At 38.2% G+C, this 144,179-nt stretch overlaps 1 protein-coding gene across 1 annotated transcript; it reads left to right on the top strand.

Moving 5' to 3' along the window:
• The first annotated feature begins 52,733 nt into the window (after positions 1–52,733).
• LOC120773539 (plectin) lies at positions 52,734–143,678 on the top strand. Its single transcript, XM_040102497.1, has 22 exons — positions 52,734–53,384; positions 60,030–60,178; positions 63,660–63,776; positions 64,021–64,191; positions 64,351–64,607; positions 64,768–65,014; positions 67,046–67,101; positions 122,988–123,077; positions 123,692–123,937; positions 124,241–124,729; positions 125,229–125,261; positions 127,676–127,714; positions 129,118–129,234; positions 133,274–133,294; positions 137,410–137,592; positions 138,809–139,129; positions 139,493–139,681; positions 140,771–142,483; positions 142,554–142,784; positions 142,845–143,287; positions 143,348–143,482; positions 143,558–143,678. Exons 3-22 carry the CDS (start codon positions 63,662–63,664, stop codon positions 143,676–143,678), a joined length of 5,217 nt encoding a protein of 1,738 aa, XP_039958431.1. The 5' UTR covers positions 52,734–53,384; positions 60,030–60,178; positions 63,660–63,661.
• The last annotated feature ends 501 nt before the right edge of the window (positions 143,679–144,179 follow it).

Genomic DNA, 144,179 nt, shown 5'->3' with positions numbered 1-144,179 from the left:
AAAAAAGTGGAAAGGTGAATAACACTTTTATGAAATCTCTACGTTCAGATCAAAGAAAACTGAAATTTGCTTGAAACGATTCATTGTAACCACATAAATTCATACATAATTATATACTTATCATTTATATATGAAGCTCTTAATGTATAGAGACAATTTAAATGAAAACACGCACTAATTGAGTAATCGCAGAAGCTTAATGTGAAATAAAACTTTTACGATTCTTAATTTTTCTCCCATTCTTACCTAAAAACATAACAAATCACGTTGGCACTCAGACTCATGCAGTTAAAACAGAGTGATAAAAGATACAGCAGCAGCTGCCGAGTACACGATCAATACCATTAACTTTTAACTTGCTAAGACTCTTCGCACTTTCTTTTCAAATCAAGTAAACTTCTATAAGCATTTCATAAACATCTTGCAACATTTTGTCACAGATATAATATAATATATATTGTAATAGACGGTTGTGTGTATCACCTAAACTAAGTGAGATATATATCGGGTTTCATATAAATAATTGAACAGAATGATGAGTCGAGTTGACAAGCACCAAAAAGGAAAATCAGTTAGATCATTCAAAACATGCCGTGTTCAATAAATTTCCATAAATCAAGGAAAAATCGTAAATATTTCATGGCCAACCCTTACGTACATATGCTGATTTTATTATCAGATAAATTCTAAAAATTCAGATAGATATCGAGTTCCATAAAAATTGTGTTGACATTTACTGAGCCTCCCAAACATTTGTAGTTAGATTACTGTTATTACCTACACCCACACATGTATTCCAGCGCGTTGATGAATTGGCTTCGAATACTCATTCTTCCAAACACATTGCTCATACGCCCCAGCCTACCATCGGCACAGCACGCGGAACGTAATTAGTAAAAACAGATGCCCAAAATAAACTATCTAAACTTAAACTGGTTTATTTTGACAGCCATTTCATTAGTTAATTTCAATTTAACTAGCCACATACAATCTTTTGTTGGTTTTTTCTAAAACATCCGCAGGCAGACGAGCATAGACTTCCTCGATCGGAGACTAGGATAACTCTTTTATTAAACTATGTGTCTCCTACATATGCCTAATGTCAACCACAAAAGCACAAATGAAGTACCGTTGGTACCAATTGGGATCCCATTTTCGAATGAAGTACCATAGAGATGAGAGATTGAGAAGATGAGTTAGTTCATTCCTGTGTCTTTAATAAAGATTTTTAACTGAAATTTCGGTGATTACATATATCAGCAACTTTACAACCTCCGAGTCTATTGCAGTCAAAACTGGCGACAGATTTTGGTAATGGCGAATAATTCGTAACATATTGAAGAAAAGCAGACATCACTTCATTATATCTTAGACGTTGTCTTAATGAAAATTAAAGTGCAATATGTCAAAGTTGACTCTCTTTTTTAAAAACGGAAAAGAGAACGTCAGGTAAGATTAAAACGAAATATAAATTGTTGAAATTTTGTGGGAGAACTTTTGAAGTTTTAACCTAAACACTTTGAATTAACATCGAATTAACCACAATCCGGTGTCCAATCATAATATATAATAATGGAAAATAAAAACAAAAAAGAAACTAAAATGAAATGAAATGAATGAAAATGTATAACAGCAGCGGTCTTTCGAATTTTAGTCAGACACACACGCCAGCACTCACAACTTTTAAAAATGCGCGTGCCGTCAATGCTATCACGTCACCAAGTTCATTTAAATTCATTCGTCCATGAATGGAAATGTCGGAAAATCAAAAGCCATTAGAGGCCAGTATTTGAATTTATGTGAAGCAAAAGAGTACACGGAAATCGCAAAAATTACTCTTCCATAACAAAATCCAAAATTATGTAATGCGATTGTGATGTATCATTGAACACTTTCCGGTATTGAAAATATCCCCGTGCTAGGAAATAAGTTTACTTGTATGCTTTATTTCTGGCAGCAATCAGCCAAAATTATTTCACGATATGTCAAATAATGCAAATGAATATGTGGATATGCACAAGGGCACAATTTTACTATATTTTGACAAAATAGTGTGTCTGATTATGGAATACGACAACAATAAAGTCACAATAATACCAATGTTATTATAACTAATGACATTTTATAAACATGTAATTGTTTCTCCGCATAATCCTCCACAGACATAACTCCCCCACACCAGATTTGACGAATATCACCAACAAGCAGCCAGCGTTGGATTACTATTTACACTTAGAAGGCGATGATATACACGTTTAGCAAGGCGATGGTATCCCGCACCATTTTGGGTGTCTGAAAGTGTTCTGTGTGGGTATCATTAATAGCGTTAAAATCAGCAGTGTAAAGATCGTTAGGAGCCAACGGCTGTTTGGTGTTGCGTCATCTCTGAATAATTTAGGACCTACAGTGTGTTAGAAGCATATGGGCTACATAGTGCATGCAACGTGGAAAACTTTTAAGCCGCTTATAAGAAATAAAGAGATGAAGATGTTGATGCTTTTTTGTTTCTCTGAAATTATTGAAAGGAATTTTTGTCTGCGCTTTATTTACGTTACATCTTGGTACACATTTTTTAGATTAGTCGGCTTTAAGAGTTTTGGGTATGTCATTATCCATAAGAGTTTGAACAAATTCTGAAAAAGTTCAACAAAATAACTCTGATCTGACATTACTTATCGATGGAATCGATTTTTACAAATTTTACATTTCGTTCGGCGAATTCAGTTTTTCTTTCGATTTGTAAGGATTTTGTTGATTTGCATTTTGAATATTTGAGGTTAATCAAGTTTTCACTCGAGTTATCGCTTCACGAAGAGATGTGAAACCAATTCGGTAATCATTTTGCTCCTCCTCTGTGCAGAAGAAAGTAAAGTGTATGAGTCTTCCACATATTATTCGAAGGATAGTTGTAACAGTAAGGATTTCCTTTTTCCGTCATGCCAACTAATAATTACGCATTCGCCTGGGTGCTCTCAAATGTATAACTAAACTTGGAACTGGCATGTGTTGTATATCATAAATCAAGTTGATAAGTTTAAGAGAAGTTATTTTTTAATTTTTATTTCCATAATTTTTATTTATGGAACAAGAGTTTAGAGTATTCTATGCTATGGCAGATGTACTTCTGTGAGTTCGTCTACTAATATAAATAGGCTTCTCCTCCGTTTTCTCTTTTCCCTCCTCTTCCGCACTTAAAGCCAAGAATAATTATGTGGCTAAGTGGGTTTTCAAGTTGAAACGGATCTATAAAATTTGGTGATTTACTGGTGTGAGCGCAGTACATGCTATTCTTAAAAAATATACTAAGAGAAAGTAATAAAATGGACTGACAAAAGTTTTTTAAATGTTTTACTAAAATACGGAGTTATTAAGTGTTTCTGTATACTGAAAGGAAACTGTAGTATTAATGAACATTTGCGCACTGAAACTGCTGGAATGTAATGCTTGCAAATTTACATTGCTGTACATTGGCGAATGTGCAGTTTCAAAAGTATGAGTAAACATTCTGATAAATTATTGAAAAATATTGCTGAAACTCAAAAAATATTATAAATGCAGTAAAGGGGAAAACTCAGTTCATGTACTTTTGAAAAAGCAAGCAGCTGCTAGTAGGAAAAGGAGTCAAAATTTCATATTTACTATCACTGATCGAAGCATCATATCCAATCGTTTTTTGACTCCACTGAGAAGTGATTGCTGGGTGCAGTCAACCAGTGAAATAAAGTTATTTTAAAAAAGTTTATTGTTGCAAATTTTTACATGCTCGATTCAGATAAGTCATATTACATACAACCGTTATTTTGTTTGCAAAGTGTGTGTTCAGGCTGAGCCGAGCAGAACCAAATCTGAATGTCTCACCTTGGATGATTATGTGTTGTAGGTGTGGGCATGAAAAGAGTCTGAGAAAAGGATCGAGCCGTCTGCATAATTTATGCTGTGAAATTTTTCCAACTGAAACTCACTAGTTCTTTGCTTCTTCGCTGCTGGCTTCTACATGCTAGCTTTTCATGCCCCTCTTGGGTTTTGGGGTGCCGATACTCATCGCATTATAATCACTTGTGTAAACACCACTAAGAGTCGACGGCTGTTTTTGGTTGCAACCTGTCTGAGTAGTTTTTGTTTGTAGAATATTGCAACACATCCGTTTCTACATACATGTGCAGCCAAAAACCTCTGTGTGCTCTGCTGTATTCATAAGACATTGAAAAAGCTCTGGCGTGTATTATAGCATATGCTAAATTCTTTTGTTTTAAGTTTTCATATCGACTCATGAAGTTTTTAAAAGACTCATTAAGTATAAAGAGTGCTTTGTTGCTACTAATTTGCTCAATGTGTGCAGTTTGAATTTCAGAGTTCATTCATCCCAGACTAATATACATAAGAATACTGGTACCTTATTTCAGTGCCGACACCATTTAGACTTTAAGTTTAACATTTATTCTAGGTGATCGGCGTTTGGAAGCTTCAATCCAACTTACCGTGAGTGCCACGAAGCATATGCAACATTTCCATTGAGTTCAAAGCCTAAACTCACTTCTTTTAAATTTATCACTTATTTGCATGCAAATGTTTTATTCCTGCTTTACGAATTCATAAATTAAAAATGACCTTTACGTCAAATAGCTTGCAGCTTCACCAAAGCGATCGTTGTTGTTATAAAAACATTCAGAGTGAAGTAGCTCAATATAAAAACGGTAATGCAGAAGCGCACGTTCATCAGAAGCAAATTGCTTTATTACACTTACGATTAAAATGATGCGGATAGAGCAGGTAGAGTAATTGCGTGCACCTTAGATTAATGGGTTGGCGATTTAATCGAGTTGCTGAACAGTATAATGGCCAGTGATAATTGAATCAGTATTTAATTTCTCCCCGCTTTTTCACAATAAAGACAATATTAATTTATTTACATCCTTCAAGTTAATTTTAATACACTCTTATAGCGGTTGAAAGTCACCTAGGTGAGATTAGAAAATATTATTTGAAATTTTATGTCAATAATTAAAACGGCAAGCTAAAAATACTATGGTTGTGGTAAAAGTTCTGGTTTTTACTAGAGCTGCACTCGGCTGAAATCTAACCTGCATAAAAGTGAAATGCAAAATAACTGAAAAATTATATCTCACCGAACAAACGCCGTTTTGACCTTTCGGCCAATTCAAGCATTCATGCTAGAGTTCTATTGCAGTTTTAATTTCATTTTGCGTCAACCTGTCCAAATAAGTGAAAGAATATTTTCGCCTTTTCGCTGTTAAATTGCACATTGTTGAAATTTGCATTTCGTTTTATTTGCCTATGTTGCTTCTGGCGGATGACTTATGAAATGCTTTGCAAATAAAATCGCAGATTCCAATAATTCCAAACTCAAATCGATTGAATGCCCGTCGATTTAAAAGTCAATGCAATATGGTTGAGGACAGCGGTAGTGCGAGGAGGTAACACGATCCCCAATGAATCAAAGTTAGTTTGGATGATTGAACCATTGCTTGTACAATAAGGCAGGCATCATGAGCAAACAGAAACTGAGCTGTCATTACACTTTTCCCAGTACACTAGGCTTCAGTGGTCGCTGATGAATGAATACATTTGCGAGTTGCAAGCCAAAATCACCTTCTTTACTTGACTAAATTGCAATGTTGAATGAAAGTCAATTTCGGCAGCGCAAACTTAGCTCAAAACTCTTCAAGCTGGAGTGGTCGCTTGAGAGGCATTTCTAGGAATATATTACAAGCTAAAATGTTGCTCATACGCCCAGGTGTAGTGAACACGGACTTCATTGAGTCCTGTAGACAACCAATCCCACTACATCAATTCGGGAGACAAAGGAAAACTTTCCACAGACATTTGCTATTAACTCATTCCAAGAATCTACTTCTGCTATTGCTGCTCCTCTGCGTTTGATTGACAAGAAAATGCAATTTAATTTTGTGTATGTACAACTTGTAAAGTTTTTCAGAACAAATGACCAAGTGACGAAGACTTGTAGCAATTTCTGATAGGTGAAAATTGAATTGGGGTTTCTTAAGTTGATCGATAATTAAAGGCTGAAGACGAGTGACCAAAACAATGAATTATAAGCAATAAATGCCCTGCGACAATGAAGTGCAAGTTAACAAATTGGAACAGTCTGGAGAACCGAGCGATTTGGGAAGGATTGTGATAAGTGCTGGCTAACCCCTATTCTCGGTTCCCTTTAATACGGACTAAATGTTGTGTGCGAGACGAAGTGCAGAGCAAAATATAGTGCGGAGAGTATATTATGTATGTCTCCTTTCTATTTCCTCTCTGCTTTCAGTTTGCTTTTATAATAAGTTAGAGAAAACTTTCCAAAATGAATGTTTTTCGTTGGATTTTCAGTTTCGTTGGATTTTCAGCACTTTTTATTTTGCTGAACAATTGAGTAAATAAGCAACCGCATTATTGCTGGCGCTTGTCTGAAATTTCGCGCTTAAAACTACCACAAAAACTTGTTGGGGTGAGTTTTATTCCCTTAAGTGCAGTTTAAATTTAAGTATTTATATCGGCGAGTGGAGTAAGTGAGGCTACAGTGGTAAACGCAAAAGGGTATTTAATTGCGTCAATTGTAGTTTCCGGAGAAGTAAACAAATATGTAGTAGATAATAAAGTAGAAAAAATTAAGATTTTTAGCGCAGAAACTGCTAAAACGGAAAAAAACCTAAATGACTTAATATTGACACTGGATTTGTGTGAACCCTTCATGACTTTTTAACTTTTTTACTTGCAAAATTTCCTGTTATGCTTGTTCTATGAAAACTTTAAGTAATTGAAGTACAAATTTTAGTGCATATTCATCACCACCAACTTCGGTGTCTCACTGGGTATAATTTACGCGGCAATCTTCCGTGCATACTCATTTATATTTTCCAACTTTCAGAAAGTAATTTTACCCTTACCTACAAGCACGCATACACACTGAGCGACTTTGATCCTGCGAGAAACCATGGAATGACTAAAAAGTGTAAAAAGCCGAAGTGTCACTTTTAATGGAATTTATGTTTGTGATTTAGCGCCAATCGGAGATAGAGGAAGTGAGGGTGTTCACGGTTGGTTAGTTCCCGAGTAAAAGTTGTTTTTTGCCATTAGCGAGTTAGTGTTTACGCAGCATTTCAACATTGTATTAAATTAGTCCAACAAGTTGCAAGTATAGTACGTTTCGTTCTGTGTGTCCGCTCTTCCTTCAGCGATTTGCTTAAGACTCGTGAGCCGCAGTGATTGGCAATTCTTGCCACAGAGAGTTTAAAAGACGCTGTGTGCGGTGTCGGATGCAGTGAAAGACGGAAAACAAAAATGTCAAGTTGAAAGTGGGAAAGGGTCAAGCGAATTGTAGAACTTTCAGGTTAGGCTCATAAAAAAACAAATTTTTATCATATATGCTTAAATAAAGTAATAAAACTTTTTCAAAGTCTCATCACATTATACTTAATATTTTATTCTAAAAAGAAACGTATAAGGATCATCTTTGATCTTATTCTGCCCCTTAATTTATAGAAAATGAACAGGAAACTGAAAAATAAAATGCCACTCGTTATCATTAAGATGGTGATGTATGTATATACTAATATATTTTCCAGAGTTATATCTTTATCAAATTTACTTAAATTGAATAATCAAGGTGTAAGAAAGCGTTTCAACAATTCGCGCTCTATATTCTGTGAGCCCGATGCCATAACACTTAAGATTACGTAAGCATCTTCCGCCTCCCACTCTAGACAACAATAAAGTGTATGCAAATGTATGTGGAAGTATTTTAAGTTTGTGCGCATTGTTCCCAGAATTATTACACGCCGATTGTTGCATGCAAATTGCATTTGCTCAACGAAATTCACATTTTCCCGCTTATGTAGATGCCTCACGTTCATACGTGTTTGTGCCGGCAGCTTGTGCGCACGTTTCTAGTAGTTGGTTATGCAATTTGTGTTGCACATACGCCATGTCAGCCAAATTTATATCAGCAACAGCAGCAGCGACAAACATAACTGTATTTCGCTTAAGTGCACACATTTTGCCATTACTCACTTAATTCGTAAATAATGTATCTTGCGACTTGCATACATTAGCTCAGTGCCTCAAATGCCTACCCCACTACATACCAATTTCATCATTCATAATAATTTTTTTTTCTTTGAGTTATAAAATTCATAAGACATAAAAAATGTTCCCAAAAATAATCAAACTTTAACTGTTAATATCTTTTAAACGTTTGGGTTTACGAAAAAATCATAATAGACCTTTTTTGTAGAGCATTCAATTTCCTACAAAATCTAAGGAACAAGATATTTTTTCAAGTAGTTGGAAGCGAGATATAAATTTTTCTATCTGATAATAAGAAAAAATAAAAAACTGTATGTAGGAGGACCTTCCCGTTACAATTAAAAACTCATGTTTGGAGAGGCTTTCTTGGAGGTGTCTAGGAACCTATTATTCCGAGTACCAAACGAAAAAAAAAAAAAATTTTTTTTTGAATCACTCTAAGGCACATGCATAACGAGGGGTCTTATAATGTAAAATGCAATATTAAAACACAACTTACCGAGCGCTTAATTTTGCCCAGGCACTGCGAAGTTGGGTTAATTAATAGTTTTGACGTCAGCTAAGCACAAAAAGCTTTCTGAAAATGTAAATATTTTCGAAAAAATAAGTATTGAACTACAGGTTAGAGTAAAGTGTTGTACTCCCACAAATGTGTGTCTAAGCTTCCCACTTTTTATTAATTCTAGCTCACGTATTAGGGGGCGAGTTTATGTTTTTGTTTAGCTAACAAAATCCGACTTTGATTAATCCCGGGGAGTGAAAGCGAAGATATATTCATCCGACAATAAATTGAGAAAGTAAATACGTGCAACAACTCGATTAAAAATACTTAATATAATAACAATTTCTTTATTTAGTATTTCATTTCAAGAAGCTTTTAGTTTAGCATATAAACTATTAAGAGTAATTTACAACAGAGCGTGCACGAAAGAAAACAAAATGTTAACAACGACACCTTAAATACTCTTCTGGCAAAATAATAGTTTTTAGTCAATAAACTTTAATATTTATTTATTGTTCAAATCTCACAAATTCTCCTAACAAGCCTGACCCCAGCATGACCCTCTACAATTCTCGAAACGACACTCTCTGCGGTGATTTGAAGAGTACTGTTGCTGTCGGGAGCACAGTTGTCATAAAAATGCAATGAATGTGGCATTAAAAACAATTTGGGAATCAGTGCCGTCTGTGTGCAGACCGGCTGCTTAGTGTAAGTGGCTGAACGCTAGAGAAACAGAGTGGAAAATAAAAACTGAATGGCAGTAGTGAAAGGGACAAAGACACTGGCAGAAACAAGAGGATGCGAATACCATCAAATGCTGCAATAACATCAGCAGATTCAAACATTCGTACTAAAGTAGTTGCACGCCTTCGAGGGAATCTTCGGAGTGCAACAAAAATGTTGGAAATTCAATTGAAGTATTGTAAATGGCCAAAGATATGCGGTGATTTCTCAAGTTTTGGTTTTGTGGTATATATGTCCATATATAGTAAAGGGAATCGCTTGTGAAATGTACATGATAGTGGTTTAATTTTTATCGAAAAGGTGTGCGTTGCATTTTGTAAAGATTCGTCAGAAATTGCGAACATAGGCGTCTCTTTCCTATCGCATAGGTCATGTTTTAAAATACTTAAATAGTATCGAAATTCTGTTTGACGTCCGAAACTAAATACTAGTATACTCGTATGTCTATTGCCTTACAAAAGCACAAATTTCTATGTATACTACAGTTACCGCTGAAAGATTGTAGAACAGGCAACGAGAAATCAACTCAACATGGTTTTTATGAGTATAATATAATCCTTCCGACTATTTCCATTAGTTTAAGGTATTAGGAATCCGCAATGAAAATACAAGGTCTGCTCCAAAGTAAACAGGACTTAAAAAAAACAGAACAAATGGTTTTTTCAGCAAAATCAATTTATTTTATCCTTCTGCTTCAATACAGCTTTTTGAACGGTCCAAAGCATGTCGAATGAGTGTTTTAGCTCGTTGGACGGTATGGCCGCCAGTATGACGGTGCAAGCCTTTTGAATGGCCTCTACGTCTGCATAATGCTTTCCTTTCATGGGCAAATGTATTTTTCCGAAAAGGAAGAAGTCGCACGGTGCCATATCAGGTGAATACGGGGAGTGCTTAATGGTTAAAATGTGATTTTTGGTCAAATAATCGGTCACAAGCGTCGATCGATGAGACGGCGCATTATCGTGCAACAAACGCCAACTTTCATCTTCGTGATGTTCGGGCCAAACACGTCGAATACGGCGCACTAAACGCTTAAAATTGCGATAAATCAATGTTTTGGAGATGTTCAATTCCATTTCCATGAATTCCAATGATGAATTCGGCTGATTTTTGATCATTTCAAGCACAGTTTCGATGGAATTTCCGGTGATCACAAATTTTCATTGGCCCACATGTTGATCGTCATTTATGTCCTCACGACCACTTTGAAAACGTTGCGACCACCAGTGCACTCTGCTACGGGATAGGCAATCATCGCCATAAACTTGTTTCATCAATTGGAACGTTTCTGTAAAAGTTTTTCTAATTTTAAAACAAAATTTAGTGTTGGCTCTTTGTTCGAAGCTCATTTTCGCACCGATAACACAAATATACTGACACTTAAAACGCAATAAATTCCCTTCCAATTGATGAAATGTCACGAAATTCTCACTGGACAATTCACAAAGATAGCAGATTCGAACAAACCAGTCGACATATAGATGGCGCCGCCAGAGGGCGCTAGATTCAAAAAGTCCTGTTTACTTTGGAACGCTCCTTGTATTATGATAAGCTCGAGTTCGCATTGAGGTTGTTAAAAATACCAAAACAACTTACTTGACTTCATTGACAAAATGAGTGTTTAGACTCTTTCAACGAAGTAAATATAGTAAGTGATAATTATTTGAGCATCCTGAAACGACTTCCTTGCTCTTATGTCCCACACAGATCGCAGAGTGAGGATGAAAAATTAAATTAATTCAAGTTGCCAGCTCGCTTAAATATGTGCCACCATTTTGCAGCATCTAAGAAAATATACGTATATTTATTCAATATCCAAAAATATGGAGGGCGATTTAGCGAAATTTACGACGATAGACCACCAAGTTCTAAATATCTGGCAACATATCATATTGCAAACGGTTTCCGCCTAACTGTTTAGTCTTATTACTTCCTTTGTTACAATGTATTCAATGACTCTGGTAGCTTTACTTTCCGCTGCTTACCCAGATCTGGTAGTGATTAATTGGCTACGAGTTGTAATAGCAATGAAAGCCACGCAACAAGAATCTACGGAAAGGGAAGGCCAACTCGTTTATCACTAAAGAACAAGCTACAATGAAATTGCATGCCAATATCTTGGCAGTTATTGCCTCAGAGTATCCAAAGTAGAAATGCCAACCACTCAACCGAAGCGAACAGGTCGACCAACCGCCATTTAGGCTGCACAGGAAATAGCTTTCGATTGTGAACGGAAACGGAAATTGTTTTCCTATTTCGCTTCCGTTGCAGACGTTGCTTTGGTTTTCATAGCCCTTGACAATGAGTTATTTGCTGACCTTAAAGCGCTTAACCCCCATCAAGCACTTGAGCTCACTACTCTTTCAAATGACCATCCTTCACCTCCTTTATCCGATTATTCTCCCAGCCGTGGGCGATAATTTTGACACATCTAGTAGACATAGTAGTAGGCTAAGATTTTATTGCAGATTTTATTGTAATATAATTAAGTTGTTGTAATAATAATTCAAGGCACAATATATTGTCAGTAGACTTAAATCACTTTAAATAGAATCTAAGTTGACCATTTGCTTGACTTCCAACATAAATAAGATATCCAAATATATATATAAGATATCCACAGACGAATTCGACTGATGGTTTCAAAAATTATTGGAAATTTGTGGCAAAAACGAAATGAATCAAGGCATTGATTTTTGGATTTAATGAAAGAGAAGTCTTCTATAGGCACATTAAAATAAAAGATTTAATGGAAGTAAAGTTATATACGGTTTCACTACAATGAGAAAATATTTGATTTCGCAGCGAAACGTTAATCTTACTTACATACTATATACATAGCATTTATTGAAATATATACTTTGAATATATATATCTGATCACATTTATGAGGCCGGTGTAAGAATAGATTGGTTATTGCTTAAATTTTTTTATGTGATTTTTAGTGCTTATTAAAAATTTTTTATCGATGTACATTTAGCATCCATGTCAACTAACAGAATCTTCTTACCTATCGCATCATTATGGTCAAGAGCTATATATAAATATGAGAATGTGAATATGGCGTTAAAACCCAAGCGAGATTTCATAAATATAGCTATGTATATACGTTACTAAATGCAAGCCTGCCTTCTTTAGCGAAGTTAAGATGCAGATGACTCCACTATAATTGCGCAATTTGAAAAATTTAAAGAGTTCAGATTAGTAGGCCAAACCAACTGACCAACAGCTGGCGCTGCTGCAACTGCGCCACTCAGAGAGTGTGAAGTGGACAGACAGTATATATCGGAAGAAGGAGAAGTATGCAAATAACTCAATTAGCCAATGTCTGTCACAGCATTTTATGAAATATTAGCACTCAACTTATTGCTGAGCTTAAAGAAAAAAAGAAAAGTCACCCTCTCATTATTAGTACATGCTCTCTGCTTTAATAAGAACGCGTGATTGCGTATTTAACTGCCGGTTCTCCGTTTGTTGTTTAGACTTTAGGAGTTGGCAGAATAAACGCGTAAGTGGTGCGTAGGTGAAAACGCCTGAGCTAAGAATAACCGAAAATATAACTTCTTTAGCTTTAGTGAATGTAAAATTGTTTTCATTTTTGTATAGTTATTATATAACCTTAGTACTTTTATATGCACACTCACTCATGGTCACGAAGCAGAAACTGCTTATGCTGGTTTTACTAAATACAAATATTTTCTCGCCCAAAAATAGGCAACCATAACGTTACAGACACTGTAAATGTAAAAAAAACAAATTGCCGGCAGCTGGCAGCGTCAGAGACCACGTGAACAAACACAAATATTAACTCAAATTCAAGTAGCGGCACAGGCACTGCCTCTTCGGTCTCAGCATTCTCTTCGGCTATCACTTGCTTTTATCATGGCCGCAGCGTTTGCTCAGTTCCGTTTAGAAACTGGGTTTGAGTGAGATAATTTACTGCTTGGTGGTAGTCCTTTTAGAATGGTGTTGGCAGCAACGTCATCGTAGCTGAAAATAGAAAAAAGTAGTAAAGAATACTGGCGAAAGCATATAGAAGAAATACATTTCAAATTTCCTCAGTTTTCTGCCAATATTTATTAATGAACACCTGTGAGAATTGAGTGGGATGCAATTACTCGAGTTCACAGGCAGACTTTCTTGCGTTGTTTCATTGAGCGTTTTCAGCACATTGTTTGCTTTTTACTCTTATTACTACGGCCAAAACCCTACGAACTAATTTTGGAAGGAGTGAGCTGGAGAGCAAAGTCATATTTCTATATTAACGAAGATCTGTCTATGCTTTGTTCTGAACCAAAATCAGACAATTTTTGATGGGTCGAAAACCAAAAACGTTTTTGAATTGCAAATTTGTTAAAAACTGATAAAGACTTGCGATTACGAGAGAAGCCAAAAAGCCTTTTATTTCTTTTTCTGTTTTTCAAAAAATAAAATGAAATATGAATATAAATGGAACACAATTATGAAAATAATAGTCTCCAATGTGATATTAACAGTTATTTGCAGGTTGTTAGTGGTCGGAGCTACGCATAAACTGAAACTGTGCTATTTGCCACGATGTGGTGCATTCAGAATTAAAACAAAGCGAATGGCGATTAACGCCACAATCATTTAAACATTCAATAATTTATACTTATAGTATGTGTGAGTTTAAGTGAATGTACAGGTGCATGTATGTATGAATTTGTCTGCGGATATGTTTGCACAAAGGATTTTATTCCTTTTCATTTTTATTCAACGTAACATGCCTAATTGAGCCCGTAGTATGCCGATAATCACCAGTAAATGACATTCAAGCTTACCAGCGAGTACACTGAGAGCATATTTATTCAGAAAAGAACAAAGCGGCAAATAAATATGGGAAAAATAAAGTTGAATTCATGAAATACTTTAACAATGAAATTGGTGATTGCTTAGGGCAGAGAAGTGTTACCTCGAGAAAGAATAAGCTTCGATTCTTGTTAGGATTCTTCTTCTTCTTCTTAATTGGCGTAGAAACCGCTTAAGCGATTATAGCCGAGTTAACAACAGCGCGCCAGTCGTTTCTTCTTCTCGCTACGTGGCGCCAATTGGATATTCCAAGCGAAGCCAGGTCCTTCTCCACTTGGTCCTTCCAACGGAGTGGAGGTCTTCCTCTTCCTCTGCTTCCCCCGGCGGGTACTGCGTCGAATATTTTCAGAGCTGGAGTGTTTTCGTCCAACATGACCTAGCCAGCGTAGCCGCTGTCTTTTAATTCGCTGAACTATGTCGATGTCGTCGTATATCTCGTACAGCTCATCGTTCCATCGAATGCGGTATTCGCCGTAGCTAACGCGCAAAGGACCATAAATCTTTCGCAGAACTTTTCTCTCGAAAACTCGCAACGTCGACTCATCCGTTGTTGACATCGTCCAAGACTCTGCACCATACAGCAGGACGGGAATTATGAGTGACTTATAGAGTTTGGTTTTTGTTTGTCGAGAGAGGACTTTGCTTCTCAATTGCCTACTCAGTCCGAAGTAGCACCTGTTGGCAAGAGTTATCCTGCGTTGGATTTCTAGGCTGACATTGTTGGTGACGTTTACGCTGGTTCCAAGATAGACGAAATTATCTACGACTTCAAAGTTATGACTGTCAACAGTGACGTGAGTGCCAAGTCGCGAATGCGACGACTGTTTGTTTGATGACAGGAGATATTTCGTCTTGCCCTCGTTCACTGCCAGACCCATTTTCTGTGCTTCCTTGTCCAGCCTGGAGAAAGCAGAACTAACGGCGCGGGTGTTGAGGCCGATGATATCAATATCATCGGCATACGCCAACAGCTGTACACTCTTATAGAAGATGGTACCTTCTCTATTTAGTTCTGCAGCTCGAACTATTTTCTGCAGAAGCAGGTTGAAAAAGTTGCACGATAGGGAATCGCCTTGTCTGAAACCTCGTTTGGTATCGAACGGCTCGGAGAGGTCCTTCCCGATCCTGACGGAGCTTTTGGTGTTACTCAACGTCAGTTTACACAGCCGTATTAGTTTTGCGATCCTGACGGAGCTTTTGGTGTTACTCAACGTCAGTTTACACAGCCGTATTAGTTTTGCGGGGATACCAAATTCAGACATCGCGGCATAAAGGCAGCTCCTTTTCGTGCTGTCGAAAGCAGCTTTGAAATCGACGAAGAGGTGGTGTGTGTCGATTCTCCTTTCACGGGTCTTTTCCAAGATTTGGCGCATGGTGAATATCTGGTCGGTTGTTGATTTGCCAGGTCTGAAGCCACACTGATAAGGTCCAATCAGTTTGTTGACGGTGGGCTTTAATCTTTCACACAATACGCTCGATAGAACCTTATATGCGATGATGTTGAAGCTAATCCCACGGTAGTTGGCGCAGATTAGGGTCTCCTTTTTATGGATTGGGCATAGCACACTTAAATTCCAATCGTTGGGCATGCTTTCGTCCGACCATATTTTACAAAGAAGCTGATACATGCTCCTTATCAGTTCTTCGCCGCCGTGGTTGAATAGCTCGGCCAGTAATCCGTCGACCCCTGCCGCGTTGTTGTTCTTCAGGCGGGCAATTGCTATTCTTCTTCATGGTCATGTAATGGAACGTCTGCTCCATCGTCATCGATTGGGGAATCGGGTACGCCTTCTCCTGGTGTTGTGCGTTCACTCCCATTCAGCAGACTGGAGACGTGTTCCCTCCATAATTTAAGCTATGCTCTGGGCATCAGTGACTAGATCACTGCTTTGAGGGTTCTACAGGAATACGCTCCGGTCTTGAAACCTTCCATTAAGCCGCCGCATTTTTTTCATAGAATTTTCGAGCATTACCCCTGTCCAGCCAGCTTATCAAGCTCTTCGTTACTCACGCATTTCGGCCTCTTTTTCTATTTTTCTGTCTGCAAATGCGTCTCGCTTCCCTCTTCAACTCTCTCGGTATCTATCCCATCCGCACGTGTGGTGGTCGATCGTAACGTTGCGTGGGTAGGCAGCCCTGTTTCTCCGCTGCGACACGGCACTCCTCGTCGTACCAGCTGTTCTTTTTGCACTTTCGAAAGCCAATGGTTTCGGTTGCAGCTGTACGTAAAGGTTTGAAATGCCGTCCCACAGTTCCCTTATACCGAGTTGTTGACGAGTGCTCTCAGAAGAGCAAGTGCAAAGCCGAGTAGAAAATCGTTCGGCTGTCTGTTGTGATTGCAGCTTCTCGACGTCGAACCTTCCTTGTGTTTGTGGTGGCGCGCGTTTTTTGCTGCACAGAGAGGCGGGTGCGAGTCGATCTAGCTGCAAGCTAAGATAGTGGTCCGAGTCGATGTTAGGACCTCGAAGCGCACGCACATCTAAAACACTGGAGACGCTCCTTTATATGGCCACTGTAGTAAATGTCACAAGGACCTACTCGTCTCTGTCCTTGTCCCGTCCATCGCATTTCTTGGACGGCGGTGATGTCAGCCTTTATTTTTGCGAGGACATCAACCAGCTGGGCAGCGGCACCTTCCCAATTAAGGGTCCGGACATTCCAGGTGCATGCCCTCAAATCGTAGTCCTTATTCCGTTTGCCATGGTCGTCATCAAAAGGGGGGTCTCTCATCCGAGGCTGTGTTTTCCTTTTCATTGGTATTGTTTTTTACGTGGCGGGTCCCAAGCCCAGCGCACAACCCTATGTAGGGAATGTTTCGCCTTCTCACATTAGCTCACCTTCGAACGGATGTTCTTAGGCTACCCAGAGGATACTTGGTCAAAGACCGGAAGTAGTGAGCTGCTTGAGCCATGTGTAAAAGAATCGTTTCTGGCCACTCCCAAGTGAATGGCGATCAGAGAACTTTCCTCACTTGCGTGAACTTCTACACATGACTCCATCCTCCATCCTTCCAAACTACAATAACATAATATGTAGACTCTCTTAAGTTTACTTTCATCGAATTTATATATGTAGGTTAGTATTTTAATGCGAAAAAATTCAAGGACTCTGTAAAAATTACAATGAAAAGAGAATTAAAGAAAATTTATTGATATCACTAATATTTTTATGTTTTTACCTTTGAACAATATTTTTCGACTTTCCCGTCTTTCTAATTTTGCATTCCTTTAATATACCTTCTAAACCAGAATTGTGTCGCATCCGTGAATGATTATTTGGCAGTGTATCCCATTCAATAAACGGCTAACGGCTAAATTTAATTCACCAAAAACTTTCTTTTGCAACGTGTAAGCCTTTCCATAAAATCTGTCAATTAATTAAGGACGTGTAAAACTCTCCTGTAATCTGAATATCTTAAAGAAGAGTGGTCGCCCAGTATAATAAATTATCGAAATAAAGAATTTGGGTTTAACGGGACATCAAAATGATCTTAGTGATGCTATTTTATTACTTACGAAGAAAATTTTAATTTTTCGATATTGCCAACCACATTTTTATCCTTAAACCAACGGTAGTTTAATTGTTGTACAATAAGATAGTGTCAGCAGAAACTAAGTTAACTTTTTTCATGTTCCCACTGATTTTCGATTAAACATATTTCAGGCAATTGAAAATCATTTTTTAGTTAGTTCTATTTCGTTTGTTTTGGAAAGTACAATGTCAATAAGAAAGGAGCTTTCAGGAGTTCCAAAATCGTCGGTTTGTATCACAAAAAAAGCTAGATTTAAATTTGAGGAATAATAATGATTTTCACAAATGGTTTATCCGTATTAGTGGTGCCGTTTTAAAGAAACTGACGAAGAAGTTACATTAAGTTCTACGAGGAAAAATTGTTTGCCAGTGATGGCTGAATGATTAAATTTAAAAAAAGTCCATAAAAGCTGCCATCTAATATAGATACTATGGAGCTTTTTACAAACAAATTAGAGAACTTTCGAAAAGTATTAATCTTTCAACGCAGATGAAAGCGGTATTTATTGGAAATTGCTTCCTGAAAAAACGTCGGGTTCTGAAAATCTCGATGTTTTTTTTCCGGAAGAACACTAAAGAAAGCTTCACATTTTTAGTGTGCGCCAATGCTTCGGGAAACAAGAAATTACCACTTTTAACAAGAAGGTCGGGAACGCTTTGACGACGAACCACGGACGGGCATCAACATCAACAGATGAGCAACGCGTCAATAAAATTAAGGAATTGGTGCTTGAGAATCGACAATTAACAGTCAAAGATACTGGCATCATTAGAGTATCGGAAGGATCAGCGAAAACCATTTTGAAAGATAATTTGGGAAAAGGGAAAGCTCGATTGGTTCCAAAATCTCTAATTTTTTTATAAAATCTACATCGTGTTAATGTCTGTGAAACAATTTTTTCCGACTACCAAGATGTCATGAAACGTATTATTACTGGCGATAAGTCTTGGATCTATGCTTACGACCGGAAACAGAAGATCAATCGAAAAAAATCTAAGCCGAAAAACCCACGTTAATGTATGTAGGTCAAAAATCAGTGTTTTCTTCGATTACTGAGGTGTGGTGTACTCCGAATTCCTTCTTACCGGTGAAGCTACTTATTTGTAAAAATAGGTCGGAATTATGGCCCACTTGGTTTTGAACCACTATAATGCACAGTCGCATACTGCGTTGATTCTTCGTGAGTTTTCGCCAAATATTGTACCGTAACCACTGTATTCGACTGATTTAGCTCCGTGTGACTTTTGGCTATTGAGCAAACGACAACTTCGGGGAAACCGTTTTGAGTCAATTGCAGACGTTAAACGTGAATAACTACGCGCATTGAAGGCTCCTCTGGAAATTGCCCGTAACAACTGTCTCGTGGAGTGGAAAAAACGTTGGCACAAGTGTATTGGGGCCAAGGGGAATTACTTTGATGGAGATTTCGAAGAATGAATTAAGAATATTAATATTATGAATAAAGTCTTAATATTTATTGCTCATAGTAGTTTTACGAGATGCTCGGTTAAAATATTATCATAAGGTGAAAATATTCTAGATCTGCACAAAACTCTTACAATCTGCATCGGATATCGATCATATGGATAGAACTCTAATTTTCTAACTTTTGTTATTAATATATGTATATTTATTTTAATGTGTATAAAGCTTACTAACAAAATATTTCCTGTATGAATCCAAATTCATGTTCAACATTTCTCATTTTCAGGCTGGACCAGCTGGATTCTTGAAGAGCTTTTTCTAAAGAGTATTACTTGAAAACGTGAAAACAAACAAACATATACGAGAAGCAACAAAACTTTTCATTATTACACTGTACATTTAACTACCAGTAACCTCAGTATTGATTTCATTATAATAATGAACAATGGAAAAGAAGTATTGGAAATCTTTTTTACTCAACTTTTTGCTGAACGCTGTCTTTTTCTAATTATTGTTTTCTTGTGACAAAACCAAAAAAATATACGCAGATTAATGTTAAATATTGTGAACTAAGTACTACTGTATTCATTACTCTTCATACTAACCACAATCGGCTGCTTATTCACGACCTACACGGCAAGTAGGCAGACACAGCCGTCACACACACCCACACATACATACCGAAAGGAGCAAACACTCGACCAAACAGTTGGAGAGTCCAGCGCTACGGAAGCTTTGTGGGAGGCGCTGAGTGTAAAACTGCTGTAGTTGTATGTGTGTAAAAGATGGTGGGATACATATGTGAGCGGATATTGCATGCCAAGCGAAGAGGGCAATTTACAAACTTGAAAGCAAAACAAATGTAATAAAATTAGTTCCAGACGAACTCGTTCATTCGGCGAGTGCGGTGAGAATTTTTTGGTGAGCACACAAATGTAGCAGATTTATAGAGAATGAAAAATGCACGACATGCATGCATATGAAGGTGTGTTTCTAGCTTAAATACAAATGTCGGCGAAAGAGTATTGGAAAATATAAATGTAGCAAAATAGACGTGACCGTTAGCAAATAAAAATATATATAAATTAGAAAAAATAAATAAAAAATTACAACAAATGAAATACAACTAAAAGCACTACATATATGCAGAGTTATAGTTAGTTTATTAAAGAAAAGTGAAATAAACAATATAATGTTAAAATTAATTATGTAAATATTAGAACAAATTGTAGCAAAAAAACAAAAACAACAAAACAAAAAAGCAACAAACAAAAACTTTTATTTTAAATAACCTAATGAAATATACAAATATAAAAAATTTACAAAGACATAAATTGAAACAATACCATAGTGTATTAGTGGACCAAGGGCCATGCCACAAACTTCGTTAAACAAATAAATCATACATACATATTTGCATATTAAATATAATATAATTACATTTAGCAATATACATTTATATATACATACATATAATATGGTTATATACATACATTATAAAAATCAACAAAAAAAAACCAAAACAAAAAATACAAAATATAGCTATAAAGTGAAAACTATTCATACTCGTAAATAATATACATACATATAAATATACCGCAAGAATATAAATAGTTTGTTCAGCAATATTAATTAAAAGTACCTTTAAACAAATTTAATACCGATTTACTTCATTGGAGGCACTCTTACAACAATACTAGAACAACAACAACAAAAATACGCTGTACTAAATACAATATGAATCCCAGCAAAGAACCATCCGATAGTTATTGTAATCGTAAAAACCCAACTAACTAACTGTACTTTTCAACTACGTTCACACACAGCGCAGCGTGTTCCATATTTGCATATGTACATACTTATGTAATCCCATATGAGGAGACAACGCCACGCCTACTCACACACCTACGTACAATATTAGTTATATATATATATATATGTGTATGTATAATTAACTAACTAAATACTTGCCTCTTTTCAATGCATTCAAATATCATATTCGGCTACCGATACATACATACATGCATACATAAATGCGTTTATACGATTATATATTATCATAATAGAAGTAATTAACCGTTAAATAGCTGCATATGTGTATAACACTAGTTGCAAGTCCAAAACGAACCAGTTTGTCAAGCGTCTCTCTATTTCACATTTACAGCCACTTCGGCATGGTTAATCAACTAAATTTAGCTTTCCAAATTAAACTAAACGTTTATCCACGGTCTACTAAGCCCATAGACGTCATTAGACCCCTTAAATTTCTAACTGTTTCATTTGTTTTCTTCACATACATACATATTGTGTAAATTTCTGGCTACTCTCTTGCTAAATAAGTAACAATATTATGCAAATAATCTCAAGCTCAGCCATAATGTGTATATATATGTAAATATTATAGTGCTGAATAATAACATACATACATACATACATGCATATAGTGTAAAATCCTTCATTGCCCACTGTCATTAATACAAACGTACAGTTTCAACTGATGAGATAAACGTGTTACAAAAGCAAAATAACAACAACAATAAAAATAAAAAATAATATTAATAGTAAGAAAAACAATAATAATTATTATTATATAATCAGGAGTGCGATATTGGTGTATAATAAAAGGAACGTTTGGAACGTTGTGGAATACATAAACAAGAACACTACACAAAAACTTTGATTATTTATTTTAACTAGATTATTGCCAACTAAGAAAAAACAATAACAATAACGGATCAAATGTAATATAAAGTTCCGAATAGTATATAATACGACGCTCTCGAATAACGTTCTACAGGCAATGTTTGTTCACTCTCTCGGCAGTGCATTAAAGTAAGTTAAGAGATCGAACCTAACAGAGATCTCGCTTGAACATAGAAACACCTATATATTTGATCGTAAGGCCAGCACAAATAGACGAAGCGCTTTGAGCCGAACACTAGTTTGTTGCGACGGCTAATGTCAGATTCGGCAAAATCGCCTGGTTCGCCGAAGAAAGGCTGTCGAGATGTTTCAACCTTACTTTAACAAAGGCTGAACAATAGTGTAGAAAAAGCCTGGATATTTCCAACTCATCTCCCCCCATTCAACTTTGAAACCCCATTGAATGCCCATTCAACAAAGTCCAGTAAGATCTCATACGTTTGCGGCCTGATTTTTACAGTTGAAATAGAGTAAATAAAACTAAGCGGCAGTTCGCCTGCTCAATTAAAAGTTTGGTTATAAGCAAACTGCAGGAACTTACTGAAAAATAATGCACGATTCGCTCTTAAATATCAAAATGGCAAAACCAAAAGTTGTCCCATATAAAATTTTGAAGATCAAAATAGCTAGGGTCAAGCTTAACATAGAAATCCGTTTGCAATCCAAAGCGAGAGAGAGATAGAAAAATTATAAATGTTCAGTGAATATTTTTAAATAAATGTTAAGCTTTATCCTTCGTTATTTCGCAACACAAATGTCTGTGATCAGCTGTTTCTTGTTTGTTCGAATTGAATTTACACTTTACTCTCCCATTTTATCCGCCTTTGCACGGGTTTTCTGCACTCTAATGTCATTCCAGAGAATTTATGACAGTTTTCAAAATTGTTGCCGCACAAATTATATCTCAAACGAGTGCACTTCTGACTTAAATAGCAGTGATTACTATTCCTTTTCCTTTTAATGGCATGGATTGCTATTTGATTAGGATTCGATATTTTTTAATTAGAATCGGTTGCTGATTGAGGTAGCAACAAATGATGTCTTTTTATACAATATTTCAATACTCACCTTTTTCAGTTTGTGCTGGGTTCGCAATGTTGCCAATTTTCTTAAGTTTTCTGTATAATGGTTTCTAGAATAATTCATGATATGATTTATTTCTTGAAAGTTGGACTACGAGTTTCAAAGCTGTCTCATCTGTTGCAAAAATAAAGACAATAGGAAGATAGATAATGTATGAGAGAGGTAAAAATAGCTTACTTTTGAAGGAACTGAAATCATTTCCAGTATAACCAGAGCAAAGTTGAATATAGACATTGGAAACTTCATATTAGGATGGCGTGCGTCGCCACCACTATAACAGTTGGATATTATTTCGATTCATAAATGAAAATAAATAAAGATGACGATCGGGAAAACAATTCTTAGTTAATATAATTTGAAATGTTTAGCTGAACTACCATATGTCAAATCAAGTCAAGGCACCATTGAGCGAAAAAGTAAATAAATTCAAATAAAAATGTATTCGCCGAAAAAAAAAATTTGTTTAATTAATTATTATCTGATTAAAAGATCTTACTAACTGCTCGTAAACGGTATAAATCAGCAACGGCACATCTTAACAGTTGTTAACAGTTGAACAGTCTACATCTCAAGCTCAAAACCTCATTAGAAATTAAATGTGTACAGCTCACATCCTTCTGTAAAACAATCTTAAGCCTGGAACTTATCGAGAGTGGCGTTTTAATAGCTTAAAGAACGAATGAAGAAAGCTTCGTGGAATATTTTATTTGCTCCGTTAGGTACATACTTCTATGTAGGCATACATTACTTTGTTGATAATCTAACTGTATTCATGGATTCACATAGAGTTTGTTAATTTGCTTTGCATAATTAATGCCGCCAGAGTATTTCGTTGAACAAAATGCAAATACTTATATGTATGTAAGTGTTGAGAGGAAAATTTAAAATCTAAGATATCACTGCCATGTTGCAAATAACTTAATAATAATCAACAATGTATATACAAATAAACTAATTTCGTCTGTCATGTACTTGTAGTGAATAAAAGCCTAATTTAATGAGCGCACTGGATTACATTTTTCATTTCTCACATAACGATTGATTTCCTCACACGCTCATTTTTCATTTGCCATCAAGTATGCGTACTCCAAGAGTGCAAACTTCCGTTACATATCCTGCCTAGCATGTACAAGTACATATGCACATATGTATGTAGAGTAGGAGGCGGCGAGTCGAAGCTTAATTTATTGTGCAATAAAATGCAGCTTGAACGTGTCATATCAATTTTATTTTAAATAGCAAAGAGCGGAACCGCGTAGATATACTCATGCCGCGTAGTCGGCCGTGGCAACCTATGAAAGCGGAAGCAGGAGGCGAAGTAATGAATGTCACACAACTGTTTATAGGAAGCATATGAAAAATTTTCATATATACATAGACTTGTGTGTGTGTGTGCAATAGTATTGATAGTGGCACTCACCATAGACTGCACCCACAAATGGTAAAACGTATTAGAATGTTTGTATGTACACATAAGAAACGAAAAAGGAGCCAGCAATGTTTGAGCATTTATTGAACAAAGCATTTCAGTCAAGCGCAAATACTATTCTTAACCCCAACTATCCACATATAGTACATATACGAAGTATACAACAACACCGCACACACCAACACACCCAAGCACGCCGGAAGTAAGACATTTAGCGAGCATTCGGTGAGAAAGCCGCAATGATTAGAGGACTTGAAGTAATTAGCAAAATTATAATTAATTGTACTTGTAGGTATGTAACTTGTAGCATCATAGCATAAATACTTTGGCGCACGCACAGCATACACATACACACATACATACATATGTAGTAGCGCGTTGAGTAGAAATCAGTTAGACTGTAACTTGTCTGAAAGGCCTTACAAACTTCATTGCTTAGCGACTTGCATACTAAACCAAGACACAAATATACATATTTAGAGACATATTTAAAGCAAAAAGTACTTACGTTGAACACAGTGGCAAGTAAACAATGTAGTGAGGCATGTAGCAGGCGTTTGGTGTGACACATATTAGCTGAACTGCGACTTTTGTAGTAAGGGAGAGACTTTAGTATGCGACGTAGTTAGCCCGAGTGACACAATACACGACGACAAACACGAGTTATGCCTTATTCTACTAAACTGAACAAACATATCCATGATACGATAATTTCACATATTCATGCACACACAAGCGGCGGCAGGAAAACATTCCATGCTGTTTAGACGGCGTTCAGACAAGCACACTTTTTGTTGCTTATAGTCGGTGAATTTTTTTTCGGCGTCGCTCATTGCGTTCAGATGGGCGACCTGACATGAGTGCGAAAACTTGAGTCGAAGTTGTATTCTAGAACTAAATATTTCAGGATTATCGTGAATTATGTTAACTCAAAAATAACATATTTTTTCAGAAAATGTAAGTCCAGGTATAACCTGATAATTTTCCGAAAAAAGTTCATCCAATATTACTCCTCACCGTAAATCAATTTCTCACTGAAATATCAGAAGAGAATTGTCTCATTTACAGTTCATAATAAGCAACTGCTTGATTTGCTTGGAAATAATAATAATTATGTTGAATAAACATTAGCCTTCCTTTTGATCCACGCTTGATCCCAGTTTCTAAGCAATAATTTATAATTGATAATAAAACACCTTTTCCAAAAGTGTGGTACTCCGGCGGGCAATGACAATCTGCCGTGCGTTATTTGAGCACAAAAAAAAAAAAATCGTATAAAAACCCATTTATCATTCGAAGTCAGCATTTTAACATTTTGCGAACCCGCAAGTTGTGGCATGAAATCTATGCTCAAGCTTAAAATATGGCACGAAGCTTGAAGTTTTATCAAACCTTTCAAAGCTGAAAACCCTTATTGTAAGGAAACATATTTCTAAAGTCCCAACTGTGTCGGGCTACAAAGCTCTAAAAAATGTTTGTGTCGAAACAAACTTTGACATTAAGAAAGACTAAATCAGCTATAGAACAAAGTTTTTGGCTCAAGAATTGAATATAGATTGTGGAAAGAAATTTAAATTCACAATTAGATTCTCTTTTAAATTTTGTATATTCTGTTTTATTATTTTTTCGCAACAACAATTTAGTTTTTCTTAGCCACTGCTTTCATTTATTTTAAATAAACACATTTTTTACTTTAAAAAACGCTATAAATTTCCAATTGCGCCTAAAAATATGTTAAACAAACTTATAATGTTAATGAATCGAGTTAGTGAGTTAAAAAATCAGTTCCACATTTAACATTTCACATTTACATTTAACTTATTTTCTAGATGCATCATAAAATATCAGTTATTCTCTTGCTGCTCTTCACAGCTTAACATACTTAAGTGGGAGCGCAACTGTAACTTGTAACCTGTAACTGTAAAGTGCATATGTAGATATTTCCATGTAGAACAACAACAAAATTAACTATAAAATCCTTTCACACAAACCATAAAAGTTATTGAGCTTTCAGATTTCTCTCTGCAGAATGTATGCATGTGCATGAATAGGAGATCATAGATACAATACATATACACATTGTTAGCTAAGGATGTGAACGTGTGTACTAAGCTAAGGGAAGCAATCTTTGGCGAAGACAATATACATTTACAAAAGATACAATCCAACAAACATACTCATGTTCAAAAGCAAAAATTAACACTTTACTAGCTCTGCTGATCCTATGTCAAACACACACATACCAATACATACACAGACATTTACACGTTAAGAGAGTAAAACTCTCTTAACGGCAAAAACTCTACATATCCGTAGCTAAATGTAACTCAAAGTAACAGTAAATCGAAATTGTATTGAGTTCGATATAATTAAAACCCGAGCAATGATTTGACGATTTCAGAGAAGGCGGCTGATAAGTTCCTGCTCACAAAAATATATTCTACATAATTATTACAAAGGTATCGTAAAACTTAGAGAAAACTCAAATCGAATGTAGATAAACATTGAAGAAAATCGAGCATTTGTCAAATCAATGGACTTCAATCATTCCTATCATCTTCAGCATTAGACTACGTTTAGACGAGGACTCTTTTTTCCTACAATATCGGCGAATTCTATTTTGGTATCGCTCATTGCGACGAATTTCTGCATTTTCTTTCATATACATATCATTCTCAAACCCTGCACAAAAAATGATTTGCTAATTCTCATGCTAATTCTCATGCTAATTCACCTTTTTTATATAATTTCTTTTAAAATCGCTAATAATATGCATATTTCCGAACATGGCTACAAGCACTTGCATTATTTTCGTCTTTCCTTTTCATCTCTCACCTACAAACAAACGGTTTGGACGGCAAAAGTGTCCTCATGTGAACACAGTCTTAGACGGTTTAATGTCCATCGTTGAAGAAAAAGTCCCCATGCAAAACTGCCAAGTGTTTTCAATTAGAGAAGAAAAAGCTGTTTAGAGAGAGAAAAGTTTTCAGAACTAAACTTGTATTCTCATTTTCCTACTACAAGTCACATGGAAATTGCGTCTTTACCTATTTGAGGATGATAGCATTGCTCGAGTACAAGGTATATTCAGCAGAGGCAGAAATATGTATATTTGTAAAATAGCATATTTCGTAATATGGCTTCTTTAATAATTTTCAAACATTTTTATCCGAATTTTTAAGACCGGATGGCACTGATCACCGCTGGCAACTAAGGACTTTTAGAAAAAACTTTTGTAAGCGTGAAGGTGTTTAAGAGAGTTGAGATCAAGTGAGTAAATTTTAGGCGGTTGAATATTTTGCGATCTCAATCAGTTCTTCCAAAGGATAGGAAGAAGCTTTTTAATAGAGCTGTAATAGTGTTTTATGATAGCTTTTAGCTAAGAAGCTCACTTTTGAATCAAGGAATTACAACACCAACGTTCGCCATGAAAATATTAGCTAACATAAACTAAGATCTTGGTACGAAATTCTTTAAATTTTCGAATTTCCTGAAAGAATCAGCGTTTTCCCTTGAAAATAGCTTGATAATAATTAGATATTTTCCGTCAATATACATAAGTAGTTCAAATAATTCTGCAAAAATCGGTTGAATTGGGTAACCGAAACTTATCAGCCGCACATAGATATAGCCTAGATAATGTTGAGGAGCTAGAAGTTGTCTTTTTGGACTAATGATTCAAATGGTTGCACTTAATCGAATCCCCGCCGTCGTGTATCACTTAATATATAATAAGCCAAGAAGTTATGTAATAGCAGGGTTCTCGTTTGCGTTTCTCAAAATCCCCTGAAGGCAAATCAATTTTTTATAATATCTGTGTACTTACTTAACCTAACATATGTATTTAGACCCATTTAGCCGCATTGAAAAACTGAGAAATAACGTAGTTTGTGGAATTAATTTTGTATAATGGAAATCATAAATTTTTATTAAGAATTGATATGTCTACTTAACATAAAAGTTACGTAACCTCAAAAATGTGAAACAATTAAATATGAAGCTTAGAGTAAATAATCTGCATCAAGCATATTTTTATGTACAGTTGTTGTTTTTTTCCAAACATATTTATTAAATTGAACAGCAATTGCAACAAAAACAATAACAAAACCAAAAAAGCGATTTTTAGCAAAATTGTGAAATTCGAAAAAAATCGAAAATTGCGAAAACGAGTCTTTAAATTTAACTTAAAATTTATTCAAATAGTTACAGTTATTGCAGACAACTTATATTCTAGTATAAACATATTCACACAAACTTAAATACAAAGCCAATTAGCATTAAATTTGCGGTTGAGTTTCATTGATGCGTTTTTGAGCAAACTAACTGATTTTTTACCTCATTCACAGTGGCTATCAGATAGTGAAAACAATTAAATTATATAAAATAAATTAAAAATGCAAACACAAAAAAACAAACAAAAAGAGATAACTATGTTACACAAATTATAGAAGCAATTCGTATGCATAAAATTAGTCGAATAAAATTAACGATTGTGTGGCGACCGAAGTGGACCGAAGTGGTGCGTGGTGGCGAATTTTTCGTGATGTACTCACTTGTACATACATAACAGAAATCGAAACTAAAACAATAGCAACAAAAACATAGTAAGTTAATGAGCAAATATATATGAATACTTGCGACACTCACACACACACGCATACAGACATACAAGATGCGAATGCAATAACCACGCATAAATAAGTATACACATACACACACACATACAAAGAAAACAAACATTTATGGTATAACTAGCGAATACAAACAAATTAAAATAACAATGAAAACAAAAACAAAACTTAAATATTAATATTGATACAAACATGAAATACCAAAAGAGAATACTCATGGTCAGCAAACCATTGCATATATACTATATGTATATGTATGTATGTAACAACAAATTCTGTAATGATTCATACAAAGAACAATAGCAAAATGCAAAATGAGAAATTAAACATTAAACATTAAATTTAACGGTAACACCCGAGGCGGTTTAAATTATGATACAAATAATATAGCAGCAAATTTTTCTGTAAACAATTTTTTAACAAATTCGGTGATCTACGATATTAATAAATACTATTATAAATATATAGAAACATAAATAAATAATATTTAATGAAATATATATACATACATATATATATCTATATATATATACATAAATTATTAATAAAATATAAATAAAATAATGTTTTTTAAGCAAACAAATATAAAAAGTAAATAAATAAATTATTAAATAAATACTTATACATATATAAATATATATACTAAATATATATATATATATATATATATATATACATAGTTAAGTAATAATAATTAACGTAACATTAAAATATGTAATAGACAAAGGAGAAAAAATTACAAAATTAAACAAAAACACAAAAAAACAACAAAAAGCAAATGAATATAGAAAAAATCTCAACAGATAAAATGAACAAGACAATTTGAACACCCAAAAACACAAATGAAAAAAAATAAAAGAAAACAAATCACACACACACACCCATACACAACACAGTTGAAAAGGAAATGAAAGTATTGTTATGGCAAACAAGAAATAACAGTAACTGCAACAGTAACAGCAACCGGCGTAACAGACAGACATGTACCGACATGAAATTGATTATATGGAAGAATAACGAAATGATTATTTAACATGTTCATTATATATAAATGTCATTAAAATGTTCTTCAGAAACTGCCTACAAATAAAATATATTTAAAATGATATTTAAACTAAACTTTTTTCGTTCAAACATGAGGGCTAAAAGGCGAAGAAGAGAAAGCAAGAAAAAATATTAACTTCAACTGCACGGCAGATATTAAGGCCCTTCACAGGTAAAGGTATAAAAATACATTTAAATTAATTTAGACCGAGCACTTTGCATGACAGCTATATGTTATAGAGATCCGATCTGAACAATTCGTCCATCATACATATTTTCAAATAAAAAGGTTTTCGTTGCAGAGACTTGAGTTTGATCGATCCGTTCGTATGGCAGCTATGTAAGTATGTATACATATGTTATAGCGGCGATACCGACAAATGAGCAACTTCTTGAGGAGAATGGAAAGTGTGTTAAAATTTCAAATCGATATTTCGAAAACAATTTGAGCAATTTTAGCGTTAGGTATCTAATTTCATCAATATAAGAATAGATATGACAAATAGATGAGGATTGCATCTCAACCGTAGCTCTGTTCTGCTCTTTCTGGAGTCACAACGACCCACTTAGCTCCAGGTTCCATACTGGTAGGTGCTAATGAGGCGATGTGATCCCTATTTGTAAACATGAATCTAAAGGCTTTTATCTTGCGTCTGCAGACTGGTATGCAATCAATTAGCAGGTGTTCTGGAGTTTTTGGGCTCCCTGTCGCAGAACCGGCAATTTGTACAAGAAGTTAGGCCCATGTTACTTATGTTAGTGCATCTTGAGCTTACAGTGGCCAGTGTAGAATGCGATAAGTAAACTGAATTTGTCCCTAGGATGTTGATTACATATTTAAACCTGTTGAGGTTGTAATCAGCCATTAGCAACTTGGCATGTCACATGCCTTGAAGTTGTTGCCACTACCGCTCCCTGCCTATTCCTTCTTCCTTGCGAAGCAGCTCCTTTAAGGTATGAGGAAGCACCGTGATGAAGGGTTTAAGTTACACCTTTGGACCGGGCACCCAGATAAGGTGCACTTCCAGTTCCTATAAACTGTTCAGCCGTTCTCTACACTCTTGCACCGGTAGCGATTTGATCTCGTAGGCAGTGATAGCTTTAAGTATCACTTGACTGTCGCTAAGTATGATAATAAGTTCGTTGCTATAGTTGCATTGGAGGTTTATCTCAACGCACCGACTTATGGCAAAGACCTCTGTTGGAAATATGCTCCGTAAACTTCCCATAAATAACGAGAGTTTGGTGTGTGGTCCTGCGACTTCTGCCCCAATCCCCTCCGACGATTTCGAGCCGTCGGGGTATCACTTGATTGTGTAGATCCAGTAGCTCGAGAATGGAATTCATTCCAACAGCCTTACTGCTAAAGGTAACCTTGAACTTTTTGGTAATGTTTACCCTTTTTTCATTATATTAACGAGTGAGTAGAGTCACATTCCTTTTGTGTATGCCCTACGACTAAATACTTATAGTCAATGTGGTTTTCTCCACAAAACGATATTAAAGCATTATATAATACTGCATTCCGATTTTGGTAAAAGCAGCCATCAGAATAAATAATAATATGATGAATGTTCGGCGTATTAAGTATTTGTTTCTTTATGTGGTTTATTATAATTTTTGAAAAAGTAGGAGCAACAAGACTGTCTTCGGTTTCACGCCAGACATTCTTCTTCTTAATTGGCGTAGACACCGCTTACGCGATTATAGCCGAGTTAACAACAGCGTGCAAGTCGTTTCCAAATTGATATTCCAAGCGTAGCCAGGTCCTTCTCCACCTGGTCCTTCCAACGGAGTGGAGGTCTTCCTCTTCCTCTGCTTCCCCCGGCGGGTACAGCGTCGAATACTTTCAGAGCTGGAGTGTTTTCGTCCATTGGAACAACATGACTTAGGCAGCGTAGCCGCTGTCTTTTAATTCGCTGAACTATGTCAATGTCGTCGTATATCTCGTACAGCTCATCGTTCCATCGAATGCGATATTCGCCGTGGTCAATGCGCAAAGAACCGTAAATCTTTCGCAGAACTTTTCTCTCGAAAACTCGCAACATCAACTCATCAGTTGTTGTCATCGTCCAAACCTCTGCACCATATATCAGGGCGGGAATTATGAGTGACTTATAGAGTTTGGTTTTTGTTTGTCGAGAGAGGACTTTGCTTCTCAATTGCCTACTCAGTCCGAAGTTACACCTGTTGGCAAGAGTTATTTCTGGTTCCAAGATAAACGAAATTATCTACAACTTCAAAGTTATGACTGTCAACAGCGACGTGAGAGCCAAGTCGCGATATCAATATCATCGGCGTACGCCAGCAGCTGTACGCTCTTATAAAAGATTGAACCTGCTCGATTAAGTTCTGCAGCTCAAATTATTTTCTCCAGCAGCAGATTGAAGAAGTCGCACTTCTAGAGAGTCGCCTTGTCTGAAACCTCGTTTGGTATCGAACGGCTCGGAGAGGTCCTTCCCGATCCTGGCGGAGCTTTAGGTGTTGCTCAACGTCAGTTTACACAGCCGTATTAGTTTTGCGGGTATACCAAATATAGACATCGCGGCATAGAGGCAGCTTCTTTTCGTGCTGTCGAAAGCAGCTTTGAAATAGACGAAGAGGTGGTGTGTGTCGATTCTCCTTTCACGGGTCTTTTCCAAAATTTGGCGCATGGTGAATATCTGGTCGGTTGTTGATTTTCCAGGTCTGAAGCCACACTGATAAGGTCCAATCAGTTTGGGCTTTAATCTTTCACACAATACGCTGGATAGAACCTTATATGCGATGTTGAGGAGGCTGATCCCACGGTAGTTGGCGCAGATTGTGGGGTCTCCCTTTTTATGGATTGGGCATAGCACACTTAAATTCCAAACATTGGGCAAGCTTTCGTTCGACCATTTGTTGCATGCTCCTTATCAGTTCTTCGCCGCTGTGTTTGAATAGCTCGGCCGGTAATCCATCGGCTCCCGCTGCTTTGTTGTTCTTCAGACGGCTAATTGCTAATCGAACTTCCTCATGGTCGGGCTCTATCGTCATCGATTGTGGAGTCGGGTTCGCCTTCTCCTGGCGTTGTGCGTTCACTGCCATTCAGCAGACTGGAGAAGTGTTCCCTCCCTAATTTAAGTATGCTCTGGGCATCGGTGACTACATCACCTTTGGGTGTTCTACAAGAGTATGCTCCGGTCTTGAAACCGTCAGTTAGCCGCCGCATCTTTTTATAGAATTTTCGAGCATTACTCCTGTCAGCCAGCTTATCAAGCTCTTCATACTCACGCATTTCAGCCTCTTTCTTTTTCTGTCTGCAAATGCTTCTCGCTTCCCTCTTCAACTCTCGGTATCTATCCCATCACACACGTGTTGTGGTCGATCGTAACATTGCGAGGTAGGCTGCCTGTTTTCTCCCCGCTGTAACACGGCACTCCTCGTCTTACCAGCTGTTCTTTTGCATTTTCCGAAAACCAATGGTTTCGTTTGCAACTGTACGTAAGGAGCTTGAAATGCCGTCCCACAGTTCCCTTATACCGAGTTGTTGACGAGTGCTCTCAGAGAGAAGGAGTGCAAGTCGAGTAGAAAATCGTTCGGTTATCTGTTGTGATTGCAGCTTCTCGACGCCGAACCTTCCTTGTGTTTGTTGGCGTGCGTGTCTTCCGTCTATCACGTCGTGCCAAAGATACTTTCTTTGCCCACCCTGGCGTTAAAATCGCCAAGCACGATTTTAACATCGTGGCGGAAGCAGCGCTCATAGGTGTGCTCCAAGCGCTCATAGAAGGCATCTTTCTTGGTCACATCGTCCTTCTCTTCCGTCGGGGCGTGGGCGCAAATCAGCGATATGTTGAAGAAACTCGGTTTGATGCGGATTGTGGCTAGACGTTCATTCACCGGAGTGAATGACAGTACTCGGCGATGGAGACTCTCTCCCACCACGAATCCCACACCAAACTTGAGCTCCTTTATATGGCCACTGTAGTAAATGCCACAAGGACCTACTCGTCTCAGTCCTTGTCCCATCCATCGCATTTCTTGGACGGCGGTGACATCAGCCTTCACTCTAACGAGGACATCAACCAGCTGGGCTGCGTCATCTTCCCAATTAAGATACCGGACATTCCATCTGCATGCCCTCAATTCATAGTCCTTATTTCGTTTGCCATGGTCGTCATCAAAAGGGGGGTCACTCATCCGAGGCTTGTTGTTTCCTTTCATTGGGGGTGTTTTTTACGTGGCGGGTCCCAAAACCAGCGCACAACCCTATGTAGGGGATGTTTCGCCTTCTCACTTTAGCACGCCTTCAAACGGATGTTCTTAGGCTACCCAGAGAATACTTGGTCAAAGACCGGATGTCGTGAACTGCTTGAGTCATATGTAAAAGAATCGTTTCCCAAGTGAATGGCGATCAGAGAACTTTCCTCACTTGCGTGAACTTCTACACATGACCCCATCCCATAGTTCTCAGATTTATTAATATGTATTATAAACTTGAACTTTCATTTTATAATAGGATGCTTTTGCCTTTGACTGCAGAATAAGCTGTACTGATTGCATACCCATACATAATAAAGAGCATAATTCCACCTTAGCATTTTCAATGTCATTATTTTTTTCTTCTCTCATTTCCTCCAATTCTTTTCTGTGGGCATCATATTGTTCCACAGAGATGTTCTTTGATTTGAACGATATGCAGATGTCACACATATTATTTCTTAGTTTAAATTCAAGAAATTATTTTTATTTAAAATTTTCATAAAATTTGGAAAAGATATAAGAGCGATACCATTTTCATTATGCGATTTACAGTCTGGGGAATAAACTTCATACATATTCGCATACGATTTAAATTCCGATTCAGAATACAAATACAATACACCCAACACTTTTTTTACACGGTAGATATGTACGTTCCTCAGAAATCCGTGTAAAAAAAAAACCGTATAAAAAAGAGGCGTTTCCTATAGTAAAATGGGGGATACGTTCCATGTCATCTGAAAACCGTGTAAGATGAAATAAAGAACTGTATTTACTTCCAAAAACCGTGTAAAAATGTTGAAAACTATAAAACACAAATATATATGGCATTTTATTGAGCACTAACTGACCCCGCAGCCGTTGTCCTGCGTGAAATTATGTGTGTTTGAAATGAAAAATAAGTTGAATTTATGTTGTGTTAAAAATCATTTATTTTCGATTTTACTAAATTTTTTTCAATGTAACGTAGCTTAATAAACAATATTTTTTGGTTTCTTTTACGGAACATAAATATACTGCAGAGAAGATGGTTTTTCAACTAGTGAGCACGCCACGTATATCTGACCGTGTAAAAAACATGGCATTTCCAAATTTATGCCACACACTATGCGACTATCCTTGTGTCCTGATGATTGTCATCTTCTTCTTCTTAATTGGCGTAGAAACCGCTTAAGCGATTATAGCCGAGTTAACAACAGCGCGCCAGTCGTTTCTTCTTTTCGCTACGTGGCGCCAATTGGATATTCCAAGCGAAGCCAGGTCCTTCTCCACTTGGTCCTTCCAACGGGTGGAGGTCTTCCTCTTCCTCTGCTTCCCCGGCGGGTACTGCGTCGAATACTTTCAGAGCTGGAGTGTTTTCGTCCATCCGGACAACATGACCTAGCCAGCGTAGCCGCTGTCTTTTAATTCGCTGAACTATGTCGATGTCGTCGTATATCTCGTACAGCTCATCGTTCCATCGAATGCGGTATTCGCCGTGGCTAACGCGCAAAGGACCATAAATCTTTCGCAGAACTTTTCTCTCGAAAACTCCCAACGTCGACTCATCCGTTGTTGACATCGTCCAAGACTCTGCACCATACAGCAGGACGGGAATTATGAGTGACTTATAGAGTTTGGTTTTTGTTTGTCGAGAGAGGACTTTGCTTCTCAATTGCCTACTCAATCCAAAGTAGCACCTGTTTGCAAGAGTTATCCTGCGTTGGATTTCTAGGCTGACATTGTTGGTGGTGTTTACGCTGGTTCCAAGATAGACGAAATTATCTACGACTTCAAAGTTATGACTGTCAACAGTGACGTGAGTGCCAAGTCGCGAATGCGATGACTGTTTGTTTGATGACAGGAGATATTTCGTCTTGCCCTCGTTCACTGCCAGACCCATTTTCTGTGCTTCCTTGTCCAGCCTGGAGAAAGCAGAACTAACGGCGCGGGTGTTGAGGCCGATGATATCAAAATCATCGGCATACGCCAGTAGCTGTACACTCTTATAGACCAAGGTACCATCTTCTCTATTTAATTCTGCGGCTCGAACTATTTTCTCCAAAAGCAGGTTGAAAAAGTCACACGATAGGGAATCGCCTTGTCTGAAACCTCGTTTGGTATCGAACGGCTCGGAGAGGTCCTTCCCGATCCTGACGGAGCTTTTGGTGTTACTCAACGTCAGTTTACACAGTCGTATTAGTTTTGCGGGGATACCAAATTCAGACATCGCGGCATAAAGGCAGCTCCTTTTAGTGCTGTCGAAAGCAGCTTTGAAATCGACGAAGAGGTGGTGTGTGTCGATTCTCCTTTCACGGGTCTTTTCCAAGATTTGGCGCATGGTGAATATCTGGTCGGTTGTTGATTTGCCAGGTCTAAAGCCACACTGATAAGGTCCAATCAGTTTGTTGACGGTGGGCTTTAATCTTTCACACAATACGCTCGATAGAACCTTATATGCGATGTTGAGGAGGCTAATCCCACGGTAGTTGGCGCAGATTGTGGGTTCTCCTTTTTATGGATTGGGCATAGCACACTTAAATTCCAATCGTTGGGCATGCTTTCGTCCGACCATATTTTACAAAGAAGCTGATGCATGCACCTTATCAGTTCTTCGCCGCCGTGTTTGAATAGCTCGGCCGGCAATCCGTCGGCCCCTGCCGCTTTGTTGTTCTTCAGGCGGGCAATTGCTATTCGAATTTCTTCATGGTCGGGTAATGGAACGTCTGCTCCATCGTCATCGATTGGGGAATCGGGTTCTCCTTCTCCTGGTGTTGTGCGTACACTGCCATTCAGCAGGCTGGAGAAGTGTTCCCTCCATAATTTAAGTATGCTCTGGGCATCAGTGACTAGATCACCTTTGGGGTTCTACAAGAGTATGCTCCGGTCTTGAAACCTTCCGTAAGCCGCCGCATTTTTTCGTAGAATTTTCGAGCATTACCCCTGTCGGCCAGCTTATCAAGCTCTTCGTACTCACGCATTTCAGCTCTTTCTCTTCTTCTGTCTGCACAAATGCGTATCGCTTCCCTCTTCATCTCTCGGTATCTATCCCATCCCGCACGTGTAGTGGTCGATCGTAACGTTGCGAGGTAGGCAGCCTGTTTTCTCTCCGCTGCGACACGGCACTCCTCGTCGTACCAGGTGTTCTTTTGCACTTTCCGAAAACCAATGGTTTCGGTTGCAGCTGTACGTAAGGAGTTTGAAATGCCGTCCCACAGTTCCCTTATACCGAGTTGTTGACGAGTGCTCTCAGAGAGCAGGAGTGCAAGCCGAGTAGAAAATCGTTCGGCTGTCTGTTGTGATTGCAGCTTCTCGACGTCGAACCTTCCTTGTGTTTGGTGGCGCGCGTTTTTTGCTGCACAGAGGCGGGTGCGAATCTTAGCTGCAACAAGATAGTGGTCCGAGTCGATGTTAGGACCTCGGAGCGCACGCACATCTAAAACACTGGAGACGTGTCTTCCGTCTATGACAACATGATCGATCTGGTTGGTAGTTTTTCGATTCGGAAACAGCCAGGTAGCTTGATGAATCTTCTTATGCTGGAATCTAGTACAGATAACCATATTTGGGGCCACGGCGAAGTCAATCAGCCTCAACCCATTAGTGGATGTTTCGTCGTGGAGGCCGAATTTACCGACCGTAGTGCCAAAGACACCTACTTTGCCCACCCTGGCGATAAAGTCGCCAAGCACGATTTTGAAATCGTGGCGGGGGCAGCTCTCATAAGCGCGCTCAAAGTGCTCATAGAAGGCATTTTTGGTCATATCGTCCTTCTCTTCCGTCGAGGCGTGGGTGCAAATCAGCGATATGTTGAAGAACCTCGCTTTGATGCGGATTGTGGACTAGACGTTCACTCACCGCAGTGAATGATAGTACTCGGCGACGGAGTCTCTCTCCCACCACGAATCCTACACCAAACTTGCGCTCCTTTATATGGCCACCGTAGTAAATGTCACAAGGACCTACTCGTCTCTGTCCTTGTCCAGTCCATCGCATTTCTTGGACGGCGGTGATGTCAGCCTTTGTCTTTACGAGGACATCAACCAGCTGGGCAGCGGCACCTTCCCAATTAAGGGACCGGACATTCCATCTGCATGCCCTCAATTCGTAGTCCTTATTTCGTTTGCCATGGTCGTCATCAAAAGGGGGGTCTCTCATCCGAGGCTGGTTATAGCTCTTCATTGGGGGTGTTTTTTTTACGTGGCGGGTCCCAAACCCAGCGCACAACCCTTGTAGGGAATGTTTCGCCTTCTCACTTTAGCTCGCCTTCGAACGGATGTTCTTAGGCTACCCAGAGGATACTTGGTCAAAGACCGGAAGTAGTGAGCTGCTTGAGCCATGTGTGTTGATTGTCATCACAAATGCAATTTTCACTGGAAACGAAATACGTTTGAACTGAAATGGGAAATCGTTGGAACTCAAAGGAATTCGTAGAACCAAGCATTCTGCCCGCTTGTATTCTATAGCTGCATCACAATCAATCGGGTTCCATTACACAATTTCGGCGCATCAAGATAGTGAAATATAATAACGACAGATCCAACTTTGAGACGCACATGATGCGGTGGCATACCAAGCCGCTCCAAGAATTTAGAAATTCCAATGTATAATTCACGGCGTCGTCTTCATTGTCAAGACGATCGATCGATTTGTATGAGGGCAAGTCTCCCGGAATTTGGCTTTAAATCTTCCAGCTTAACTCCATAATTGACGCGGATTTGAAGGTTGATATGTCGAAATGATCTTCGCGAAAAGTGTGCGAACTTCATTTGCATACGAAGTAGCTACCGCATCGTCCAAAGTTTGATTCCAGTGATTATCAAAAAGTTGCACACACTGTACCATTCACAGTACCCAATGACTCAAATGAAGTTGAACGGCGTACATTTATCAATAGCAACCGAAGGTAGAAGCAATCGTTGTTTTTTGAATGGATTGTGTAAATTGGTCCTAATGCATTAGTTGAGAACACACCTGGATGTTCATTTCATGTATAATATAAAGGCATTTCCGAATAGGGCAATGTACTCGCAAAGGGATCACTGACGAAAGTTGAGAAAAAACTCGTCAATGTTAATTTTGTTGCTGGCAGTGTTTCCACTGGGTGTATTGTATTCTCTGGGTTGAGGTACACTCTTTGGTCATTCTCCAAATGAACGGCGAGACGCCCAACAGTCGGAAAATCATCGTTCATGAATTGCAAAAGTAAACATCTTACGAAACGCTTAATTGCAGTACACGTATCGACCTATTTGATATTTGCTAATGTCATCTATTTCAACCGCCATGTTGCATTCTTTGGTGATGGACTTGCAATCGTATTTGATCGATGTGACGATTTCACCAAACTGCAATACTCAACATTGATATGAGTTTTGAATGTGAATTAGACAATAGTGGTGAATATAGTACGATCCATGTGATGTCAACTTCGATATTCTCTCTTCTAAATTGAATGCTGAATGTTCTGCCATTGCGTCTGGTGAGCGACGCCGATAGAGGGATATCCATCATTTCCAGTTTGTGTTTCCGAAAGAAAAGCACGTGGATAGTGTTTCGTGCATTTATTGTCAGACATACAAACCGAAAAAGGATTGTAGTGTCCGCAAGGTTCATGAACCATATTGGTTTTCGTCACTTCGTATAATTCTGGATCTATCCCTGGATCAAGAATTTCCGCAGAAATGATTTCATCAATTTAATCTGGTGTAACCACCATCCACCATCCAAAGAAGAATATGTGCGTGCGGAAAACCTCTCTTTGCCACTCAACAGAGTACATCCAACATCTAACACCAAATAACGTTGCTTCAAGATAAAGTCCATCAAACATCGTAACTGTTGTTTGAAAAGTCGTGCTGTGACAACGTGATCAATCTGTAACTGATCACTTAGTGTGAAACACACATAACGTTTTCACTGAATAATTTTCAATAATTTTTCTTTTGAATAGCCGGAATAAAAAAGCAAACGACAAATTTGAACGATTCAAATAATTGAAAAATAAAACAAAAAAAAATAATGAAAAAATTTACTTTTTGGAATTGTCCAATTTTCCGACTTTTCCTCATGAAAAGTATAAAGTATTTTTATTTCTAAACCTTCCTTGATCCACAACGAACAACCTCTGCAAATTTCATCAAGATTGGTTCTGCCGTTCTCGAGCTTTAGCGTTACTAACAAACAAACATTCATTCGTTTGTATGGGAAAAAGAAAAGGGCGGTTTTGAGAGTTTTTCGGCAATTATTCGATTTTTTCTCGCCGTAATAACCATATTTGAAGTTCAGCGGATATTAAAAAAAAAAGAATTGGCCAAATTGGTCCAGGCGTTGTTGAGTTATGCGCTTAGCAACACATTTTGCGATTCATTTTTATATATGTACATATAAGAAGATAATTGGCTGTGCTTGATAATCTCTGCTTTCGATAGGTCAACATATAGACTATATGTAGGGGACATTTGTTACGATATTTGTCACACTCAGAGGAAAACAGAAAAACGTCAGAGTTCTTATAAAATATATATTTACATATGTTAATGATCACTGTGACCATGTATCCGTCTGTTTGTCTGTATACACGCGAACTAGTAACCCAGCTTTTTTTAAATTATTCTAAACATTTGCAAGTCCTTTTCTAACATGAAGCTGCTTATTTGTCGGTGGCGTCGTCATCGGACCACAATAGCATATAGCTGTAATACAAGCTGATCGATCAAACTCAAATCCTTGTATGGGCAGTATTTGTCAAAACATTTACGAAACTTGGCAGAGACTACTTTTCAAAGCATCGCTGCAATCTCCGAACATACTCAGATCGGACAACTATAGCAATAGACGATCATAATAATAAACTTTTGTACACTTTTTTGCTATAAAAAATGCACTTGTAGCTTCAGTTCAACCAAGATTAACGTTTTTCCTCTTTGTAGATCTGCAGTGTTTCAAAAATTTAGTTGATTAATTGAAATACGCAAGGATTTTTCGACAAAAATAGATGCAGAAAATTTCTAGTTTTAAGGAGAACAGAGAAACAAACAAAAGGCTTTCAACTGCACTTGAAAGGATGAATTTTACTGTTAAACATATTTCGAAATGGTTCCTTGGTTTAAAAATGTGAAGTGCATCGCCAAACACTCTATAAAGTCGTACCTAGGTGGCATCACCTCTCAATCGCGTGCTCCAGTATGTGTCTTGGTCTAAATTTTTTAATACAACTTTGACGTCGAATATCATGTCGGTGGTTTGGCATAGACAAAGGCATTTACAAGATATCTTGGAATTCTGACTTCTGGTCATCTTAGTGGACCATTTTTTGAACTTTTTATTTTAACTTAGGCATTGGTATCGGACCTTAAAGTCTGTCATGAATACTAATGGGTACTCACTTCACAGACAGCTCTGAAAACGCTGGGAGTTTAAACGCTGTGCAAATCTGTACAAAGAGGTTCATCTCAAGGAGAGGTGTCATCGCCACTTTTGTGGAACTTAACAGTGAATAAAATGTTGTTAGATCTAGAAAAGCAGGGATACTTGTTGTGGCCTACGCTGATGATATTATGATTTCAATTAGAAGTAAATTTCCAAACTTGTTAGCCTTATGCTACTAATATTAAATGACAAAAAACGTCTATTAATCGTCTGTAATAAGATAAGGATAAGGGATATTCTAAGATGCTTAGTAAGTTCCCGTTTCTAGAGTCGGAAAGCGTTGAGATGGACAGGGACACTGGGGCACAGGGATAAGCATTTATACGGATATGTACAAGCTGGATAATTGAGTGAGACTTCAAATGTTATGAAATCTCAGGCATCTGCATTGATCGTACCATCACGGTGCACCCGAAATACATATAGGAAGAACCATTCGAGATACTATCGTGGAAAGTTATAAGGCCGAAACACTATCTTCCACAACGGCAACTATTCGTAATGCTAGGTGGAAATACGGCAGAATAAAATTTAATATAAAAAGCTTAATTTTGTTTCAAAGTGAATACTGAGCCTCCTGCATAAAACTCGCATAAAATCTGTAATTCCGCAAGAGTCTAAATACCGTTAGCTTAGCAAAAGTTCAGCGCCAACGATTTTCTTCGACAGACATTCATTTATTATACGGAAGTAATTTAGAGGTACAAATGTAATGTTTCATTTGAACATTAATAATGGAAGGCAAGTAATCGCAGACGCTAACTCTCTGAGCAATTACGCGTTTTGCAGAGCGTTTAAAATGCGAACAGATAATTACCGTAAACGCTTGCATGTAAAAGGCATGACCCACATGTCGCACAACGCAGAGTTGTCTGGGCTTGTCTATCAAAAGCAGCACGCAATTTTCTAAGAAAAATATATGTAAATACGCGCACACACACATATGAACAAAAGTATGTATTTGCTGAGGAAGAAAAGTGCACAAACTTTTATCGGACATTGTGGGTAAATGTTGAGCGGATCTGCGGCACATTTGCTTTGGTCTCAAGTGTCCATCAACAATGAAAATTACTTCTAATCTAGCCCTGTCAATACATACGCACACACATAAGCGCCACATCGATGCATAAATAAGCTGACATTCGCATTCGCAGCGCTGGCAGTCACCCCTATGCATATGCTACGGAAATTAGGGTCGCCAGTGTAGGCATATTCGACAAGGTTTCCGTGTCATTTATTTATTGACAAACACCTGAGTTCAGCTCAACGCCTGCGCGCCATATAAAACCATAAAAGCCAACGAAAAATAAATTCCTTCGCAATTTGCGGCCTTACGACGAGCACATTAACTTTGTTATGCTTTTCTGCCTGGGAGTAAAGCCATTGGATTGGATGAGAGTTGTGTTTGAATGAGTGTGTGCACAAACTTTTGACAGTCAGCCCGGCAGCGCAGTCAGCGCCAACGCTATTTTTAGCACAGAAAAATATTTTTATTGATTTCAAATTTCGACCTTATTTTACGTTTATGTTGCACAACAACATGTTAACAACAACAACCGAACACGTGTGGATGTGTATGGTACGTTGCTCGTAAACTTGGCAGTCCGTGTACTCAATCACTCGTGCACTGCTGGCAGCGACAATGTTGCTCGCACACGAGTTAACCGTTGTAATGCCTCAAACTGAGTTTCTGCTCTGTTTACCTGTGTTTGTAGAAGCCGGATGGCGAGAGTAGCGAATTATGTATGCGCATGAGTGTATTTTGTTTTTGGAATGGGGCTCAAGTTGGAAATGGCGATGTCATTCAGTCGGCTATGACAAGCGTTGATATGCTTTGGCCTAAAAGTATGCTTCCGTTATGGCTGTGTGCACTCGTGCGAGCGGGAGTAATTGAGTAAAAGAGCTGATAAGTGTGGGAGAACGAGTGCAGTGAGTGGGAGAGCCAATTAGATAAGAGTTGGAGAGAGAGAGAGAGAGGGAGAGGCAAGCGATTACGAAATAGTAAATATTGGAATTAAGCGCAACTCATTCGCTGTAAATTTATGGCAGCATAATAAGTAGAGCAACACAAAATTTACGAAATTGGAAAAATTCCGACTAAAAACGATACCATCGCAAGTTACGGCAGCGAATACGCTGATTACGCGCGTTTGTAAATAAATAAATGCTCCTTCGAGTTGTGCTCGCTCTACGACTCTTATAAAAAGCCGTTATGTTTTTCTTCTTAATTGCCTCTCTCTCGGTTTTAACACATATTACAAAGTAAAAGGAAATGTTTATTTTAATTCCGACTTAATTTTATTAGTTTGTTGTTAGTTTTCACCAATTTTTTTCATTGCATTCTTGGACGCTTATTCGTGAGATTTGTATGGCTTTTTGTTTTAAAAAATTTTACATTTATTTGAGAAACACATTTACAATAATATTATTCATAGTATTGCTCATCTGAAGCTTCAAGCCGTTCCCATTTCTCTGGCTATTAGTGAATTTCATCTCAAAGGAACTGCGCTGATTTGACGGCAATGAATGAACCATGCCAATTTTTATTACTCTTTTCTGATGTGAACCATATTCTAGGTAGGAGTGCCGCCCTATCGGGCTCAATTAACACCATATTCTAGTGAGCGGGTTTAGTACCGACCGGCAAAAATGGTAGCCAGAAGGGGCATGATCCGCGCAATACTTCCTAATCGCTGTTTTGCAAATAATTTTGAAACGTATTTTAGAAGCTTTTGATATACTACGACCTTCTGCTCCCACCAAACACAGATTACTTTGGGATTTGGTGGATAAGACATAAAATTTTTTTTGGTTCAGAGTTGTCGCAATGGATACATTTCTCATCACAAGCAACATTTCTGAAGTGGCTTTAATTAATATGGCACCCTGTATCCCTGCTGTATTGAATGATTCTGTAAGATTTTCTTGTATTTTTAAAACTTCCGATAAAAACCAAAATTTTTGACTCTGGTTTTCCTCATATTAAAGTAATTAAGAAGATATCCCCACAAAAACAACTCTTCCGGCACAAAGCTCGCCATAGTTGTATGAAAAACATATAGTGTTGCTTACGCCTGAAAAGGCGCACTAGAACAGTAACATTCAAAAGAAATTGTGGAATAATGGTATAAAAACACGGTTCCGGTATCTCTTGGCAAACCTAACATTCTTGCCAGAGATAAAGAGATGTTCGACTCATCTCTCATTGGAAATGAGAGAGCAATTGCTAAGCCTCAAAACCTCCTGAACTCGATCAACTGTCAAAGTTCTGGAGGGTTTGACGTTTAGCAATTGGAACGAGCGATGGCCAGACTAAAATCTTACCAAAAAGCATTTTATAGCATTCAAGACCACTAATAAAAAAAATGTATAACAATAAAAATTAAATAAAAAATGCTAGTTTTGAGGCGCTGTCACACCCTTTATCCCTGATTCTTGTATAGATACAACATGATCAACATAACGATCTAAGTTAATTTAGCTTTGTCCGTCTGTCATCCGTCTGTATTAGTTTCATAAATAGATCTAAAGTTTTTATACACGTCGTTTTCTCCCAAAGATTTTTCTTGTTGAAACCGCCGAAAGCTTCCATTCAAACTGATCATTCAAAAGCGAGGCAAATATCTTCATGAAACAACTGTTTTCCTTATAAACTAAACTTAAACCAAATTGAAGCAAGGAATTCGACCGTGATTACTGCATGATATTACAAAATCGATGGGATTTCGGCCTTTAATTCGGACCTCTTCTTACGAATAACTTTGCGCAAAGACACATAACAATCAAATGGTATTCCTTGTTCACAGTTTGCCCGGTCGGAAGGAGGTCGGAGTGCAGCACACCTCGATAATCGAAGGAAATTGTCAACATAACATTGATTTTGGCTTCGGCTCACCTATACCACAATATTCGGGCTTGTGATCGTCTATGTCCTGGTCGTAACCATAGATCCAAGACTCATTGTCAATAATAATACGTTTCATGACACCCTAATAGTCGAAAAGCATTGTTTCACTGATGTTAACGCGACGCCGTTTTTCGAAAAAAATTTGTGATTTTGAAACAAATAGTTCTTTTACCTTTCTTAGGCCCAAATGATCTTTCAAACTGACTTTCACTGATTATTCCGACGATGCCAGTAAGATTTTTGACTCTTAACCGTTGATTCTCAAACACCAATTCCCTTATTTTATTGAAATGTTGATCATAGGTTGATATAATAGGCAACTGGATGTGGTTCGTCGTGAATGCGTTCGCGACCCTCTTTGAATCATTTGTAGCAATTAAATACTCTTTCTCGCGACAAAAAATTATTACCGAAGACCTTTTTCAACATTCTGAAAGTTTCGGCACCAGAAATTTAATTCCGCACACCAAATTTAGTGGAATTTCTTTGTTGAATAATTTCATTCATCGTAAAAATGCACTTTCTTCTTCTTCTTAATTGGCGTAGACACCGCTTACGCGATTATAGCCTGTTGTTAACTCGGCGCGTCAGTCGTTTCTTCTTTTCGCTACGTGGCGCCAATTGGATATTGCAAGCGAATCCAGGTCCTTCTCCACTCGGTCTTTCCGACGAAGTGGAGGTCTTCTTCTTCCTCTGCTTCCCCCGGCGGGTACTGCGTCGAATACTTTCAGAGCTGGAGTGTTTTCATCCACCCGGACTACATGACCTAGCCAGCGTAGCCGCTGTCTTTTAATTCGCTGAACTATGTCAATGTCGTCGTATATCTCATACAGCTCATCGTTCCATCGAATGCGATATTCGCCGTGGCCAATGCGCAAAGGACCATAAACCTTTCGCAGAACCTTTCTCGCAAAAACTCGTAACGTCGACTCATCGGTTGCTGTCATCGTCCAAGCCTCTGCACCATATAGCAGGACGGGAATTATGAGCGACTTATAGAGTTTAGCTTTTGTTCGTCGAGAGAGGAGTTTACTTTTCAATTGCCTACTCAGTCCGAAGTAGCACCTGTGGGCAAAAGTAATCCTGCGTTGGGTTTCCAGGCTGACAGTGTTGTTGCTGTTAAAATTGGTTCCTAAATAGACGAAATTATCTACAACTTCAAAGTTATGACTGTCAACAGTGACGTGAGAGCGAAGTCGCGAGTGCGACGATGTTTGTTTGATGAAAGGAGATATTTCGTCTTGTCCTCGTTCACTGCCAGACCCATTTTCTGTGCTTCCTTGTCCAGCCTAGAGAAAGCAGAACTAACGGCGCGAGTGTTGAGGCCGATGATATCAATATCATGCACTTTAGGTACTTCAAAAGTAAAATCGTATACTAAACACTAATGATTATTTTCATATGACATTTGGCACAGATGTCAGTGACAGTCATACTGACCTAGAAAATAATATTTCTGCGAATAGGTTTTCGCGCGGAATTTAAATTAAAGAGAGGTTCGTTGTAAACGAAGATAACGTCCTTCTTGTTTGTACATACGTTGGTGAGTTCTGTGAAAAGAAAGGTATGCCTCAAACAAGGTTCTGGGAGACCTAGTAGCTGCTGTATCACTTTTCAATTTAGGTTGTTATTCCTATATTATTAAAATATAGTGGAGTTTTACTTAGAAATCTAGCGTAAACCAGGAGCAGGCGCGCTCATATTTCTTAAATCTGGAGGTTTACCCAGCTCAAGGTATTTATTTACTAATATACATTTATTATATATCCCAACATTTGATATTCTAAAATAGCTAACGACTCGTAATGGCGGAGGGATTTGAAAACGAGGTTAAGCACAGGGGTGAGCTAGAAAATATTATATTATTTCCACTGAGGTGGCAGTTGCACGCGAGGCTATTTCCAAACACGTATGTACGTAACTCACGACGCTATCGGCGACGTCGCTAACACCGTTATCGCGGCGTATTCTTAGAATGTACTTAAACCCAGCCAACTGAAGTGTGGGTGCTTTGGCGCTAAAATGACTGGTAAGCCGGCAGCTGGCAGGCACCTATGGGATCAGCACCGAAGGAAAGAAAACAAGTTGCTGCGCTAGGTGCTTGGTGGTTGGCTGGCTATTGACCGTTAAGGCGGCAATATTGGCTGTTTTCTGTGTTGCATACTATTTTTTGCCGCATTCGGAATTCCGCAATTCAAAGCTCGTTTCGTTGGCTTGTTGTTGTTGCGCATTCGTCGATTACATTTTGTTTTAAAATTTCGTTTAGCTTACTTTCATTCATAAAGCTTTCAACAGCAGCAAAGCCAACAACAACAAGCGCTGGAAAATGTACGCAGGTACAACTGAGTTCCGGCAGCAAAGAGCCTGAGCCACGGCAAGCTTTGCAGACGGGTGGGGTGGCATGTAGGTGAGTGACTTCGGCCCCTGGTCTCGTGTTGTTTGTTTGCGTGTATGTAATCGTTTGAATTGGATTTATTGCTGGTTTTAGCGCTTGGTTACTGCTTCTCGAGCGAAAAAATGTAGCAAATGTAGGCCTAGGGTTGCCTCATTGCGTATTCTAGTTGGGAAGCAGTGGCAAAAGTAATGGAAATAGTTAAAGCTGAGCACTTTGTCGGAAACATTTCTCGAAAACTTGTTTCTTGTAAAACATGTACAATCACATACATACACATATACATATACATATATTTGAAACACAAACGAAATCGCTTTCAATTCGTGTGCGTGTGGTTTTGCAGCTGTGAAATTAGCAAGTTTCTCTATGTTTGGCTATGAAAGCATTTGTTTAGAAAGATTTGATAAAGATAAGAAACTTAAATTTCGGCAGTGACTATATATTTTACAAATTAGTTGGCAAACACACACTAACGAGACCTCCTAATGTTATATATACAGTGAACTAGAAAACACTTTTTCAGTGAAATGTTTTGACTGTGAAGTGACTTGTCTCCTAAAGCTTTTAAGCTTCATCCAAAAAGGAGAAAAGGCTGTTTTATTAATTTTCATAATATAATTGGAATATATTTTTAAAAATTCAGTTTTCTGCAAAAAAAACCGAAAATTCAAAATGGCACCATTTTCGAAAACCAAAAAAAAAACTTTTGCAGTTTGCATAAATAGCCATTTTAAACCTCCTGAAAGTAAATTAATACATTGCATGTACATCATTGCCTCTATCATGGTTTGTAATCCACATTTTGTGTGAGTTAAGGAAGCATATTTGACCAAGATCTTCTTCATTTGACGAGCTATCTGCAAGAAATCCATCTAAGTGAAGATCAGACCATTTTCCCTACTTTTTCAAAGAAAAAACACAAAAACCTACAACTTAATGAGGAATGTTTACTCTCATTCGAAATAACATTATTTGGCATTTAAGATTTTCTCTTTAAAATGTTGGCCGAGGCTACGTCTCGTTCGAGCATTTCGACTGGTAACTGGCGAATGACACGCGTGATGCTTTGCTCCGAAGTCTGAATCGAAGCGAGATTATCCGTAGAGACTTTGGACTTTAGATATATGTATATCCAACAGTGTGATATAACACGATCTTGGTGGCCAATCGTTTGGCTTAAAACGTGAACGTGGCCGTCTGCATACCGAAATGTTCTCTAAATAAATCCATTGATTGATGCGATTTGTGGGAAGTGACGCCGTCTTGTTGAAACCAAATAAAGCGGAGATCATGAACTTCAATTTCAGGCATCAAATAATCGGTTATTATGGTCATTGACGGCTACGTTCTCATTGTCATAATTTTTAAAAATATATGAACCGATGGTTCTGGATGAAATGGCAGTTCTTTTATCTCGTCGCTTGGGAAGGTCGAGCGGCTTCATTTCTTAAATAAGCTATATTTTGTACGCGTACGCATTACCGCCAAGTCATTCCATACGTCAGTCCGAGTTGCTGCGAATGGCGCCAAATCGACTCTGCACGGTCTTTGTGTTCACTCTCAGCTACGGCTACTATATTTTCTTCACTGCGTGCAGTCTATTTGGTCGAATATTATCCAATAATGAATGCTGGGTTCACGATGGGTGATGGGCTTGCGAATAGTACGGTCAGTAGGCCGATTATGTTGACCATTAGTTGAGCGAAGCGCGCGAAACACATTCCTCACAGAAGTGAATTTTCGTAATAAACGATTTGTAAACGTTGTTCAAGCGTAGGTCGTTCTGTGATGAAATGCCAAACCATACTGAACAAAAATAACCTTACAGGTTTGACATGACTCACGCGTAATCTGTCAAAGCAAGGCTAATGAAAAATTACCTCTACTTGGATCAACTGTTATTTGTGGGAGACTTTTTTGTGCCTTCCTTTTATTTCGTAAAAATTTCGATCAGGAGACTGCGCGGACCCTTCAAGCACTGTTTGCGTTATCTGCGAGCTACTTTTTTGCATTTTCACTTGAATTATCTTTGCTGAAAGACCCAAACCATTTTATCACTACCATAGAACAGCATGGTTGCAAGTGTAATTTTGACGTAAACGAACAAAAACACGACTTCACCATTATGATTGTTCGACTAATTTTATCAATTTGTATGCGATGTTTTGGATTAAGTTCGGTTTTGGGCGTTCTTTTCAAATACTGACGGGAGCGTTTTTTACTAAGCAGATTGCGCGAGTTTTCTAATGATCACTTAATGTGTTGGTTAACAAATTGAATGAAATGCTGCTAGGTTTTATGTGAGGAGAAGTTTATTTGATAATGCTTGTGAATGAAATAAGCTTGGGTTCCATGACCCATTTCATTGATATTAACCTTATTGGTCCACCAGCTAATAAAAAATAGCGTGGGAGGCACTTTGCATCATTTAAGTGACAATGAACGACTAATTTTTGGTTTTATGGTGATTTTAAATGAGCGCTCCTATTATTTAGGGAAGCCAAAGGCAGCATCTATTGCTGAAGTTCTGGAATTGTCGAGTAGATATGTAACAGCTTTCCTATTATTTTGATAACAATTGCGTGGCTTCTGTTCGTTTTAGAGCTCTTAGTTAGGTTACCGTGTCTGTAAAAACTGCGAGTATGGAGCTTGAAACGATTACTCCTGGTGGCAAATAAGTACTGTGCAGTGGCAACGATCGTTTAAGCACGAGAAATGATCGTGTAGGAAAGATGTGATGTAGAGACGTGCTTCTTCTTGGAAAAGTTCAAGAATGTTTGCATGGGTAGCTAAAATTGTTTATAAAATCATATCGTTCGACAAAAGACATTAATTGAGTCTCATAATCCATTTTTACCACATTTGAAGTTTCACTAACTTGAACGTGCTCGTACATTTCGATGTCCAGCGTGTAGAATAATGGTCTAACGATATAGAGTTATATATGACGCGGTTATCATTAGATCATGTTCCACATCTTGCTGACTAAGCTATCAAACTGTGATAATCAATCTATCAAGTGTGTGATAATCCTTGGGTAGATACTTCTTTTAAAATACAATTCTAAATGCATTTGAAGACTTTTCTGCTGAGTTTACTTATCAAACGATCTCTGTATACCTTCCTTGAAACATGTCTTGCTGAAAAGGCAACTTCTACTATTTGAAATGTAGCCAGTTTTCTGATATTTCACTATTCAGATGTTCTAGTAAATATAAATTAGTTACTGTTGATTGATTTCCATGTTTTAAGACAAAGCTTAGCTTAGGTTAATCTAAATCACGATAGATCGGTTTTGGTTCTTAGTAATACCTGATCGAGTGCCGTTGCGAAGTTCATGAAGAGTAGTTATTCAATAGGTTTTGTGGTCACTAACGATACCCCTTCCAGTGCTCCATATAGTGGTGCCTCCGAATGCTTGAAGCGATGCCTTGCTAATGCGGGATAGTTGCTCCATTGTTTCCGTAGTACCCGGCGCTTAACATACTCTCGATCTGTCAGCCCCTTTCTGCAAGCGTGCACCACCATCAGTCTTCGACGAGTGAGCATTCCAAGTATGTTCATACAGTCCCTTCTATCGAGTGCAAGTGCAAACTTTGTGCACTATATTTATGATCTAACGCTTTAGAAATGACTTTTGCAGATCCTGTCGGTCCAGATCGTCGCATAGACAATAAATGGGCTTATCAATATTGGTCACGTTTTCGGATGATTGGTGATCTTGTCCGCTATGCCATTGTGACCTTACACCCATTAGAAACGAAGCCGCTTGTTCTTAGCGCTAATCTCCACTGCCGCCCTGCCGCCTCCCAGGATACTTTTATGCAAAACGAGGTTATTGTCATGATATGTTGCTCGGCTGTCCAAGTAGATATTAACTCAGGAGTTGCCTGCTGATATGTTCGAGGCTAGCTGCGCGGCATAATTATCGTCCCCCTCTAATCAACCAAGTAATCCATACCATGGCCAAAAATAGTAAGACTTTTTTTGTAATTTTAAATTTCGTACTTCATTATTTAAAATTTACACCGTCTCTATAAAAATAACTCCCCTTGGCTCCAATCCAATTGTGCCAACGTTTTTTCCACTCCTCGAAAATATTGTTAAAGTCAATTTCCGGAATAGCTTTGTGGGTTTAATGTCTTCAATGGACTAAAAACGGTTTCCCCGGAGCGGTGGTTTGAGTTTGCTGAATAGCCAGAAGTCACACGGAGCTAAAACAGGATAATACGGCGTTCGCCGCACGATATTTGTTGAAGATTGCGCGAAAAACCAACGAAGAATCAATGCAGTATGTGACGATGCTTATCTTGGTGTAAAAAGCAAGAGTTATCGGCCCATAATTCATGCTTCTTTTTACGAATAGCTTCGGGCAAATGACACACAACAATCAAATAGTATTTCTTGTTCACAGTTTGGCTGGTCGGAAAGAATTCGGAGTGCGCCACACCGTCGATTCTCAAGTTCCCAACCCTCTCTGAATAATTTGTTCCAATCAAAAACATTTGTTCACGATAAACAATTATCAATGAAGGCCTTTTCCAACATTCCGAAAGTTTCAGGTTTCCCAGAGAAATTTAAAACAAAAGTCTTACTATTTTTTGACCACTGTACTTCGAGGAATTTTAGTTTTGCAGAATTTTGGTTTTGATTTCATCTGCTCGTTGTATCCGTACATGTTATGCTAAAACTGATGATTACTTAAAAAGTCATCGCCATTTTATATTAATTAGCCTTTAGCTTGCTTTAGCAGACAATGCAGAATACAGTTTGCGTTTTCGTTCATGCTGTCGTATTTCTTTTTGTTACATTTGCAGATTGAAAAACGTGACAGATACAATATCAAAGAAAAAAAACAAAAGCAAAAGCAAATAATACATAAAGGAAGCAAACAAAAGAGTATCTAAAACAAAACAAATTACAAAATCACTCTGTAAACGTTGTACTTAGCACCCAATCGGGCTTAAACTAGGATCAGTTTTTTGAAACTTCTTAACGAATTAAACAGAAACCAAAACAAAAACAAAAAAAAACAGAAAAAACTAAAATAATTTCAAATTATTAAAGCAGATTTATATAGTTACTTTTTGCGTCGCCTTATAAAAACTAATCGCACATATTCGTACATATATACACACATACTCACATATATATATACAAGCATAGAAGCTACTGTACTCGTCGTGTATGTGAAAGCGGAGAGGAGCAGAGCGAAAAAGAAAACATAAAACAAGAGAGTAGACGAAATTCACGAAAACAAGAAAAACATATAGCCGAACAGAACACATAACCTGAGCAGTGTGAAGCGAGAGAGAAACCGCGGACCGACCGCGGCAGATTATGTCACGAGACGATTACAATCCTGTAACTAGCTCTGGTGTTCGTAGCCCGGGTCGCTCAAGGCGGCTCACGGAATTGCCAACTGTAGATCGGTCGCCATCACGAGACTACGGTGCACGTGGAAGTCCCCTAGGTGAAGACCAAATATTAAAAGTGATATTTTCCAGCAATTAAATTATTAGTTAATTACATAAACTTACAGACATATGTATGTATGATTTGAGATGTTTTCGTTTTTTGAGTTGTAGCCGCTGATAATGTATATGAGTTGAGACCAGTGCAAAATGCAAATAGAGCAATTATGATTTTATTGAAGCAGGATTTCAATGCAAGACTGCACGCAAGGCAAATTTGTGTTTAACTAGTCATTAAATTGCACTTAGTATACTATTAAGATATGTATTAAGAGTATTGACGCCTAAGCTATAACATACGAAGAAGTTGTGTTATGTTAAGTTGCTAGTCCATTCGCACCCGACACGACAGATCAACTGGTTTGCTCCGCATAGAACTTTGAAAGTAATATATTGTATGGAATGTGTTACAGAAATGGCAAAGAAATTGAACTTTTTTGAACGTAATCGCCTCTAATATGTACTTTCGATCCGTTTATAAGTATATTATAAGACATTTTTTGTACTAAAGCTATTTTGAGCGTGTTCGATTCGTTACGGCTTTAGTCGGTAGTTATAAACTCTACTCTCTTTGTAAACGTTGCTAGCAAAAGCAACAGTTAATTTATATAGTTGGGTGAAAGTTGTATGAAACACCGACCGCTAAATATAGGGTGTTTTTTTACATGTGGTTTTCTGGAAGAAATAATTAAATGTTATGGCCAAGAATTTGACTTTATAATAAATATAAGGCTCTGCCATTATGACGCCCGCGACTGGTCTAATTTTCACACACTTCCTCTTAAACCGCAAGATCTTGGAGTGTAATGTGCTCACCAAAGGTTGCCTTCAATAAATTGATTGTTTCGTTGGCTGTATGGCATGTGCCACCGCCTTTTGAGGCTCCTTCCTTCAATTCAGGCATGAAAAGTCATTATATATGGCTCTGTAGCCCCATTGACTGTAGCATTATGGACAGAAGATTTTGGAAGAAATATTTACTAATGAGTTCCTCTAGCCATAGGCACAAAACAGTTACTCTTTAAAGATGTAGCGTCGTCTCAACAACGGCTTGTGTGCTAACCAAACCAAACCATTTAACCAAAAGTGACCTTTATTCACCGAAAGTGGTTCTCGCCTGATATTCGTTCGGCAAAATCGTCCATAAAGTGGATGGGCCTAGCCATAATTGTTGAGGGTGATAGCGGATGGATTCATTCGGGTTTTCTACAATACTCTATTTCACAAATTTACGACTCTGCTGGGCGATTATGTCCACCGAATATTGGACGCTGTGTGCAAAGCATCGTGCGAACCGAACCATTATTTAGGTAATAAGTTAGCACGATGTTCAAGCGTTATTCGGAAGTTAGTCCGCTCATTATGAAATGGCAGTCCAAACTGAGTAAAAATTAAATAACGTCTGTCAAAAAGACCAATACCGCAAAAATGATTGCCGAATTGAAAACCACATGCTAAAAAAATAGCCTTCAAATATTCGATTGCTGTTTTATATCAGCCAATGATTATTTTACTATTTGGCATTAAATAACTTGTGACACTTGTCTCCTCTCTCTAAAAGGAGATGTTGCTCCAATGTTAATTAGAACCCTTACTTTCTTTCTACTTTAAGAAGTTAAATTGGACCGCCACGATACATTACATGATCAAAAGGGCAAATCTTCAGATTTATTTTCGTCTAAAACCAATATTCTGAAATAAAACAAAATTTGCTCAATATTTAGTCAAAAATGTAATATAACGGTAGTTAGTGGGAAGCCCAATTGAAGACTTATTGAATTTCCTTTTTATTCTTGCACTGATTCTTTTTACATCCTCTAGGTTTTACTCAACTAATTAGAACCTTAACTCGCCTTCATTAACCGAAACTTGCATTAATCCATTTACAAAGCGAACACTTCCGAAAGGTTCCGATTAGCATTTCCGAATAGAAATTTCAGGTTTCAAATGTAGCTACAAATAGAGCAAAATTGGAGATTACAAAAACCCTGCTTTCTCGGCAGCTATTATTAAATATTATGTTGCTAAGACGTCTTAAGCTATTTGGTTTAACCGCATGTCTGTCAAATGTTTACACCAACTTCAACCAGCGACTTTATATGTAATTTCGTATTTTTTGTTTATTTGTTATTATTACCTTGATGTTTATTGGTTTAAACTTGAGGTAATGACTTCAACCTCTATTTCACAACTGACTCGCGTGAAAGTGGCTTTAGTTTTTGAACCTCAGAAATGTCCTCATATAGTTCATATTAGGTGCCCAACTAACATCGTTTAGACGTGACTATTATCGAGTTCGATTCGAACAAAGATCTACTGAGCTATCGAGACGGCATCTGAAACTGAGGGTCATTCCAATCCATATCTTTTCTTTCCAGTCACAAGAGATCATAGCTCATTCGGCTGTAGCTCTTTCCAGTCACAAGAGGTCATAGCTCATTCGCCTGTAGTACTAAGTACTAAGTATGGAGCGAAATATTTATAGTTGATTTTTTTCTTGGAAATTTTTCTTGTGATTACTACTAGTTTCTGTTACACAATCCGAGCCAAACTTTTTACCTTTGAGCACCGAGTGGCCTATGCGAACCTCAATATATCATTGCGGTTTTATTTGATATTATCAAAATCAAGATTAAGAAATATGAAATCTCTGATGAATAATAAAAACCGTTCCAACAAAAGCACTAAATTGACCTAGAAATAAATTCAATATGCGACAACGGTTTCCGAAGCGCAGCGAGATTCTCACAAACGTCAAAATTTCAAAATGGCTCGGAAGTATTTTGGTGCAACAAATTCTACTTAAAGTGATAACATTGCCATTATCTTTACCGCTTTATGTTTAGCGGTATGCTTTAACTCTGGCAATTGGGCGTGTCTTAACTTCTCTTCTCCTGCCGTTAAGTAAAAAACAAAAAGAACAGAGAAAATCGGACGCATAGCGAATTGGTGGTGAATTGGATTGAAATTTTTAATTGAGCATCTAAATTAAGAGTTATTATGTTTACAATATCTACTGTCATATATTTTCCATACAAACGCGTGCACACGTGACCATGCGCTGCGCTGGCGTATTACGTTGTTTGCGTTCACGCACCGACAGATTTCGCAGTGAGGCCATGAATCAATATGCACAAACACACACACACATACAAAATTTATTGAAGCCCATTAAAAGTGATTTCCGCCAAACAACGCGCGTTTGTGTGTGCGTGTGCGTGCGCGTTTTGCGCATTTGACCTCGCCGCGTGGCATGTCAATGATTGTTTCGAAAATATATGAACGTAAAATATGCATAATTATATTGGAAATTTTATTAACCCGTAAAAATAATGCCAAATTCTTATGTATGTATGTATGTATTGGTATTTATGGTATTTATGGTACGTACGTAATTGCTTATGTGCAGCAGGGAACACATGGAATTGGCTTGTGACGTTGTTTCAATATAACGGAATTCAAATATTTTACTTACCGTTAAAATGCAAATAACTTTGCGACACTGACAGTTATAAATTGCACAACAACAGTTTTCAAAATATTAAATTAATATTAATGTATAGTTTATAGCAATTAATTTAGTGCATATTTTATTTCCTTCCATTTTCATTTATGTCTCTTTTATAAAATTTACTGATGGCAGAGTTTTTGGTGAAAATGAGAGTAGTTTAATTAATTGATAAGGTTATAACGGAAGCTGCTCGGGATAATAAAGAATACAAATTATATAAAGTGTGTTTTTTTAATGTGGCTTTCAAGGAGAAATAAAAAAATATTTAAAGCTATTAACAATTTACCATTATTATAATGATAAGGTTTTGTCATTATGCTTCGAAAATTGTTTGAGACAAGTAAGCACTGCGACTGGTCCGAGCCAGGAGTCCTAATTCTGGACCACTTTTTCTAACAATTGGGTCAAATGTCAGCAATAATACTTCGAATATTCTCTTCCAAGGCATCAATCATGTACGGGGCTCCTGCCCATAGGGTACACCAAAATGAGAATGTAATTGCGTTTCAACAGTGGTTTACCGAATGTCATCACTACAATGGTATAATGTTTTTTAATAACGTATCCATAATGAAGCATAAGGACGAAGACAAATCAACAGGACCAACAACGAACAGATAAGCGCAACCGCGGACCACTACGGACACTTGACTTTTAATCGGCCATTGACATCCATTCAACCCAAAGTGTCCTTCATCCTTTTTCGAACCATAATTTTGGTAATACGTTTGCACGATTTGCAAACGTTTTTCCGATGTAAATTTGTTTATTATAAAGCGACAAGCCAAACAAAATACAAGGTGTTTTCCAAAGTAAACTGTACTTAAAAAAAAACAGAACAAATGGTTTTTTCGGCAAAATCAATTTATTTTATTCAAAATAGTCTCCTTCTGCTTCAATACAGCTTCAGCTAATGGCCTCTTCGTCTGCATAACGCTTTCCTTTCATGGGCAAATTCATTTTTCGAAAAGGAAGAAGTCGCACGGTACAATATCAGGTGAATACGGGGAGTTGTTAATGGTTGAAATGTGATTTTTGGTTAAATTTTCCATTTCCATGAATTCCAATGATGATTTAGGCTGATTTTTGAAGAATTCACGCACAGTTTCGATGGAATTTCCGGTGATCACGGATTTTGATTGGCCTACATGTTGATGCTCATTTATGTCCTCACGACCACTTTGAAAACGTTTAAACCACTCGTGCTCACTGCTACGGGATAGGCAATCATCGCCAAAAACTTGTTTCATCAATTAAAACGATTAGGTGAAAGTTTTACCAATTTTAAAACAAAATTTAATGTTGGTTCTTTGTTCGAAGCTCATTTTCGCACTGATAACACAAACATACTGACACTTAAAACGCAATAACTTCACTTCCAATCCAAGAAATGTCATGAAATTCTCACTGGACAATCGATAAAGATAGCAAACTCTAACGCACCAGTCGACATTTAAATAGCGCCACCAGGGGCGCTAGGTTCAAAAAGTCCTGTTTACTTTGGAAAACATCTTGTATAAACAAGTAACAGCTGTTAAAAGGTCTAACTCCGAAAAGCCATTGCCTCATTAAAAATAACACGTCTAAAAACACATTTATCTATAGTTTCTGTTTAAGACCAAAGTAAATAAGTAGCTCTGGACATAAATATATTTTTAAGGAAGCATGCGTAGGTAAACGATTATAAATATCGTGCCGAAAGACCTTTGTCCGTATCTGACACCAACTTGAGTTGAGCTGTTTTGCTAGTCGCTCCCATAAACATCACATACAAGGTCTGACGCAAAAGAAACAGGACGTTAAAAAAACAACAAAAAATTAATATTTTCCAAAGTTATATTTTTTTATTCAAAGTAGTTTCCTTGTGCTTCGATACATTTAATATTTGCTCTTTGCATTTTACGACCGATGACCAAAAGCTGCTGTCACTTTTTGATCGATAATATCGATTGTAGTAATCCAATTGTCTTAAAAATTTTTACGAAATGTCAACAAGAGATCATGCTTTTTATTTCATATACCCACCAATAGGTGGCGCCACCAGAAACAGTTATATTTAAAAAGTTCTGTCTCTTTTGCGACAGACCTTGTATGTTCTCACAGGCATTTTGATGCTGATATCTAAACAGGAGTTCTCTTTAGGCACAAAATACTGAAGGCAATTTGGTCACCATTTATAATTTGTATACCCTGAACCCTATATTTAGTTTGCTACGAAGTTTGTGACACTCAGAAGCAAATGTCTGAGGTCATATAAAGTATATAAGCATGCATGGTATATAAACTTCGTGACGAGTTGGGTGACTTAGCTGTGTCCGTCTGTCTGTATACACGCGGATTACTCAGTAGTTTGGTACAAGGCTTTTTCTCCCTAATAAGCTGATCACTTGTTGGAACTGCTGATATCGAACTAGCGCATATAGCTGCCATTAAACTGAACTGAACGATCAAAATCAAGTTCTTGTATGGAAAACTTTTTTTTTGTCGAGATATCTTCACGAAATTAAGCACGAATTATTGCCCAAAGCACACTGAAATATGTAAAGGAATTGTTTAGAGCGGACAACTTTATCATATATGTAGCTGTCGTACAAACTGAAGGCACAAAATCGAGCTCTTGTTTTGAAGAATCTTTATTTGTGTATTTTTTCCTTGTTTCAATCAACTTCACTATAAACTCTCTCCATCAGTAAATTGTTGCAGTATAGTCGTAAATTTAATTATAATAATATTGTTTTTGTTGTTTACAATAGTTATACATCATAGAATAATTGCTACGTAGTCAAGTAAGAGTTTTCGCAGTCGTTTACTTTTAAGTTTAAGTAAATAAATCGAATTGAACTATTATTGTATATGAACATAAACTCGTACATTATAATTTATGATATTGTTTTCTTTGAATAACGAACGATTGCAAACTTGAACCTAATATTCATTTTATCTTACATCACGCATGCGCATGAAACATTTTTCTGTTGCATTTATCATCGCTTGGCGCATACATTAACGCTTTTCGTTCGATTTCATTTCATTAATTATGTGACAATTTGTTGCCAACTAAAACACGAACACTCACACACACACACACACATACATACACATTAAAAATGCCGACTTTCATTATCGAATGTAGTTTAGAAGTAGTAAACATTCCTTCCCAATAGAGGGTGCGACGCGTTGGTTTGCTGCAAGGCGTGTCGCATACAAGTCGCCATACACTTATATAACTGTTCCTTCGTTGTGTCGTAACAAATTAAGGCGGCAAACTGGATTACAACTATGGTTAGTAAAATACATATGCCCACCCAGCAGCTCAGCCATTCATTGCATTAGCCACTCATTTACATTAATTACATCATATGTATCGTCACCTAAAATGCAAAACATCGTATCCTCAAAAATATCGAAAATGAGTTTTTTAAGGCTTACGATTTACTACATCACATTACATTTATGTAGCAAAAATTTTCAGCTTCCGCTGTCAGATATATCCAATATATAACAATTTTATAACCAAAATTAAATTTTTTTTCAATATCAGGTGTTTCTCTTATCTCGTTTTTCTTTCGCCTGTAAACTTATGAAAAGCGATGTTAAGATATTTTGCATTTTCAGTGACGATATGCTGGGGTGGGCAAGAAAAAAAAAATTACCAAAAAATTCTGGTTGTCACTTACGATTTAAGGTTGGATTTTGAGCTCGAATAGCTTTTGAACAAGTCGACTTTTGCAAACAATTATCAACTGACCTTTTTGTAGATCTTTAAATTTCCAACAAGAATTAGTTTTCAGACTTACTAAACAATAATTTTTTGAAATGCATTAAACTTCAAAAAAAAAAAATAATAAATAAATAAAAAACAATACCCCTGTGTTCTGAGAATTAAAAATATAAAGAGCTTACACTTTACCAGAATTTCATTTCCTACTTTCCAGCCGTATTTTCAGGGTAGATTAGATTAGAGTAACAAACGTGGAATGCACCGCGCCTTATGTTGTGCCCTCTCCCAGCTCACAAAGACTCTCCTAGCCGCAGCATATTGATTCAGTGTAGCCAAGGAAAATCTACAAAGTATTTGGCCGATTCTTATAACTATACATATGTATGTCTAAAGTCTGCTGCTTACAAACACTAACAGAGCAAGCTGAAGTTTAAATTTATTTAAAAAGTGATTGAAATTTCGTTTCAGCGTGTTAGCATTCTTCGATTGCTCACTTAACACTTTGACCCCGCGTGTACCACCGGTGGACATTTATGTTTTGACGATTTGGGACAATGTGACCACCCGTGGACATTGGTGCATTTTCATTATGGGACAATGTGACCACCGCTGGTCACAAAAAAAAAATAAAAAAACAACAAAAATGCATTTGGTTTATCAAATATAAATATCACAAAGTCACCTCAATCGCAAAAAATCAATAAAACTAAGTAAACAATCAATAAAACAAAAACAAACAAACCAGCTTGTCAACTAAAGCACAACCCTTCGTCAGCATGCGGTCCACCGGTACAGAAAAAAAATGACCACGGGTGGGTACGCGGGCCTCAAAGTGTTAATATCTTAACTCCACATATGTATGTACATAGTTGTAATGTGACATGCGACCCTTTAGTACGCTCGCGCAATAATCTTTCGAGGTGATGAGGGATACTGCGTATACTTTAACTTCATCAATGAATATTATATTAACTCTATTGAATCTTCCTAGATAGACTAAACTTGGGGGAAGTTCAATAACTTTCAGGTTTCTGTCAAATACATCAGGGTGAACAGTAGAGCAAGCCTCTTTCACTTTACCAAAATAATGAAGCAGTAGCATGCTTAATCGGATGAACCAAAGAGCTGAATAATTTGGTTAGATTGTTTCGTTAATGGAACTTGACGATTTCCACCCACAAAATACTTCAATTTCAATTGATTTTCAAACAAGGGAGTAAAATTTTACTTTTTTTTTAATGAAATGGTAATAAAAAACGTTTGCAATATGTTATGTGGGTAGTTAACGGGTCACTAATAAGGTAGTAAAAGTAAGTAGTAGCTCTTCCATCAATGATTTTAACCTGCTTAGACCGTCTTTAAGTGCAGAAACGGACCCGAAGAGAGTTAAGACTTATATTACTTAGGTAGAAGTGCAGCCCTATCGGGCTCAATTAGCACTTGATGCGCCATTTTGATATTTATATTACTTACTATATGTATATATGTTGCAGTGGCAATAAATCCTTGGAAGACAAGTTGAGTCGATTTAACCATGTCCGCCTAACCGTCCGTCTGTATATGTTTCTCAGATTCGCGATATCAGTCTGAAATTTTGAAAACGTCATTTTCCCTTTAAGAAGTTGCTGTTTTGCCGGAATCGCCGATATCGCATATAGCTGGCATATAGCTGTCATACAAACTGTCCGTTTCAACTCAAGTCCTTGTTTGGAAATTGTTGTTTTGACAATATATCTACACGATGAAATATTCGAGCATATTTTTCAGATCAGATTACTATAGCTTACTGCCATTCAAACTGACTGAACAAAGATCAGAATAAAGTGCTTTCTATACCCCTATTTGCTATAAAGAATGCATCTGTGAAGCGTATTATAGCATCGTTTGAGCCGAAATGAAAGCTTTTTCTTGTTTCTAATAACCTGAACGCAAGCAGAAATTTAATAAACCTGATAGTGGCCTTATCAATGATTGAAACTATGACGGGTCACTCTTTTAGCTCCTCAATATAAACGGCAATGTTTGGGTAGCGCTTAAGGCCGCCGAGCAAATTTTAGTTAAGTCGACTCTGTTCCTAGCGCGGAAGTAGAAAGTCATTATTCGCTGAGCTTGTTTTTCTGCCAGCGGCGGCCCTTATCGAAATAATAAAATTACTGTTTACATCCAATGTTCCTTTAAAGTGGAACTCGATAATATCGCTCTGACGTACCACACGCCGTTATTCATTGCAAGAAAGGCAATCCCAAAGCAATAATTTAAATATCCAGAGGGAGGTCAACCAGCAGTAGTTTTCCGCAGGCAAACACGCACGTTGGCGCAAACTTACAAACACCGCCACACAAGTTTCATTATTTTTGAAAATAACGCTCTCAGTACAGGAAGAGTTCAATGCACGCCCATCACATGAGCATTGCCAACATGCACACGCACACATACACACACACACACTTACCGCTTTTTCCAATTAGTTAAACTGTAAAAAGTGTATAGAGAACTTTTAGTGGCCTATTTTTGTTTCAGTGCTCCGTTAGTATTCCCATTAATTAAAAGCCTTTTGTTTTGTTGCAAAATTTCATCAACCAGCAACAACATACTCATACTCGTACAAACATGATAGCGTTGCCATGTATATTTGCATATAATTTTCGTTTAGCCTTTAAAATTTTAATTTTGTTTATTACTTTCACACACATTAAAATATTTTAATATTTTGAAAGCGATCATTTAAATGCTTTGACACGTACTAGCAATTCCAGAAAAATGCGATAAATCCCCAATGCACTGTTTATTTTGATACGTTACCTAGTTCCACACTGAATCACCCATCCAAGCCCAAAAATGAAATGAAAACGCCTTTAGCAGCGAACACCAGCAAATGACACCGCTTACTACCCACAACTAACCACTAACCACCGACCACCGACCACCGACCATGACCACATCCATAGTCCTCTCACAATCACTTTTCTCTACTCACACGTATCACATCCCTTAGCCACATCACCCTCATTATTATCATCGTCATAATTGTGTGAATTACAGCAATGGGCAGTCCATACTATAGAGACATGGATGAGCCAACAAGTCCAGCCGGTGCGGGTCACCATCGGAGTCGGAGTGCCAGCAGACCGCCGATGTCACACGCCATGGATTATCCAAGTAAGTAAATTGTATTTCTTACACTCCAAAAACTTGGCAATTTCTCAACACTAATTTCCAGTTAACTGGCAATTAGCGTTTAACCGCTAATTACTTATAATAAACACAAAATTGATGTCATGATGCCAACTTTCAACTTAATTTGAGAAATTCGCCTATATTACCTTAATATATGTCTCTCATGAATGACTTAGGAATGCAGAATTTACTTATAAGATTTGGTATATACTTTTCTTTTGCACAGGAACCCGATACCAGTCGCTGGATCGCGGTGGCTTGGTTGATCCACACGATCGTGAATTTATACCCATACGTGAGCCACGCGATCGCTCACGCGATAGGTCTCTCGAGAGAGGATTGTATTTGGAGGACGAGTTGTACGGACGCTCGGCGCGACAGAGCCCCAATCCTATAGGTAAGTGCTTTGAAATGTGACAGGGTTCAAATTTGGACTATATTCGAGTAACGTGGACCAGCAATGAAATCCTAAAATTATATAAAAATGACTACTGATGAGATACTTTCTTAACTGCCTTCAAACGCACTGTACTTTTTATGATTTTGCTTCCTTCAGGTTATCAAACGGGCTTACCATCATCGGATCGAGCGTATCTGGGCGATCTACAGCATCAGAATACAGATCTGCAGCGCGAATTAGGCCAACTTAAGCGAGAGTTAGAACTGACAAACCAAAAGTTGGGCAGTTCGATGCACAGCATAAAGACATTTTGGTCGCCGGAGCTGAAGAAGGAGCGAGCGTTGCGTAAAGAAGAGAGCGCCAAATACAGTTTGATTAACGACCAGCTAAAGTTGCTGAGCACGGAGAATCAAGTAAGAAACATTTGACTCCAATATACTACAATCTAGAAATACTAGCCGTAGCTTTCTGTAGCTTTAGGATATTGTATTAGGTTTATTCGCAAGAGCTATTCTAACGACTTATAAATGACACTGATCTCTAACCGTTCGTACTGTTAAACTTTTTCCTTAGAAACAAGCGATGTTGGTGCGTCAGCTGGAGGAGGAGTTACGCATGCGCATGCGACAGCCTAATATAGAAATGCAACAACAAATGGAGGCTTTGTATGCGGAAAACGATCATTTACAGCGCGAGATCAGCATATTACGTGAGACAATTAAGGATCTTGAGTGCCGCGTGGAAACACAAAAGCAAACGCTCATTGCACGCGATGAAAGTATCAAGAAATTATTGGAAATGTTGCAAACCAAGGGAATGGGTAAGTCGTTAGAAAACAATCAGAAATCTTCATATACACACATAAATCAGAACCTTGTTTTAAGGCGTACTTGTAGCTAGGTCCTATATAAACATAAATATCAAATAACATTTAAATTTTGGTCGAAAGCCTGAAGGGATTAATTCCACAGCTTGGTTTAGGTTAGATACAATTATTTTATAATTAAGGTTAGATTTAGTTATTTTATGATTATATTGAGGTTTTACACATTGTCCGGGGCTTTCAAACACGTACGAAAACATAAAAATTTGGGATAAGAACTTTGAGAACAGTTACAAATACATATATTATAACTATGGTCTGAATTTCACTAGATCCTCAAATATTTCGTATTTTGTAACTCTCACTCTGCTCCGCTTTCGAGGCTTTCGCATACCTTTCAATGGAGTTTCATTTTTAAATGGCCGGCCCCAAGCCTAGTGACAAAATCCCAGCTGAGGAACAAGTTTCATTGATCACTTTTATATAACCAGCAGACTGTTCCAAGACAGACGACCGAACCGAAACCGAGTATCTCTGCGTGTCCCCACCAAAGCTCCTTCTCTCATAGCCGTGACACCGAGTACCACACGGTTTGGTTACTGGATCTCACATAAACTTGCTAGCGTTGCGCTGGGTGCTCGATGAGGTCGCGCAAAGTATGAGTATGGTAGCTCAAGGTATTGCTTTTATAGTTGAATACCCAGAGTTACTGGCATACCTCATTTAAATCCCCATCCCTAGAGACAACCATCTAGGCTGGCAAAAGTTATCATTGAGAGTAAAAAGAACAGTTGGCGTGAAATAAAAACGTAGGATCTTATACTGAAACTTACCGATCTAAACGAGGTTAAGTCTACGAAAATTTAGCCCTTGGCCGGATAAAATTGGGTCGATTCCGGTAACGTAGAACCGACTTTTTTGCGATAGGATAATCACCTTTTAGTGAAATGCCTTGGAAAATATGAACATTAAGAGTATTTTCTTACCACGAAAGATGCTCAAAAATGTAGAAAGGACACATACTGATTTCAACTTTTAAAATCTAATTTAAGAACGTGTATTTTCTAACGATTCGGGAGGTTTATCGAAAATTATGTTTTTACCCAATTAGTTAGATAATTTAACGTCGCCCATTGTCAATGAACCGATATTTTCTAGCGCTTGAAGAAAAAGATTTTATTATGCACTGTAATCTCGGCAAACTTTCCTGGGACATTCCATTCAAAATGAATCCTATTAATGCTTTTTCCTTTAATCCTCATAAAGAATGTTTTTTTAGATATGTAGTTTTCAAGAAGAAATAAAATCCAAATAATTTAATGTAATGGCCAACAATTTAGCTTCTTGGTAAAGATTTTGCAATTATGTTTTAAAAATGACTTCGGACAAGAGACAGTCGAAGCTAGATCGAATAAACTCCAGTCGAGAGGCTCCAAATTCGGCCATTCTTTCCAGCAATTGGAACCATATATCAGCATGAACGCTCCGGATATAATTTTTCAAGGCGTCAATCATCTCGGAGTTACCTTCGTAGACAAACGATTTCACATAACCAAACGAAAAACAGTCGACCGGTATTAAATCGCACTATCATGGAGGCCACGTCAATTCGTTCGGCTTCAGTTTCTGCGCGAGTTTGGTTTTGTACGGCCAGAGTCTAAGATCCTTCCGCAAAATCTTCCAATCCTAACTTCGAAAAGAGTATTGCAGCATGGAAAACCCCACGCATAATAAATACCAAATAGAATAGGCAAACGTAACGGACGAATTGGGAACACAGAGCTTTTAATCAATATTAGTGAGTATTATCGTGAGTCAAGAAATATGTAGTTAATGAAAGAAAATTAGGTTAGAATGAGCATTGAGATAAGTTTGAGTGATATTAGAGATGAGTTAGCAATCAAAGTGACTGAGCGCGGCTCTTGAATTTATTAAGCAGTTTCGTGTATTTCCACAAATCGTATACAACAACACATACACTCTCTTCTTTTCTCTTTGAATCTTTCGAATTTCTCATACGATTTACAGGCAAGGAGGAGGAGCGACAGATGTTCCAGCAAATGCAAGCCATGGCCCAAAAACAGGTAATTACTGTTAAAGTTACCTTTTTCGAAAGTTAAACAAAATTTATCAGCGAAACGTATATTTATACAAAAATAAAAAAAACAATCGACAAATGCTTTTAGTAAAAAAATAAAAAAAAATTAATACGAATTTATGAAATTTTTCAAAGATTTCAAAACAAACACAAACTGATTAAATTTTTCGAATCAAAGGCTAGCAGGCACAAAGTCGCCGTAAATTAGCTTTGAACGCATAGAAATCACTACAACGCTGTTAAAAAATCCTTAAATTAGCCTTTTAAACGCCGCTTCTGCAGTTGTGTCTGCCGAAAAATAGCTAAAAGTGATTTCGTTTTCTATTGAGCGACGTTCGAATTTTCAATTGATGAACAAAATAATCATAAATGATAATAATAAATGTTTAACTTGGCTTTCAAATTATTAACGAACACACACACACATTCACAAAATGTTTCTTTGTCTTTCTGTTTCTGTTTCTGTTTCTGTTCGTGTAAAACTCGGACTACTCGTTTATTGTTAGTACTTTAGAAATTTGCTACGCAGTTCAATATAATTTTCTGATTACATGCTCTTACTTACTATATATTCATACATACATACACATCTGATAATGCGCCGTTATTTAGTGTAACAACAGCTATTTGTCGATAGAACTCATTATGCAATCAGTCGTCCAACGCATTCAAAGCGAAGCGAACACATTTTTACTCACGCTTCACCACTCATGCGATCATCAGCTCATCTGCCATGCAACAACCGTTATTTTTGTTGGTATGCATTTGAAAAAAAAAACGAAAAAAATTAAGCATTTTTGCAACATTACAATTAAGGATGCTGCGCATACATAAGTAAACACTTTTTTGTTGTTTTTGTTTTTGTTTTTGTTAAGAACACTTGCTTAGAAATCGACTCTCATCACATTAACTTAATGTTCAGTTTTCCCTCATTATTTCGTTGTTATTACTTTCGAGATTGTTGTTGCTTTAACTTGCATCTGAAAGTGTATTAAGCGCTTAAAAAAGAAACGAAAAAAAAAAATAACAAAAACAAAAAATTTAGAAATTTCAACGAAAAGTAATACTCGCTTAACCCTCTAGTGCGCACACATGCATCCGACGTAGCGACATGTGTGTCAGTGTTTGTGTAGCGTTCAACCATAAATGTTACCATACCCCTGCCCCCCTCCCCACTCCGCAGGTGTTCCAATAGCAAGTAATGAGTCAGCAAACAAATAAATAAATATTTCTACACGTAGCCATGTATGTGTGTGTGTATTGATAGAAGAAAAATTTTAATTTCCCTAAAATCCCTAGCTCCGAGTAGTCATCTAGCGCTCGCCTTTGCCAACACATACACATATTCACACACACACACACACGCCGGTGCATAAGTAGGTCTATAGTTTACCTAGGGCGCTGTGATATTGACATGGGGCAGCTACAATGCGCAGTGCACTGTTCCAGTTTCTGCATAAAAGCACACAACAACAATCACACACACACACACTCACATATTTACAGACGTACATATTTCCACTTTAGTGTTAACTGTACATCTTCTTAGTATTAGTTAGTAATCCTTATTACCAGTTTCTTAACACACACACACACACACGTGCAATCACATATTTCCAATATATTTTTTGTTTCAGTTTCGTAGTTCCAGTTTTTGGTTTTCGCAGCTTATCCTTGGCGCTACATGATATTTCGTGCGTTTCGACTTTTTTCGCTGCTTCACTCAACTCTCGCTCGAAGTATCTAACTACTAGATTTGCCGTGTACAAGTTCCATAAGTTTTGTGTTCATCTGCATAACAACACAATTCAATTTGATAGATTTCTTTGCCCACGCAGCCTCACCGTCCCCACTGCACTCACAAGCGCGTCGCTCACCCGCCTGCTGGCACTCAAAGGCGCGGACCAAAACTAAGAAAACTTTAATAATATGTTGCTGCAAACAACCAAAGCATCTCTGTGTTGTAGCTTTCCCGCCGCATCCACATGCATTTTATCGTGAAGCGCATATCTTGTATTCCCTGCCCCTGATTCCCGTCCTTGATGGCTGCGTCTACACAGAAACCCTAGTCTACATACTTGTGCTTAAAAAAGTCCCTTCACACACTTACGCACATACATTTATATATATACTGTACATATATATTTGTTCTTACAATCCGGCAGCTTTGTCTGCCCATTACTTTTTACACCGCTTTGTAGCAGTTATTGTTATTGTTCCTTTAGTTATTGCATCGTTTCGCACTCTGTGTTGCATACTTCGGTACTTTTTCTTCACTTTTGCATTCAGCGCTGCCTGGCGTGGCTTTTTGTTTTAAATCTCGCTCGATTCTTATGGTTTCTTTGCCTTTTAATATCTCCTTCGCCATATAATCTCACTTATTATGCATATTCCCCTCAGTAGTTGTTGTTTTTTATCAGTGTTTCTATTTATAACGGCTTGGTTTATTGCACGGCATTTCCACGTGGATTAAAATCTATTTGAAGTATATGGAAATTTCTAATTTATTCTTAAAAGAAATGGAGCGTTCGCATTTTCCAGTGACGGAGATAGCGCTTTGTGTGGATTATAGCGGTTTTAATGGGAAATAAGACCAAAATAAAGTTATTTCTTATTTTCTTTTTATTTTGATGATAATATTTCAAAGAAAAACGCACGTATAAAGCATAACGGTAAACTCCATTCACTGCCGTATGCCGTGACAAGAGTATGTAGCTTGATAGATATATTTACCGGGTCTTCAAGGGTTCTGCACTTGCTTGTTTTTGTTAGGCTGCGGTTGACCATAGATAATATGCTTTTATTTGGTTCCAGTCTACAGTAGACGCTAAAAAAAGTCAAACGTTTAATTTGGAGTTTAGTTAGTAAGAAAATAACTGAATTATACCATGTTCAGACAGACACTTAATCACACGATTTCGGCTGTTGAATGGATTATCCCACTAATCTTAAAAACTTATCAAGATTTCGCCATACAAAAATGACAGTTCCAAATCACTCCATTGAAATGATTTGAGACTGATCCACGCTAAATCTCTTTGTGCGACTCTGATTTTGCGCAATCTACTTGTCAGCACTGGAAAGCTGTTCATTATCACAGCTGATTTAGACACTACAAAGGGAAAAAAATGTAAACAAATTTTTTTTAAAGCAATGAATCTAATTTCATCTGAAAATCGACTTAATAAATGAAAAAATGCTTCCATTATTTCTATTATATGGAAAATATTAAAAAAAAGCCGTCTTTTTATTTCAAAATACTATATGACAATCTTTTCTTTTGGTAAATATTAAGCGATGTGAATTCTTGAATGACAATAACAGCTGTTTTTTGATCTTTCTAACGGCAGTGAGAACACTGTTGGGTTATGAAATGCTTAAATATAATCTAATCTTTTAAATTTTTGGTCTGAACATGGTATTAACCTAGGATAAGTAATAGGACTGAGGATATATGTATATACAGCTAAGAACGTCGCTTTTTTATGATGCCTAGAACTGTTTAGTATGGATGAAATAATTCTCGCAAATCTACAATACGGTTTTAATCTGCCTTAAATATGTTTTGGTAGATTTTATCACTTGCAATCAAATCATCGATGGATTGACCAGAGAAAAATACTTCAATTTCAGTCCAGCGAAAGCTAGATGTCTCTCCTCCCAACAACACTTCAAGATTTTTAACCTCAACATGATTGTGTGCCCACAAATTAAGGTTCAGTTAGATAGAGAGATTAAGATTCAAGGAATGCACTGCGACCTGTTGTCTATTGTGCTCACTGCCAATATCGCAACACTTCGTTTAGGCCAGCAAAATTAACGATGTTGGAAAGCCCTTAGGTTTATGACTGTAATGTATACTCACATAAGATTTATTGGCTCGATAGCCAGACTCCTTCTTCTTGCTAGAGCGGGGCAATCTAGGAGTATGTAATCTGTGACGCAATATCCTGAACTGTCCAGCTGACACCTTATTTGGCATTTCTCTGTGAAGAGTAATTAGTTCTTTGAATCGTTTTTTATTGAACACTCGCAGAAATAGACTCGCCTGTCGAAACCCAGACGCTTGTTGCCAGTAACGTTTTCTGTAGCTTCACACGTAAAGTGTGGGTACCCACAGCGAAGAATGGTTCCGGCCCTAATGGACTGGTTGCCACAGCTGGTTTCGCCTAGGAAGCCAGTCAACTAATTTGCAGTGATGACTCGATGTACGGAATTCATGCTGGCAGGATGTTATTTTCAGTAAGCATTTATATGCACTCTAGTACCATTTTTGATTTGATTTCAACAGACAGATGCTGCTTGATTATCACTGAGATTGACAATTCAGTCTAGTTCTAGTTTTTCTCTAGAATAACTTCTGCTCATTTGCTAATGGTATAGACCCAAGCTTGAACAATTCTAGGAAACCAGCCCATGAGCACTGACAGTTTCGTAGGTGGTCTAATTACCATTCACCTCAACCCTTGCGCAAATTTTTGCAAGGTTATGATGTCATACAAAGTGTTCTCAAACTTTTGTCTTGCTATAATGAAAATGTTATTTCCGTAGCCTGAGCAGCGGTCGGTTCCACGGTAAGCCACAAGAGTCTGAAAGAGTGCTTTCTTAACCATTGGAGGGAAATCAACACAGTTCTTCGAATTTACAATGTTTTGGCAATTAATTTATGACCAAAGGATATTATTCGGCATACATAAAATAGTATGCTACAACTATATGGAAAACCCTATTAAAAATAAAAAGAGTTCTTTAGTTTTTTGAAACATTTAATAATGGGGAATAAAAAGTTGGCCACATTTCAGGACATCAGGTATTTATTCTAGCTCAAAGGACTTCAAATTAGACCCTTAGACAGACTTGGGTCTTAATTACTGCCCATGAAAGTCGAATGTGAGAGTCTTCTTGTTCTATCTGCTAATGCGATTCGAGATATTTCGTATGTAATTTTTGTATCCGCATTGTGTTATAATACTTTTAGAACGAGCTCGCAGCGCAATTTTATACTTTTTTCGGCTATCTCTAATTGAAGCTCTTCCAATACAATTATAACTGTATTTTTGATTTCATTTAAGCCTATATTTCTCTTATATTAATATGCATGTCAGCAGGAACAGTTACTTAGGCATACATGTTGTCACATATATAGACATTTAGTTGACAGGAAGCTATTAGGGAGAAGACAACGGCAGCGAAGTTCAGCTGTTTGTAAGCGGAGACCCAAAAACGAAGCGGAGGTCATTCCGTGTGTGAATAGATTGATTTCGTATTTCGTGGAATGTTGCACTTTAAATTATCACGTGGCAGCACAAATGGGTGGCAAGTGCATGTGGCGAAGAGAAAGTTCTTCACCGCGATATGAGCTGAAGTGTTCAAGCGTTGATGAGTGTTTGTTAGTGGATAACTGCTTTAAAACACCAACTTGCCTTAGTTCACGGACGCGCGGGCTCAGCAAGCAGCCGCACTTTGCGCGACAACAACAAGCTTGTAAACGAATTTCATTGATGCAGGGATAAAGGGGAATGCTGCGCTCGCTTATGTGCCTTAGCTTTTCGTGCTGACTGTCAGCTGGACACTCTTGCGGCTGAGTGAAGTGCAACACACCGAGTGTGTCAGGAAAAATGATAGCCCAAAACAAGCAGAGAAAATGGAAACCCCGAAAAATTAGGTCACTAATAATTGCGTGGTAATAGAATATAGCTTTATGCAGCAGCGGATTTATTGCCTTGCGGGTATAATGTCGCTATGAAATTGTATAACAGCGAGTGGCCTGTAATTGCATTATACGAGCAGCAAACGCTGCAAGAAAGTCGCACGCGAGCAGCCGGAGCGCGTGTAAGGCCGGCGAATACTTTATAGATTGTCTTAAAGTTCGCTGCAACAATGCAGTTTGGAGAATTATTGCCAATAAGGCGTTGCTCGTTAGAGCTCACCAGTTCACCAGCTGCGTGTAACAATTTTATCTTCTTTGTTGCCCCTCCTGTTGCGTGTCAGGCGCGGTGCTCGCACATACCCATGAGTGTGTCTTAATAAAATGCCTTTAAGGCGCAGCGTGTGGACTCATGTGTGTGTCACATTTAATGTCCTCAACGATACATCACAATTTTTTATGTGCATACATACATGCATATACATACATATATACCTAGTATGAGTGTGGTTGTGTAGTTTTCCGCTAATTTCGCTTCCCGCTTCTCACTCGCTCTCTTGCTTGCCAGGCGCATTGTCCGAGTCGAGCGCTCAAGCAGTCTGCCGGCTGTGAAATCACCCAATTCGCATGCAAAGCCGTCGCACTGACTTCCTTTTCATGGCGCCAATGCGCCCTCCGCCACCCTTCCGTGTTCGCCACATCAAAGTGTTTTGTGCGTCGCTAACCCATCTCGGAGCCAATAATTCTACACGCAACGGCATGTCGCGTACTCAATGAAAGGGTGTAGTGAAGTAATAAAATTCGGTGCAAAAAAGAATATAAGGCACTAAAATCAGTCAAGCGTTTCGCCTTATATAATATATGTGTATGTGTGCTCATATGTGTTGGTGTAGGTTCATGCGTTGCTAAGTCGAAGGACGTTTGCAAAACACAATCCAACCGAGATGCTTGCGGCTTTTCCTTTAAAGAATTAAAGCTTTAAACGAGGAAAATATATGAGGACAAATATTCTAAAATCTAGTTAAGAATAAAACGCGCTAAGTTCTACAAGACACCGTGACTGATAAATTCGTACGGCAGTCAGTTGTCCGTAACTGGAACGAATCCTGATTTTATTCCATCCAAATACTATCAGCAAGACAACGTACTTCAAAAATATAAAAAAAACTGTTTTCTGAAGCGGAGACAACAAAAATCCTTACAGGGTCTAGTACCCAAGTAAAGAGCAGAGCGACTTTTGGCACTATATGCAATGCGTTGTGAGACCATTGTGATGCATAGAATTCCTAAGCAGGGATCAAAAAGACCGTCGCATATCGATAAAACGCCTAAAGCCTGCCACAAATTTATTGAGACGTGTTCACGGAAAGTATGGCAACCAAGATGCTTCAATATTAGTCTGGCGAACGTTGGACAGTTGAAGAGATGTGTGTCATCTCAACTTTTTCCTTACAATTGTGACAAGTTGCGTCCTCCAAAAAATCTAGCATTACCACGTGAGTGCGTGAGTGCCAATGGGACGGTGTCCAGCTAAGATAGCTATCATTGCTAAAAGCAACCAACTAAATGAACCAGAAGGCTTTCACAGCCTTTCTGATTATTAACCAAGGCTTTCTCAATTCGCGTGATACGCGTAGATTCAGCTCGCACGATACCTGTAGAGGCAGCGCTCGAATGCACAACGACAAAGGAACCCCTGCTCATTCCCATGCTGAATGGTTTTAGGTAAGGGTACCGTTTCGTACTAACTCATTGACCCGCGAACCAGACAAGTTTAGTTTGAAAGTAGCTTGATGTCATGAGAGTGAGGTAATGCGCTACTTGACGAGCTTTGACCACAATGTCAGCCAGCTTAAGGGCTGTAAAAAAACCGCTCTTCGGAGAAGGATATCTGCTGCTACCTCTATGGCTTCCACTTCTTTATGAAAGACGCTACAGTGGTCTGGTAGTCTAATAGTAATAGAGTGAACTTAGAAATCCCGAGGTCCAAGTACTTTATATCTTCGACCGCGTGAAATTGAGTTACCCCAATATAGGAAGGATTTATACCTCCAATTAAATAATACCACTTCACTGAGATATCCTTAGGTTAACTCATAAAAGGTAAAAAAGAAAGAAAGAGAGAAAGAGGGAAATTCAGACTCTGAAACTCTCCAAGTTTCTTGAGTTTTATTTAGATCCGGGATTAGAACAGTTAAAATTATGCCGCTAAAACTTCCCAATCTACATTCCACCGAGTAGAGCAAATATACTCGACCACATTCACCTGGGGTCATAACAGATTTGTGTTGAAATATTTTTATTCTGTTATAAATTAAATAATGAGTAAATTAAATATATATAAATGCGAGCGTTATGAAGCGATGAACGGGAAAAAGAAGAGCTGAATTTTGAAGGACTAAAAACGGCTTAGCTAGATTTCCAGCGAAAATCATAAAGAAATAGGTTATACATATGACAAAATTGTAGGCGATAAAAAGATCTACAATCCAATCCTTCGTTTACTTCTTCGAGTCTTATAGTCGTATAACAGAGCCTTTCGATACTCAGTACCTCCATCTTTAAGATACCTGGGGCCCTATTCTGTATCTCGATTCGTAAATGTATTCTATTCGAAATTCGGATCGATTTTATAATTATGCGAAAGTTGGATCACCCTGTGCGAGAATAAATTCGTACCATTTTCGTTTTTGCTTTCTGCAACTCAAAAGCTAACGAATATTTTATTCGAAAATTGGCTTGAAAATCCGAAAATCGGCTGGAAAATCCGTAAATCGAGTTACAGAATATCAAAAATCCGAATTCGAATAAACTTTTTTTCGAATTGAGTTACAGAATAGGCCCCCTGGCTAAGCGCCGACGAAGGGTCAGCGAAACTAACAAAGAATTTTCAAACAACATTTTACTCCAAAGTACGCTTGTTTACGGTTTGACTTCAGGCTCACTTCATTTACTGTGAACTGCATTTGAAAGCGAGGAAAAGCAGGAGACCAAGTCGCCATCGTAATTGCGAATATTTTGTTTGATTGTAATCGTGATTAAGCGCCTCTCAAAGTTGCCACTTTATTGTTGGCCTCCGTTGCCAATTACCTTTTCGCGCTTTCTGCACGCACTCTCAGCCCAGCACAACCACTTGATTTCTAATTGTAGGCAAAATTAACCAAGCCGGTACAGACGATACCCGCTCTGTCGCCACCTCTGCTGCTTCTGCTCTGAGGAAACCTGAAAGTGTTACTACATAACTTCTTTTGTCCGCATTTAAATTAATTTCCGCGTATAACATGGTTAAACATTTCTAATGCTGCCAAGACAAGAGGTGCACAGGCGGAACCTGAGTCTGCCAGAGCCCATTTGGCGCTACTTAACGATCTACAAACGCCCAGTAGCGCCTACTCCACACATAAATAATTGCGCATAACCATAAATGTATAACTTATAATTTGTGCCAAATGCGAAAAAGTGTATATTTTTTTTGTTGTTTTGGAATGTACGAGTACAATGTGCGCGGCTACAAAGTGTCCACGAGCATGCCAGGCATGTTGGCACCGAGCTGGCCCAGCCGCCACTCTGTAATAGCCATTGAAGCACACTCGCCTTCGCCTCCGCCATCCGTCATCCGTAAGTAAACAAAATAACGCAAAAGCCTTGTACTTTACATGGCACCGCACCGCATAGCCCCCTTGCCTTCAGCGTGTAGGTGCTGCCCACGCCCCTGGCCGCTGCTCATTTCGAACTTCCAATACCGAGCAGTCGCCGTCAAGCATATGAAACTTTCACCCACAACGCGTCCTCCACAATTTGATAGCACAAACACACACACACACACAAAGGTGGAGGTACAATTTAACATGCCCTTGAATCCGTTGCGGCACACAATGCGCGAATTATACGCACAGCCTGGCGTGCGCTTTCCACTGTTCTTTGCGTTGCGTGGCGCAGTAAGGGACGCGGCGAGACGCGCGTGTGAACGGATATAACTAAATGGCACGAAAACGGCACTGGCGCGGATAACCGCGGCGCTGGCGGCGGAAAGGGGATTAATGCGAGCGCAATAATAATAAAAATTTGTTGTTAACAGTTGTTGCTGTTGTTGCTGTTAGTGTTGGCATTTTAATGTTGTGCTGTGCTCGTTGCTGTCACTGCTGCTGGCACTATTTTTCGGTGCTTCTTGCCGTCGTCCAAATTGAGCATCGACTTTGTTAATGTTGACGTCGATTTTCATTTCCCACGCTCGTTGTTGCTATTGTTGCATTAGTTGTGCTTTTTGTTACCAAGTATATATAAAATGTCTATTTTCAGTCTCTTTTCATGAGCATATAGTCGTACAGAGTATCTCGCTGTCAGTCAACAAATTGCGAAAATACAAGTGTCTCGTTATGTCGCTCATACGCCCCGACGTACACATATTCGCTGCTGTTTAGTTGGGCTATTTGGTTGCTCATACGCCATGTACCCACCCCTTACGTACCACATTATTTGTACTTTTCGAAAGTTTTAATCATTATGTGTTTGGCGTATTTTCACTTGGTTAAAGTAATGTTTACAGTTAAGGCTCCTTTGTACACAAATAAAAATAATTTAAATTATTATTTTTAATATACATATTAAAACAACAACAATAATTTATCATATTATGCGAGGTAGCATTAAGGCGACCACAGCGGTACTATTATGTTTGTATTCAAGTACTGGCATTTTATAAAAATGTTAAATTTCTCAAGAAACTTGAGTTGTGTGTTCTTATTCAAGCTGTAAGCAACGACGAAATGCAGCAGTTTCCTTCTCTTTATGGTTGAAAGGCGTATTGAGCAGCATTTACTAACTTCATCAATGTATCCTATAATGCTTTAACAACAACAACAACCAATGTATTCTTGGTTGATTACTTAAAGCCTTACAGCTTATGATAGCTTCTAGGTTTGAGAATTTTAGCGAAGCTTACATAAAAGATTTTTTCAAAGTTTTGGAAAAGTTGAGTGTAGTCAAACTAAGCTTCGCAGAAAACGATGCCTCTGCTTTGTCTCCATAATCCAATTGCCGTAATATTTTATATATTTTTTTTTTTCAAATTTGAGGCTCACTTGGCAGTTGTTTCTAAAAGAATACTCTATAACTGATATTCGTGTTTTTATGTATTGCTTCAAAACAAAACACTGGTCAGATACGAAAATGGCAGTTTTTGTCTAGATGTTAAAGTGTGCCATTCAGTTTTTATATCAACGATCGACCGCTTTGAGCCCTGCACTTTCGAAGTCATTGCATGCCATAGATTTCTATTGTTCACTTAGTATGTTCTACTGTACTAGTGCTACCTGTGCCAAACGTGTAGTGGCCAATAAAATGGGTAGTTCTCTAAATCAAATAAGAACTTTGTAATATAGTTGGAAGTTAAATATCTACTCAGTGTTGGTGTTTATGAGAAATTCGGTTTGCAATGACAGCAAGGAAGCCTTCATATATATCGTGAGGGAGAAGAGGGCCACAATGAGAGTTTCCATTTATTTCGAACTTCTGCTAGCCTTGACTACAACTTTTTTTGACGTTAACTACATCGATGTCCAAATTTTTTCTCCTGGTTGGAATGGATCGGCCTTTCCGTCGGTTGCCTTGGAAATTCCGGCCTGCAGCGCTCCAGGTGGTTATGCCTGGACCTAATCTCTAAAGATGCCTGTGGCAACACCATTTTCATTTAAGAATTTCGGCTAACATAGGTGTGTGTCCGTGTTGAAAATGATAACGGGTCACAAGAGCCGTAAAAATTGCAAAGGCATCGGCTTGTGAAAATATATAGTTTTTCGAAGTCAGCAGCTGCGAGGTTTCATGTTGATATAGACGTGTGGACTTAACATTTCAGCAAAGAAGCCTTAAACTTACAACTCGCATATATTATAACGGTGAATTCGCTCTGGCAAAGTAAGCTTATTCATTCCGTAAGAGATCACAAAACATAAACAGGGTTTATACAAGTATTCTTGTTTATAAATTTTTCAATCCAGTGTGTCAATATATGGTCAATTTAATGTGAATTCGTAAACAAAAATCTGACCTTCTAACTAAGGAGTGCAACACCCTGCAAAATGCACTGTTTTTAGAGGTCCTTCAACGTCCAATTAGGTTAGGTTAGTTTGTACATCCGGCCAGTCACGCCATATATAGACCTATTGGTCCTTAGTAATGCCAGCTGGAGACTCTGATTAATTTGAGCTAACGTATTTGCCCTACGGGACGTTAATGTTTTTTGCTAACTTTAAGAGCGACTTGACGATTTCAGTACTTTGTTTGGTCTATTGAACTGCGAAGGAATTGTTCAAGCATCTCTTTCATGCCTACTTCCTTGCTCTTTCTACATGAATCATCGTCACTAAGTACTGTAATACCTGGAAATTACTGCAGTAATCCAGAAGCTTGAAGAGTCGTCCAAGATCCAGCTGCGGTTCCGGTATAGATGTTGTTCCTCTTTTAGTTTTTTGAGGGATTGAAAAAGCGTAAGGGTACTCGGTTTATTATCGAGCTATGCTAAGAGGTTCTTGAGGAGCATTCAGCCAATCTTGCAGCTAATTTTGCCGCTGAGATTTTTTCTGCAAACTATATGCTATATATATGTATGTTATAATGGAAGCTTCCCAGACGGGTTTCCAAACTCCTAACGATTGCGTCATTGGAGGCATTATTGAATACTCCACTTATGCCAAGAAATACTACTTGGTTATATGCCTAAAGCTCTAAAGTTCTTTTTATATATGGAGTTAGGGAGTGAAGTGTGCTCTCCGCATATTGTCATCAAGCAAGATACCAGCGTTTCTGATATAATAGCTTGTCAAAAAAGTCTTGCGGTATTTTCGCTAGTTGGCGCTGAAAGCGCGTAGTTCTAGTTTTATTCGTCGCATCGGGTCATCGCATAAAATCGCTGAAAGCGACCGGCATAGTAGCAGCCGTAGCATTGGTCAAGAGCTGGGCATGAGTCATCGAAAATTCATTTCAATTTCAATAAAAAAAAAAAACGCAATAAAAATACCGCAAGACTTTTTTGACAACTCATTATCATCCATGGATTTAATCGGTTCGAAGCCGTTGATTGCTCAAAGTGTATTGCCTTTCGTTTTGATATCGGAAGGAACGTTTTAGACGCTATCTCTTACAGGTTGGAAATTTGTAAGGTCATTGTGGAAAATTATTTTCGCATTATTCCGCAACAAGAATGACAAATCAGTTAATATATAGGCCTACAATTTATCAAATTCGTTAACAAAAAAGCTGTGATTTTTATCATTTATTTAATTTCTATACACATTATTTTAAACGAAATAGAGATTCCTTCGCTCTTAAAACACACCCTTTATACCTCTAAAAACATTCTTCATGCAAGCTGTTAAATATGCATTCCTAGTCTCCATTACATGGTTCATGAAACCGCCTTGCCTTGTAAACTTATTGATAATAACTCTTTCGAATATCTCACATAAAAATCCCACAACTCCAAGTAGTGAATAGCAAAGGACAAAATAATTTACTTAGATAGATAGTACAGAAATATTCACAGCATATTAATTTTCATTTATATCTAACCGTTATTTGACCCTGAACGCGCCAGGTTGATTTGGAGAAGGAGATTAAGAAATTCGCCAATGAAGAGAAGGGGGTAAGTTGCGCTGTCGCCTTACAAAAATAAGCAAAACAAAAACGCACTCAACCAGTAAGCTTGAACGAAAATATAAACAACAACACAAGCACACAAGAAAGGATTTACAAGGCAAAAACCAAAACAATTGCAGCACGCTTAATTAACGTCCAACTGCTGTGTGATTAGTGCTGGCGCAAATTGTAGGGTCCTTGAGCATTGGTAACTTGTTAACGCTCGGCATTAAGTATGTTTCGTAAATAGCTTGCTTCGCGTTGCTTTCGCCACTTTAGCTATGCATTAGCGCTGGAATGCGCTGCCGCTGTGTGTGTGTGTGTGTGTGTGCGAACATTTGACGCCCATTAACAATTTCATAAATAACAAGGCCTCGCCGTAAGCAATTGCCTCCACACTAACACATTTCACTATGCTTGTACACACATACACACAAACACTTAAACAAGCGAGCAAATGCTGTGTATAACGGTAGGCTAGAGCGTCAGTTTGCAGGAAATATTTATGCAAAATTGAGTGCTGTTTGTTGTAGCAGTGAAAGCACAAATGCAGGCAGTCAATTAATTAGATTTAAATGGCCCCTTTCATTCATGCACTCACACCGCCCTATACATGCACACATGCGCACATATACACACCAGCGCGGCAGCGCGCGATTGTTTGGCTCAATATATGCAGGTGTGTGTGTGTGTATGTGTGTGCGCTTGTTTTGTAGGTCAAAATTAATAATGAATGAGTTCACGTTTCAAAACAACAAATCACAAATCATACAGCCCCACCCCCCTGCACCACGTCACTCAATGCCAAACATCGATTGTCTGCCTCGCAATGTACAGCAACACATCCATATAAACTCAGCTTGCGCAAGCGGTCGTGTGTGTTTGTGTCATGCCGTTTTGTTGCCATTTCGATTTGAGTTCGTACAGTAAATAAAAGCAGTGACAAAGTTGAAAAGAAATATAATTTAGCTTCATTTAACTTGAACTTTTTGAACATGCAATTGTCGGCGCACCTCCAATACCGCCAAACACGTGATACGAACGCGCGCAACGAGTGCTGCAGGCAGTTGGAGTGCTTCGTGGCTGTCGCTGCGCCTGTTGGTAGGCAACAGTGTTTGGCTGACGCATATATACGTGTGTGTGTGTGTGTGTGTGTCAGCCGGTGGGATTACAAAACCGAAAATAAATTGAATTTACAATTCATGCACAAAGCAAACAAATTGCTTTACTTTGTCAACACACAAAGTGCACCGTCATTCACACAGTCGTTATTTCACATACACACACATGCATACACGCGCGTGTGTACGTCGAAAGCATATGTTTGAATGCATTAATACCCAGCAGCGAGGCAGAGGAGACTCCTCGTGCCTATCTCAAACACAACGCTTGATGTATTTACAGTTACGCGGCTGCTATGCGCGACCCACCAACGCTTGCGGCCTGTGCCTATGTGGCTGTGTCTTTTTGAAAGGCATTTTTGCTAACTTCTTAATTAAATAAGCCAATAGTGCCAAATGCAAGCTCAGAAATACTAAATCATAATTTTATTTAGCGCACACATATGAAAACATCACAGAGCGCTCAATGACTGGTGCACTTCATTCATATGTCGAGGCGTTTAAACGGCCTTCGTGTAGTAAGGGGTCATAAAGCGTTTTGGTTTTGGTGGTGCCACAGTTTGCTATTCTAGCACAATAAAAGGCACCATCAACATCATAATACTTCAGAATGGAAAAGTTGTTCGCAAGTTTTTAGGTAGGCAGCTTTTTCTCTGTTGCACTTCCATTGAGTTATATGTATATTGGCGGGTCCACTATTTCCCTAATTGATTTTATGCAAATGTCTCCTGAAGTTTCAGTTTTTGCGCTAAAAATAAGTATTCAACGTAAACAGCTCTTTATTAACATTCAGACCGTGCATAAATCATTTTTTAATGTTTTGCCTAAAGCAAGTGAAGCAGTTTTTAAAGATTATGTACCTAATAAAAAATTGTGCACTCTATAAAAATGCCAGAATGATTTCTTTTATAAGAACAGTGCTTTAAAAGTTATACCAGTTAAACTTATAGTACATCAAATGAATTGAGCATTCATACAAGTGATTCATACAACCTGTGTTGCTCATACGACATGGTGTACTATATGAATACAGTTAGGGTTTTCACAAGTCTCATAAAGTTATAAATTATAACGACTCGAAAACATAGCATTGAGAATTGTAAATGTGCAAGCTCATTTTTTTATGAAATCCAACAACAATTTTTTAAACAAGTGTAAAAATTTATAATTTTACGATTTTATGATGCTTTACGACGTGTTGTGAGTACCCCAAGTATATTTGATGCATAAATATCGCATCGTATAACTTTTAAATCAGTGCTTTTATGGAAAACGAAACACACCGAAACTTTTTGGAAGACTTTTTTACTAGAATATTTCTTGTATTGCAGATGTATTTGTTGTGGAGATAAAAAATTTATTGCAAAATATTAAAAAAAAAACATTATAAAATAGATATAAAAAAAGTCAACTGATTTAAGCAGTGTCTAAATGAAATAAAGAGCTTATGTACATTGTAAAATTTTGTAGGCTATAACAGCTAATAATACTTAATACTACTAATATTATAGCTCTAAAATAAGATATATTATGAGGCTGATATTCTGAAACTGCTTGCATTCATATTAGGTGGAGTTCATGAGCAACACTTTTGTAAAAAAGTTTTCAATGATTTGATATTTCTATTTTATATATGCTATTGCTTCTAGCAGCCAGAGCAAACCAACTTGCTCATATTTTCTATACCCCTCTGTGGCTCAGCTGATCGTCATAATAATAATACGGAGGTCATTTGAAGAAATTCTGAAGTTAAAATAGTAATTTCGGTGTATGCATTATGATAATTATCGGTATTTATTGGTTGAATATGCAACTGAAATATTCTAAGCTGATCTAGAAACAAGCAAAAATAATAAAAAGTTATAAAAGGATCTTTATACTGATTTTGATAGGAGTTTTTATGACAGCTATATGCTATAGTGGTTCAACCTGACCAATATATTCGGAGGTTGTCCGCTGCTTCAGATAATAATACTTGCCAAATAACTTGGAGATATCATGTGAAATAAAACAACAATTTCATGCAAGCACTTTATTGTAATGTAATGTAATCCAAGTAAATTTCAAATTACTCACTCCTTGAGCCACCGCAGAGGTACCAAGGTAGTTTCTTGCTCGGATTGTGACTGGTGATGAAGAATGGCTCAAAAATGACAACTCTGAACGCAAAAAGTCATATGTGAGGCCTAGCCAACCAGCTAAGGCAACATACATGCCGACAACGCTACGCTCTGTGTTTGCTGGGAAGAGAAGGGCGTGTTTGTATGTCAATGGGAAACGCTTTACACAACAGCTTACCAATATGAAGCGAGCTATCGCCAAAAACCTAGAGTTTGCGTATAGACACTAGGCAATAAATTTTCCTTCATGACAATGCTCAGCGCTTACCTTTTCTGACCACCAACTTTCCAGTGTATGCAGCACGTCCTTACTGGTATGCGTTTCACATCGAAATGCTTTACTTAAAATTGATTAGATTTATTCTCTCGCGCCAAGCCGGCAGCGTTCTCTTGGTATGGAATTCACAAACTTCCATAAAGATGGAAAATTGCTATAGCTTCAGAAGGTCAGTACCGCAAAACATGGTTATTGTGTATATGAGCTTTATAGTTGTGCAAAATAAACGAATTGCTAACATACAAATCCAGTACTTGGAAAACTTGCATTACTTCTCCTCGCCTTTTCTACGGGCTCTAGGATGATCATGCCGAAAATACATGCTACATGCAACCACACAGAAGGCAAAGAGAATATACAAAGAATACGAAAAGTAAAGTTATCATAAAAATTGCTTAATTCTAGTAACTATGCCTTTCTGGAATATATAGCATTAGCTGATGTCTGTTAAATTGCGCTTTTTTATCTCTCGCAAAATATGCACATAATAGTAGACATTGACATTAGAATTCGCACACAAACATACACACAATTGTTATTATGTAAAAAGTGTCAAGCTTATTTAACTCATTGGCAAGCAACGCTGCACGCAGGCGCAGCAAGCGCAGCAGGGGGAGCAGAGCTAATGTGTGCTTTTATTTTTAGGATTTTAATCAGCACTTATGGCATATGCTGCAAAGTCAACACAAATGTCCATGAAATCACGCACACATATGCAAAGACAAGCAAGAATGCTTATTACCACACACAGACACAGAGTCTCATGCACGTTCTCGAGCTAACGGCAATTAAAGGTTCTAAAGTTTGTTATAAACTTCAGTGAAAATTGTGGCATGCAACAATAGCAAAGAGCACGCAAAATGCAAACAAGCTGGAGCTCCAATGCGTGGTGATATGAGCATTTCGCAGGGTGGCTCATGTAAAATAATTACACGATCTGCCGCTAACATTAAAGTACGAGCTACGCAGTGTCGGCGACAATGAGCTCTCAGCGCTGTATGATGAGTACAGTTGCAGGGGCAACGCGACGGCCGCAGACAGCATCATAAAACATTCACTACGGTGGCAGTGAAGCTGCGTGTGCCACAAATGAAGGGAAGTAGAAGAATTATGCAAACAAGCCTATAATTTCAGCAGTGCTTGTGTTTGGGTGTGTGTGCGTTGGCTGATGTCGCTTCTAATTACATTGAAAGCCAGCGGCACAGACGCCCACAAATTCCTGCAGCAGCTTGTGGCATGCGTGTGTGAGTGTCACAAGTAAGTAAAGTTGCTCATACGCCAGGTGGGGCGGTCGGCAGGCATTGCGCTCGCCTTTCTTTCGGCTTACTTCACCGCAATTCTTATTTATTAAAAAGTTGCGCCGCTCGTAATTACATGCCACAATGCTACCGCCTCGTTGTATGCATGTGAGCGCGTGTGCGTGTGTGTGTGGCGGTGGTTTGCCTGCAGCGCGCTGTGAAGTTGTCGCTTGAAGTGCCTGGAATTGAAGTAAAATTTAAGTGGTGCATACAAAGTGAATGAAGTTCAGCATGCCGCATGCCACACGCCACATGGCTTACGTCACATCAGTCGTGCATGCAACTAAAAGCAGACATTTCTCCGCACATTTATGCAACTGAGTGTTTGCAATTTGCATAACAAAACGCTGCACAATGCTTGTCTGCGTATGTTGCATGCGGCAAGCGGGCGGTGAGCGCGGTGAGTGGCAAAGCACAAATGGCGAAAAAACGACAAATAATAATGATTACATTCGGTGCTAACGATTGTAGTGCCGTGGCGGCGGCATAAAGTACAGCCGAACAATGTGCCACATTAGACGCTACTCACTTGCAACGTGCAACAAAAAACAGCTAGCGGCAGCAGCAAAAAAGCAAAAAAGTAAATTACGAAAAAGTAATGGTAACTGTAAATAAACATGCAAATAAATGAAATGCAAGACAGACAACACACACACACACACGCACACCCGTCTATGCACCCACCCACCTTCGCAGGCAACAAGCAACGGCTGCGCCAAAGAAACTTAAACAGAAAAGTGGTAAAAATGCAAACACCTGCTCACCATATTTGCATACAGTAAATATATGCGAGTGTGCGCGCCCGCCGGCTTGGTTACGAAAGCGGCGCTGTGGGCTCCGTGTCGCGGCTGACATTGGCGCTGGTGCAACGCTGGGAAGCAATTTAAATTTAAATGTCAAACTATTGATTTATCGATAGTTAGTTGCGTTTTCCCCACATGCTGTATGCCTGAGGATAAGCGCAGCTACCGCTCGCCAGTTGTCGAGTTACGCCCTCAGCTGCACGCGCGCGCGCCTCCACAAGCGCTTGCAGATAACGGACAAGTATATGCACCTGCAATTACACGAAAGTACATTGTTCCTCGCTGCATTTACATAAGCGCTACACACCCGCACACACAGCCGCGCGCTCATTTGCATAGCCGCGCCACTTTGGCAAAGCGAATGATCTTTCGACGCCGCGGGCAGTAGCGCGAATTCAGTGTAACGTCTTCCGTGCACTGGCTGAGTACGACTCGGGCGCGCGCGGCAATCGCTCCTCCTTAACCGTGCATTCAAGGATATCGCGTTTGATGGCTCTATCATGGCCACGCAGTAAACTTTGCCGAGCACTTACTCGTACTTGTAATGGCGAAAATTGGCGCTCATAAGTGGTAATCAGCGCTCCGCTCGTTTGCTGCTCTGAGATTGCTTTCATAAGCATTCACTTAGCAATAAAAAGGTGCCGTAAAATTAATGATTGCAGTTGGTGAAATTGATTTACCGAAAGTTCGCAAATAGCGTGCAGATTTGCGTATGACAGCTATAAAGAAGTTGACGGTTATTCCTGAAATTGTGCTGGAGGGGATAGTTGGATTACAAAGACCTTTTATTCAAATCACAAAAACTTAAAAGTCGCGCGAAGTGATAATCGCTAAAGAAGTTAGAAGTACGGACTTTATTTTCTAATTATTAGCTATTGTTCTGAAAAGGTAAGTGCTATTTATTGTAATGCACTTAAGGGCTCTACTCAAACATACGTTCTGTCTCGTCTTTAAGTCATAAATACTAACGCGTCTTTTATACCGCTGATCCGTCCACTTATCCCTAGACATTCGCTCTGTTGGGAGCTGTTTTCTGATAAAAAAGAAAAAAAAGAAATTTTTGGGTTTGTTGCTATGAAAATTGTAACTTGACGCTTCGGCATTTCATTCCTTTCTCAAACTTGACAATGTGCTAAGAATAGATGTTTTTATGTAATTTGTATTTAATTGGATTTTGGTATTGTATACTTTTATTCTCCAGAAGAATTATTAATCTACAGCAGGTATCTTGGGTGTCACGAAAGTTCATCGCCTGACATTTTCTAAGAATATAAAAGCTTCTTCCAGAAAGAGTCTTTCATTTACATCACCTTTGAGTATGGTATCAACAAAAACATATCTTTATGAAATTGGAAAAGGAAATGCAGAAAACCCGATTTGCTTACGCAGAGTAAACATTTTAAAAGGTCAATATCAGCTAAGCGTTAAAAATTCATTTACTGAGTGAAGTCCTTAAATACAAAAAGTTCAGCAGAATTTATGGTTGCGAAGCACCACTGGACGTTAACGAGTACATTTTCAGTCACAAACGCTTGAAGTGACCAAATTTTTATTTAAATGAGCTTAATATTTTAACTGCCACTCTATAAGAATTATTCAACTACTGTTTGGTCGGTGAACTCCTCGACTCTTTTATTAAAAATATAGCCTTATTTATGCACACAAACTTCTTCTAAAGTATTCTAAAGCCGAATACGATATGGAAGGACTATTTAATGCAGCAACTCTTATAATTTATTGGCCATATCATCAGCTGAACGTGGAACTAAAATGAAAACACGCTAAAAAAATCATGAATGATATACCTATCAATGATGTTACCTAACTAACTTAACCTTATTTTGGAATCACTTAAGAAAATCCCAAATCGCTATGATTTGAGCTTTACTGCGTCTTGTTTTCTTCCTGGTAATTTTGTAGGTACCATGAATGTCTGACGACGCTCATCAATACAAAAGGTTATATTTGAGCAACTTCCGGCACCTCCTCTAGACCGTCTCGACCGATAGTTGCGACCCTTTTCCTATCCATAGTCATTGCATGTAGTTCCCAGTCTGCTGGCGTATCTGCCATGTAGAAAGTGAACTGTTAGAACTTCGATTAAAGTTCTTATGTCATTCTTTGTGAATTTTATTACACATGTTTGCTTGCTCGTTGAGGAAGTTGGGGATTGAAAGAAGCATATAAATTCCCTCTTTATTGGAGTCTAATTGTAAGCCGGTGCCTGCTCTGTCTTGTTAATCTGCTTAATGGATGCAATGATCCCTAGTACGCTTTGCAGGTTGTCAGAGTCTTTCACTATCTTTATTTAAACCCTAATACACTTCAGTGATTTCAAAGCCGCTTGGGTATCTGTATACATATACATATATATGTATATTTCTTGTGGCTTGAAAGGCACTTGAGTGGTGTGATAATCGGAAGATGATTCTGGTATCTAATTTTGCTGAAAAGAAACCACCTTCTACTAGATTATCTAGTTTAGCCTTATCTGTATGGACCTTTTTCTGTCCCAAACTAGTACTTTCCGTTCACTATGCTGGACAGCTTTGCTAAATTGCTGTTTTGAGGAAACATTGTTTTATTCTAGCACAAAATTCCTTCTTTCCATTATAAAAAAATTGCAGACTTCAAGCCGCTTTGATATTAATAACTTTCGAACGATAGGATGAAATGTCTTAAATTTTTTACTGTGTTCTACTTAAGATTAGAACCCAAGATAAGTATAGATATGTTTTGAATTGTTCTGCTTGATTTAAAGAGAAGGGAATAGAAAAGTATTCACCTTTGTGACCACAATAGTATCATCAAGTTACAGGTTTCTGGGAAAATGTTAACTTTTGTTTCATTTTATGGTTGTTCCAGAAATTACATGTAGGAGAAATTTAATTTTAATGACGATTTCTTCAGTTTCTATTAAGCAGCGTTCTAAAAACCAGATTTTATGGAGACTTATAGAAATTTTGAAATTATCGGGGTCAAATTTTGACATATTGAAAAAATTTTAAATTGTGTACCGTGTAATTTTAGTAAAATTGCTTAGATCTCCCCAAAATCATTCTAGTATACTTTGGTGGCAACATAAGCATGCGAGTCAAGTTAAAGCTAGCGCTTTTAGCGAGATTTTAATGAAACCATCAAAACTCGTTTGTACTTCATAAAACTGCTGGCATCAAATTGGACTACCCTCATCTAAAAATGTGAGCGCATAAATTCACTATGGATATTCATAGCAACTTTAACCCATTAAACTAAATAAATAAATGTGTTTTTATGGCGCTTAGAAATACTGCTTCGGCACGCGCTGGCATGCGCCGGTTGTAGAATGGCTGTTGTCCAGCGCAGCGCATTGACTGCCACAAGAACAAGAATGTTATATCGCCAACACACACTCATGCACATGCAAGCGCAAATATATGAAAAAGTCGTAAACGTAAAATCAACGGTTTTATTTCTTGCCAAAGCAAACACAAACAAATGTGTACGACAGCAAATGAGCACAAGGATAGCAGCGGTCAAAAAGCGAAAAAAGCAAATGCCAAAACAAAAACAACGCAAAGCAAATGCAGCAGCAACAGTAACAGTAACATAGTAAGGCGCGCACACACACACGCAACGACATTTTTCCACGCGTGAACGCATGGTGTCAAGTATACAAAGCAGACAAATCAATAACGCCGAAATCCGAGCTACAAAGATGAGCTTACCGCTTGGCGCTGTTGGCTGTTGGCCTAAGCGCAGCATAAGCTTTTAAGCGCTTCGTGTTGCTGCCTTCGTTACTGGCACAAGTGAAAAGCTGTGCCAAAAGCGAGAGCGCACACACAAAAGCAAAGAGCGGAAGCAGTGTAGAGAGCAGCAGCAATAGCAGTAGAAAGCTGGAGTGCGCCCACATTGACGTAAACTTAAAGGAGGCGCTTGGCAAATTGGCAGAGCACAAAGCACATAAGGCAGGCGAGAGAGCTTTTCTTTCACACCTACGTGCCATGTGCCAGCGCTCTTGGCGAATGCATTTCGCGGCGCAGTGCAGTGGCGGTGTCGTCGCTCCGAAAAGCTTAGCGCCGAGCTGGTGCGGGCAGTTGTGTACGCAACGTTGAGGCTAAAAGACGCAAAACGGATATCAAAGCGATTATACCACGGCGCTGTACGGTCGCACGCTCCTCGCCTACACCAATCAATTTATATACATATAAGTGGAATTTCAGTGATTTTGTGTAATAAAAATAAATTCCGTTTTGGAGCGCGGACCAGCAGACGGGCAGACGGCCAAAACGCTGTGACCGAATGTAGGGGCGCACAGCACGCGCGCGCGGTTACGGAGCGCCGTTACGCGAATCAGGCAAACGGGGAATTTCATAGCAGCCTACGATTTATATTCGAGCCAAGCGAATCGAGCGTGTGGGCAAATCGTTAAATGCTGCTGAAAAGCCTTGAACGAGTGGAGTTCGCACTGTACGCAAAACGGCACAAATCGAAAGTGAAAACGCCATACGCAGCGCCTCAAGTCGTTAAATGCTTTGCGGATCTCTAGCGCGCCGCCACGAAAGCACCAAAAAAAAAATCTACGCGTTTCCATTAATTCGTGCGTTTTTTGTGGCTTAAAGTGAATCGGCCAGTTCGCTAGCAAATTGTCGGTTACGTTCGTGTGCCTGTGAGTGTGTGTGCGGGAAAAATCGAGTCCTTGAAAAGCGTACCATTCAATTACTGTGCCTTTTCGCCCCAAAAACCTGCTACTACTGACCACACGCGCTGCCAACCCGCAAACGCAACGAAAAGCAATTTCCCACGACAAATAAGTGTTGAATAGTAAATAGAAAATAAGCAAAACCATTTCTCTGAATTAAAAAATTCAAAGAAATTCCAAAATCCATGTCTCGATGTTGAATTCGACGAGGAAATGCTGAAGAATTGTGATTTCTTTTGTTTTTTCTGCAAATGTGATAAAAAGTAAAATCGATAATTTCTAAAAAAAAAACAGGCAAAGCAAAAAAAACAACAAAAACACTGCAAAACGAAGCGAGACAAACGAGCCAAGAGGCTGAAAACGCAAATACAAAAACAACAGCAGCCCTTAGAGCTGCAACAACAACAACGGTAGGAAAAAAACAGCACTTACAACAGCAGTGTGGCAACAATAACACGGCACGGCAATAACGGCGACAACGAAATCGGGACAAAATCCAAATGAACCAGCAACAGCAGAAATAAAGAACACACAACAACAACAACAACAAAGGCGCATTAACAATAGGCAAAGCAGCATAGCTGGCGTAGCTTTGGGGCAAAGGCGACCAAACGCGGTTGCAGACGAGGACGGACAGACTGCGAACGCGCAGCAGCAGCAGTGCAGTGCGGCAGCGGGAATAGGGACAGTGGAGGGAGTGAAGGGAAAATGCTAGGAAAATCTTGTAACTTGAACCATTGGGTTATTAACTTTGCAAATCTTGCAGTGGAGTAAGAACAACTGCAAAAAATCAACATTTTTGCCACCGCGCTTGCATAAGCGTGTGTATGTGTGTGTACTGAAACAATACTTAAAATTATGGACAGTGGCAAATATTAACGCCAAGCCATCAAATAACGCCGAACCCACTGAAACAAAAGCAATACTTGAATAGCGCAACACAACAACAAAAGCGCAAAGGAAAACAAATAAAACGAACAAGACAATAAGCGTATTAAATAACGGCCAAAAGCAAGCCGTACATAGAAATATAGCAACGAAAGGCAGTACAAACGCAGAGTAAACAAAAAATACTTGAACTGAGCGCACAACTGAGTGTTTGTTGTGCTGTGCAAAAAAGTTGCGCATACGCCGCGCTGTACCAAGCAACGCACAACTCCCAGTAGTAGCGCTCACATTTAGGGATAAGAGTAAAGATACGTGTCGGCAGCTAGAAAGCGCGCCAAACGGTGAAACCAAAGCGAGGAGCAGTGCTCACAAAGCCAAAAGTGTTACAAAATTGGCTTGCTGCCCACTCAAGCAGCACATTTACTGCCACTTCACTGCATTCGTGCCAACAACGATAGACTCACACTCACACACATACACATATATATATGTACACATGTTTAAATAGAAATATTTGCCAGCTTAACATAGAGAAAGCAACGCCAGCAGCAAACTTGCTACAAAAAACGTTTAAGCTAAAAATAGGATAAGTCCAACACTTGCGCTCACCTGCCGAAAACACTGCACACCGAAAATACCTGTACTCGGCAACAAGCGAGGAACAGGCTGCATTTGAGCCACTACTACCGAGCCACACGCTCCGCTGCGCGCAGGAAACGCAGCAGACCTGCCGCAAGGCATTTCACTCACACACCGCGCGCCGCAAGCTAACTTATGGACAATGCCTACGTCTACTATAAGGTAGTATTGAATGCAGCGCAGTCGCAGGTGTGCGGCGCGAGCGGCGACTGCGTCCATTTAATATGTTATCTAAGCAAATTTATTCTCAAAAAAGCAAAAACAGCAATATGCCATCATCAGCAATTTGTGCTGCACAAGCATGGAAATCATCTGCCATCGCTCACCTAACAAATTGCTCACGCACCGCATAAAAAGCATCCAACAGTCAAAGAGTCAATCAATCAATCAATCAATCAGTCAACCACAAATGCAAGCACTACCAAAGGCATAACGCTTTAAAACTTAATAATATAACAATAACAATAACTGCAAGCCAACACCAATACCACTAAGCAACACCCACCACACAAACGAAAGCCAAACTAATACATACGCATACACATTGATAAACAGCATAACAGCATGCCAACACAACGCCAATAAATCAATAACGAGTGAAACGACAATATTTGCATGCCACATGCTACATGCCACAATCCGCTACTGCTAGAACAAAATAATATTTTATATGTTTTTCCAGAGTTCATATGCTTTGTTTCTGCATAAGTCAGAAAATAACTACTGACATTTGCAAATAACTATAGAAAACATGTACATATGTACATAAACTCAACATACATCGCGATACGCATAGAGAAAAGCTTTAGTTTGAAAGTCTTATGTCTGCCGGTTTCACCTGAGCTCTATTGAAAAATAAGCATAATTACTTAAATACTTTTTAAAGTGTATTTTTTAATTACATAATTACTCGCTAATTATTTGTTAAATTGATAGTGTGATACCAGGGGCTAAACTGTATTTTTTGTAATATTTTTAGGTCAAAAATGGAAGGGTTTCATGCTTATAACTTTGTTGAGGCGATAATACTACTCGTTTTCCAGTGACAGCCATTCTCTACACTATAGAGAAATTCATTTCACTATACCCTCGTTTCGGGGTTGGAAACCTCCTTATGCAATGGTAGTTCGATAACAATAAAAATTTACGAAAAATTTACAAAATTTTATAAGATATTCACAAGATAAATAAAATCGAAAAGGGCACTTTTTTTGGCATACATACTAAAACCTATCTGAATTCCATGAAAATGATATTTCTGGTCATATATTTCTTGTTTTTTTGAAAGAAATTTATGCAAAACTGCGTCAACTGAAACATCTATGTCTCTGTGAATGTTCTTGGATGCTAGAGCGATGGGTTCTCTTTTAATCTGCTGTATTTCCCGAATGGGGGCTTCACATATTAAAAGCTTCTTAACACGGGCGAAAGCGCGAGTATACGAAATATCTTAATTCTAGCGAAAAATGATGAAATTAGCTTTCGAGCTTTCGATCATGTTGTCAAAGAACACGTGCAATAATTTAGTGCTTTCTTTATTTGAAAATAAAACACAAAAATTACTGACTAGCAACCTGCTCCTCAAGTGAGCAATATACGTGCCAAGAAAAGGAATGTACAATGCAATGCGTTCGTATTCTTCGGGGTCCCTCATTTGAAAGGTTACATTTGGTGATTGTATCGTAGTAATTTGATTGCTGTGTCAATGCATACTGCTGTCTGTCAGTTAAAAGCTGCAAGGCTTTTGTTGAAGTCGTTGCATCATTCCGAGTTTATTCTTCGTACAGTGCTCTAACTGCAAATGAAGGCAGGTCGGTATGGGTCGAAACGGCTTCATGGTATTTAGCCTATCTTATGGAGCATACAGATTTATAGTTCTGCTTCCGAATTTTGTTTTCAGACTTCCTGATTTGGTTCTTCTAAATCTTCATAAATTGGAAGCAGAGGAAAAGTCGTGTAGGGAGCCAATTATTTCAAGTACATTCCAAATGTGCCAAATTTGCCAAAATTCTTGAAGATATTTTTAGATTTTTTCCAAACTAAGAAGTTTTCCATACAAAGACTTGAGTTAGATTGGACAGTTTGTATAGGAGGATGCTATACTTCTTGTGGAGCGCTGTTGCTTGTGAAAATTTTCAGATTGATATCCTAAGAATTCAGAGGCTAGTTTACCTATATGCAGATGGTCAAGCAGACGGGCGTTGCTAAATCGAATCGGTCCGAAACGCTAATCATTTTCATATGTACTTTATAAAGTCTCCGACGTTTCCTTTTCATGTCATAAACTAATTAAATCATGACTCAGCAGTTTTATGGATTTCTTGATCGTTTTCACAAAGAACCTCTATATAAGTGATTTAATAGTTGTACGGCTAACTTAACGTCGTCTGATTTTACCTCCAGGGGCTATCTAGGAATTTTCTATTTACCATTAAAGATACGTCATCTATATAAGTAATCAGCGGCAGCCACGTTCTTCAAGCTTTTCTAGCAGGTCAAAACATACCGTCAACCAGAATAACCGAAGAACAACTTTTCGAGGTATCACTTTTTACATTAGAATGTGAATATGACGTGGTCGAATTTTGATCCGTTTTATTGGACGTAATAAATTAAATCAATGTTATTCCATTATGGCTTAAACTCACAAGTGGGCATATTTTTTGGATTAAGAAACGTCAAGCTTAGATCTCTGTTCATTTAGTTTTATTTCTCTCTGCTAAACGATTTTCAATGAAAGTCAAGCAGTCATGAATTACTTTGGATGCATTTATAGGACATATTTGTTATGTTGAGATTGCTGTCTTGTTATGTTAGGTTAGGTTACTTGGTCGATCTTAACAGGGATCCCACTTGTTCAGCTGGTACATTGTGTCATCTCGGGCTCCTATAAAATAGATCCTAAAAGCCATCATGAATCAAAAAAGCTGTTTAAGATTCATTTGTTAAAACAGTTATTATCAGTTAGGGCTTTGTCGCCTAATTTGTCGAAGGTCTGACTGCCGACATATTTCAAACTCAGTGCAAGAACAATCGAGAAAAAGGGGCTGTGGTTTTTCACCCCACCTTCTACCCTACAACTTTGTCAATTTTCGTCAAAACTTGATATTTTTTCATTGCCCATACACTACTTTTAAACAAATAGGTAATTTTTTAGACGGGCATTTGTACGCTTTTTTTTATCTGAAAACTGTTTTTTAGTCTTTGCCGATACCTCCCGTATGTGTGCTCTTTTATTGTGGCCTTCTTCAAATGTTCAGACTTGATTTTACTGAAGTGAATGCAAAGCGGTGATTGGGCGAGCACTTATGCCTGCTATGTCGGGGTCAAGTCTGGATTTTTACGTGTATAATCATTGTTCTCTCGCTTTCCGAGATGACCATATCTCTCGACTGCCGCAACGCCAGTCAGGAGAGTTGACCGCGACTACGCCTCAGATATCCATCCGTTGAGTCCAATTTTCGTTGACTCGTTCGAGAATTTCGACCAGTAACTAGCGAAAGGCATGCGTGATTTTTTTCTAGAAGGCCTGAATCATAGCGGTATTGTCCGCATATACTTTAGACTTTATACATCCCCACAGGAAAAAGTCTGACGGTGATATATCACAAGATCGTGTGTCCAATCGACGTGTAATTATCTACTCCCCGAAGTGTTCTCGCATTAAATCCATTGATTGATGCGATGCGTAAAAGTGGCGCCGTCTTGTTGAAACCAAATGTCGTCGAGATCACGAGCTTCGATTTCAGGCATCAAATAGTCGGTTATCAATGGGCGATAACGGTCTTCATTGACGATTATGTTCTCACCGGCATTATTTTCGTAGAAATATGAACCGATGATTCCCCGGGTTCACAAACCATACCAAACCATTTCTTTTTCTGGATCAAATGGTAGCTCTTGAATCTTTTCAGGTTGCTCCTCATCCCGAATGCGGCAATTTTACTTATATACATACCCATTAAGCCAGAAAAGAGCCTCATCTTTGAATAAAATTTAGCTCGGAATCGTCGGATCTTCTTGGTACTTTTCAAGAAGCCATATAGCGAAGCGATGTCACTTGGGAAAGTCGAGCGGCTTCAGTTCTTGCTTCATTTTGTATGCTTTGATATAAGATCTCGACGGTAAATGCCCCAAGTTGTTCCATACGTCAATCCCATTTGCTGCGCACAGCGCTGAATAAATTATTCGCTGTCTTCTTGTACACTCTCAGCTGCGACTGCTATATTTTCTTCAAAGCGTGCTGGACGTGATCTATTGGGTCGAATATTATCCAATAATGAATAATGTTTCTCAAAATGGGTGATGGTGTTGCGAATAGTACACTCAGTATGCCGATTATGTTGACCATAAGTTGAGCGAAGCGCGCGAAGCCCATTTTTTACAGGGCGTGAATAAAGTTGAACGTTATATAAACGTTGTTCAGAAGCAAGCCTTTCTACGATGAAATGCCAAACAATATTGAATAAAAATAACATGACATTGATTCCAATATCCACATTTCCTGCTGGCAACGGCATTTAAGGCCAAATGTACTTGAACCCCTGAAAAGATCCCTCAAGTGTGACCAACACGCATAGCCTTGAAACAGAAGCCTTGCAAACCATATCTACAGTTTGTTAATGAATTACAAAAAAGTACGCTGCAACAACAACAAAACCGATTGTCACGAAATTCATTGCAAATTCCGTACGCACACGACTGGCAACAATCAACGAGCGATGTGTGCTGGCTTCACTAATTTCTCCCGCACTTACCTACCCATCATTTGCTGTTGTCTTGCTTTCTATTGTCTTTCCTGTCTCTGGAAGGGCTTGTCTTTTTATATCTTGTACTCTGATACTGTTTCGCTGATGGCAACTTCAATGGGTGCAAGCACTTACATGTGTATACAATGTATGTATTATTGCGGACCACAGTCGACAACGTTGACTCGGTGGGTGGAGCGCTCAAAACACGGGCAAGCTAAATTTAACATTATAGGGAAAGGGTTTTTATGACAGCTAGGATGTCTCCAGCGTTTAAAACTTGTAATGAAATTCTTTAAGGGGCTATGTTGTATCAACCTATTTTATATGTATATTTTTATAAGTCGCTTAAGCGATTTTCACCGAGATCATAATGGCATGATACCAATATTCTAGACGTTTCAATAGTCCTCTTGAAGTGTTAATGTCGTCTTACTGTTTGTAGGATTCATGGACGCGAATCATAGGAACTTTATAAAGGAGCTTATTTCTTCGTTTAGAAGGGACTTACCGATCTACAGTGGCACCTGGCCACTAGCAAGACACTATATTGTATTCCAAAGGTGGCAGGAGATTTTTAATTTTAGTAAGGGGGTGTCCTGATCTCACAAGTACTACGTTAAAGAACTCGTCCGAACTGAATTCAGTCTAGTTTTTAGACTGTCTAGAGTCAATCTTGTTCTCAGTTCCTAAGTCATTACCGAAGAAGTGAAAATTCGGGCATTTTATTTATCTCAGTATATTACAATACTATTTTGTGGGCGCCAGTTTGTGTTTGTAATCTATAATTATTCAAGCTGTTTATATAAGCCCATACTATTTGGTTTAAAATTATTCTGGACCCTAAAGAATATGCATTTTTAGTGGGCCTGAATACCGATACCCTAATGTTGACGGTACACAATGACGACATCGTTAAATGCCATAAAGCAAGAATGTTAAAAACACCCACACGTGGCAAGACAGTTAGTAGCAAGCGGAAACGTTAACTTCGGTTGCAGTGAAATGGAAATACCCCTCACAAATACAAAATATTCCCCACAGGAACTTGATTTTGATCGTTCAGCTCATATGGCAGCTACAGTGGTTCGATCTGAGCAATATCTTCGGAGTGTGAATAATACTCCTTAGCTGATTCGTTGAAGATATCTCGTGTAGAAAAAGTTTCCAATCAAAAACTTAATTTTCATCGTCTAGTTTGTATGACAGCTATAAGATATAGTAATCCGATATAGTCGATTCTTAGAAATTAGTAGTATCTTGGGCACAAAAGAACGTGTGCATAATTTCAAGACGACATCTCAAAATCTGGGGAACTAGTTGGTACATCGCTGCTCATTTATATACAGGGTTTGTCCGGAAAATAATAGGACTGAATCGATTTAAAACAAATTTATTGAGCCCATGGTTACAATTCTTTAAAATTTTTCAAAATAGGCTCCTTCTGGGTTGCTGCAGCGCTGCCAGAACGATTTCCAAGCATTGAAGGCGTCATAGAAGGCATTCTCCAGAATAGCCTTGAGAGCCGAGGTGCATGCTGCTTGATTCCCCTCTGTCGTCTCAATACTTAGTCGACGGTCTGAGTTCAAAACTTTGCGCTCAGGAGTCACATTGTCAGTGTTTGTCAAAGTCGCAGGTCTCCCAACACGGTCTTTATCAGCGACTCTTCCCGACCTTCTAAAAAGGCCTGGTGCCAACGAAAAACACCACTTCTCTCTGTAACAAATTTACCGAGTTTCACACAGAATTTAATCGCGTACCTCTGCTCTAATGCACGCTGTATTTTCGGCTTGCACGACTCACAGAAACACATCGCGCGAAAATGTTTGTCCTGACTCTCCAGAAGCTCTGAGACAGCCGCTCGTTAGCTAGGAACGCCCTCTACCGAATCCAGTCGGTGTGCGCACGCTGCGAATTACAGTCGCGGCGGAAGAAAGCCAGTTCTATTACTTTCCGGACAAACCCTATAGATGTATACTTTAAAGGGTCCCCGATACTTTCTTCTGGTTGTTACAAACTCCGTGACAAACTTAATATACCCTGTTCGAGGTAAACCAAGGGGACAAGTCAATAAAAAGCATAAGCATAGCAATAACATAGGCAAACAACATGCAAAACATGCATACAAACGTAAGTTGAGCTGTTGAGACAATAAAAAAAAGTCGTTTGGTTATGCGTTAGACTACTGAGAGGGACCCCGCACACGAAAGACAATGAAGGAATTGTGAAAAAATATTTAGACTTGGCAAAAACACACGTCACACTCCCCACCCCCCATAATAACAGCGCTGTGTTTGCAAAGCAAACCAAAACGCACGAAAATGTCGCACAAGATAACGTACAAATTCATTGCGTCACCTCACGCACACACACACACGCAAGCTTTGGTTCCTTCAAGCATGAGTCAAGCAGCCAATCAAGCAGTTAGCAAGCCAGCACTGGTGGCAGGTGAGGGCAGCTGGCACTCGGCGCCCACCAACGGCTTGGGTTTTAACTTTTAACTACATTTGTTAGGAAAGTACACACTCTCGCATACATGCATGCATATACATATGTGTACTTATGTACCATAAACATTCCGCAACATAAAATATCACATGCTAAGCTGGTGCACTTCATAAACGTCACTTGTTTCTGTAATAAGGTCTCTGAGCCTGTATTTAGTCGAGTACGCATTTTTACACTGGCATCCTTGCCTCACTGTACCCACACATATATGTACACATACACATTCGCTTGGCAGTGTCAGTATACGTATATGGACCTGTGTACTTGCTTATGGGTCCATTTAAGAACCGGGGCTCCAACTGTGCGCAGTCACACACATGTTAATTCATTATTTTTAGGCACACATACGACACATGCATATCTACAGCATATATATATGTATATGTGTATGTGTGCGTGTATATGTATATGAATAATTACGGCAAAGAGCCTAGGCAATATTAGAGCAGATATATGTATATGCATATATATATACATATATGTATTTACAGCTTTTACTAGTGACATTAACATTTACAACAAAAGTGTTAGGCAAATTAACGATTTCACTTCCAAGGATACCATGTACTAGGCTAACATAGTAACGATAACAATCTCTTCGATAATTGGTCCTTAAAAATCATAATATTTTCCGATTTTCTGCGTTAAAACTCACAAATATTTCAAAATATTAGGCCTCGGAACGCTACATGGAAGGCAGATCACGGCAATCACACTGAAACATTTGAAATAGTGACTGCTGGTGGATCCGAAACTTATTATCTATAAATCCATATAGCACTCATACATGTTTAACGGGCATTATCCGCTTGAAATCCCTGCACTTGGAGTAAAATGTGTCTCGCTGAAGGAATGTAGTTCAAAGGATCTCTTCTTGTAGCCGCACAAGTACTTATCGAACTCACGCGAGGCCCAGCCGTCTAGTGTTAGACGGCAACTGGATAGAGCCCTATGAAAAATGACATGAGGTACGTTGTTGGTGTTAGGTGAAACACGCCTGAAATGACAGCTGCTCGTTAAACACTTTCTAACTGTAAGCGTGTACATCCTCTCCAGTACTCTCTGACGCCATATACCAAAGAAGCCCCATCTCTTTCTATATGTTCAAATAAGGTGCTACTCTGCTCAGCATGCCGAAATAATGGTTCTGGTCTTCGTTCTGATATAGTATTCTAGACTGATTACATAATCCCGAAAATCATTAAGCTCGGTGGTGCTTAAACCGAGTGAGTTAGCGCACATGCATCCACAAAGGCGACATAATTATCAAAAATTTAAAATTACACGAAAATACACACTTTCACATGTACATATGTGTGAGTAAATAAATATGTACATTCTTACATATGAGTGGAGCAGCGCACGCTCAACCTTGGCGCAAGCACTCAGAGCTGTGCATACGCAGATACATTGCAATAATTGTCGGCTTATTTTTAACTCTGCCTCTGCAGTGTCGCACACATACACACACGCACTTGGCACATCTACAACCTTCAGCGAGCAATAACTGTAACTACTAATGCCCTGGGCTGGCCGCAGCTCTACCATCTTCTTCTTGCGCTACTTTGGCCCATTCTTTCAGCAGTTTTTCATTGTTTTCGACGAGTCGTACGCACACACACACATTTATACTTACATATACTATATATGTATGTATAATCTATGTAGTTGTGTTTTTGGCAGCTTTGTCGCCTCAGCAATAATTGTGTGCCGCCGCCATTGCCCCTGTAACTGTTTCGAGGTTTTCTTTTAGCCGCTCCGCCGCTGTGTTATCATTTGAGAATGACACAGAAATCCCAAAAAGAAGCAGAAAGTTACTCAAGAAGATAACCAAACAGTTTCTTTCTATTTATGTCTTCATTGCCGTGAGGAACCGCAACCTCCCCACGAGGGGTTGGGACGCTTAACTGTACGAGTGTATGTGATATTGTTGTTGCGCTTTGCGGTGTGCCTGATTGGAGAAGTTGGCACCGAAAAGTAGAACTTGTCCGAGGACAAATAACAGTACATAGTCACCCACCCCAAATCTCCTCTCCTCTCCTAGGCAAAAGCATCAGCAAGTAAGTTGTGGCAACATTTTAACTGCTGTGCTTAAGAGTTGTTCGAAAATACAACATTTTGCTTAGCTCTCTTTTCGCGCTCTCATCATCTCTTTACTTACCTATAACCATCTCTATCACACTTACTCGCTCCCATTCACACACTCGCGCTCACAGTCACACACAGTCAGTTTGGCGCTCTTTCGCTTTGTTCGCGCGGTTCCTTTGCTGTTTGACTCTTGATGCGCATACAGACGGACAGCGCTGTCTTTCGGCTCACAGCTCCCTTACCTACCGCCCGTAGGCGTCTTGGCGTCTACCGAAATCTACCCACTGCGTTGGTTTCTCCTGGCCACCTTCCAGCGACCTGTCAGACATCTCGGCTGTTAAGTTGATGGGTCGGTGGCTTGGCAATTACGCAAGCAACGACTTTTTCACCAAAATGGATTTGTGTCGCTGGATTCTGTGCCACATTTGTATGCGTGATTGCTATCGTTTTAAGTCCTGACAGTTCAATTCTTTTTTTGCGTCGCGACACTTATTTAATTCGACGCTCAATTATTCGTTTGCTATACACTTATATACGCTTAATATACATCGTTGTTCGGCATTTGAACACCGCCACAGACACACTTACTAATTAACTCACAACAGGGCATACATATCTATGTGTTCAAGGCAACCTTGAGGCCATTTCGACAATGTGAAATCTTTAATTTATCATCCGTTATCAAGAACCGCGCTCACCAGTGCTCATGCAGCACCATTACGAGTAGTTAGTAGCGCCCACAACCACTCTCCCCCATCGTACGTTTATGACATTTACACTCCATTAGCGTTCTAGCTTTCATATTTCTTTCATTTCATTCGATATCTCATTGCGCGCCGCTCCATTTGTTTTGATTTATTTTGTAGGTTATCAGTGTTTCCTTTCCAAATCGATCATTTATAGCGCGTCCTCATACTCATGCAACCGTGTGTGTACGTTTTGTTTGCTTTAACCTTGCTTTGCATGCCGTTGAAATTGTGTTGATTTTGAAATATGTGTGAAGAATTTAGTTATAACTTGTATTTTAGAAATGAAAATATTAATGAAAATACCCGACAATATATACATACGTCTATATATCATAAATGACAGAAGAATTATTTCACAGTTCCGTTCTTGCAAATCGAAAATAAATCATTTCAAATCAATGCTAACCAAAACGAAGTAACTGAGACAACTAGTATTGAAACTGAATGGTCAAGTGATATGTGAGAACTAATTTAATAACTTAAATATATTTAGTAATACTAATTTTGGTTTTTAGAATAATTATTTTTTAGCTCTGGATTGCTTGAGAATTCGAAAGTATTACACGAAACATAATGTGATTTAATGGAGGAAAGAATTAGCCATGATCTTAATTTGATCAGAGAGGACATTAAGAACAATTTAGGCAGAGACAAATTCTTCAGTCTTACTCTATGGATCCTAGGTCGGTTAACTTGAAATTTTGATGCAGTAAATTTGTATAAGTGTATTTTTACCGCTTTATCAACAAAAAAAAAAAACTATGAGAATGAAAAGTGCGAAACCAAAGCATAATTAATCATCAAGGACAAACGCCATTTGAAATTATTTGGCTACAATGATATGTTGAGAGCGTCAATAAAACGTTTATATTTTTGGTCTTTGCTTTGAGAACCATTTTATTCCAATCCAGCTCGAATAGAATTTACTTTTCAAGAACGCTACTTATGCTAAGGCGTTAAAATTTTAAAGGCAAAACTAAAAAGATAATGCAATTTCAAGTTTTGTTTTAATATTGAAGCAACTTCAGTTCATATGTATTTGGATAAATACAAAATTTGGGTTCGTTTCTAGACATATTCCGATTTATTTAGAAGAATATCTCTAAAACTATTTGCCATGGATGGACTAATATCGTAACTCAAATCTGTTTATCTGTTTATTTGGTGTCTCTTCGTAAATGCTTCACTAACTTTTAGCAGTGAAAAAACAGACGCTTTCAATCTGAAAAGGATTTGTTTGAATATTTTTTTAAGAAACACACCTTTTCCTTTTGTGTAAGTCAGAGAGCTAGGGCAATTGTATAGAATCACATTCACATTCTTCCAATTTCAATTCATATTCATGACCATCGCTTCCTCATGATCGATGCTCATATCGTCTAGAAAGATTTTTATGCCATGAGCAAAGTATACTTAGTTCTTAACACCTAGAAGGAAACGTCGGAAACGTCCTGTGCTTCGCCCGGAGTACTGGCGGGTACCGCGTCAAACACTTTCAGAGCTGGAGCTTATTCATCCTCTGCACCTTATACTAGGACGGGGATGATGACTTGTAGAATTTGGCCTTTGTTCGTCGAGAGAGGACTTTAGTTGTCAATTGCCTACTCAGTGCGAAGTAGCAACTGTTGGCATGAGTTATTCTGCGCTGGAAGACCCGTGAAAGAAGAACTAGAACTTTCAGTTTCTGAGATATCGATCGGAATTTAAGTAGACATTCTCTTCTTGCAAAGAAAAAACACTTTTTTCTTGGTTTCAATAATATTGTACCACTATACCATGCATCTGCCTTCCACAAAGGCCGATAAAAATTAAAATAAAGATATCTTTATACCTTTTTATGGTATAAAAAATGCACCTGTTAAGTGTATATAACTGTAGATTTGTTGTAAACGAAGTTAAGATTGTTTTATACTCTTTCAACATGTTGCTACAAACTATATTACTTTTGTTCACCTAACAGTTTTATGTATAGAAATTGGATTATGTATATATAAATGATCAGAATGACAAGGCGAATGTACACACTATCTGTACATCCCTCCGTCCGTCCGTCCCTGCAAACTGTACCATGAGTAAAATTGAGATATCGAGATATAACTTGGTACGCACGTTCCTTGGAAAAAGAAAGTAGAAGTTGGTAGATGGGCGTAATCGGAACACTTCCAAGCCCACAAAACGCCATTAACGAAAACCCACAAATGACCATAACTAAGCACCAAATACTAATATATAAAACTGTAATTTGGTACAGGAGATCGCAGTAGTGGGCCAAATTCAGAGAGACTGCTTTCCTGACAATAGTTATTCTGTGTACCAAAAATGGCTTGAATCGGGTCAATACTTCCGTGAGCCCCCATATACCTGATATAAAGATTTTCGATCCTCCAGGTGACTTTATGCTGGACATATCGGCCAATATGTGAAATATCTCAATGAAAATTACAGAACCTGGTTTACTCATAACTGTAAATCTTTGTGCCTAAAACTGGTAGGTACAATTAATCAAAAACTTGACCTAGCCCCCATATAACTATTATCGGGATATTTGAAAACCCGGCTGAACTTGCTCTATATGATTGGTATTAAACACAGGGAACATTGTTTTAGTATGTGGCATGATAATAGTTAATAGATAAAATCGGGTCGATACTACACCTACTTCCCTATACACAATCATATAATGATTTTCGTTTTCCAATTTGTGGGTCGGTGTATGTGTTAAAAAGAATATATGTATACATATAGTATATAAAAGTTCTTCGATTCAGATCCTCTGGTAGGCGTCTTACATCTTAAGGTATTTCCCTGACTTTGATTCTTCCAAGTTGCAAGAGTATAAAATGTTCGGACTTACCCTTCCTTACTTGTTTCCGTTTTTTTTTTGTTTTTAGAAAGCAAGGGATAAAAGCTCAAAGTTACAAGGTGGTTGTCGTTTTAGTGGCGGGATTTCCTCACTCTTCCAACAGCATTTCCAGAGCAGGAATAATAGACAGCATTTAATGGCAGTCGTTTTGATTGAAAATTCAGTAAAATAGTTGAAATTTTAGAAAATATATCACTAAGATTACAACCTAGTGTTTTTCGTTAAGTTATGAGTTAAACTCTAGTTTTTTTCGTTCAAGATTAGTGTTGCATTAAGTGAAATGTGCAAATCATGATTTGTTTAGAAAATGTTGCTATGAATTCAGTTTACCTTTGCTAGCTTTGCCTTATACGTTTTTTAATGCGCTATGCTGTTATTAAGCTTGTTTCCGTTATTTTAATATTTCCACACATTTGCTTTGAGTTTGAGTAATGTTCGTATTTGATTGAGCAGATTTTACTTTGTAATGCATTGTTGCCTTTTGAACTATTGCAATGATTTTGAATCTCTACAAAACTCTACCTACTATTTACATAATCAAAAAGTAATATTGTACTATAAATAACGAAACCGAACACTGAACGAACGGCTACATTCACATACATACATACATACATACACGCACGTGTTGTTTCTACTAGCGAGAGGCGACTAACAGCAACGGCAACACAAATAAGGACACGCAGACTCACCAACTAACGAACCAACAGCCAAACCAAGCAAAAGAACGGTAAAAAACGTTAACGTTAAAGAAGCAACAACGAACGCTACTTGAACCACGTACATAGCTGAAATAAAATAACGAAAGAAAGATGATTTTTGTAATAAAATTGAAAGAGAAGCAGAGACACAAGCGAAAAGTTGATGAAGCACGAACGAACGTACGAACGAAATGAGTAATTCTTTTGTCATTTTATTGCCAAAAGATAGATTTTTCACGAAAACTTATCGATGGTTAATGGCTCCAATTAATTGGCACTGTGTGCACGATGTAACTTTCAATGTGCCGGCACTGTTTTTTTCCATAAAGTAATTGCTTACATATTATTCTTTTATTGTTGTTCTTACGTGATATGCGAAATCAGCAGAAATAACTAAACAAATACAAAAAAAACATGAATCTTAAGTTATACTGAAGAATATACCTAAAAGTGTAGGTAAATGTAATTGAAATTTTATTAGAAGTAATTTGCCACTGAAATCTTACGTAATTCACTCGTAGCGGCAACTAAACCGAAATCGAGCGTTATGACACACTTGCAACATGTACAGTTAATATATTTTCCATTTAATTATTAATAAATAATATTTGATAGACGGTGCTGTTTACAAAATGCTTTTGTAATACTTTTTGCTGATGGAAATTGATACTTGAAAGTCACTATTCCTGAGCGTCGGCTCGCTATGTTTGTCTAGGCAATTCACCTGTATAGCTTATGTATAGCTGATACCTGGAATACTTACGAAGCATGCGTCTAAATTTCTATTGCATTAAGTATGACGCGAAAATTTAACTGGTTAAATATGAAAAGCTGAAATTGTAAACAAATAGTTAGCTTAACACGCCCGAAAGGCGCCACGAAACGAAGAACGATTAAGTTACATGCGGCGAGCGCTGAGCCAGTGCTCATTTGCCGTTATCAGCGGTCGGCAAACGGAAAGTACATTTCACACAAATACCGAATACTTGTAAAATATATTCCAAACTCCAAGCTAATTTCAATTTCACTTTTGAACTGCAGTTTTTCAAGTTACTAAAAGTATACAAAAATATATAAATAACTACTTATATATACATATATTACTTTTTGGTTTTGTATATATGACTTTTTATATATAAATATATAACTCTATATGTATATTTACATAATTAACGATTTGTTAGCACGAAACAAACGCAGAAATTAATAACAAAAAATGCAATAAAAAGGATACTGTAAATTTTAAAATAATTCACAAGCAAAAGTATTTAAAAACACTGTAAGAAACAGTAATCAGTAAACAGTTAACAGTATCAGTTGATTTTATGAAAACTCCAAATCTAATGCAACAAGTTACAAGTCGAACGCATTACTGTGGCATTATTGCCGATAGCGCGCTAGGCCTGCCTGCTAGGCATACAAACATACAGTCAATCATATAACTACTCACTAATCGTACAGTAGCCACTCATACTGCAACTTCACAATATTCATAACGGCCCACGCAACAACTAATCTTACCTACTCTTGTCAAAAGTTGTCTTGCGCGACTGCTGAAATCACTGCTAGCTAACTGTTATGCTGTCAATATGCAAACCTATGTATCACTAAAATGTTAATTCCAATCTGAGCTATTTTAGCGACTCATTTCACTCACTTAGTCACATGTTTAGCCAAATGCAAGCCTGGTGTAAGGAAGTGCTTGGCACTACTTATCTCCTGCTATCGCAACTTCTTCTTAAATAATCGTTAAAGCACACACTGTCAGTTGGCATTTACGAAAACCAATTGCAACCCTGTGACTAAAGAACAAATCCAAACTTGACAGTTTTGACACTTGCATTCGCATATTTGTATTATTTATTGAAAAAAAGTTAATAATAAACTGATAAACACTCGAAAATAAGCAAAAAGACATAATCACGCACCCTCACATACACAAGCACACTGCCATTTGGAGTTAATAAGCTACCAAAACATTTCATTCACTTAGCCAAGCTCATCTGTCTTCGCATATTTCCAATATTTTCATTTTCATTATGTTTAAAAATGTTTACTTTAATTTGCTTGTGTCTGTTACATACGCGCTTTTTTGTTGTGTCTATGTCGCAGGCCGTCGCTGTCATTGTTTCCACCTCTAACTCTAATTCCAACTCTACCACTGTCTCGATTTGTTCACTTTCTAACCACACTATCTTTTTGGTATCTGTTTGGAGCATTTCGCATTTCGAATTTCAACTTTCATTTATTTATTGTATTCAAGCGCCATAAGTACCATAAATACACATATTTTTGCACGTTCTATTCTATATGCAACTAAACTTTGCCAAACTTGAAGATTCTCCTTACGAACAAAACACATCGCACACCAATTCAACGCCCACCACTGTACAGTGCGGCAGCAATTAACGCTGCAATTAACCGTTGCTTGCTAACCGAACTCATCCACACCACCACACATACCATCGGAAGCCACAATCGTGCATTTATTGGAGCAATCTACACGCACACATACATACTTACACACGCACACACACGTTCACTCCACGTTCGGCCGTTAGGCTTGAGTTTAAACTCGATCGCTTTAGCAAAGCACTTTAGTCGTACAAAAACACCAACACTGTTCAGTGTTCGTTACAAAAACGCATTATTTGTATGAAGAAAGCGTTATTGACGCTGTACACAAACACGAAGATGCAGCAAGCAGCAAATCATGAAAGTATTTTTGTTTCGTTTCACCTACACCACCCACAGCTGCCACACTGAGCAGCGCAGCCGCAGAGCGAAGCTTGCCAAATGAAATTAAAAACAGCTTAAATTCATTCCAATCAATTTTGTATAATACATAAATCCTCCAAACCTTAACGATCCTCCCAAACGATGCTTTAAGTGTAAATAACTAAAATTTAAGGCGAAAATTAAGACAAAATTTAAAAAAAAAATTTATTGTAAACTAAGAAGTATTTAAAATTAGTTTCTTGCTTAAGGTTAGTGTTTGTATTTTAGCTGTGACACGCGTATTATAGCGGAATCTCGTCAATTAAACAATTGTGTAAATAGCTACAACAAAACCAAAGCAAAAGTTTTTGCGTATATAACATTGAATGCAACAACAATAAGACTGAGCTGTTAAACAGCCGCATTGTATTGAAAAAAAATTGAAAAAAAAAACAATAAAATTATATATTTTAAACGCAAATATAGCAACTAATTTTACTCAAAAGAGCGCAAAATTTTACGCTGTCCTTTGATTACATGAAATTAAATCGAAAACTTCAAATACATATAAATGGAAAGCATTACAAGAAAGTTAATGGGGCCAGTAGTCCGTAAGTGTTCGCTTAAAATCTAAAATTTTGGTGATGAATATGAAGAATAGAGCAACCGAAAAGCAGTAGAAATAAAAAACAAAAGAAATATTGAGAAAATCGTACAATTTACGAAAGTATTGAACAATTACAGTACAATTACCAATACCATTACCAGTACAAGTACCAGTACCAGTACCGAACAATTAATTAGTATGCAGTTAAATATTTTATTGATTTAGTGTGCAAGTAATTGAAAATTGTTATTGTAGTTATGATTTTGTTTGGCGCAAGTGTTTTTTCGAATGTTCGAATATGCGAAAAAAGTTAATAAACACACATTTATAATAACTATCATATATACATATATATATTTACTATATACTTAGATATATAGACTACATATAATTTCTCATTAAGCGCGCGCCAACAAGTGTGCGCGTGAGTTGAACAGAACGCAAAGTGCTTAGTTCAAGTGCCTGAAACCGAAAGCCTACCCCGCTTTAGAGCAACAAAAACAACAAAAGTATATAATAATGCTGTCGACCACACTTACCTAGCACGAATACAGACATACCAAAACCAGAAAAAGAAACAGTAAAATAAAATGTCATGAAAAAGCCACACTTTACCTTTGCTTTCCCACAAGACAACCAAATGAGTCTGAACAGCAAAGCAAAGAATCTCTCAAACAAGCAAATAAGCAAACATCTAATCAAGCCAATCAATCAAACACCCTAACAAAAAACAAAAAACAAGAAACAAGCAAACTACCCAAGCAAAAACTCTTTCAAATCGCCCATTTCAGATGTACGGCACATACGGCCCGACTGGAAGTCCGCCACTACCCGACATAATCGGTCAGTACTACGTGCCGACCGGCTACGGGCTCGGTGTTGGTCCGCCGCCACCACCACCGAGCACCTACGACATGTTCGGCCCCACTACTTCGGCTGCCGGTTATCTATACGAGCCGACGCTAAGCAGTACTGGCCTCTATGGCCAGCATCCATCGCCTATACGTCGACGCCGTTACAGCATCGCCGGCCTGCCATCGGCCTCGATGATGAACGACTACTACGGTCTGTATGCGCCACAAATGCAGCAGTCCTCCTCTTCGAATATAGTTAACCTGTTGAATGAGGCGCACAAATCCATTTCACGCTCCTCCCAGATACTAAACCAACATGCGCGCATGCAACAGGCCACACAACCGGTAACACCGCTGTCACATTATCCCGGACGCATAATCTCCAGCTATCCGACCTTGCATCCGGGCGATACATCACCGCCATACCTTAACGATAACCTCATGCAGATGTCGTCGAGCTTCTCATCCCAGCCGAACATGTATTTCCAACAGTATGCACCGACATCGGCGGCGGCCACGGCGGCAGCGGCCCAACAATCAGCAGCGGCGGCGGCGGCGGCAGCAGCAGTAGCGGCACAACAAGCGGCCACCGGTGGCCATTTGGGTGGAAGGCTATTGCGGCCGGCCTACTCAGTGTCAAATTTAAATTACTTGAACTATCCGAGCAAATACACTTCAGGTGGTGTTAGTGGTATTGGTGGTAGTAGTAGTTATGCGAATCCATTCTCTCAGTCCATATTCAGTCAGACCGATTTGCCATATAGCATGAGTACGTTGTTGCAGCAACGCAATCTAATGCCATCGTTACACGCCTCCAATCCGGCTATATCGCAGTACTATCAGTACGCCACACAGGCACCGCATACGCATACGCATCCGCTTGCCTACAATTTGCAACAGCAATTTGCGGGCACACAACATTATACACACCAGCTGCCGCCCGGCGTCCAGCACCCGTCGGCGCACATCCACCACTCGGTACAGCAGCAGCTGAATCCGTTGCATCAGTACCACGTGCACCAGCAGCAGCATCACATGCAAACGCATCCACTGGCGGCGTTGCGCGAAACGAGTGGACCATTCGCGGCAACACTCACCAGCAGCGCGCTGGACGACGCGGGGCTGACTGGGCGCGCGGGCCTAAGTGCAGGCGGTGGCGTTGGTGGCGTTGGCGGTGTGGCGACTGGCGCGGCGGGCGTTGCAGCTGCGTCCGCGTACGATAGCCTCCATACAGCGCCCACATATCAGCATCATCATTCGCATCAGCAACAACAACAGCAGCAGCAGCAACACCTCAGTCACTTAAGCCAACAGCATCTGCACCACCACCATCATCTTCCCACAACATCAGCCCCATTAAGCCATACAAGCACTCCATACCATCATCACCAACACATGTCGCCATATTCAAAACTAGATTTAGACTATCCGAAACTGCCATCCGAGCACAAACGACAAGTAAGTTTCAAATTTGACGTAGATACGCTATCACTAGATTCCTAAGGTTAAGTTACCACAAACAACAAACAAGCCAAACAGCAACCGCGGCCAGTATTAACAAAAAGAGAAACTCTCACCAACGGCGAAGTGCGAAATTGAAGCAAAAACAAAATTCTTGATCACACATTCGAAAATTTCGAAAACGCGTAGAATAATTGGAAGTGAAAATTAGAAAATACCGTTAGAAAACTCTAGCAAAATTTGTAGATTGGCAGAAATCAAAATTTCCATAGCACTCGCTCGTAGCAAAGGCATAAACACGCTTGCTGTGCTTAGAAAACAAGTAATAAAAAAATTAAGAAAATTTAGATTTAGCACTAATGATAAAGCATATAATGAATTAGTTGAACATAAGGAATGGGTGAAGTGCAAACACGGCGCGCGGCGAGAAAGAGGCTGCTTGCATTTACGTTGCGCATTTGGCGCCCCCGGCGAATGGAGCGCGACCGCAACTGGAGACACGCCCCTCTAATGTAGGTACATACCGTATACGCTTAACACACACACACACACGCACGTACACCCACACAAGCCTGAGCGTCTAGTCTTACAAACGAGACGCTTGGAGTCACATTTCTCCACAGGAACAGCAAAGGCATAATTGGTGAATGATTGATTGAGACCGGCGTGGCGCGCTGTAGAGTTAGCTGACTGCTGAAAAGTGCCGGATACACTGAGACGAAGCGACGCTGCAGCGCGCCATTACTTTCAAAATAATTTCTTCACACAAACACGATTGTAGCCAAGAAAAACGAAATGGAATCCAGTCCCTACCTTCTAACCGCCACTCACGACGCGTTTGGTTAGTCAGTTAGTCAGTTAGCCGGTCTGTTAGTTAGTTAGTTAGTTAGTTAGTTAGATGTTTAGTTGATTTGTTTGTGTACTGAGCCCTCCGTCGTACTACTCTACAGCTCCCAAGGCAACAACATGCGACTAACATCACAGGAGTACGTATATTGCTCGTATATAAAACGTACAAAAAGGATAATAAACAATTTGAAGCGAAGTGTTTTCACATATCATGCGCATACTCGTACATACATACTTACATATGACTTACATATAATTGCAAAACCTACCAAATACATTCAAATAATCTAAACAAACTCGTGAATATCACGAAAATAAACGAAGGCCAATCCAAGGCAAAGTGTTAAATCTGTCTAAAACTCTCTATACCCGCGCATAATATCATTGTACAATATTATGCAACATACATATATAGATGTGTATGTAGTAAAGTACTCATTATTCACACACCTATACCCGTACTACTTATCTAGCGTACTCGTTATACTCGTAAAAATGGTGCTAACGAAGGCATTTAGTCGTTTTGGCAGGCGCGTCTTAGTCAAATATTTAGCTAATGAATAGTCGATGTAATCAAAATGCATATATACAGATGTACATATATATATATACATATATATCTAGTTAGAAACAAAACACCAATGAGTCTAAAATGCAACTCAGCCGATAAGCGTTTATCTTGTGAGCCGAATGTCAGCGTAAATCTCTAAAGTGTTCAAGTCCCCTTATTGTAGTTTTTTTTGTAGCTGCTTAGGCATGCAGGAGTTCTAAGGTAAACGATGAATATCTCTTTATTTATTTCGAAGTGCTTTTCATTCTAGTCAAGGTTAAATTAGAGGTGCCATACCCAACCAGATCGATTTATTAGAAAGTTAGTTAGATTGAATTGACCCGGTGTTCCATCAACCTTTACTCCTAGAGCTGACACTGTTCATGCATGAATGCACATCCACTGCTGTTACCAAGATACGAATTTGTGACTTTATTGGGAGAATTTCTCGGTTCTCATACCATAGCCATAACCAAAATTCAATTGATAGACATGGTTAACTAACTGTAAACTGTGTTACCCGTAAAGTTGGATCGGTTATGGTTATGGCACCTTTAATTGAACCTATAGTTGAGTGATTTCATAATCATTTCGATATTATTTTTACCTTGAATTCACTTTCAAAGTTGATGAACTAGTTTTGCTTATTTTATGAGTCCGCCTTCAGTTCAGTGTAATTTCTCTCCCTCTTCACCACTCAATTAAACTCCAAGTTGAACAACTGAAAATATATATGTCGGCAAACGACAGTTACTTTGCTCACTCACTTCCTCGATAAATAAAATCCTTTTATGGTAAACTAAAAGTTCAAGTATTCTATTTAATTCTTTGTAGTTCTATATGGTTCAATAGTTAGTAAAGTAAAATTGCGAGTCAGCAAAATCCCAAAGAATGGAAACTGCAAACACACCGATTTTGGTTACTCACAGAACTTCAGAAACCAATTTTTTATGTGATCAAATAACAGCTCACTCTACTTACTGGACCCTTGTGGCTCTAGTTTTCTTAGTTAACATAAACCTGCAGCACATTTTAAGCAAAATTTGAAATTGAGTACCAAATAAAGTAATTTTTATTAGCTTGCTGTTATTTAGTTCAAAAGTATTTGAAATTTTAGCGTACAAGAGGCTGCAAAAAAAATTATAGGATAGACAGCTGCGTGTAACCTGATTTTGTGGTAGTCAGCGGATTAGTATCAATTTCGATATAAACAATATTTGAGTATCAGAACTAATATAAAAATGCAACTCTGTGTCGTATGCGCATGATTTTTGAAAGCTTTGACATAGTTTTTCATTTGAGTCATTTTGTTTTGGAGAATCTATAATAGCATAAGATAAAGCAACTACTTTTAAGCAAAATTAGTAATTATTAGTTCAACTGAATTACAAAAAAAAGTTAAAATAAATGAAAATAAATACGTAGAAAGCTGAGAAGGAAGAGCAAAGAAGACCGAGGAAAAGAGTAAAACACCAATTCGATGTGCCATGCCATTTTCGTGTATTACCGACTTACATATGTATAAATATGTATAAATATAAGAGGCATAGCTGTAGAAGAATGCTTAGCAAATCTTTACTATTATAATGTAATTACTGAACTTATTGAGCATTTCTTATAAGTATTTACTTAGTTAAAGTGCGTACAAATGAATTTTTCCCATTTTATTATTGTACAAAGGGAAATTTGTGCGCGAAATTTACAGAATTAAAAGTCCACCAGCACTTATTACTTTTACTTAATTATTTGTATGTATATTGAAGTGACAGAGAAAGGGAAATTATTACTGTGAAACAAAGAGCAAATGAGATTAAGTTGAATTGAAGCCGTTGCAGAGAACTCAGGACAATTTTCACAAAATTAAAATGACAAAAGAAGAAACAAAAAGTTTGAGAAATTTCGAAAACAAAAAACAAAAGTGAAATAAATTAATAAGTGAAGACTTTTGCAAAACTGCGTTTAACTGCCCGGCAAAACATGCTGCAAGCAACACACAAAATTTCAAAGCGAAAGATAAGCAAAATGCTTGATGAATTAAAGTAGAAAAAGCAAATGCAAAAATCGCTAAACTGCACCAAAAACGCAAAGCAAAGCAAAGCAAAACCATTAAGACTGTATATATGAATATAGAGAAAATATTTGAAAATGTATTAAAAACTGTTAAATACTTTCATTGTTCAATTGGAAAATTGTTACTATTGAAATTAAGCTTAAGCGTGAATTTTAATTCCATTTCCACTACGGAAAAATGACGTTTTACTTAAAGCATTACTTTATATAGACTACTTTCTGCAAAAACTAAATTACAGAAGCAAAATTAAAAGAAATTAGATTTAACTAAGAACCTTATTACAATTTAAAATTGAATCAAAAATTAAACATTTTAATTATGTAAATTGTTAACTCTTACAAGGTACATCGGATCTGAACACTACAAACCATTGAGAACTGTCACTAAGTGCTTTCAAATCGTACAGTTTTCACGCAATTCCGCATTGAGCGCGGCGATAGCAATAGAAATTTTATGCGGCTGATTAAATATGAAAGGGTTCTGAATAGTCAGAGGAGAACGCTTAAATTTTTTTTTTATTTCGAAAATTCCATTCGAAGTTCCATTCTTTTTAAAGAAAAAACACAGAAACTTCAAATTTAATGGTATTATCATCCGAAAGAACATTCTTTGGCAAATATGTTTTGAATATTATCGCTTTCAAATGTTTGCTGCGGCTACGTTGCAGATAGTCCATCCGTTGATTCCACCAGCTCACAAACCAGACCAAACCGTTGTTCATGCGTAGGTAAAAAAAATCGTTTGAAAAAAGTACCTTTCAGTTCAGTTCACGTTCAGATCGAGTTAGAATTTTTTTGTTTAAATCAAACAATTTTATCAAAAGCCTCAATGAAAAATTTGGAAAGGTTCGAAATATTAAGTGTAAACTAAAGATATAATTTGTTAGAGATATCGATAGAAATCATCAAGACAGAAGGTTTTTACCGAACAAATCCTCCAACTCTTTTTCCAGCAAACCTCATCTAGAGATCTGAAGAAAACCAAATGTCGCTCGAGCCAAATCTCAAGATGCGAAAGCGATTCGAACACAGTGCTTTTCGATACTCCAAAACATTCACATCGTACGCTTAGATTATATATTTGGTTTAAATTCATTTTATCGCGACTCAAAACCAGTTTGTGGATTTTTTTAAGTTATCCTGCGTTACCGTCTTTTGTTGGACGTTCCTGCGCTCATCGCCTGAGAGTTTGCGTTTCGAAACTTCTTAGATCTTTAAACGGTTTTTTGCAATATCCCTTTAGAATTACAAAGCAAGTAGTGACAGTTCTGAGGACACATTTCTTCACTTCGAATTAAAGCGGTATTACATTTATGCAAGAAAACAAAAAACTTCCTTTTACAAATAAGTAAGCGTTTAATAATAAATTATTTAGCAAATTAAATTTAATAAAATTAAAAAATAAATAAGAAACATTCAATTTACAGCAAATACAAATTTTTTCCCCAGCTAGAGTGTGATTAGTAATGAAGGTCAATTACAAAAAGTAATGTAATGTTGTTCATAATGCAATGCAGACGTTGATGTATTTGAAGTAAAACTCAAAAATATTTAAAAAATACTAAACATTAAAGAAAAGTATGTATAAAAGTAGGCAATTAACTCAAATTTAATGCGATGTGAGCGTATGTGCTGAGAACTGGCATTCAAATATGGTATTAACATGTAATGTTTAGTAATTAAGTAATTAGATTGTGTGGAAGAAACATGCTGGCAAACAGCGAGACGGTTGAAAATTTCAATAACAAAATTTACTATTTATTGCTGCTTGTTACAATGCATAATGTATTATTAATGAAAATTATTTACCTAATCAAAGTATTTTACTTCCAATTAAATATATGAAACAACTTACTCTTAAAGCCCAACATGGGTAATGCATATTGCATATAGTTAGTATGCATATTATGGGACCCCGCTATTCTAATTAAGACACTTTACTGCCCTAACTATATACTATACAAACATATATACATATATATATTTATTGTGCTGAAAGCTGAAACACAAACACGCTGCGTGACTTCAATTTAAAAGAACCAACAACACAAACACAATTCTAAATATCCCAAGCCCAGCCTGAGTTACTTTGCAGCATTTTTGAAAATATACCTAAATTAATAGGCAGCCCATAAGAGAGAATTGAGACCTAAGAAGTTATATTTCTTATTAAGCAGTTTGTGAATACCTCATTATAATGCTATAACCTCTAGCTACTCGATGTGTACTGACAATGGCTGTTTTTTGTTTTTATACGAGTTGTTTGTTCGATTCGCCACACACAAAGGTTTTTATATTGGAATACGACAGTTACATGGTTACAGTTATGGCTTCCAAAGCTCCAACTTAAGAGACATTGGGCAGCTGGGATGGAAAAAATCCAAATCCACTAGATTGCTGTATAAAGCTTAATTTCATTACCATCCGAGACCATTATGGCCCAAATGATGGCCTAAGTACGGCCGCCTTGGTCTCGTACTTCTGCGCCTCCCTTTTCCTCCAACCAACCAACTAACTTCACTCATTTTGATACTTCCGAAAAAACACTATCTAAATTACGCACTGAGGGGAAAGTAAAACCACAAATTTTAATAAAATTTCTGAGTTGGTAGCACTACCAGATAGCTGTTTTTAAAATTAGACATTCAGCAGAATATTTCTGAAGTTTGTAGAACGTATTACGGGATTTCCAGCCTAGTAGTAATCTCAAGATTATGTACCATGTAATTTTAAGACACACAGATGGTGCAGTGAAAAATTGACAAAGTTAACCGGTAGATCAACTGCCGGTTAAATTTGAAGATGGTTTATTTGTAAAAAGCAGGTTTTGAAATGGAAATGTCTTTAAAGAATCCCACAAGCTACCTAAAAGGGAAAGCAACTAGTTTCTTGAACCATTTTGCAACGAACTTTCTCAGAAGTAGCCACGCCAGTCGAATCCTAGGCGCTTGTTGCAAGTGGCGTTTCTACTGGCCTTTTCTTCCCTTTCCCAAGTGTATTCCGATCCTATCGAACCGGTTGCCACACATTCTTTAGCAGGGAGACCTGCAAGCTCATCTCCATTGACTTAATGATTAATTTTAAATGCCGCCTGAAAACCCGGGAATCGCTTACACCAACTTCGATTATTATATTGGTCATTGTTTTCTCTCGACCGGCTGGATTAAATTTATTGTTTACTCACTTTCCTTATTCCTTAAGTTCATACTATTAGCAACGACATTCAACGATAATTCTTCGAAACTCAAAAGTGTAGAATCTAGACAATTGGGTGAAAGGCAACTTGTTAACGAAATCGGCAATTTACCCAATCGAATAAAAACTTAGGAAAATATACATACACACATACAATGTTTGCAAATTGTAAAAACAAATAAAAAAACAAAAACGAAAAAGAAAAAGAAAAAGAAAAAGAAAAGAAGCTCTGCATTCGCATACAAATATATCTAATACAATAATACTCGTACTCGTTAATAGCTCAGACTAGCCAATAAATCAGTGTATTCGTATACTTACAAGTACATACGTACACGCATACATACAGACAGAAAAACTTGCATTTAAACAAAAGTACCCGCAGCGGTGCTGATACTATTTAGGTATAAGCTGACTGTTATTCTTTTTTGATTAGCATATACAATATTTCATACTTATATATACATATACGTACTACATGTATACATACATACATACATATGTACAAGTGTAATAGCAGATTTACATAGCTGATATTGATTGCCATAAGAAAGATGCCGAAATGTGAAACTATCTACACAATAATTGAATGAAACAAGTTGATAAAAAAAAGTTGTATATACACACATATATATAATATATATACATACTTACAAGCACGCATACATACATATGGTGGAGTTACAAGTAAACGCATAGCAAATGTCTATAATCTTGAAATAAGTTTCGATATAAGTAAGGTTTACCAGCTCTGTGTGAGCACACAAATCGCAGATTTAGCTAATGAGTTGACCAGCACGCGATATGGGCTCTGTAACGACGCTTGGTGCCTAGTTGAGGCTCAGTAATTGGTTCCCAGAATAAACTTTTTCAATATTTTTACACTATTTTATAGAGATGCCGAATATGTTTGACAACATAAGGACCACCGCGTAAATCATTTCTCCACTTTCTCTTACCAGCATGCTGTAGGCCACACCCTGCAGCTGCACTGCAATAAACTGGTATCGAATATATTCGAAACCATTAGCTTACTCAACGGGAAAGCATTTCATTGTACTCTTCAACGTTTATTTAGACCAATAAAATCGAAAATATTAAAATAAGTTACTTCGATTTTGGCGCCGAGAGACTTTTTTTGGTTTCGGCGGATTATCCTCAAATCAAGATACTGCATTTGTTGCCTTCTATTTACAATAAAAACCGTTTTGTAAGAGTCTATATATATTAATTCTGACACCGAAGAATTCTACGATTCCGAATGCGTGTTACCCAACTCAGACATACCATAGGTAGTAACCCAATTTTTACGACATGCCTCGTGCAAATTTTCTGTCGATCTTCATTTTTATTTTTGATGCTTGAACTATACCTAAAAGCAAGTCCACTCTCCTACTTAAGGGGTCAGTAGGGTAATCTGGCCTGTTCTTTTGACATTTTTTTGTCATGGAAATTTTTATTCTACAATAGAACTTTTTTCACATATCATGAGGTATATCGTGGAGTATGTAAACAAATTTTTTCGGAATTTTTTGATGACATCTGTCGGAGAAATGGCTGGGTGAATGAGATGGTTTTTTCACTGGCGGACACGATTTCTCATGTTTGGATCATCTGAAACACAAAAACCCAATTTATTCTTAAAAAGTACGTGAATGGTGATCGTTCCTACTAGAATCATGAAAAAATGTTGAAAAAAGGAATTATGAACGTCGAGCGGTATTATTATTTTTGGGCCTTTTTCGAAACCTTCCAATTCTACATTAATTCTAAGGGTATAAGGGAACAGAAAATGCAAAAAAAAAGTTAAAAAGGATTACCCTACAGACTTCTTAGAACAAAGCATGTTCAAGATGACCTGAAACGAATATAATTTAGCCTTTTTATAAATATAAGGGTTTACCATTACCACTTTCTGCAGCAATTAGGACCGTATGCCAGCAGTAAGGCGCCGAATATTCCCTTCGAAAGTGTCAATCGCTTCAGGTTTATTTGGGCCCACAGGCCTATGATCCGAGCTAATGCGCTCCCCAAAAGTGTTGTTAAATTCATTGTTCTGTTTTCTGTATGGCATCAAAGTCGTCCATCAAATTCCCTGTTGACTTTAACATTATGGCCGGTTTCATTTTTGAAGAAATATGAATCAATAATTCTTCCTCTTCTTCTTTATTGGTATAGACACCGCTTACGTGGTCATAGCCAAGTTTACAACATCGCGTCAGTCGCTCTTTGGCGCCAATGGAAGATTCCACGTGCAACCAGCCGTTTCTTCAACTGGTCTTTCCAACGGAGTGGTGGTCTTCATCTTCCTCAGAGCTGGAGTGTTTTCAACCATGCGGAGGACATGACCTAGCCAGCATAGTCACTGTCTCTAAATTCGCTGAACTATGTTCATGTCGTCGTATATCACGTACAGCTCACTGTTCCGTCGACTGCGGTATTCGACGTTGCCAATGCGCAAAGGACCATGAATCTTTCATTGAATTCATCAGATGTTGTCATCGTCCATGCCTCTGCGCCATATAGCAGGACGGGAATAATGAGTGACTTATAGAGTTTGGCCTTTGTTTATCGAGAGGATTCCTACCCAGTCCGAAGTAGCACCTGTTGGCAAGAATTATTCTGCGTTGGATTTCGAGGCTGACATTTTTGTTGCTGTTAATACTGGTTCCAAGATAAACGAAATTATCCACGAGAAATTTCCTCTTGCCCTCGTTCACTACCAGACCCATTTGCTTTTCTTCCTTATCCAGTGTGGAGAAAGTAGAACATAAGAAATATGAACCAATAATATGCATATAAATCACACCAAACAGTAAAGTTTTGCGGATGTAACGGCGTTTTAGTAGTGTTATACTAAATTAACTGACAATTTGTCTATTGACGTACCCATTCAACCAAAATGAGCTTCATCGTTAAACAAAATTTTCTTGTGAAATTCAGGATCGGTGACCATTTCACTTTGTGCTTATTCAACGAACGTGTGTTGTGCTTGATTGTCCTTTGGTTTCAACTCTGTCACGAATTGATCCTTCCGCAAAATCTTGCATAAAATGGAAGGCCACAGCTCCAGTTGTTACGCGCGTTAACGGATAGACTCATTCGAGTTTTCTGATATGTGATTTAGATAAAGGTTCCCTACTTTTAAAACATAGAAATTTCAATGAAGATTATCGCTTTGAAATGTTCGGATGGTCCATCCGTGGAACTGGCGAATGACAGGCGTAACGTTTTGCTCTAAGGCCTGAATCGAAACGGGATTGTCCCCATAGGCTTTAAACTTTACATATCCCCACAAAAAAAGTGCAACGGTGTGATATCACACGATCTCGCTGGCCAATCGTAGAATTGGTAAAAGTGGCCAATTATGAAATTTGTGATCGATAAAACTCAGAAACAATAATTCATTTTCTTAATTTGCTGTTGATTTGTGATGAATCAAGTACATCATTCCTGGTTTATTGACACCATATATAAAGCAAAATTACTTACATTAGCTTTATTTATTCACGAACTAAGCAAGAGGTTCCGAGTATCCGACATGCCACGACAACGATTATTGAGTGATTATTGAGAGTCTACAAGTCTATCTCCAATACAAAAGGTTTTCAATACATTTTCAACCCCTTGAATACATAATCCTACTTTACTAAGATTTCCACTTCGTGAAAATGTATGCTTTTCAACATAGCCTATATTTCTTGTAGTACTCATCGGTATTCAAAGTTGTCTTTATAGACCCTATGTCGCGTAGTGATTTGTGTGTCATTTTCAAAGTAACTAACTGAGGCATTTATTAATTAAATATTATGTTGTATTCCAAGGCAGTATTTATAATATACTTATACTTATATACATGCTATGCATACATATACATATACGCTGAGTTACAACAAAAAAACAATGAAAAAGAAAAACGAAAAACGAAAAATAATATTGTAATTAAAACTGCTAATAAACAACAATAAAAAACCAAAAAAAAAACATATTATAAATAATCTTCAAACTTTATTGAAATATAATAAAAAATAAAAGTAAATAAAAACTTAACAAAATATTTCATACATTTTGGCAAAGCTTACTCTGTACGTAGTACCACAACACCAACAAAGAAATTTATGATTTGAGAAAACACACACACTTCAGCACTTTTGAAGCGATCAGTCACACATACACACACACATACCAATTACAGACACAGTTCTCTAAACGAAATAAGCATTCACGCCAAACAAAGTTTCCGAACACCCGAACACCAAGCGACAAACCGAAGACTTCGGTTTTACACAATTGGACATTGTAAAGAGCACAAGTGCACATTTGTTAACATTGCAAAAATTACATACATACATATATGAAATGTTTGTAAACTCTCTTTCAAGCGAGCAAGAACTTCCACTCACAACTCCGCGTTCAAGCCGAAAAAAACACAATCTCATAATCGAATGCACAGAGAGTCATATACAACAGCAAAAATTTCATTACTTTCCATAAATTACACACACTTCTCATCATAATGCCGCCACTAAGTGCGAGCGGCGTATTCATCCATCTCTATCTCTGTCTCGCTCTCTCTAACTCTCTGTCACTCGAACATTAAACTTTCAAAGCATTTTCATCGATTTCATATGTCATACGCCGCTCTGGCGATGCATTCAACAAAACTCTGCTCATCGCCATTCAACGTTAGCGAACCCAAATTGTCCCTTTTTACCAACAAACACACATATGAACTCACTATATAAGAGTAATGCTAATGTAATGCAATTTATTTTTTCCAAATTCTACCTTGATTGGCTTTTAAGTTGGACGAATTCCGTCTTGAAATACAAAGAAGGGATCAAGAAATATTGGCGATGGCGGCCAAAATGAAAACTTTGGAAGAGCAACATCAGGTAAAGGATCGGTTTTATTTTACTCTTCTACATGTAAGGCTGTGTTCACATAAGCACCGCCTAAGCTTAACCTTTTGGTGAAGGATGCTTGGTACGAATTTAAAAAATTAAAAAAAACTAAAATTTTATGTGAGAAAAGCTTTTAGATTAAGTCATTTCCACTAACCAAGTATGATATTTTTGAACGTGAATACCACGAGGAATACCAGAAGAAATTATTTCAACTAACTGTAAACACTGAATATGGTGAACTTCAGGATTTCAATATTTAAGCGCTTAAACCAAATATAAAAACATTTAAAAAACTTAAAGATTTCATTAAAGCATAATTCAATATAATATCGTACAGCAGATCTATAGATGTAGCGTAAATAGTCGGAATAATCGGTCACCTTTTAGCTCAACTGAGATATTGTCACTTTAGGCTTTGAATTTCAGTATAAACAAGTTAAATGCTACAAAATTATAAAACTTGCACAATTTATACATTTTTGTTTTTTACTCAAGCCAAACCATGTTCATCACTTAAGGTTTAAGCGGTGTGAACATAACCTACAATTTTGCATATCCATAATACCATAAATTTGAACAAATCATGCTTATAAAATTTGTAGGACTATCAGCGGCACATAGCGGTTCTGAAGGAGTCGCTATGTGCCAAGGAGGAGCACTACAATATGCTGCAAACTGATGTTGAGGAGTTGCGCGCCCGCCTGGAGGAGAAAAACCGCTTGATCGAGAAGAAGACACAAGGCACGCTACAAACGGTGCAGGAACGGAATCGTCTGACTAGTGAACTCACCGAATTGAAGGATCACATGGAGATTAAGGATCGCAAAATCAACGTGTTACAGCGAAAGGTGCACTATAATACAGACACATATACCACATTACCACCACGCTCTACAGCCACATCACTACTCACCTCAACTCAAACATACACTGAGCTCTAAGCCACTTACATGACACATAGTTTGTTAAACTGCTCTACACTACTACTACTACTGTTAAACAAACAAAATCTGCAAAATAAACTAATGAAAAATAACTTTTTTCTTTACTTTTATTTCCCATTGGTTTTCCACACTTGCGTTGCTTTGGTTTGTTCTCTCGTTTTGTCTTTTTTTTTTTTTGTTTTGTACCCAACTATGCGTCGCCAATAGATTGAGAATCTCGAGGATCTGCTCAAGGAGAAGGATAATCAGGTGGATATGGCGCGGGCACGTCTGTCGGCAATGCAGGCTCATCACAGTAGCTCCGAGGGCGCTCTCACAAGTCTCGAAGAGGCCATTGGTGACAAAGAGAAACAAATGGCCCAACTGCGAGAACAGCGAGATCGTGCCGAACATGAGAAGCAAGAGGAGCGCGAATTACATGAGCGTGAAATTGCCGATTACAAAATCAAGTTGCGCGCACTCGAGAGCGAAGTGGAGAAATTGAATACACGCCTGGAGCGTGCAGTCACCGAACGTGAGCGCTTGGAAATCAAACTGGAGGCGTCACAAAGTGAATTGGGCAAATCGAAGGCGGAGCTGGAGAAGGCCACCTGCGAGATGGGACGCAGCAACGCCGACTGGGAGTCCACTAAACAGCGCATCGCCCGTCTCGAATTGGAGAACGAACGCTTGAAGCACGATCTGGAACGTTCACAGGTACTGGCATGTATTTAAGTAGACACTCAAGCCGTTAACAACAATCGGTTAGGTGCTCTTTCTTGCTCTTGATTTCTCAAAACGTAAAATTAACTACATACAGTTTTATGTATATGCGATATAAATACTTATGCGTTCGATGTTCTATACCCCAAAGAAATACTAGCCTAATTACATAAATGCATACTCAACCTATTACCGAATCGAATGATATCAACTATTTACTAAAACTACAACAATTACTTAGGTGTTAAACTATTATAAAGATATGAAACCAATACTACCTGCATATATTATATATTTACCTTTAATAATACTCAATTTACTTACTTATATACTATATACATGTGTGTTTTTGAAGCAATAACGTTTTTACTGTGCTATTATTATTATTATTTACATGTACACATTTACTCCACTCAACCACCTATGTACCTATGTATCTACAACTATGTTCTACTACTATTATCACCTACTACTATAACTACCACCATAATAGCTGCAGCTAGAAGAACAGACCACACTACATAAAGTAAGATTTTTTCTATGAAATCCCTAAGAATTCATCATTTTTAATTAACTTTAGCTCACGAAAAGCATTAAAGTTTAAGTAAACCGCTCAAACGATCACGCTACCGATCATAACAGACTTCGTAACTGCTCACCTGCAACTGCGAGTGAAACCGTGGCATGAACAGTCGCCGAATGTTCGAACAGTAAGTCGTGTGTGACTACACTTTCACTCGTTGCTTTGCGCTTATAGTTCGTGCGTTGAAATCGCATACGAGTATTGCTCGTATTGCTAACGAACGAGTGCTTATGTGAGCGATGGGAGCAATTACGAACTCGTTATGATATGTCACGCTTCATTGCACTGTATATAGAGAATTAGTAGTTGCTAAAGTATTTACAAATATTCCTGTTGTTTTGATGAATAAAAATTCAGAATTTTTTTCGTGTACTAACCAAATAGGGCAGGACTCCAATTATACTAAAACTTTAGAACTATTTAACCTTTGCCGAAGTTTATATGCAAATAATTGATATTTATACATACATACTCGTATATACGTCGTGTTGCACCTCAAACACATGTGCTCGTAAAAGAACAGTTATATATTCCTAGCATCGGAAAATTATATACATATAACATATATCGGACAGAAAGCTAAAACCAACACCCACACACTCATACACAAGTACACTAAAGACACATTTGCTCTTAACTTTCACAAAAAAAAGACACGAATTTAAAGACATTTTTGTCTGCAGGAAACAAGATAGAATTTTACTTATAAAGGGTGATCCATTTCGAGGTCTTTAAAAAAGTAGGTTAAAGAAAAACACACAATCTTCAAATTTAGTGGGAAATTTTTATTACCATTATTCGAAAGAACATTCTTTGGCATTTATTTTCTGAAGACTATCTCCTTCAAATGTCGTCTCAGATGGTCCATCCGTTAAGTCCAATTTTCGATGACTCGTTCGAGCATCGAGCGATAATTCCACCGGCCAATAAACCACACCAGACCCTTCTTTTTTCGGGATGAAATAGCAGCTCTTGAATCTCTTCGGGTTGTTCTTCGTCCCAAATGTGGCAATTTCGCTTACAAACCCATTGAGCCAGAAATCATCTCTAAACAAAATTTGGATCGAAAACGTCGTATCTTCTTGGAACTTCTTAAGACCCCATAGACCGAAGTGATGTCGCTTGGGCTTTCAATTTAAGATGTCGGCGTTAAATGTATTAAGTCGTTCCATACGTCAGTCCGAGTTGCTGCGAACTGCGCCGAGTCGACTTTCACAGTCTTCGTGTACACTCTCAACTGCGACTGCTGATATTTTCTTCGCTGCGTGCTGAACTGGGTGTACTCGGTTGAATATTGTCCAATAATGAATGCTGGGTCTCCAGATGGGTGATGGTGTTGCGAAAAGTACCTCTACTTGGATCACCCTTTACAACTTATATTTTAGAGCGTAATGCTCGGCTTGATATAGTGATGGAAATAGATTGAAAAAAGTAATTGTGAAGTGGTTCCTTATGAAAGCACACTCGGAAGATTTAGAGATTACAACAACATATATAGATTTCACTTCTTGTGCTATCCCTATGAAATTATAACACGCATTCTTCGTTTTTTTACTTCTAATCCCAACTGCCGAATTAATTCGGGATTAAAAACTTGAAATTTATTTATGAATGCAAAGTTTTTAAATTGAAAACTTCGCAACCCAAATCAAAATGTATATTAACTTACGCAAAGCATAGCAATGTGTTCTAGAGAAACTCTAAACAAGATGATCTCATTAAACTAGTACCAAAGTTGTAAGTTCTCATTCAAGATATTTAGTAGTTTAGGCAGAAAGTAATGCTCCAGTCGAGGCAGCTTCCAGAGATATGTTCAAAAAATAACTGTAAGCTAAGCTCAAAACTAATCTTCCCAACATAAACAAAGCTTTCGAAATCGGTTGTTGGAAAATTGTTTGTGATCATATCCCTTGTATGCATATGAAAGCCGTTTTGTCAATATGAAGCTTTCGCAGATAATTCATGGAAATAAGAATTACTTTCAGACGGTATCGCATGCTCCAAAATATTGCAAAATTTTCCAAAAAATAACAAAACTTCAAACCGAAACATGCTCTTTAATCAAATTATCCATCACTATTATGAAGCTTAAATATTGTATACTGAAATTATTTGCATTTACATTTGTCAGAGTATCTACAAAATCAGCTAACAATCGCTAGTTATTCGAAGTCCTAAACGCTCGAACTGCTCCCAATACCCCAGCACTTTAGTTTTGCTAAATTCTCAGTTCCGAATGCCACAATCATAGGCCTCTCATGCGTACATTCATATATTGATTGTTAAAAGCACAACTAAAGAAGAAGTGTTTGCTAAAATTTACTTTTTAATTGTAATAATATTCAAATACTTTTCAGTCTGTACAAAAATTAATGCTCGAGTCGGGACGCTTATCGGTAAGTCAAAGTCTCAATATATATTTTCCACATATACATCATCTCGAAACCATACAGTTCGCTCGCTTCATATGAAGATCCAACCATAAGTGGCCCGCTGCATTTGTACCATTCAAACCAAGCTTTTCATGCGCACGTCTGTCTAAAGAGCTCTCAACTTGAGCAACTTGTTATCAGGATTAGTTTGACAAGTTTAAGCAAAATTTTATATAATTTTATTTCATATTTTTCAAACGAAGCCGATACATTGAAATCCTTAACTGCTATACAGTACTCAGAATGCAAGAAAACTCCTATGAAAGTCTATGAAATATCTACCCTGTTCCAGATCATTCCACTGGACATTTTGATTTGAAAAAGCTCGTCAAGTTTACCTACTTAAGTTAGGTTAGGTTAAGAGGTCGATTCTAGGTTCGAAACATCCGTTTAACAACTCACCGCGCCTTTTTTCTTGCGACTCCTCCCCATACACATATTATTCTTGGTTTAAAAAAAAGCCGCCACGAGTTGCCTCTTGCCAACGCAGTAACCCAAGTGTGCAGGAATGCAGTTGATTGAGGAGTTTCAGCGAGTACTTGTTCGGACTCCTTTATATATCCATCTTCCCTCAGGCTTAGAGCGCACTTCGCAGCAATGTACCTGCCGGCAAAGTACTGCTTAATTAATCCCTATATCTGTACCATTATCAACTATATCGACTTTGCTTTTTCTATTAAAAGAAAACTGCAAAAACAAAAAAAATATAATTCGTTAATTTTTTCCTGAGTCACCCACAGTAATCACTCGATATAAAGGAAAATTTTTCAAACTTTTGTTTAGAAAAAACTGCCAGTCCATTCAAAACACTTCTTAAATCAGGGCTTACGTATTTTCGTTGGGGAGATTTAGCAATAAGGAGCATAATTCCTTATAACCGCGATTGCGTGCTGAAAGATGGATACTCGATTGAATGAGCTAAACATTTTTCTTATTGTGATAAATGAAAGAGATTTCAACTACGTATTTTTAAACTTTATTTGAAAATTGCTTAAAATATGATATTATTCGAAAATCGTTTGGCCTACATTTAGGCGCAAAATGCATTCGCTGTGAAGTAGTATAACGGTAATGTTTAAAGTGAAGCCATCATATGCCATACTTACAGTACAGACGTCTACAGTATACGCTTGTAAATAATTATATACAAACACACACACACACACTCCTACGAACACATGGTATATACTTCATATATGTTGTGTTGTAAATGCATTGTTGTCAACCACACAGATTCTCTGCTGTACAAAATGTTGCACGCATCCTATTCCTTAATGGACCACTGCATATATATATATACATACATTTAAATAGAAATAAATTAACTGAAATTATAATAATGTTATTATCTTCGTTCCTGCGCGTAGACAACATTTGGCCGCACAACAATGACGACTTCGCAAGAGCTGGACCGGGCACAAGAGCGCGCCGACAAGGCGGCCGCGGAACTGAGGCGAACACAGGCTGAGCTCCGCGTCACACAGGTACGAAAACCTTTATATACAACACACTGTACAACAACATACATACGTAATTTAACGGAGCTGAAGCAATTGCATTCTTTCGAAATAATTTCCATTACACACACACACATACAAACGTACCTATATGCGTATATATAGCAGTATATAAATACATAACTAACTGTAACACCATATAATATACATACTTACATATATTAATCACATTAACACATGCAAACATTAGACTTCATCGAAATGGAATTCTTCATTCAAAAGAGTTTTACTTGAAAGTGGTGTTAATATTTGATTTGATTTGATTCGATTTGGTTTGATTGTATTTATTATGGAAAATAATTGCATATGATAAGCAAAACGCTTTTTGATTTTCAGTTATTCGTTATTTCTATATATAAATATTTACATATACAATCTACGAATAATTTCGCACTTAACTGTAATTAAAAACAATTATCTCTACCAACAACAAAAATAACTAATCGTATGCATTTCGTACACAAACAAATCCGACATTAAAATGTTTACTCACACTGTACACTTTTGCTAGTGTGTTCCATGTCGCAGATATCAGAAGACAACATTCAAAAGCTTCACTGCATACTCACCTACTTATGTATGTCGTTGTAATCGGATTCATGCACAGCAAAAACATATAACATAGTTATCCACAGAGCTCGAAAGTGAATGGAGAGTAATGAAATACATGCATATTCAATCAAGTACACACCACAATCAAATAAATCACCGCCGGATGTACAGCTTATGTCAAATATCATAATTTTGAATGGACAGAAAAGCAGAGATGACTTTTGTGGCTTTAAATCTGTATGACAAAACGCTCACAACTTGCAGCTTTAGATACGAAACGGCAGTTTCAATACGCTTTGCTTTTATGCCCTATACTTTGCCACGAAGTTTGTAACACCCGGATATCGACCTGAAACTTTACAAACGTACTTTTTCCTAGAAGAAACTGCGCATCTTTCGGAACAGCTGATATTGGAGCACTATAGCATATCGCTGCAATACAAACTGAATGATCGATATCAAATTCAAGTTCTTCCACTTTTTTATTTGACGATCAATTTACGAAATTTGGAGGGTTTATTATACCCTGGACAGGGTATATTAAGTTTGTCACGAAGTTTGTAACACCCAGAAGGAAGCGTCGGAGACCCTATAAAGAATATATATAAATGATCAGTATGTTGAGCTGAGTCGATTTAGCCATGTCCGTCTGTCTGTCTGTCCGTCTGTCTGTATATATACGAACTAGTCCCTCAGTTTTTAAGATATCCTTTTGAAATTTTGCAAACGTCATTTTCTCTTCAAGAAGCTGCTCATTTGTCAGAACGGCCGATATCGGACCACTATAACATATATCTGCCATATAAACTGAACGATCGGAATCAAGTTCTTGTATGGAAAACTTTTGCATTTGACAAGATATATTTACGAAATTTGGTATAAATTATTTTCTAAAGCACCAATGTAATCTGTGAAGGGTATATTAGCTTCGGTGCAGCCGAAGTTAACGTTTTTTCTTGCTTTCCAAATTATTCTCATAGTATCACATGTAGCATATACATATGTTATTTATGAAGAGTATTAGAGCTTCGCAAAACTAATACGGCTGTGTAAACTGATGTTGAGCAATACCAAAAGCTCCATCAAGATCGAAAGGACCTCTCCGAGCCGTTTGATACCAGACGAGGTTTCAGACAAGGCGACTCTCTTTCATACGACTTCTTCATTCTACTCTCGGAGAAAGTGATTCGAGCTGCAGATCGGAATAGTGAGGGTAAAATCTTCTATAAGAGTCTACAGCTGCTGGCCTACGCCCATGACCTCGATATCATTGGTCATAACAACCGCGCCGTTAGTTTTGCTTTCTCCAGGTTGGAAAAAGAAGCGAAGCAAATGGGTTTGGTAGTGAACGATGGCAAGACGAAATATCTCCTGTCATAAAACAAACAATCGTCGAAATCGCGACTAGGCACCACATCACTGTTGACAGTCAAATTTTCGAAGTTGTAGATAATTTCCTCTATCTTAGAACCCTCAGTAACACCAACAACAACGTTAGCTTCAAAATCCAACACAGAATAACTCTTTTAAAGAGGTTGTACTTCGGACTGAGTAAATAATTGAAAAGTAAAGTCCTCTCTCGACGATTAAAGACCAAACTCTATAAGTGCAGAGGTATGAACGATGACAAAATCTGATGAACTGACATTACGAGTTTTCGAGAGAAAGGTTCTGCGAAAGATTTATGGTCCTTTGCGCATTGATAAGCCGAATATTGCATTCGATGGAACGATGAGCTACACTACAATTTCACATAGTTCAACGAATTGAGAAGATTATTGCTTCGGTGCAATTGAAGTAAACATTTTTCTTGTTTAGTCGCACACTCTTCATGTATCTGGAGTGCTCTCGAATACTTCATCCTTATAATAAATGCTCTCAAACAAAGAATTTTCGTACAAAATTGTTTTTTTAAAGATTGACCATTTCAGTTATAAGACCAAGAGGAGCGCCAAATAAATTTTATTTATTTGTGGAATAGTAAAGCTGAAATACAAAAAATTAAATATAAAAGATTGCCGTACCTGGGAAGCGCTAGTTTCAATACAGCAAAAAATAAAGTCATTAACAGTCAAAGAATTATATTTTTAGCTCTTGCAACGGCTTGGATGATAAGAATCAAGCTACACTGCCTTAACAAAACAGTTTAAAGTTACTCTAGGCAGTAAGGCGGAGTGGAGTGATTCCACGCTCGACCTACTACTGAGGGGCAGCACTATCCAGTAGTACACTAACGGCTCAAAAACACCGTAAGGCATTGGAGCAGGTATTGCGGGACCGCATACCAAACTATCCATACCAATGGAATGTTTTACGAGCATCTTTCAAGCCCAAGTCTTCGCTAAAAGGCAGTGTGCAGAAATCAATCTCCAACCCATTTATCGCAACCAGCGTACCGCTATACTCAGCGATAGTCAAGGGACACTAAAAGTGATCTCAGCTTATGAGGTCAAATCGCTTTTAGTGGAGGAGTGTTTAGGAAGGCTGAAAGTGGTAGCCGGTAGTGAGCTGGCCGACGAGCTAGCCCGCTCTGCAGCGTCTTCCATGATGATGGGGTCAGGGCTCCGCACGGAGGAGAGAATGGGGAGAGAACGGCACTGGCAGCAGGCAACAGGAATGTGCCACGCCAAGTTACTATTTTGAAGTTACAACTTAGTAAAGTTTATCGATATGATCTACCTTTACCGAGACAAATCCTGTCTCCTTGTGGCGAGTTATACTGGACGCTGCATGCTCAAGAAACACTTGTCCAACATGGTCGTAGTCTCTTGCGCAAACTGTAGACATAGAACAGGAAACTCTAGAACACAAAATCATGTGTTTGTCCAGCAATTTGTAGAAACAGGCCCAAGGCCCTAGGCTACCTCTACGTGAACAGGCATCACATCACCTCGATTGCGCCCAGCAAGCTCAGGGAATTCCTTTGTTTATAGGAGAGGGCATAATAAACCAAATGTCGCAGTGCAAAATCTCAATTATTTTTAATCTATCTATCTACACTGCGTTCATATTCATAATCCGTTACAGAAGAGTATAAATATATCCTCAAAATTTTAAATTTGACAAAAGCTGTTATCTCCGCAATTTTCCATCAAAAGACTATGAACGCGTGAAATCTCAACCGAAATCATTAGATTCTTTCGCACACACTCACACTCACACATACAGTTACACACTCTCATGAGCACAATTATATAATGCATAAAGTATTTAATAAATTTTAGAAAAAAATAAATTATTAATATTTGTCTACTATTGCTCTAGTGCTAACTACTATTGCTATTGCTACTACTACTTACTACTCTTAACTACTAAATACTAAATACTAAATACTAAATACTAATTATGTAAACTTAACTAATTCTCTCTAATGGTTATTTTCAAACAATTCAAATAACCGTGTTGCGCTTACGTTCATACTCGTACTCGTATCTACTCGTATCTCGTATTATAGGGCGATACAGATAAACGTTTTGTGAGTAATTGCTTCCAAAATCGCAAACAACAAGTATCCAAAGTTTCAAAATCCTCGTTTTTGAGTATATCAATTTACATACATTCTATACATACCATACATATATACATATATACATATAGTCTAAATACATGGCATATTCGTTATTAACATGCAACATACTTATAAATACAACCATAACTGTCTATTGGAAACGTTCGTACATTCGTATAATTCGTATTCGATTCGTATTATAGACATGTCATAGTGTCGTTGAAACGTACCGAAATTCCTGAATACATACATACATGTTGCATATGTACATCCATCCGATGTTCTCATACAATCTGTCTATATCACATTTACTAACCATTATTTTATTCAAAACGATTTTCGAAAATACTTTATAAAGTTGTCTTTGCTTCCTTAAAAGCTTACGCTTAGCTTTTGCGTATATAACTACTTACTTGATTAGTAATTTAAAATGCAAAAGTAATTAAATTTGCCTTAGACGCCTTTGTTATTTAAATGTTTGCAAATCTCTTTGCTAAATGTACTATAACTGGAACGATCAATTTAAGCGAATCGAAAATATTCACACTACTAAGCACTGTAAATGCTAAATATACAACACATACTCATCTGTACTTAAATCATTCAGCTTTAATAAGCTTAAAGCCTTTGAGAATAATGCTTTAATAATCGCGAATCATTATTCGGGCCGTCCGACATAAATCATTCAAAATGCTTTTCAAATAATAAACGCTACAACGCTTCTTCTTAACGTTATATTCACATATATCAGATATTGTCAGGTCAAAGTGACTCATAACTTAATTTATTATTAGATAGATATAGATCTCTTATAACAAACTATTAGACATATGGAGCTCTAATCAAAAAGTACTATTAAGTAAGCGAAAAAATTATATACTTTTTTGAGAGATAATGAACAGATCTGATCCCTGCTGACTTCAAACAGCAAAGCAATAACTTAAGTCCATAAAGTGGGAAGTGTAGTACATTGGTATAACCAGAACTGTGTAGTTTCAATTTTATGTTTCAATGTAAAATAGACCTGAGTCTATTAGTGTTCTACAATTGTTGAACTCTCAAACACATTTAAATTCATCTGCTGTTACATTGCTCCTCTTTTTATATCCTGAAACTTCGTATATATACCGAGCTTGCCAATAAGGATAATACAGGGTTTGTCCGAATAGTAATAGGACTGATTTTCTTCCGCCGCGACTGTACTTCGCAGCGTGGGCGCACCGACTGGAATCGGTAGAAGGCGTTCCTAGCTGGTCAGTTGTCTCCGAGCACCTGAGTGGTGCAAGCCGAAATCGCAACGTTCGTTAGAGCTGAGGTGCGCAATTAAATTCTGTGTAAAACTCGGTAAATCTGCGACAGAGACGTTTGATGTCATTAAGCAGGTTTACCCAGATGTTGCTTTAACAACAAGTGGTGTGTTTCGGTAGCACCAAACCTTTTTGAAGGGGTGGGAAGACGATTCTGATGAAGACCGGAAGAATGAGCAAATCCAAAGTGAAAACGATGCTCATAGCCTTTTTTGACATCAAAGTCATTGTGCACCATGAATTTGTTCCTCCTGCACAAACCGTCAACGCCAAGTTTTGCGTGGAAGTCCGAGAGACTCAAACGAAGAGTCAATCGGGTCTGACAAGACATAGCAGCCAATTGAAAGTTGCACCGCCCTACAGCCCAGATGTCTGATTTCTTAGTGTTGTTTCGGCTTTTTTCAATATGTCATGATCTGTAGTTTCTTTTCAGTGTTTTCAGCAATGTTTACAATTTCATCATGGAAAGATATGCGCAAAAACAACATTTGCAAATTATTCAATTTTATTATTAAAGAAATAATCGTTTTCTGATTGCAACTTTTCGCTTTTGCTATTTTATGGTTGCAGTAATCGTCCAGCTGTGCTTGCTATTCGTCTAATTGTTGAAAATTTCGAACGTAAATTTTCTTTACATAATGAGACAAAGAACCGCTCAAAGTAATGAAAATACTGCTGCCGTTCAAACAAGTGTTGCTGAAGATCGCAATTTGTCGATTCCAAAACGTTCTCAAGAACTGGTACTGTCTCAAATCACAACCTGGGGGATTTTGAGAAAGGATTTGTTCTTACTCAAGAACTAAAGCCAATGAACTACCGTAAACGTCGTGAATTTAATTGAAAACGATAACGATTTTTTAAAGAAAATCATCATCTCCGATGAGACTTACTTTCATCTGAGTGGTGCGGTAAACAAAACTGTCGATTCTGGTGCGAAGAAAATCCACAAGTTATTCATAAACAAACATTACATGCACTGAAATTGACAGTTTGGTGTGGTTATTGTCCTGGTTCAACCATCGGTCCGTACTTCTTTCGAAATGAAACTGATGACACCTTCACTGTCAATGGAGACCGATAACCAACTTTTTATGACCGCAATTGGAAGAAGTTGATCTTGACAACATCCGGTTCCAACAAGACGGACTACTCAGCACGTGCAACAACCGAATTATTGCGAGATTCGATTATTTTAAGTAATAGTGGCATTGAATGACCTACAAGAAGTTATGACTTAACATAAGTAGACTACTTCTTGTGGGGTTATTTGAAGTCATTGGTCCTTAGCAATAAAACAGATGCTATTTCAAGAAGTCAATATTGAACGTGCTATTCATGACATACGACTTGATTTTGTGGAAAAAGTACTCAAAAAGCCTGTAAATGGTCAGCGTGAAGAGCTGAATCGATTTAGCCATGCTGCGAACAATCCCTCAGTTTTTGAGATATCCATCTGAAATTTTGCACCTGTCTTTTTCTCTTCATGAAGCTGCTCATTTGTCAGGGTCGCCTAGATCGAACAACTAAAGCGTATAGCTGTCATACACCATGAACGATCAGAATCAAGTTCTTATTTGGAAACTGTTTAGTTTGAAAGTTATTAAAGTTACATTGAAACCGAAGTTAAAGTTTTTTCTTGTTCATTTTATAAGAAAAAGGTACCGTTTCTTATTTCTTTTTGCATTCATTCTTAAGTACGCATATAAACTGAAGAGGGCAATTGCTAGATTAAATGCTTATGTGGTTGCCGTTCCAAAGCTGGAAATGAAAGACCTATAAAAGTGAAGCCCAGTAAACCATTTTGGGTAAAACCTTTTGTATAAATGTACAGTTATTTCAATGTTAGCTGTAAGTATCACAAAAATTTGAGAGACGCTCTTAAATTGATTGTTCCAGTGCAAATAGAGCTTGCTAAATATTGAAAGAATATGTTAATCGAAACGCAAAAATGGATTATGTTTATTTAGCTTGGATAATTTGTTGTGAGTATTGTGTTTATTTGAAGCAAATCGATGTCATCGCTCTCATGCTAAAGCATTCCACTGGTGAACATGTAAAATAGTCGCGCCTACATACATATTATATTGAAAGAAATTATTGTATTTTTATTTCGCTCGCAGCTGTAATCGTGCCATATCTCCTCTCAAAAATAAATTGAATTCATAAAACGCACGCACGCGCACCTCTGTACATATTGCAAAGAGTCTAACAAATGCCTAAAATCACTCGTTTCTTTGTCATTGCATTGCTCGTGTCCGTTTCGTTTCGCCTCGTCACCAAATGCATTTGTTGTGGCGCTTTCCACGTTCTGTGTTTCCATTTGCGTACATAACTGTTTTTCAAAAATGATAGAGAACGAGACTGCGACACGCAACGTCATAAACGAAACAAATTGTCATACTAACACAAAGCCTTCTCTTACATTAGTTGACGTCACGAACTAATTAATTTAGCGCCCAAACAAACTTCAATTAAAGTAACTGGACGAAAATGTCGCAATCTCCATTTCTATCATTTTTGACTACTTACTATAAGTCACCCATACAATATATAACGTTTATCTCTTAGTTGGACATTTTGACATTATCACACCAATCTCTCTTATTCGTTTCTCTTATTTTTCAACATTTTCGTAAGATCGAAGTAATTTCTAGTAGTTTGTTCGAAAAATCCTCTTGTGCAATTGTCATGTCAAACAAAGTTTTATAGTGCCTTTGAAAGATAATAATAATTAATTCATGTGTTTGTTTTCCTTTCCCCTTCTACGCGTTTCAGTCGGATGCGGAGCGTGCTCGTGAAGAGGCGACTGCGTTGCAGGAGAAGCTCGAGAAGAGTCAGGGTGAAGTATATCGCCTTAAAGCGAAGCTCGAGAATGCACAAGGTGAACAGGAGAGTTTGCGCCAGGAGCTGGAGAAGGTGCAGGGAGGTGTGTCACGCATACATGCTGATCGGGATCGGGTAAGTATTCATCTAATTATTAATTAGTCAAAAGTTGGTACGGGTAAAGAGAAAGGTCCTCCAAATACTTTGTATTAACTTATTTGAAATGAAGAGCAAATGTTCATCTTCAACTTTATCGCAAACCTTACTTATAATTATTATAAATCGTTGAATCCATCAATCAATTCTACACTTAAATTAAATAGCGTCTTACTTACTTAAGAACTCTTCATAAATGGAAAAGAAAACTTGATATGAGGATCTTTGAAATTGATGATTTGGCCGCCTCTGTATAGTGGCAAATTATTTCAACTCGAACTCATTCTTCATCTTTACTGGCGTAGACAAGGCTTACTCGGTTATAGCCGACTTAACAACAGGTCTTTTCTTCATTCCGGCGTGGGGTCTTTCTTTCTGGGGTCTTCCTTGCTGATACAGAATCGAATACTTTCAAAGCTGGAATATTCTTATCCATCCCGGCACCATGACCTAGCCAGCTTAGCTGCTGTCTCTCATTTCGCTGAACTATGTCAATGTTGCCGGATATCTCTTTCTATCGACTGCGATATTTGCTGTTGCCAATGTACAAAGGCCCATATATCTTCCACAAGACCTTTCTCTGGAAAACTACTACATCAGATTATGACTTTGTTCAAGAGTCCGCACCATATCGCAGGCCAGGAATGATGAGGCTTTGTGGAGTTTGGTCTTTGCTCGCCAGGAGAGGACTTTGCTTTTCGATTGCCTACTGGCAATAGTGATTCTACTTTGGATATCAAGGCATACATTGTTAATAGTGTTAATACTGGTTCCAAATAAACGAGAAATTTGATAGTCATATGAGCGAAAACAGGAATGCGATGACTGCTTGTTTGATGGCAAGAGATATTTCACCTTGTCCTCGGTCACTACCAGACTAACACACTTCACTTCCTTATTCAATTTGGAAAGGCAGAACAACTGTACACTCTTATAGAATATTGTATTGTATAATCGAACAGGAAACAGTGAATGGGATGTTCCTAGTTAGCACTTCTGTCACATAAGGACCGACCATTCTCCCAAGTAGCCCTTGTTAAAAGTGAAATAATGTGCTTATTTCAAGTTAGATCCTAGAGTACTAGTCTCGTACGTAAGATTCGCAGGCAGTTTTAAATCTAACATACATTTTTAATTTAAGTTTCAACCACCGGAAAATTTAAATAAAATATATTACTAATTAACACCCTTTCAGGCCTTCTCGGAAGTGGAGAAGATGAAGGAAGAGATGGAGCGAACCCAAGCCACGCTGGGCAAGGCACAACTGCAGCAAGAGAAACTGCAGAACTCATTGGATAAAGCCCAAAACGAGGTCGACCACTTGCAGGAGAAACTCGATAAATCGGTGGCTGAAAACCGACGCTTGGTGCTCGAGAAGGAGAAGCTCACCTATGACTATGACAACCTACAGTCGCAGCTGGACAAAGCGCTGGGACAGGCGGCGCGCATGCAAAAGGAACGCGAAACTCTCACGCTCGACACGGACCGCATACGCGAGAAATTAGAGAAGACGCAGGTATGCATTACCAGCCAACACACTTACACACACAAACACATTTGCATAGTCGTTGTATCTGCATAACCACTGCCGACGCGTGCTCTTAGGCAATACTATTGAAACTCTAATACTCTACTAATAACTAATATAGCCACTATGTATCTACCAGTATATGTGTAGTATGTCTGTATATACTTACTAATATACTACAACTATAGCTTCCCTCTTATAACTGCTACCTTTACAACCACAACCTATGCTATGTATATGTATGTGTATGGCGTAACCTTAATGTTGTTAATGTATATATACCTACTATATATATATATATGTACAAGCATACAAGTATATGAATATTTTATAAAAAAAACACTAAACTAGATGCAACTAGCACGTATACAAAAAGAGCGGGATCAGTTCTCCGATGAGTTGGAAACACTCAAAGAACGCTCCGAGTCATCGCAAACGTTACTGATGAAAGCGGCGCGCGATAAGGAGGCGATGCAAACCGATTTGGAAGTGCTCAAGGAGCGTTATGAAAAGTCGCACGCCATACAACAAAAATTGCAGGTAATGCCATACGGCAACAAACGCACACAGTTACACATGCATATATACATTCACAACTGCATTGCACTTCACTCCATACGGGTAGCTGGTGTATTCTCCGTACTCCCTGCTCCAATTGCTTAAATATTGTGCGAATGCTCAACCTAATGACAAGGATTATATAACTCGTCATTGTTAGTCTTTGCGGCAACCAAAATACAAAAATAGTCCCGTTTGCATATAACCTGTCAACGAGATAGCCCTCTTCAAAAATAATGACTTGAGGAATGATTTCACCGTTAAAGCTCCTATAGATTTAAGCTAGCATAGTGTTTTGAGTTTAGTTAGTCAGTTATTGAAGAAACGATCAGTGGAATCCTCCTCGATAACTCATGTCCTCCACTGATAGGTTTCAATATAAATTAAAATAAAAGTCTACACATAGTTTTTAAAATGTCTCTGTTGTCTCAAGTCTCAACCACCACATGATTACTGTAAGAACAATATAACTCGGAACTCGTTTGTTTCACACCTCGAACGCCCAAATGACCACAGAAAACATTGCTCACGTAAGTGCCTTCTCTTCGTGCACGAGAAAAGCACGAGCAAAATGTCTAAGAAGTACAAAAGTAAGTGAAACAGGTGATTTATCGATTTGGGATACATACTTATGCTCCATAGTTACGTTTTATCCTTTACGAGGGAGGCAAGATTTAAGCTCTCTAATTACGAGACCTTCGAAGAAAATTTTAAAATTATTCTGCTGTCTGAGGTGTTTTCATTTGTTCGATTTAAAAATAGTCGACGGTATTTCTTCTTTAAAGGGTTGTAATCAGAACCGCTTTCAGCTCCCTACATACTACATATGCATACATACATACCGTGAAACAGCGCATTGTACGAATTGGCTTCAAAATTTTAATTTATTATTTTTCATTTCGGTTCGCATGCATTGAGATTTCCAATTGGCTGTTTGTAAATTGTGTTCTAACATTAGACAACCGTTAATAGTAAACATTTATGCACCATATACATCATATACTCGAAAAGTACTCTAGTAGAATGGAAACGGCGGTGATTTTGGGTTTGCGCTAATGATTTTCTTTGCAGATGGAACGTGACGACGCTGTTACCGAAGTGGAGATACTTAAAGAGAAACTGGACAAAGCACTTTATGCTAGTCAGAAACTCATCGATGAGAAAGACACCTCCAATAAAGAGTTCGAGAAGATGCTTGAGAAGTACGATCGCGCGCAGAATGAGATTTATCGACTACAGTCGCGTTGTGATACTGCCGAAGCTGATCGCGCACGTTTGGAAGTCGAAGCAGAGCGTTCCTCCTTGGCCGCGTCGAAGGCGCGTGAAGACTTGCGCAAATTGCAAGAGGAGAGCACTCGCTTACAGGAGGCGTGCGATCGAGCCGCGCTGCAACTGAGCAGAGCCAAGGAGAGCGAAGACAATGCGCGTGTTGAGCTCGAGCACAATCGTGAACGTTTCGATAAAATACAAACCGATTTGCGACGATCGCAAGGTGAAAAAGAGCATTTGCAGTCGGAGTTGGAGCGTGTCACATACGAGCTGGAGCGCGCACACGCCGCACAAACCAAAGCCAGTGCCAGCGTGGAAGCGGCCAAAGAGGAGGCTGCGCACTATGCCGTTGAATTGGAGAAAATGCGCGATCGTTACGAGAAGAGCCAAGTGGAGTTACGTAAGCTCCAGGATACTGATACATTTGGACGTGAGACCCGTCGCCTTAAGGAAGAAAATGAGCGTCTCCGTGAAAAATTGGACAAAACCCTTATGGAACTCGAAACGATTCGTGGCAAATCACAATATGAATCCGAATCGTTTGAAAAATACAAAGACAAATATGAAAAGATTGAGAATGAAATACAAAACATGGAATCTAAACTGCATGAGACCACCCTGCAACTGGAATTGTCCAAGGGCGAGGTTGCTAAGCTACTTGCCAACCAAGAGAAACAACGTAGCGAATTGGAGCGGGCGCATATTGAGCGCGAGAAGGCACGTGACAAGCACGAGAAACTGCTGAAGGAGGTGGAGCGATTGCGTCTGCAGCAACAGTCGGCCATCAGCCCTGGCGAGTCGGTGCGCGCATCGATGTCGGCGGGCGAGCGCCAAGAAATCGATCGATTACGCGATCGCCTCGAGAAGGCGCTACAGTCGCGCGATGCCACCGAACTCGAAGCGGGCCGCCTCGCCAAGGAGTTGGAGAAAGCGCAGATGCATTTAGCCAAACAGCAGGAAGCGAACGAATCGACGCGCATCGAATTCGAACGCATGTCTGCCGAACTCGGCCGCCTGCACGATCGACTCGAGAAGGCAGAGGCCGAGAAGGAGTCACTACGCCAATCGGCACGCAATGGCGCAGACAAACCGCATCCACAACTCGAAAAGCACATGCAGAAATTGGAAGCCGATTGCAAGCAATTGGCCATCGAACGCGAGCAATTGGTACTGCAACTCGAAAAGAGCCAGGAGATATTGATGAATTTCCAAAAGGAGTTGCAAAATGCCGAAACCGAATTGCAAAAGGCGCGTGAAGAGAACCGCAAATTACGCAACGGTCATCCGGCATCACCCGCGGCGCCTGCTGAACTGCAAGCCATGCAACAAGAAATCCAGATGCTGCAACAGAAGTTACAAGAATCCGAAAAAGCCCTACAGGCCGCCAGTGCCGTAGCGGGAGCGAGCGGCGCCAATCGGGAAGAGGTCGAACAGTGGCGCAAGGTGCTTGAAGTTGAGAAGAGTCGCGCCGAAATGGCCGACAAAGCCGCACAAGAAATGCATAAACGCATACAAGTAAACTAAAGCTCTGATCGCTTACCTTCCTCCATTTCACAGACTTGTTACTAATTAATCTACTTTACAGTTGATGGATCAGCACATTAAGGAGCAACATCAACAAATGCAAAAGATGCAACAACAGATAGCACAACAGCAACAACAACAACAGCAGCAGCAGCAACAAGTGTCCGGTAATGCTCAAGAAGTCACGAAAGAGATGGAGAAGGTGAAAGGGGAGCTGCAGGCCGCCTGCACAGAGCGTGACCGTTTCCAGCAGCAGCTTGAGTTGCTGGTGCAAGAACTTGAAAAAAGCCAGGTGAATAAACCAGCAGTACCCTAAGTAACTTTCACTCTCATCTAATCCATAAACTTTTAGCTTTCAAACCAGGAGCAGTCGAAGCAATTGCAGACCTCCCAACAACAAGTGCAACAACTGCAGCAACAGGTGCAAATGTTGCAGCAGCAATTACAACAACTGCAGCAGGCGGGCACTTCCGGCGCAGCCGCCACCGATGTGCAGCGCCAACAATTGGAGCAACAACAGAAACAATTGGAAGAGGTGCGCAAACAGATCGACAACCAAGCCAAGGCCACGGAAAGCGAGCGCAAGATCATCGAGGAGCAACGCAAACAGATCGAAGCCAAACGCAAGGATATCGAGGAGAAAGAGAAGAAAATGGCCGATTTCGATGTTCAGTTGCGCAAACGAAAGGAGCAAATGGACCAGTTGGAGAAATCTCTGCAGACGCAGGGTGGCGGTGCTGCGGCAGCCGGGGAGCTTAACAAGAAGCTCATGGACACACAGCGACAGCTTGAAGGGTAAGTTTTCAAACGTCATCAAAATAACCGTAAATTACGCCACTTTCTTCTACCACACAGCTGTGTTAAGGAACTGCAAAACACCAAGGAGGAGCACAAAAAGGCAACCACCGAATGCGAACGGTTACTGCAACTGGTGCAAATGTCGCAAGAGGAACAGAACGCCAAGGAGAAAACTATTATGGACTTACAACAGTATGTAACAAGCGGAATAATGTTCGTTACTCACCTTTTCACTGACATCTTTTTTCTTTCGTTTTCCACTTATAGAGCCTTAAAGATCGCTCAAGCAAAAGTGAAACAAGCACAAACGCAGCAGCAGCAAGATGTAAGTTTATATACTGCCATACTTACAACATACCAAAATATTTTTACTTATTATGTAGCTTAAAGATCAGCTTAAGTACTCTTGCCCAAAGCGACATCGAAAATACCGTTCCCATACTATAACGATGTGATAATCTAGCCATCGCGAAATGGCTTTTGTTAAATACACGATTTAGATTAAGAAAACTTGAATGTTCAGCTCCTCACTAAATAAACCCAAAAGGCCGGCTATCTTTCGTCGGCATGTCGAGGGACATCAAATACTCTTTAGGACCATTTTCTTTACTATCCTCACAACTATTCAGTATTCAACTTCAGAGTTGTAAACTCAAGCACTAAGAGCTATCTCATGCGACCAAAATAATGATCCCTGATATCCAGATTATGTCCTATTTATCGATAAAAATTTGCACAAAAACTTTCAGTTAACATAGTATGAGGCATTATGAGCATTAGAGTTTATCGGCTCTATCGGTGCCCTTCCAAACTTCTTCTTCTTCTTAATTGGCGTAGACACCGCTTACGCGATTATAGCCGAGTTAACAACAGCGCGCCAGTCGTTTCT

Source organism: Bactrocera tryoni, chromosome 4, assembly GCF_016617805.1.
Source record: "Bactrocera tryoni isolate S06 chromosome 4, CSIRO_BtryS06_freeze2, whole genome shotgun sequence".
Classification (NCBI taxonomy): Eukaryota; Metazoa; Arthropoda; class Insecta; order Diptera; family Tephritidae; genus Bactrocera; species Bactrocera tryoni.
Note: the sequence above shows the minus strand (reverse complement) of the source record. Positions and strands in the feature narration are given on the sequence as shown.

Excerpts from the sequence above, each read along its gene's own strand:
- LOC120773539 (XM_040102497.1), top strand. The coding sequence starts at position 63,662 with ATGGGCAGTCCATACTATAGAGACATGGATGAGCCAACAAGTCCAGCC. Across the intron at positions 123,078-123,691 it reads CTTTGGAAGAGCAACATCAG|GACTATCAGCGGCACATAGC; the intron begins GTAAAGGATCGG and ends TAAAATTTGTAG. Across the intron at positions 143,483-143,557 it reads ACTATTATGGACTTACAACA|AGCCTTAAAGATCGCTCAAG; the intron begins GTATGTAACAAG and ends TTCCACTTATAG.